A 144,179-nucleotide genomic window follows, 5' to 3' on the forward strand; every position below is an offset into this window, starting at 1 on the left:
GCTAGGTGTAAGCCCAGTAAGTTCAGCCCACATCTGGTCAAGTATTTTCCGCCCCTCTTTTTGCTGGAATGGTTCTGACGCAGAGAGAGTTCTTACAGCTACGATCCAAGGGTCTTCTTCTCTTGCGGTCAATTGGACTGTCTGGGGTAGTATTAATTCTTCTGGCATGCCGATGACTTGGGCTAACTCACTCCTGGGGGACAAAATGAGTGGTTCTTCCCTTAAACTTATACAGCGCACTGGTACCTTGCCTTCACATACGGTAGCCAGCGTCCATGTGATCAATAACCCGGGTGGTAAATAGTGATGAGCGAATATACTCGTTACTCGAGATTTCCCGAGCACGCTCGGGTGTACTCCAAGTATTTTATAGTGCTCGGAGATTTAGTTTTCATCGCCGCAGCTGAATGATTTACATCTGTTAGCCAGCATAAGTACATGTGGGGGTTGCCTGGTTGCACCACTCCTTTGTGATCAGCACCACTCCTTTGCGGCCCAGATCCTTTCCGCAGACCTTAATTTGCATCCATGCCACCCCTGCGACTGGTATGGGTAGTTGATTGGCGGCTGTCAATCTTATCACTTGCCCCCATTCAGGCCTCATCGCCTCGGGGAAATGTCTTTGATAGTACGCCTCTGGTCACTTGGGAACGTGTATCCACCAGGCATCGCACAGCTCGCCCATCGATTTCAGCCCAGACTAACAGACACACTGAAACTAGATTAGTGGGACTTCTGGTTCTTCGTATTGACTGTTCTGGCTCCAGGCAGCGTCCCCCAGCCTTGGAGCCTCCTAGTTTATTGGGCGGCGCTGTAGAGGCTGTCCCCTTTGCGGGCAGACCTGAGCCATATGCCCAAGCTCTCCACATAGAAAGCAGGTAGGGAGTTCTTCCTGTCGAGCTATCCTTCCTCCTCGTCTCAACTCTGAGTAAGTTCTGGTCTCTGGGACACTCAAGGAAGTCACTTTTTTCTTAGTCTCTGTTAAATCTTCCCTTATGGCTAAGATTTCCCTGTGCAGGTCTTCGGCCCAGCCTGGTTCAGTAACCGAACTCACGGCCACCTCTCCACTCCGAACTTCGCCACCAGTACTGTTATCCCCTGTTCCTGTTCTCGCGCCCGCGCTTCACCTCCCACCTCTGCAATCATCATATTTGGGTTCACTCTCAAGCGCTCTCACAGGGCCTGTTTCAGAAGGGTGTCTCTCAGTCACCAACTGATCCTGGAGTACTACATCATTGGAGCCTATTCCCACCCCTCCTTTTCTGGTCACGGCTGTGTGGATCTCTTGCAACACGTTCATAGACTGGTTCACTGTCTCCCCCTCCCTCTGCATACGACTAAACAAGCATGACTTTAGCTCCTCTACATCTGTGGGGTCTCCATGCATCTCCTCCAGTATATGTAGGACCTTGTCAAATGTGTCATGCTGTCGGGGAGGTCTCAACATCACTGAATCTTTTGCCTCCCCTCTAGTGCTATTATAGCAACCTCTGCCTGCAACGCGGGCACCATAGGGTGCATTCCCATCATCCCCCTAATACATTCAGTCCAGCTGCACGACATAATATTGTTCCCATTAAACTTTGGCAAGTTAATCCGCATATCTCCTAGGGAGATATTGGACCTGGGGAGTGCTCCAGACGCTTGGTCTGCCCCCTCCGAACCTGAAGACTGCATCCTGCCAACTACGCCAAGTGTGAGCAGGTATCAGGATGCAGTAGTGCTCAGAGGCAGAGCAAGGGATAGCAGGGGAATTTAATGAAACAGCGTTACTTCATGCAGGGAGAGAGTACATGAGAGGGAAAAGGATAATAAAACTGTGTCTGGTGGACGTAGGTATAGCAGGGCAATAAAGAGCTGAGGAAAGTTTAAAGGTATCAAACTTATCAGTCCGGTGTGGATGAGGATCAGTCTCGGTGAAGATAATGGTGGCATTCCGGCCTGAATGCTTGAAGAATCCGCCGTCTTCCAGGTCTGAAATGGGTCCTGGGTTCTGGTCTCGTCAGGGATCCTGGAATGTCCTTTCGCGGGTATTGGTTCCAAGATGGGTCACGTGGAGAGAGGACAGTCCTTTCTTTTTAAGTGTCGGCACAACGCTAATGCAAGCGGCAGCACATATGTTCAATGGCCGCACTCGGTTCACGGCCGGGATCTCGAGACTCGAATTGCGCCCCCTGAGGTCTGGTCATGGGAAGGGCTCACTCATGCTCAGTGACCCTGCGGGAGTGGATGTAAGGGATCACAGGTGACATCTCTTCCTACAGTCTCCGGTAAGTCTTCGTAGGCCTCTCTGAATTGAGCCTACTTTCTCCTGACTGACACGGGAGGGCTCTCACTCTGCCTCTGCACACCACAGCATCCTGTTAACCGAGCTCTCATTCCCATGAACTGTCCCCCTCTTATACCCTTCATGCTCCCTGATCTCAAGTTCAAAGGTCTGTCCGGGGCACTAAACTCTCCCCCCTGCAACTTGGGTGACAGCACCGGTTGTTCCGGACTCGTCCCAGAAAGGCACGCCGAGGCTGGCTCTCCTCCTTACACACACAACCAGTGAAAAATGTTCGCTACACTGTACTGAAATGTGGCCATCATGGGCTAAATAAAATAGCTCCTTATTCACAGACAGTGGTGTGCTGCTTCCTTTTTTTGGACTACTACATGCAAGGTTTGGTTTATGCCCGTGGAAGCTCTTTTGCACCCAGATTCTTTCCATGCTGAATGTGCTGCTCTATTTTTCTATTTGATAGATAGATAGATAGATAGATAGATAGATAGATAGATAGATAGATAGATAGATAGATAAATAGATAGAGTAGGTACTTTGTGCAGCAAAACACCCTACTGCCACTAGGTGGTGGTCTTATAAAGGATATTTGCTCTTCCTATTTTTTATTTTTCGTATTCTAACTTCATAGGAATTTACCCGATCTATTTCACAATCTTATCACTTCTGTCATTCCCCATAATGGGTTTCTAACACAAAAAAATTATTTTCCCTTTTTGCCTATAGGTGAAATAAGCTACAATGTAATAGCAGTAACTGCAAAATTCTCATTGATTATCCTCAAAATCATTGACTTATGGAGGAAAATTGAAAGTAATCCCCATATAGCTCCCTAATTAATGATTTTTTACATTTATTTATTTTTTACTATAGTTAAAATTAAAGCTTGTGCCAACTTTCCAGAAAAACAGATTTGCACACGGTGAAGGAAACCTTTTTTTTTAGGCTGCAGCAAATAGATATGATATTGGACAGAAATCAGGACTAAGAATTACTAATTGATAAAAGGAGGACAATGAGGTTCCTGCTCACATTTAGGCTGCCGTCACACTAGCAGTATTTGGTCGATATTTTACATCAGTATTTGTAAGCCAAAACCAGGAGTGGAACAATTAGAGGAAAAGTATAATAGAAACATATGCACCACTTCTGCATTTATCACCCACTCCTGGTTTTGGCTTACAAATACTGATGTAAAATATACTGACCAAATACTGCTAGTGTGACGGCAGCCTTAAAGAGATAGACCAAAGCTCGGTGGCGGACAGTTATAAATGAAAAATTCCTCACAAAAAAAAAAATGAACCCATCCTGACATTAAGCCCTTCAGAATGTGTAACTGGTCTACTACGATTGGCTGAAATAATGTTGCCAAACATTTTAAATGTTTTATGAAACTGTTGGCCTTGAAGAAGGAAACAATTTTTGAAAATCAGCAGATGTTTATTAATTTTTTTGTAAATTTTTTTCTTTTTCTTTTTTTTTTAAGGGACTTGAATGTAAAATCTGATTAAATTTTCACACCTCGGCGGAGAGTGTAAAATACCTTCAAGCACCATTTTTTGTCACTTCCTTCTTGGAGTCTGATGTGTTCTAATGATTATTACAAAAAGGGAGAAGAGAGTGCCAAAAACAGCAAACATTATCCCCAAACCTGATCGTTCTCCTCGACCCAGTTCCTCTAAACCCAGCCGGCTGGCAGGAAGAGATAAGGGCATTAAACTGGTTAGGATATCATTGCCCCCAGGAGCTTGCACTCTACACAGATAACCAGATAGAGAGTGACAGCTGGGATTAATACGAGCCTATTAAGGGTCTTTGTTTAACACCGATAAGTGTCAACCCGGCATCGAGGTCATGAAAGGGTTATAAAATCGTCATCTGCAAATTAAATCGCACCCTTAACATTGCAGCATTTTGTGCCCGCAAAATACTGTGGGAATTAATTCTATATATTTTCCCACATGTCAGCTGGGATTCACAGACGAGCATCAAATAGGCATTATACCGTGGAAGGAGCGGGGGATGGAGGGTTTAATAATTTAGGAGGGAGAGCAAAAATCATTGTTTTCTAGAGACCAAGTGACCCAAAGAATTTTTAGATTTTTCAAAAATTTAAATGTTTAATAAAATTTCACATTTTTAGTTTACATGTAAAAAAAAAATTACACTAAGAATTTTAACTGTTTTCTAGCTGTCATCATTTTGTAGGGGTTTTTTTTTCAACATTTTTTGCGGTTTCTGAGGCCCATTTTTTATTAGGAATTTGCAAGAACTGAAAAAAAAAAAAAAAAAAGGTTTTATTTCATGCAAATGTTCACACCCTCACATTTTATTTTGTGTTTTGCATTTTTTGCCATTTCATAGTTCTGGTTCTAATAGGAAAATGTTTAAAAAAAAACAATCACTTTTTTTGCTTTTTTTGGAGTAGTCATCTATTTATTTTTTGTTACTTTTGATATTTTTTTAATTATAATATAACAGGAAAAAGTAACAAATTTTACATCTGGTATCTCATAAGCAATTAGGGCTATGTGCACACTTAGGTTTTTTTAATAGCCCCCAAAAAAGTGTCTGAAAGAGGCTTAAAAAAACTGCTTTAAAAGATTCTTCATATTCATTTCTGTTGTAAATCCTCGTTGGCATTCCTATGTTCAGTGTTTCCAGCACTCCAGGTTTTATATAACGGCTGGTGTAAAAAAAAGAGTCTTGTGATGGAATCTGCTCTAGATTAAGCATTTTCCAGTGAAAAGACAGAAAAAAAGCCTTGTGAAAAAACTATACAAAAATGTTTCAAACCACTTGAGAAAATGTTGAGGAGTTCAAAAACCATGAGATTTTTCAAGCAGAAACTGCTTCAGTAAACTATCCTGCTTTGTGGAGTTTTTCCTTTCCTGGAGGGTGATGTGCACACGGAGTCTTTTTGGAGTGGAAACAGTAGAAACTGAGAGGAACCCTCCCCAAATCCCCTTTAAAAAATCTCAAAAACTTTTAATTTCCGTAAGAAGATTTGAAAATTTTTTGAAGCATTTTGGGAGAGGTTTTTTTTCTGCATCGATTTTGAGACCTTTAGAGTAGATAGTGTCTACGTTGGAGCATTTTCCATCAAAGGGCCCCTTTCCACTTGCAAGAAACACGTCCTTGTCTCGCATGTGGAAACCAAGCTCTGGCGCCGGCACTTTGGAGCGGAGCGTGCAGCTCCATGTGTTCCTATGCGGCTGCAAGCTTCGCTCTGGAGTGCCGGGGCCAGAGCTTGGTTTCCACATGCGAGACACGGATGTGTTTCTCGCAAGTGGAAACAAGCCCAAAAAGTGACACACCTTTTTCTCCTTCCCCATCAGATGTTTTTAAAAATCCAGAAGCAGAAAAAAAAACTGTCAAAAGACTGAGCATATGAAAAAGTGGTTTTACAATGGAGGTTGTTAGGTGTGTGCGCACTAAAGACCCGATTTATGAAGACTGGCATTTTTCATGCTGGTCTTGATTTGGGGATGGGTTCGAGTGCGAGTCACCTGTTTCATTTAGAGGCGCGCAAAGATGTATGCTCCCTCCATTCATGCCTCGCTGTAAATCTATTTCCAGTAAGGGAATAAGGAACGCTACTACTCGTCATAAATTTGACAAGTGAGGGTCGCCACACTCCATCACGCTACTTTACCGGAGAAAAGCGACAATGGCATGAAAATGCCAAAAGTCACAAAAATTTTGTACAGCCTTGAGTTGCGCAATAAGGCCAGAGTCACACTACAGCGAGATACGGCCGAGTCTCGCAGGTTAAAAAGAAGTTCTGGCGCCGGCACTCCGGAGCAGAGCGTGCAGCTCCATGTATTGCTATGCGGCCGCACGCTCCGCTCTGGAGTGCCGGTGCCAGAGCTAGGATTTAACCTGCAAGACTCAGCCGTATCTCACTGTGTGTGATCCTGGCCTAATTTTCAAACTTTTCAAAGCTTTTTTAAGCTTTTAAGCTTGTTTTCTGGTGTAATAGCTTTGAGAAATTTGAGCCTGAGTCTTTTTTGCTGAGTTTTGGAGCAAAAACGCCAAGGTTTTGCAGCATTTTGAATTTTTGAAAGGGATTTTGAGTGTTTCCTTTGGGCATATGCACACGTCATTGTTTTCAGGCAGATTCCTTATTCAACCCACCTCAAAAAGTGCAGTGAAACCCCAACTGCAAGTGAACATAGTGCATAGCTATGTAAAATCAACATTGCTGTGCACATGTTCTGTTTTTTTTAACTTTTTTAACCACTTTATGGTTCAGAAATCATGAAGTGTTTTTAACAAGAAATATGTTGCCTGTGCTTTAAAGTTGAAAATCATAGAAAAAAGAGAGCTGCTGCAAAAATCATGGCAGAACTGCAAGCAAAACTACTAAATGAAAAAGACAACTGACTTTTTCCAGGATCGGCTTCACCTATGTAAACCAGGCCCGCCAGTGTCTTAAAGTTTTTGCGTGTACAAACTCATACAGCGCTTTTTCAGGTGGGTTAATTGAGGGAGTGGACCAGTTCCAAAAGGCTATTCAAAAATCTCTTAGGCCAGTCTCACACGTCCAGATAATTCTGGTACCGGAGAAATCGGTACCGGAGTTATCCATGTCCGTGTGTCCGTGTGCTCATGTGTCACATCAGTGTGGCACATGTGCGGCAGCTGTGTGCCGCCCGTGTGCCGACTGAGGACCACACGGACCGTGCAGGAGACAGTGCTACAGTTAAGCACTGTCCTCTGCTTTTGGTGCTGGAGCTGGCATTCATTCCTTCCCAGCAGCGTTCGCTGGAGAGAAAGAATGAAAAATCAAGGTTTTTTTAATTTCTTTTTGTTAAAAATAAAGTTTGGGGTCACCTCCCGCCTCCCACCCCCCGTGCGCCTCCCCATAGGGGTGGAGCCACATATTCATCACTGTAATGAGCGGTACCACGTGACCGCTCACACAGGACAGGCTGCCGGCGCTGAGAGGAGGCATCGCGGGAGCTGGGTGAGTATTTCTCTGCAAGCGGGCGGGCGCCCGGGGGGTGGGAGGCGGGAGGTGACCCCAAACTTTATTTTTAACAAAAAGAAATTAAAAAAACCTTGATTTTTCATTCCTTCTCTCCAGCGAACGCTGCTGGGGAAAAGGAATGAATGCCGGCTTCAGCACCAAAAGCAGGGGACAGTGCTTAACTGTAGCGCTGTTTCTCCTGTGGCGGTACGTGCACACGGAGGAGTGTGCACATTGCTCTCCGTGTGCACGTGTGTGGGATGCTTTGCGGACCATGCTGCCGGAGAAACGCGGACATGTCTCCGTGTTTTGCACACCGACACATGGTCCGTGAAAACATGCTGACGTGTAGAGACACATTTATTTTAATGTGTCTACAAGAGTCAGTGTCTCCGGTACGTGAGGAAACTGTCACCACACGTACCGGAGACACTGACGTGTGAAATCGGCCTTAAGGTATGTTTACACTGCATCTTTTTTCCAATTTTTTTTCCAATTTTTTACGCTCAGTGATTGCTCCCAAAAAATCCTAAAAAAATGTTTAAAATAATACATACATCCTTCAGGCATTTCCTATTAGGAAGAAGCTCAATATTTTAACATACATGCCAACAGGAAGGCTAAAAAAACTCTCAGAAGATGCCTGGACATTTTGATCACTGTGTTTGCTTCAAAACCACTAGTGTTTTCATCTTTCTTTTAAACATCCAGAAAATGCCAGGAAAAAAACAATGAAAAATTAGAAAAGTAGAGTTTACTTCTGTTTGAAACATTGATGTTTTTGACAGATGGAAAAAAGACGTAGTGTGAACACACTCTTAGAGTTTTTGATACATAGTGGTAAATGTAATTTATTGTCCTCCTCCAAAAAAACAGCTGGCACAAGCATGCTATTGTGTCAGACCTCTCTACATTATCAGCAAAGAATTTATTTAGTCAAGGGGATAGTTGTTAGTACACTTACATTGTCTTTTTTTGACAATATGCCTTTGCATCTCCCTACATTCCATTTATAAGAAGTTTACGACAGAAGGGACGCTCTCTTGTGTTACCAGCACCTAGGAATAGGTGTGACTACAACATCTGCATACACTAAAGCTACCGCACTAATTGCGGTTTTAATTGGGACCTTTCCCACAATGTGTCCTTAGGACCACCAAACATGTGATATCATCTTGAAAGTACTCCACTATTTCCCTATGTGAACAGGGCTGAAAATTGTTAGATAGGCCTGAGGATGGATAGATTCATGATTTGTATGAGGAATGGGACATATTTGAATGATCTTCTTAATAAAGGTAGACCCCGATCTCAAGTCAGACAGATCAATTGAATAGTTCGCTCAAATTTTGTCAGAAAATTCAATTTATTTTTACATTATTTGATGCAAAATATCAATATTCCTTAATCTGGGGACTCTCCATATCCCAGAGCATGATAATAATAGAGTGAAAAAAATACCTTGCTCCTCACTTGTTTTACCATCACAGCCTCACGTCTGGTCCTCCACAAGTCCTCTTCAACTCATAAGGCTTGAGTTTTAAGGCACCAAGAACGCCTTAGACATCACAACATCATGACGTCATGGCACATGCAACACATGGATGTCTACTCAGTGAAGATGATGGGAGAGCCTAGGATAAAGCATGGAGCACTACATGACGAGCTGAGGTGGAAGGACTGGTGAGCAGCCAAGATGATTTTTTTAATCCCACCCTCTACTATTCAGCAAAATGCCTGCCAGACACCATTTTACTGAATCCACAAAAGAATTCGGACTAAGGGCTCATGCTCACTTGCGAGAAACTCAGATGAGTCTCGCACGTCAATACCCGGCACTGCACTCGACACTCAGGAGCGGAGCGTGCAGCTGCATGTATTGCTATGCGGCCGCACGCTCCAATCTGAGTGCCGGGTGCAGTGCCAGGTATTGACTTGTGAGACTCATCCGAGTTTCTCGCAAGTGAGTATGAGCCCTTAGAAAAGCTTGATCAGCTCATCTCCAGCTTTTATTGATTGGATTGGATGCGAGTAGTCCTCCAGAGCTGTGCTCTCTTGTTCCTCAACACACCCACTAGTATTTTCCCTCAGACTTGACAATAATTTGAGCGCAGTGACAAAGTTAGTATCATAGAGTAGAGATATAAATATTTCCATCACATTCTTCTCAGAAAATTAACTAGAGAATTTAGAAAGAAACAAATTTTGTTCTTAATTAATTTTGCTGGGAATATTTTCAAAATATGGTGACGAAAGCCCATATTATTCTCTAACAAAATTGCAAATGTACTTTTCTTGAAACGGACAATGTAATTTCGAAGAGATGGGCAGAATTTCAAAGTTTTTGGTCAAAATTTGACATTTAAACCAACTGTGTACAACATTGATCAATTTCAAAATTTTAAATTTTCAAAATTTTCCAACTTTTTCACAGGCTGATTCATTCTACGAGAGGAAAAAAACACACAAAAACACCAATAAATTAACTTTTTTTTAAAAATAATAGATCGTTTTCTCTGTACCACGACTTGAGGATTAATAAGGTAATCCTATCAAAGTCCATCTGCTGGTATTGTTGGTTTAAAGCAAAAATAAACACCACCTTTCCTGGTGCTGTATCCACTCCTGGACATCATTGTATGAGGTAGGAGGAACCGACGAGAAGAATGACTGGTAGCAGATTTCCCGCTGGGGCCGACAAGAAAGACATAAAAAGAATTTAAACAAACTTTTCCCAGTCAGTGGACAGAAAGGCTATTCATGTTGCCTTGTGTAAGTCCTCTGTCCCCTGCTCTCTTTATTAAGTCCATTTTTTTTTAATTCCGATGTGTGAAGGTTTCTAAAAAGGTGCTATTTCTCCGGTACAATCACAAAGGTCACCGGCCTGAGAAGAAGGTCATTCAGCCTGAATAGTCATACGGGCATTGTCCTGTGGCCTCAGAAGATGTCTTCCTTAACTAACGTGATAAAATAATATGGAACCGCCTCTCCTATAGTCCCTCAGAGACTATACGAAGAGACTTAAAGACAGAGATTAACAAGCCTTTAAAACCTACATACATTGACCTGAACAATGGAAGGTAGTACGTAATTGCAGTTTATTAGGAAAACTCAAGTGGTTGTCGTGATTGTTCTGCAGGCAATAAACTGGTGTATTTCTGTTTTATATCTCTTTATATCTCTAGCATTTTTTTGGGAAAGAAAATAACTTTAAGAAAAAAGTTGGGTCTTTAATTATTAATATGCATTATTTACCATTTTTGGAAATTTCATTGTTTACCTATAACTGTCAATTAATATAAATTAAAGATCAATATAAAATCATAAAAAAGATTGAATTGCAACCTAGCTATAAAAAGTGGCATAAAATAAAAAAGTTTCTTTGTTTTATCAAAGTCATGGCTTTCAACTGTTCTTCTGTACCTGTGTATAAGTTCCGGTCAAAAAAAAATTGGGTTTGGTCCTGTTGTGAAAAAAACCCCAGTATCTATGTTTTATCAAAGTCATTGCTTTCAAATGTTCTTCGATATACAAGTCCTGGTCATGTCTGCAACAAAATTAGAGGGCATTTATTCTATTAAAAAAATTGGGATTGATCCAGCCGTGAAATAAAAATAATAGTATCTATGTTTTATTAAAGTCATTGCTTTCATGTATTCTTCGGTATGCAGGTCCTGGTTTTGGCTACACCAAACTTGGCATTTCATTTAAAAAAAAATACAAAAAATTGGGACTGATCAAGCCAAGAAATGAAAAAGTCTCAATATTTTATCAAAGACATTTGCTTTCAAGTGTTTTTCTGTACACATGCTTAAGTCCCAGTTTTGGCTACACCAAAGTTAGAGGTTATTTAATAAAAAAAGGAAAACAATTGTGATCAATTCTGTCATTAATTAGAATAGTTAGAGGACTAACTAGTCCTCTAACTCAACCATAGCCGTCAACATTGGTGCAGGTCTCCTTGCACAAAATACACTTCCCAAGACAACTATCTACATCAACTTTGGTTCCTTAGTTTTTAATACTTTTAGTCTTCTTTTCATCTTCTGGCAATTATCATTATATGCCAATATTACATCAGAAACCACTAAGGAACAAAGGAAAAAACTATCTTTCCTGAACAACTTTCCAAGTATAGATTAAAAAACAGTTTCCAAAAACGTATCTTTGAGGCCATTTTGGTCATTTTATTGACTCCTATGAAAAGGTGAAATAGGTAAAAAACAGAGGGAACTTGACTCAGTTGGTCAATTCTACTGTATTGTTTTGTAGTGGAAGGTGAATGTGCCCCAAAGGGCATATATAAGGCTTTTGTGAGTCAAAATAATAAAATCAAATAAAAAAATAAGCCTAAATTCAATTTTTTTTCTGGATTCGTAGTGGTCACTATTGCTGATAACAAACCACATACTCTCACACGGACTCTGGAGACATCAGATTCCTCCTCTTCCCCCTCCACCTACTTTCCCTTTCTAAATTTCAGTCACACAATAATGGTGTAGCTATTAACCCTCACCAAAAAAAGACGTCCCCTTTCAATAAGGTTCCATTCCCTCTGGACCTAAACATTACTCACTGAAATCCAACAGATATCTAATTAATAACTGTACAATTTTTACTCGAGAACCTGGTAGTATGTTTTTTAATGTTTCTATTGAATTTGACTAGTGTTATATGGATCAAGATTATTAAAGACAAAAAAGTATGAATTGTAATTTTATACAGTTTATACTTTCAATTATTCACTAAATATCCTGGGTTTTTTTTATTTAAAAAAAAGAATAAATCTTGTTAACACTGACACCACTTTGCTTGATTTTTTATTTATCCATTTTTTTATGTGTGTATTTTTTACATTTTGAATTACCCCCAAAAAATAAAACAAAGTCTAAATTCAAAATTAAAGTTTATTTCACTTTTTTACAGTGTCATAAAATTACAGGAAATATTTTTTACATAAATATCGTACAGCGCCTATAAATTTTGTTACATAGTAATCACCATGTTTCCACTGGGAAAACTTTGTTTTCAACCAAAAGCATAAAAATCCTAAAATGTAATACAGTTAATAAGAATATTGTAAAAAATGCTTTTTGCGGACCTGGAAATTGCCTGAAATAACAGAAATAACTCATTAGTTTTAATTTGTATGCCTATATAATGACATCATATAATGAAAGATGATAGTTTTCTATCAAATTTTCCCACCTTCTATTCCGAAATGTAGATTGTTTGTATTTTACAACATTTGCAATTTTGTGTTCACACAACAGTGCAATAGTACGGTCATTTTTCAATACAGCCCCTAATATAAGCCCTAATTTTTACCTATAAGTACATCCTATCATTTTATTCAGGTATTCTAAAAGAATAACGGACAACACTTTGTATTCAATCAAATTATTCTCTAAATGTTCTCCAAATTTACCTAAACTTTCTTAAAAAAAGCAATTTAAAGATTCAATTTTGTTAAGACTGACACCACTTAAAATTGCCTAAACTGGTCTTAAAATTAATAATAATAATAATAATCATCATTGTGCATTGCAATTCATAATACATTTTTTCACAACATAAAATTACTTCTTCATGTAAGCCGTAAAACAAAAATATCTATAAAAGGTTTTTTTTTTCCAAATAATATTAATGTTTTGTTTTTGCATTAAATGATATAATGTACAGCTTAAAACTGATCACTCTGGATTACTTTAGCACATATTAAATAAGGGAAACTATGATATAAAAAAGATAGATAGAAAATAGATAGATGATAGATAGATAGATAGATAGATAGATAGATAGATAGATAGATAGATAGATAGATAATAGATAGATAGATAGATAGATAGATAGATAGATAATAGATATATAATAGATAAAAGATAGATAGATAGATAGATAGATAGATAGATAGATAGATAGATAGATAGATAACAGATAGATAATAGATAGATAGATAGATAGATAGATAGATAGATAAATAATAGATAGATAATAGATAGATAGATAATAGATAGATAATAGGTAGATAGATGATAGATTATAGATAGATAATACGTAGATAATAGACAGATAGATAATAGATAGATAGATAAAAGATATAGATTGATAATAGAAAGATAATATACAGATATATAATAGATAGCTAATAGGTAGATAGATGATAGATTATAGATAGATAACAGATAGATAATAGATAGATAATAGAAAGATAGATAGCTAAAAGTGAATAGATAGATAGATAATAGATTATAGATAGATAATAGATAACAGATAGATAATAGATAGATAAAGATAGGCAATTGAAAGATAATAGATACATAGATAGATAATAGATACATAGATAGATAATAGATAGATGATTGATAGATAATAGATAGATAAATGATAGATGATAAATAGATAATAGATGATAGATGATAGATAGATAATAGATGATAGATGATAGATAGATAGATAATAGATAGATAATACAGTAGATAGATAGATGGATAGATATATACTGATAGATGATATATAGATAGATAGATGATAGATAGATAGATAGATAATAGAAAGATTATAGATAGAAAGATAGAAGATAGATAGAAAAGATATTAGATAGATAGATGATAGATAATAGACAGATAGATAGATAGATGATAGATAGATAATAGATAGGTAGATGATAGATAGATAGATAGATAGATAATAGGATAATAGATAGATGATAGATACATAGATAGATAATAGAAAGATAATAGATAGATAGATAAAAATAGATAAAAAAGATAGATAGATGATAGATAATAGATAGATAGATAGATAGATAGATAGATAATAAATAGATAGATAGATAAATAGATAATAGATAGATAGATAGATGATACATAGATAAATAGAGATAGATGATAGATAGATAGATAGATAGATAGATAATGGATAGATAATAGATAGATGATAGATAGATAGATAGATAGATAGATAGATGGATAAATAGATAGATAGATAGATAGATAGATGATATATACATAGATAGATAGAGATAGATGATAGATGATAGATAGATAATAGATAGATAGATAGATAGATGATAGATACATAGATAGATAGAGATAGATGATAGATGATAGACAGATAATAGATAGATAGATGATAGATAGATAATAGATAGATAGATAGATAGATAGATAGATGGATAGATATACGGATAGATAGGTAATTAATTGAAAAAAGAATATATATATATATATATATATGATACAAAAAATAGGTGCAGCTTTAGCAACATCAAACAAAAGATAATGGGTGCGAAGCCAACAGGCAGAACTAAACCTCGATAATATCCAGAAGAATGGATTCAGCACTTCAAGGTCAAAAAATGTGAGTGGTTTATTGACCCATTATTATTGGGATGTTTTGTTCCAAGTGCGTGAGAAAGTTCCACACTTGGAGCAAAACGTCCCCATAATAATAAACCACTCACATTTTTTGACCTTGGAGTGCTGAATCCAATCTTCTAGATATATATGAGACATAAAGAAAGTGATAGATAGACGGTCAGACAGATAAATAGAAGGATAGATAAATAGATAGATAGATGGATAGATAGAGTGTTTTTTTACTTTTTGTGATAAAAGTTGGCAATCTAAGTAATATATAATGAACGAAATTTACACAATATCAACTTTTTATTTATCTAATTTTTTTTCTCTTTTCAACTTTTAGAAAAAGTTTGATATCACCTCTCAAAATGTGCATAATATATGAATCAACTGTGCATCGAGAAGCAAACATAATTAATATGTCGTGTAATAAAAATCACGATGTGAAAAAAATAAGGAATCATTTTAATTATTAGAAAACGTCATTCTTACACATTGGCGGATAATAATTCATAATTACTACTGACATAATAGAAACTGACCCACGGAATAAATGTGGAAAGGCGCAATGTACAATATATTTCTCAAAATTAAAAATAAAATGCAAAATCATTTTTGCTTTACGTGTAAATCTAAATTCTAAAAAGCTAAATTCCAATTTCTTACACTGAAATCAGTGTTCGCAATTTTGAAGCCGTAAAGATTGTAATGGAGTATGTACAAAACATACGCATGTAGAAGTAAATAGGCATTTTTCTTTTATATATAGGAATTTTGAAAAAAAAATTGATTTCAATTTGGGGCGATGTAAAAAAATCAGTTAAAAAAAGTAGCAAATAGCAAATATGTCTAGACAAACAATTGCAGATTTTTCTTGACTATTACTTTAAAGGAAAAAAAGTCACAGAAAAAAGTGAGGAGTCATTGAAGATGTGGTTCTCCCTTAGGGCATGTAAGGGGTTAATTTCAATATACCTGATTGGAAAACAAAAAGGCTCTGCTGCTCATGACAACAAGACCTCCAAATACCACGTACGACATATGGATAATGAATCTGTTAGTAAAGACGGCGAACAATGGTGAATTTCGCTTTGTGCTGCTTTCTGATCACCTTTTGGCTTTGTGATCGGCGCTGGTTTACTGTTCCGTTTACATGTTGTCGACAATGAAATGGTTGGTGCGTCGTGCGAGGAATTCACGCTGCAAACCCATCATTTCTGCCATGTGAGCCTGTTATTACCGTCACTTGTTATTATTCACTGCAACTGTTGTGTTATTATGGCGCACGAGCTTTTCAGATCATTTCAGTTGTTTATTTTTTTTACCTACAAAAGCTAAAAGTCAAAAATGTTATTTCTATAAAAAAATAATAGTAATAAAATAATAATAAAAAAAAGGCCACTCACATCCTTAGGATGAACTGTTTTTTTTCTGTTGGAAAATATAGGATACCAGATAGATGTATCTGATATTTACTGTACATGCTACGGCCATTAACCAAAGCATTCATGCCTAGGAAAATCAAGTTAGAGTGTAACATTTATTTTTTGTATATTTATATGTGTTAATATATATATGCACACACACACACACACACACAGTTTACTCAGTTACACACATTCACAGTGTATATATATATATATATATGTATATATATATATACACATTTACACATTTATATGTGTACATATGTTTACATATATATATATATATATATATATATACGCACACAAACACACATACATACATGTTTAACTATATATACATATACAGTATATATATATATATATATACACATTTATATGCGTACATATTTATGTCTACATATATACACACACACAAACACACATACATACATGTTTAACTATATATATTATATATATACAGTATATGTATACATTTATATTTATATGCATACATATAAATGTACACATACATATGCATATATACATGTTTGACTGTATCTACATACACACACAAATACATGCATACATATAAATATACAAAAAAGATATGCATATATATATGCACACACTCACATTTGACTATCTATACAGTATATGTATGCATTCATATAAATATACAACTCTAAATACACACAAACACGTGTCTGAATATATACATTTGTATATACATACACATTTACATACATACATATAAATGTGCATAAAGATATGCATGTATACATATAAATGTTTGACTATATGTGTATATATACAGATATAGTTATATATATATATCTATATATAGATATATATGGATAGATACACAAACACACACATATATATATATATATCTGTCTCGATCTTTCTTCTAAGGATATCTATCAATTTTGATGATCCTTGAAGAAAAAAGAAAATATCATCCAGGATTCTGAGAAAAGAAGCAGATGTGTTCTGAAAAATAATGCTGCTGTAACCTACACTCCCATACTGTGCACAGGATTTCAAATTTGCATATATGCTAATGAGGCTGTAATGATCAGTCAGATATGCATGACTGTAAGGACTCGATTAAAATAAATACATAGAAAAGGTGAAAAAAATGTATTCCCACCCTTTGAAACAAAATCCCTTCTGTTGGTTAGACTACCCTTTACCACATCTGCATATCATTTTTTTTTATATAATACGTATACTTTACGTATAAGCTACGTGGAGTGTTCCTTTGTAGTTCATGTATCCTTACGCCATGTCAGTTCCCCCTTTTTCCTCGCAAGGAGCTTCCTTCCATTCTCCACAACGATCCCATTTTCTTCAAGAGCGTTCCCCTCAAAGACCAGAGAAAGAAAACAAGAGGGGGAAATATATTTCGCAATTGGGTAAAAAGGTTTTTAGAAGACGTATTCTACTTGGAATGAATTTTTTACATCTGCCATTCATAGGTAAGCTTCTAAAATTCTCTATTCCTGGCATACGATAACAGCATAGCTATGGGAGAAATTAAGATAGAAATAGTACTGTGTGCCGTTGTGAAAACACAGTAGTTAAGTTCTTTTCTAAAAACTAAAATGAAATAAAAGTATTTTAAAAATTGCATCTAATTGTTCAAATTAAAAAATTAAGAAAAACAATTGTAAAATTTTGGTAAAATTGTAAATTCCATAAATAGTACAGTAAAGAGATTTTTTTTAGGTAAAAAAGGGAAAGCAATCAAGAGGTGTCTGTAGTTAATTATAATTATATGCCTCTTAGCTTCCTTTCAGCTAATGAGCATTTTTTTTTAACAAGGTGGTGTAGGGGGGGTGGGGGAAGGTCACGTGGGTTTATCGAAGGCGTGCTTAAATCGGCTCCCAGGGAGTGCTAACAATATGAAAAGATTTGTCTGAACAAAAGACAGAGACACAAGAGGCTCAAATTATCCAACTTGTGAGAAAATAATATTAATATATCCACAAATGGAAAAGAAAAAGATTAGAAATTAAATTTTTTAGAAAATTTGAAGAATTTAAATTTGCCAATTTGTAGGCTTTAAATTTATAGTCAATAATAGGAACATAGAAAAGAAAAACTATAAAGATTTAGAATTGCGTTATTTGCCAAGGGTATGACAAAAACACCAAATTAAGTTTTTTTTAAAGTTATAAAATTAAAAATGTTTTCAATATTATAAACGAATCACCAGACTCACCTATATTCTATATTTGAATCGGAGCTGAAAATCCCCCAAAAAAGGAATCATGCAGTCATGGGGTGACAATTTTGTAGAGGTGGATGATAAAAGCAGAATATCCTAATTTTTCAAAAATAAAAATTGAAAAATTTTGGAAAGTCGTAAAAAACAGGAGGTGAAAGTAATCCATATATTTCAGATTTTTTTGTTTTAATCTGTTCACAATCAGAGCAGAGGAGATATGGTGAACCCATTTGGCAGAAGCTGTTATTTTGAAGCCGTAAGTATGGGAATTGTTTATTTAGCTGAAAGGACCGGCCATGCAAATTTTCTTGGCTAATTATGCTGGTATGGAAGTCTGGGTACTTCAAATGCATTAAAAAAACACACACAAGGGTTTAGTCAGTGGAACAAAACAAGCGTTGGAATTGAAGGCTGGTCTATGGGAGAGAACAGGGTGTCTGCGAGGGCCCTTTGACAATGAACTTGAGACATCTCATTAACATTCAGTAGACTGCCTGTCAAGTTCAGGACGTACTGAGTTCCCAGGCAAGAAGACAGAAAAGTGAATTCATTGTGCATTTTCTACGGACCATTAGTCCAACTTCCAAAGACGGTCTCAAAATGAGCCCTGGAAACCAGACGTAAAAAAAAAAAATGTAGATACAAAACATACGAAGAAGGCAATTTATACACTTCTGGAAGTGCAAGGAGGACAATTCCTGTCCAGCAATTGTCAAATTTGGATAATTTGTAGAGAACATACTGACCAGACTGTAAAGTTAAAAAAAAAAATTGTCAGAACAAGTGATTTCGATTTGAAATAAATTTTTATTTTGTAAAGGGAAAAATTTGCTAAATTTAATTTTGTATAAAAAATTAGAGTCTAAGAATTTGATCTTCTTTTGTCTAAAAATTATTATTTTTTCTACCTAGGAAGATTGAGTAGAATTTCTAAATTTGTGAAGTGAAGTATAAGAGGAGGGGACTGCACTTTATTAGGTGTCCATAAGCCATCCCACACCCCTTCTTCTCCTTTCTTACCACTCCCCCTTGTTCAGTCATACCCCAATCAACATTTTCTTTGGTCAAATCTGAAAAGAATGCAAGGAGGAGCCAGAGGAGAAAGAAGTATTTATGTGAAAAGAGCCACGCTATGATTGTCTTTCACTCATTTTTTTTTCTTGCCCGGGAGCTTCGGGTGGTGGAGAGGCTCTTGAAGTCTATTATTGTGGGGTATTTGTGTCTACTATGGAGCTGCATAATCGTTCGGCATGAAGACCTGACTTGTGGTGCAAAAAAAAGGCTGTGGAGGCAGAGCAAAGCACATAGGCATAAAGAAAAGGACGGATTCTCAGACCCCTCAAAAGCCGTGGAGAAAAATCCTGAATGGATAGCACCTTTTTACGTCACTCGGAGATGCAACCAACTGCCACAAGAGGGTAGGATGTCGGAGAAGACACTCATTTTGCCAGCATCTCGAAGAATGCTGCATTCACAGGGGCGAAATGCTGAGATTACACGGTGAGTAATAATTTTTTTAAGTGGTGTTTTTCAATTATATTAAGAAAACAAATCCATGATTTACAAAATTGTTTTTTTTTGTATTGCAATTTGTAAACATGACAATTAACTGATCTGTAGAGGATTTATGATGTTACAATCAAGCGCCACAATTTAAGGAACAAGAACTCTCGTAGATATGTCTTAGCTGTAGGCCAAAAAAAAAAAATTCACGATGACCAGAAATTTAACCCTGCAGCCAGAGCTCCGTACGGCATTATGAGCAGTCACGGCATCTCTCTTCTCATTATAATCTTCCGTGCCAGCACGCAGCATCTTAATTTAACAGGACTGGGAGAGGCAAAGTGGAATTGTGCAGGAGCGATGGGCCCCCTATTATGTGTATGAAAACGCCTAGACGAGCAGTGACTTCTGGTATACCTATTCTGCATTTTCACATGCCAGGTTATGTAAGACTGAAGTGACCGAAATGATTAAAAGAAAATTTCTGTTTAGAAGAGAGAATTAATTGACATAAGAAAGAACAGTCAAAAATTACAAAATTACCAATGAATTGAATGTAAACTCCCAAGTGTAAATTTTTCTATTTTTATTTATACATAAAAAAATTATAATTCTTATTATTATTCATAGTATTTAAAAACGAAGAAGAAAAATAATAATTTTCTCAGAATTGGATTTCAATGGTATAGGGCCCAAGATGAAATAACTGCATGCTCTATATTTTATACATCAGGCTTATATCAATACATTTGACTGTGGATTTTTGTAGTTTGTAACAATTATTATAGTATGTTATAGGTCAGAGTGATAGATAGATAGATAGATAGATAGATAGATAGATAGATGATAGATACTGTAGATAGATAATAGATAGATGATAGATAATAGACAGATAGATAGATAGATAGATAGATAGATAGATAGATAGATAGATAGATAGATAGATAGATAATACATACATAGATATTAGATAGATAAATAGGTAAATAGATAGCTAGATAGATAGATAATACATAGATAGATGATAGATAGATAATACATAGCTAGATAATAGATAATATATAGATGGATAATAGATAGATAATAGATAATACATACGGTAGATAGATGATAGATAGATAGATAGACAGACAGACAGACAGACAGACAGACAGATAGATAGATAGATAGATAGATAATACATACATACATAGATATTAGATAGATAATAAATAGGTAAATAGATAGATAGATAATACATAGCTAGATAATAGATAATATATAGATAGATAAATAATAAATATATAATAGATAGATAGATGATAGATAGATAGATAGATAGATAGATAGATAGATAGATAGATAGATAGAATCATTTAATGCCAGGCCTAGACATATACTATTATATGTCTCTCACTGCTCATAGTAACACGTAGAGTTAATAATTGCCCACATCGATTACCCTGTGTTACAGATTATATTAGTGTATTGATTATAGTAGATGCAATAATTGATACACAAGCAATAACCATCCCAGATCTTAGTGTTCCCTTGTACAGTGGCGCTGGATGTGTATCAGACACTACACCATCTGATCAGCAGGCCTCAGCGACATGTTGGTCCAAATGTAATATTCCCTGTTACCCTAATGGTGGATGCATGTGCTCAGTGGGGGATTTTTGCCCCTGGTACAGGCCGCAGGCTGCATATTGCCAACTTACAATGGCTGCATTCTTAAATATAACATATTTTTTTGAAAAATAATTGTATTTCATATTTTCTTTTTTAGAGACACAAGAGGGGGTAATTCAAGAGCAAAAAGGTATGAAAGCTTCAATTCTGTTACATGATTTTGTCTACAATATATTCTTTGTACTTGGAGTAATATTTATACAATTTTATTATTTTATTATAAATATTTAGCAAAGTCACACCGACAAACCATAAACTACAGACATCCAGAATCTATCTACCTATCTATCTCTTATCAATCTATAATCTATTATCTATCATCTATCTATTATTTATCTATTATCTATCATCTATCTGTCATCTATTATCTATCTCTCATCTATCTATCTATTATCTATCTATCTATCTAGTTATCTATATATTATCTATTATCTATCTATTATCTATCTCTCTATTATCTATCTATCTAGCTATCTATCTATTATCTATCTGTCATCTATCTATCTATCTATTATCTATCGATCTATTATCTATGTATCTATTTTCTATTTATTATCTATCTATCTATCTATCATCTATCTATCTATCTATCTATTATCTATCTATCTAGTTATCTATATATTATCTGTCATCTATTATCTATCTATCTATCTATCTATCTATCTATTATCTGTCTGTCGTCTATTTATCTATCTATCTATCTATCTATCTATCTATCGTCTATCTATCTATTATCTATCTATCTATCTAGTTATCTATATTATCTGTCATCTATTATCTATCTATCTCTCATCTATCTATCTATCATCTATCTATTATATATATATATATCTATCTATATATATCTATTATCTATCTATTATCTATCTATCTATTCTCTATCTGTCTATCGTCTATCATCTGTCTATTATGTATCTATTATCTATCAATTACACAGGTCAACAAAAAAACATTTTTTTTCTGGTGTCCAAAATATTTTAATGAATTTGGGGTATTTTTGGGGTGCTGATTCTGAATATGTCATCAGTTTTGCCAGATTGGCTCAAGTTTTTGAGATTTTTGGTATCTTATTTATAGCACTTGTTGGTAAATGCGACGCATCATCTCATTAATTTCTTTGGATTAGTACTTGAACTGAGCAGTTCTCAATATAGTTTTGTGTTAATTAGTGTTCTAAAAGTTTGTTCATAGCTTGATTTTTGCACTAACTTTATGTTGTTGTCTGTTTTCCAGTGAAAAGCATGAACTCATCAAGAAGAAGTTGTCTTAACGATCCAGACTCATTCTGTTACATTTGTGGTGAATACACACTGCCAAAACATAGAAGAAACATAACAGACTTCGTAAAAAAAGTGTATTTTGCCTATTTTGGGGTTATGCTTGGGGACCAAGACAAGTTTTGGGCACCACACATAGTGTGCAAAGCATGTATCGTATTATTACGAAAATGGAGCAAAGGACAAAGAAAAAGCTTCAAATTTGGTGTTCCAATGGTGTGGAGAGAGCCAAAAAATCATCATGATGACTGTTATTTATGGTAAACACAGGTACAGGCACATCTTCACAATGAGGGACAGGCCTTCTTGCAGATTCCATGTTACTCCCATTTTCGTTTCTTATGCTTATTGAATCCTTGCACTTGCACTGCACAGAAATAACAGTCATCATGATGATTTTTTGGCTCTCTCCACACCATTGGAACACCAAATTTGAAGCTTTTTCTTTGTCCTTTGCTCCATTTTCGTAATAATTCGATACATGCTTTGCACACTATGTGTGGTGCCCAAAACTTGTCTTGGTCCCCAAGCATAACCCCAAAATAGGCAAAATACACTTTTTTTATGAAGTCTGTTATGTTTCTTCTATGTTTTGGCAGTGTGTATTCACCACAAATGTAACAGAATGAGTCTGGATCGTTAAGACAACTTCTTCTTGATGAGTTCATGCTTTTCACTGGAAAACAGACAACAACATAAAGTTAGTGCAAAAATCAAGCTATGAACAAACTTTTAGAACACTAATTAACACAAAACTATATTGAGAACTGCTCAGTTCAAGTACTAATCCAAAGAAATTAATGAGATGATGCGTCGCATTTACCAACAAGTGCTATAAATAAGATACCAAAAATCTCAAAAACTTGAGCCAATCTGGCAAAACTGATAGCATATTCAGAATCAGCACCCCAAAAATACCCTAAATTCGATGAAATATCTTTGGCACCAAAAATGCTGTTGACCAGTGTTATCTATCTATTATCTATCTATTTATTATCTATCTATTATCTATCTATTATCTATCTATTTATTATCTACCTATCATCTATCTATTATCTATCTATCTATCTATTTTCTATTATATATCTATATATCTCTAGATCCAGTATCAATCTAACGAATTCTATGTACCATATATATTTATCTATATATCTCTCAGTCAACTATCATCTCTTTATTTATCTTTCATATCTATCTATCTATCTATCTATCTCATATCTATCTGTCTGTCTATCTGTAAGGAGATGGACATACTGCCCACTTTCCTCTTGAAGACACATGTATCGTTGCAGTATATTTTAATGTGTAATGTGTACTGGGACATGCGTTATATGTGATAGTATTGTGTTCTGCCCGACAGTATGAAGAGTTAGGGTTAATGATTGGGACTAGTCCAGAGTGGGAGGGGCTAAAGTGAAGGAAAAGAGAGATAGTTTCCTGTCAGGAAGACATATAGGGTCCAGTGTGCCACAGAAGCTGACCCAAGGTCTGACTAGTGATCAGGGCCACGTGACTTGGGTCTCCCTGAGTAGAGATCAAGGCAGTGGATATCGACATCCGCAGTAAAGGAAGAAAAGTTATCAAAGGACAGAGTGAAGTACCAGAGTCTGGTCCTGGGACAGAACGCTTAGCAGTATGGCCCGAGATCGCCAGAGAGGTAACGGTAGTTCCCAGGTGTCAGCAAGCAGAGATCTAAATAGAAGCTAAAAGCACACCAGTTCCCCTAAGGGAGAGGAGAACGTGGAACCATGGGTTGAGGATAGGACTCTCACTTACCGGACTCTAGTACAGCGTTGGGTTGTGGTGAAGACAAAAGAACTTGAGGCAGAAACAAGTAAGTTTGGAAGAGGTAGAGAGACCCCATGTGAAGGTGCTCCATATTGTAAAGGACTCACTGGTGACATAGGCACCTGCTATCCATTCTACATAATCCAGAAAACAAGTTAATGTTAACTACAAGACTGTTTATTTCCAAGTGCCGATCGCCCTTAATGAACTGTTTAACATCCGGTCCTGGACAACCGAAGTTACGAGCATCATATGGCCTGAAAGGGCGTAGCCCCCCATAAGTGAAGACCACACACCAGTTACATGTATCATGCTGGGGCCTGAAAGATGAGCACCTGTGCCACGATACATATCTGTCTCTCATATCTATCTATCATCTATCTATTATCTATTTATCTGTCTATTATCAATCATCTATCTATCTATCTATCTATCTATCTATCTCCTATCTATCTAGTATCTATCTATCATCTATCTATTATCTATTTATCTGTCTATTATCAATCATCTATTTATCTATCTATCTATCTCCTATCTATCTCCTATCTATCTATCTATCTATCTATCTATTTATCTCCTATCTATCTATCTATCTATCTATCTATCTATCTATCTCCTATCTATCTAGTATCTATCTATCATCTATCTATTACCTATCTCTCATATCTATATATCATCTATCTATTATCTATTTATCTATCTATTATCAATCACCTATCTATTATCTATCTATAATCTATCTATTATCTATGTATCTATTGTCAATCATCTATCTTTTATCTATTATTTATCCATATCTATTATCTGCTATCTATATCTATCTATTATATATCATCTATGTATCTATCAATCTACTATCTATTATCTTCTATCTAGCCATCCATCCATGTCTCATATCAGTCTATCCATCTGTCTATCATATTTATTTCTCATATCTATCTTCTATCTATCAATCTATCTGTCTCTTCACAAACTTAGAGGACAAGACTGTAATGTAAAAAGAAAATATTCACACACAATCCTGCTAACAAGCAAAGGAGAGAAAGTGAATCCTGGGAGGTGGAGCTCCCAGACTGTAATTACATAGAGCAGCTAATATACAGTATTATAAAGCAGGGGAGGGCACTATGTGGCGGAGCACAATGGAGCCCAACATCAACACGTCTGACATTACTGGATAATAGCAGAAGAGCAGATCCGGCTCTAAAAGTATACAAGGAGCTCTACAATGTATATTTATGCAATATAAACAGGGTGTATACAGTGTATACAGTCACATACACACAGGTATATACAGCCATACACACACACAAAGCCACATACACACAGGTACATACAGACACACACACACACACACACACACACATCCATACAGCCACATACACACACACAGGTATATACAGCCACATAGACACACACACACACACACAAACGCGTATATACAGCCACATACACACAGGTACATACAGCCACATACACACACACACACACACACACACACACGCGTATATACAGCCACATACACACAGGCAAATACAGCCACATACACACACAGGTACACACAGGTACATACAGCCACATACACACAGGTACATACAGCCACATACACACAGGTAACATACAGCCACATACACACACACACACACACACACACACACACACACACAGGTACATACAGCCACAAACACACAGGTACATACAGCCACATACACACACACACACAGGTACATACAGCCACATACACACAGGTACATACAGTCACAAACACACAGGTACATACAGCCACATACTCACAGGTACATACAGACACATACACACAGGTACATACAGCCACATACACACAGGTGCACGCAGCCACATAAACAGAAGTACATACAGCCACATACCCACAGGTACATACAGCCACATGCATACAGGTACATACAGTCACATATACCCAGGTACATACAGCCACATATACCCAGGTTCATACAGCCACATACCCACAGGTAAATACAGCCACATACCCACAGGTACATACAGCCATATGCACACAGGTACATACAGCCACATACAGCAGGTGCATACAGCCTCATACACACAGGTACATATAGCCACATACACACAGGTACATATAGCCACATACACACAGATGCATACAGCCACATAAACAGAAGTACATACAGCCACATACCCACAGGTACATACAGCCACATGCATACAGGTACATACAGCCACATACAGCAGGTGCATACAGCCACATACACACAGGTACATACAGCCATATGCACACAGGTACATACAGCCACATACAGCAGGTGCATACAGCCACATACACACAGGTACATATAGCCACATACACACAGGTACATATAGCCACATACACACAGATGCATACAGCCACATAAACAGAAGTACATACAGCCACATACCCACAGGTACATACAGCCACATGCATACAGGTACATACAGTCACATATACCCAGGTACATACAGCCACATACACCCAGGTGCATACAGCCACATACACACATGTACATGCAGCCACATACACACAGGTACATACAGCCACATACACACAGGTACATATAGACACATACACACAGGTACATATAGCCACATACACACACAGGTACATACAGCCACATAAACAGAAGTACATACAGCCACATGCCCACAGGTACATACAGCCACATACATACAGGTACATACAGCCACATATGCCCTGGTACATACAGCCACATACACCCAGGTACATACAGCCACATACACACACACACACACACACACACACACACACACCCACAGGTACATATAGCCACATACACACAGGTACATATAGCCATGTACACACACACAGGTACACACAGCCACATACACACACAGGTACATACAGCCACATAAACAGAAGTACATACAGCCACAGGTACATACAGCCACATACATACAGGTACATACAGTCACATATACCCAGGTGCATACAGCCACATATACCCAGGTTCATACAGCCACATACCCACAGGAAAATACAGCCACATACCCACAGGTACATACAGCCACATGCACACAGGTACATACAGCCACATACACACATGTACATACAGCCACATACACACAGGTACATACAGCCACAAACACACATGTACATACAGCCACATACAGGCAGGTACATACAGCCACATACACACAGGTGCATACAGCCACATACACACAGGTACATACAGCCACATATACACAGGTACATATAGCCACATACACATACACAGGTACACACAAGTACGTACAGCCTCATACCCACAGGTACATACAGCCACATACATACAGGTACATACAGTCACATATACCCAGGTACATACAGCCACATACACCCAGGTACATACAGCCACATACACACACACACACACACACACACAGGTATATACAGCCACATACCCACATGTACATGCAGCCACATACACACAGGCACATACAGCCACATACACACAGGTACATATAGACACATACACACAGGTACATATAGCCACATACACACACAGGTACACAGCGGTACATACAGCCACATACACACACAGGTACATACAGCCACATAAACAGAAGTACATACAGCCACATGCCCACAGGTACATACAGCCACATACATACAGGTACATACAGCCACATATGCCCTGGTACATACAGCCACATACACCCAGGTACATACAGCCACATACACACAGGTACATACAGCCACATACACACAGGTACATACAGCCATATGCACACAGGTACATACAGCCACATACAGCAGGTGCATACAGCCACATACACACAGGTACATGCAGCCACATACACACAGGTACATATAGCCACATACACACAGGTACATATAGCCACATAAACAGAAGTACATACAGCCACATACCCACAGGTACATGCAGCCACATACACACAGGTACATATAGCCACATACACACAGGTGCATACAGCCACATACACACAGGTACATATAGCCACATACACACAGGTACATGCAGCCACATACACACAGGTACATATAGCCACATACACACAGGTGCATACAGCCACATAAACAGAAGTACATACAGCCACATACCCACAGGTACATACAGCCACATGCATACAGGTACATACAGCCACATATACCCAGGTACATACAGCCACATACACCCAGGTGCATACAGCCACATACACCCAGGTGCATACAGCCACATACACACAGGTACATACAGCCACATACACACAGGTACATATAGACACATACACACAGGTACATATAGCCACATACACACACAGGTACACACCGGTACATACAGCCACATACACACACAGGTACATACAGCCACATAAACAGAAGTACATACAGCCACATGCCCACAGGTACATACAGCCACATACATACAGGTACATACAGCCACATATGCCCTGGTACATACAGCCACATACACCCAGGTACATACAGCCACATACACACACACACACAGGTATATACAGCCACATACCCACAGGTACATATAGCCACATACACACAGGTACATATAGCCATGTACACACACACAGGTACACAAAGCCACATACACACACAGGTACATACAGCCACATAAACAGAAGTACATACAGCCACAGGTACATACAGCCACGTACATACAGGTACATACAGTCACATATACCCAGGTGCATACAGCCACATATACCCAGGTTCATACAGCCACATACCCACAGGTAAATACAGCCACATACCCACAGGTACATACAGCCACATGCACACAGGTACATACAGCCACATACACACACATGTACATACAGCCATATACAGACAGGTACATACAGCCACATACACACAGGTGCATACAGCCACATACACACAGGTACATATAGCCACATATACACAGGTACATATAGCCACATACACATACACAGGTACACACAGGTACGTACAGCCTCATACCCACAGGTACATACAGCCACATACATACAGGTACGTACAACAACATACACACAGGTATATACAGCCACATACACACAGGTTCATACTGCCACATACACACAGGTACATACAGCCACATACACACAGGTGCATACAGCCACATAAACAGAGGTACATACAGCCACATACCCACAGGTACATACAGTCACATATGCCCTGGTACATACAGCCACATATACACAGGTACATACAGCCACATATACCCAGGTACATACAGCCACATACCTACAGGTACATACAGCCACATACACCTAGGTACATACAGCCACATACACACACACAGGTATATACAGCCACATACCCACAGGTATATACAGCCTCATACACATAAGTACATACAACCACATACACACAGGTACATACAGCCACATACACAGAGGTACATACAGCCACATACCCACAGGTGCACACAGCCACATACACACAGGTACATACAGCCACATACACACAGGTGCATACAGCCACATAAACAGAGGTACATACAGCCACATAAACAGAGGTACATACAGCCACATACCCACAGGTGCACACAGCCACATACACACAGGTACATACAGCCACATACACACAGGTGCATACAGCCACATACACACAGGTACATACAGCCACATAAACAAAGGTACATACAGCCACATACCCACAGGTGCACACAGCCACATACACACAGGTACATACAGCCACATACACACAGGTGCATACAGCCACATACACACAGGTACATACAGCCACATACACACAGGTACATACAGCCACATAAACAGAGGTACATACAGCCACATAAACAGAGGTACATACAGCCACATACCCACAGGTGCACACAGCCACATACACACAGGTACATACAGCCACATACACACAGGTGCATACAGCCACATACACACAGGTAAATACAGCCACATACACACAGGTACATACAGCCACATACACACAGGTACATACAGCCACATACACACAGGGACATACAGCCACATAAACAGAGGTACATACAGCGACATACCCACAGGTGCACACAGCCACATACACACAGGTACATACAGCCACATACACACAGGTGCATACAGCCACATACACACAGGTACATACAGCCACATACACACAGGCACATACAGCCACATACCCACAAGTACATACAGCCACATACACACAGGTACATACAGCCACATACACACAGGTACATACAGCCACATACACACAGGGACATGCAACCACATAAACAGAGGTACATACAGCCACATACCCACAGGTGCACACAGCCACATACACACAGGTACATACAGCCACATACACACAGGTGCATACAGCCACATACACACAGGTAAATACAGCCACATACACACAGGTACATACAGCCACATACACACAGGTACATACAGCCACATACACACAGGGACATACAGCCACATAAACAGAGGTACATACAGCGACATACCCACAGGTGCACACAGCCACATACACACAGGTACATACAGCCACATACACACAGGTGCATACAGCCACATACACACAGGTACATACAGCCACATACACACAGGTACATACAGCCACATACACACAGGTACATACAGCCACATACACACAGGGACATGCAACCACATAAACAGAGGTACATACAGCCACATACCCTCAGGTGCACACAGCCACATACACACAGGTACATACAGCCACATACACACAGGTGCATACAGCCACATACACACAGGTACATACAGCCACATACACACAGGTACATACAGCCACATACACACAGGGACATACAGCCACATAAACAGAGGTACATACAGCCACATACCCACAAGTACATACAGCCACATACATACAGGTACATACAGTCACATATGCCCTGGTACATACAGCCACATATACCCAGGTAGATACAGCCACATACCTACAGGTACATAAAGCCACATACACCCAGGTACATACAGCCACATACACACACACACAGGTATATACAGCCACATAGCCACAGGTACATACAGCCTCATACACATAAGTACATACAGCCACATACACACAGGTACATATAGCCACATACATACAGGTACAGTACATACAGCCACATATACCCAGGTACCTACAGCCACATACACAGAGGTACATACAGTCACATACCAACAGGTACATACACAGAGGTGCATACAGCCACATACACACATGTACATACTGCCACATACACACAGGTACATACAGCCACATACACACAGGTACATACAGCCACATACACACAGGGACATACAGCCACATAAACAGAGGTACATACAGCCACATACCTACAGGTACATACAGCCACATACATACAGGTACATACAGTCACATATGCCCTGGTACATACAGCCACATATACCCAGGTACATACAGCCACATACCTACAGGTACATAAAGCCACATACACCCAGGTACATACAGCCACATACACACACACACAGGTATATACAGCCACATACCCACAGGTACATACAGCCTCATACACATAAGTACATACAGCCACATACACACAGGTACATACAGCCACATACATACAGGTACAGTACATACAGCCACATACACACAGGTACATACAGCCACATACACACAGGTACATACAGCCACATACACACAGGTACATACAGCCTCATACACATAAGTACATACAGCCACATACACACAGGTACATACAGCCACATACATACAGGTACAGTACATACAGCCACATACACACAGGTACATACAGCCACATACACACAGGTACATACAGCCACATACACACAGGTACATACAGCCTCATACACATAAGTACATACAGCCACATACACACAGGTACATACAGCCACATACATACAGGTACAGTACATACAGCCACATACACACAGGTACATACAGCCACATACACAGAGGTACTTACAGTCACATACCCACAGGTACATACACACAGGTGCATACAGCCACATACACACATGTACATACTGTCACATACACACAGGTACATATAGCCACATACACACAGGTACATACAGCCACATTTATACAGGTACATACAGCTATATGTGATGATTACACATGAATACATATTCCATTCCCTGGTTATATTGTCCTAGAGGTTTTGGTATTTATTATCTTTTTTTTTTGCTGCATGAAGTTTGCATTATGGTGACTTTTATTGGAAATATATAAGATGGTGTATTATACTGGCAGATGTCAAGTAATCGTAAATCATATAGAAAATAATTTAATATAAAGCTGTTACTGTTTGGAATATGGGAGCTATGGAATAGGCAAGAGTGTGGACAATATTCATGTATGAGAGGTAGATAGATATTGGATAGATAGATATATAATAGATAGATAATAGATCAATAATAGATAGATAGATAATAGATTAGCAGATAATAGATAGATAATTGATAGATAAGATAGAAAGATAGATAAGATTGATAGATAATAGATATATGAGAGATAATAGATAAATAGATAATAGCTGGATGATAGATAGATAGATAGATAGATAGATAGATAGATAGATAGATAGATAGATAGATAGATAGATAGATAGATGATAGATAGGTATATAATAGATAGATAGATAGATAGATAGATAGATAGATAATTGATAGATAAGATGGGTAGATAGATAAGATAGATAGATAATAGATAAATAATAGCTAGATAATAGATAACTGTTATAATTATAGATAAAGAGATATATGGAAAGATGTCTAGTAGATCGATGAAGAGATGTGGGATATACAAAGTGTGGTTGTAGATATTTTTGTAGTCAGCATATTCAGTGTTGTGCTGAGGCGGCTCCAGCACTGTGGCTTCTCCTCTACTGTAGATGGAGGGGCGGCACAGTGAGCCGCCTCATTTTGCATCCTATGAGCTGTGAGTGCTTCCAAAATATATCGTACATGATATTCTCCATAATGATTACCTCAGATATCCGTCGGCCTATATTATACAGGGATGAATAGGTTTCTGATTGTGAGGGCTACTTGCACATATATAAAGAGATACATAGATGATCCTCAACACATACATAATGCAGATCACTAACAAGAAACAGTTCATATAATGCATTCATGTTATGGAATATTCTATACATTCGCGACTACATGTTCTATATCCCGAGAATCACACACACAAAATATGGCTCCCAATAGCTGGGAGAAAATTCAGAAAATTCAACTGTGATGTTGAAAAGGAGGTTAGGAAAAGAGGGTTAATACAGCACAAAGGGACTGCAGCGCTTACCTGCCCAGGTCTCTGAACTAGTGCACTCCCAGGATGCAGCAAACCCATGTAATAAAGATGGCGGCAATACAGGTGCAAAATACTGATGAGGCAACCACTCACAACCTGCCAACTCATGGGAGGATGATTGCTTATTATTAGATTGCACAAAAGAGGCTTGTATAGGGCGCTGGTCTCACACAGGTGGTGCACAGTGTCTCGTTTACAGCCTTACTATTAGATCAGGCGGGCTGCCCAACACCCTCTAAATGCATCGCAAGAGGGCAGACACCCTAGTTTACAAGGCCAAAAATGACCATCACCCTATACAAGCCCCTATAAAGTAATCACCCTCTCCATGAGTTGGCAGGTTGTGAGTGGTTGCCTCATCAGTATTTTGCACCTGTATTGCCGCCATCTTTATTACATGGGTTTGCTGCATCCTGGGAGTGCACTAGTTCAGAGATCTGGACAGGTAAGCACTGCAGTCCCTTTGTGCTGTATTAAATCTTGAATTTTTGGAAAATTTTTAGTCCTCTTTTGGTGGTTTTTCTTTGAAGTTTAGGAAGAGAATGGAAGTAAATTAGATAGATATAGATAGATAGATAGATAGATAGATAGATAGATAGATAAGCGATAATAGATAGTAGATAGATAATAGATAAATGGAAAGATAGATGGATAATAGATAGATATATAGATAGAAAGATAATAGATAGATAGATAGATAGATGATAGATAGATAATAGATAGATAGATAGATGATAGATAGTAGATAATAGATAGATCATGGATAGATAATAGATATATAGATAATAGATAGATGGAAAGATAGATGGATAATAGAAAGATAGATAATAGATAGGTTGATAGATAGATAATAGATAGATTATAGATAATATATAGATAATAGATAGATATATAGAAAGACAATAGCTAGAAAGATAATAGATGATAGATAATAGATAGATATTAGCTAGATAGATAATAGATAAATAATAGCTAGATAGATGATAGATGATAGATAGATATATAATAGCTAGAACGATAGACAATAGATAAATAATAGATAATAGATAGATGACAGATCCATAATATATAATAGATAGATAATAGATAGCTAGACAGATGATAGATAGATAATAGATAATAGCTAGATAATAGATAGATGGATAGATAGATAGATAATAGATAGATAATAGATAGATGATAGATATATAGATAATAGATAGATGGAAAGATAGATAGATATATAGATAGAAAGATAATAGATAGATAATAGATAGATGATAGATAACAGATAATAGATAGATGATAAATAATAGATAATATACAGATACTAGATAGATGGAAATATAGATATATGGATAATAGATATATAGATAGAAAGTTAATAGATAGATAGATAATAGCTAGATAAATGATAGATAATAGATAGATAATAGGTAGACAGATGATAGAAAAGGTAACAGATAATAGATAGATAATAGATAGATAGATAGATAGATAGATAGATAGATAATAGATAGATAGATAGATAGATAGATAGATAGATAGATAGATAATATATAATACATAGATAGATAATAGATAGATGGATAGATAGATAAAAGCATATATTCATATACATTTGGTCATGATAGAAGCAGATTTCCAGTGGAAAATTGCTTGAGGCAATATTGATGTCCCAACTCGAAAAAAACACCTAGAGCTAGCAGGGGAAGTCGATTGTCATGGTACCCATCCTGAGCACTACGATCTATAGTTGCATCAGTTATGTATCCAATCTGGTAGACTACGAGGGTTTTAAGGGCTATTCTTCTTTTAGATAATTGTGGCATAGCTACAATCTGAATTGGGCCCAGTCTTGCACTAATGGGAATGATGGGGCAGTGCAGGCGCGACTTCCTGCATTTAGTTCTATGGGAGTTCTGCTTGCTTCGAATATGCCTTAAATATCTCTGATTGGAATATCCTTTTAAAAGTCTTATTCCCAGTTTTAAAAATGGCCATTGTTGGATAGATAATTTTGCAATTAACAAATTATTAAAATTTTCATCTATTCTCCAGATATTAACATTTTTCTTTTATCTAGAGCGTGTTGCCTTGGAGACAGACCACCTGTGCTAGACAACAAAATATGCACAGCACTTACAAGCTATTTTCTATTAAGCTTGTAAGCATTGCTGTGAAGCTGGCCAGTATTGCTGGAGAGCGCTGTTACCTCCTCATCCTAGCCAGCTTCAGTACACTGCTTTCAAGCAAGACAGGAGGGGTGGTCGATCTCCTAGGAAACAAGCTATGAACAAAAGAAAATTGTTAACATCTGAAGAATGGCTGTAAATTTTAATAAGCAGTAAATTGCAAAATTATTAACTATCCAACAATGGCCATTTATAAAGCGAGGAATAAACCTTTTAAAAGGATATTCCAATCAGAAATATTAAAGGCATATTCAAAGCAAGCATGCTCGTGAAGCGGAACTCCCATAGAACTAAATGCAGGAAGTCGCGCCTGCACAGCCCCATCATTCCCACCAGTGCAAGACTGGGCCCAATTCAGATTGCAGCTATGCCACAAATATCTAAAAGAAGAATAGCCCTTGAAAAAGTGCTTGCTTTTATATGCCCTGTCCAACAATATCCAGCTAAATGAAGAAGAGAAAAACCCTTTAAGCAATATGGCAAGGAGTCAAAGGTGATCACTGTGATCTATAGCTGTATCTGCTTCAGTCATTGATCCTATCAACTAAATTATGAGGGCTTAAAGGGGCACTCCTATCTTGGATATTTCTACATGCCTTATATTAGAGTTGATCAAAAGGATTCACAGTACCCTTATTCAACGGCCATGTCAGTTGCAATGTCTGTGGGACCTGAGCCACCTAAACCTCCTCCTATTATCCTCAGCACCTCTTCTGATTAGTAGCCCTGGAGAGATATCATAGGTGCGTCACTCCACAATGATGATATCACACCAGACCTACTAAAGAGAAGAGTAGCCAGGGCTGACAACAGGTAAGAAGAGGTTTTAGGCCTCAGCTCCAGTGGCCATGCACCGTGGATCTGTGAATCTTTTTGATCAAATCTTCCATATTCATCTGATAGATTGGGGTCACAATTTTGGGAACTGCACCTGTCATGAGAATAGGGCCCTGTCTTGCACCCTTGGTGGTGGGGTGACCGCACATGCTCAGGTTACTCCATTCACTTCAGTGGGGGTCAGCTTGCTTTGGATATGCCATAAAAAACTGTGATTGGAATACCCCTTTAAAGAGGACCAGTCAACAGATAAAAAGTGCTCAGTTTTTGCTTTTATTTTATTCTTGCTGCACCTCTCAGTATTCCGTTCCGTTTTTTGTTTTTCTAAATTCTGACATACGGTTCCAGAGATTATGGGCCTTTTTATTTAGTGCTACTTATCATGGTCTTTGCCAAATGGGTGTCACTCACAGGGTAGTTATGCAGAGCATCTTAAGGACACGTCCCAGAGAATCCTGTGGGCCATGCCTATTTAGTGAAGAAGTAAAGACCATAAAAAGAAGCACCAGACAAAAAAACCAATATCTCTGGAATCATATGGCACATTTTAGAAAAACAAAAATAGAACAATCAAGGGAGCACCAGGAATAAAATAAGAGACAAATCTGGCCTTTGTTTTACTTGGTTACAGGTTCTCTTTAAGTAATGTGAAGAACGATGATGTATATTTCTGTTCCGTTCAGGCAGTAAAGGGTTACATAAAGAATAGAAGGCTGGACCAAAGAGCTTACAACCAAGATGAAGCTGGTATAGGAGACAATAAGACAGAATAGAGAAGGAGGGGTATAAAATCCGTAGCAAATGGTGCAGTCCAACATCCAGATATTGTTTTTAACTCTATCCCCCTGAAACGCCCCATTGATGAAACAAAATATCTGCCAGTCAGTCCGGATTGTTGACATCACAGTGATTCTGACCAATGGCATGCGAGCAAAGGAGGGGTGTGTTAATAATGAATGGACGTGCATTGGACTAACACCCCTAGAGCAGACGATACATCAGCGTAGCAGCATTGCAAGGTGCAACCTCCGGGCTATGGAGGAACGGAGAAACCCACCAAGGCAGAAGAATCTCTGGATACATGTTAACCCTGCGTTCTGCTTTCCAGGAATACTCGGGCCTTTTTTTTTCATGCTTTCACATTTCAGATTATAATCACCTTCCGCTATAATTCCCAGGGAATTTTCTCCTCGAGACAAGGTGAAAAGGAAACCCAAGCCTCACCACTCTCCTCTATCCTATTCTATACATTGTCTTCTCTTCTGATTTTTCGAACTGTCTGTCATAATGAGGAAGAAAGGATTTTTGAATTTTGGCCTTAATTTTTTTTTTGCAATTTTTTTTTTACAGTTGCCTCTGGAGAGCGACCAAATTTTAATTAATGAGTCTTACAGGAGATTTAGATTCTCTATCATGAGGTCCCTTTTGTAATGTAATCGAAGAATGTTCTCACCGCTTGATTTAACTAACGAGGCGGTATGTAATTAAACCACAAGGTTTGGCGGAGGTAGCCGCAGACCTCATCTAGGGCGTGTTCGAAATGAATATTTTCCCCTGTATGGACCATTGTGTAATTTATATGAATTTTCTTTATGTTGGTATTTTAGTATTTGATTGTTGCGTTGATTTTATGCCTTGGTGCTAATTTTTTTATGTGCTTTTTTGTCTTTGTTTTGATCGGTACATCGTTATTAATGCTGTAACATGCCCATTAGTAATATCTGTATTTTCTAATTAGAATTCAGTACAGAAGAATGTTGCCGAGGAGAAGACTTCTCCGTAAGAGTGGCTGGCGTCATTAGTGGGATGAATAGGGGTTAATTGTTATCTTTGGTTATCTAGCTGTATGAGTGTTGTCAATTCTTCATAAAGCTAGATAACCGAAAGTAAAAATAACCCCATTACGCGCCTTGTTATACCAATGTTGAGCAGAAGACCCACCTGGAACTTACAGATAGAAAAAGTTTGGATCAAAGAACTCAAAACATTTTTAAGTCTTAATTTGTTCCTGGAACTTAAATCTGGAGGTAGGACTCTTCTCATCCGTCTTCTGTCACCTATAATGACATATCAATGACCATGTTGTGGACTGTATCAAGACCTCCGTGTGCCTCATGGGTTGAGTTACCAACAGGTATTCTATGGGACGAAAGACTTTACCAGGACTTAAAAATAAAAATATCCAAAAAATGCCATGTGGATAAAAACGGATGGATGTCTATGATGGCATAATGAACCAAAAAATTCTGATCATCATGAGGCCTACGTAACCAGCTAATCGGATTATTGTTTTTTCTAGACAATCGTGAAAATGGGCCTACAGGAGGCTGAAGATTGAATATTAAGGATATTTTTTTTAATTGTGGGTATTTTTTTATCTTTTCATTGAGAATTTAATTACATTTTTGGAAAATGTAAAATATGGAAAAATGGGTTGTGGGGAAAATTGTTTAAAAATTAATGATCTAGCTTGAAAAACTTATTTTATGCTAGTGAAACCTATGGAAAAAGTTAAAAATATTATATATTTACAGCTTCCTAGACAATCATGTATATGGGCATGCTTGAGGCTGTAGATTGAGTTTTATTTATTTTTTTTACTTTTTAATTATGAATTAAATGTAGTTTTTAGAAAACCATAAAATATGGGGGAAAAATGGGCTATTGGGGGGAAAAAATTAAAAAATGAAGTCTAAGAGAAATAAAATGTCAAAAGATATTTTGTATTCAGTTTCCTAATGGGCCTTCATGAGGTTGTAGAATTAATTTTAAGGATGTGTATTTTTTAATTCTGGCTATTTCCTTTATCTATTAAGTGGGAATTTAATTTCAGTTTTGGAAATTGTAAAATATGGGAAAACAAAACAATTTGAAATTGGTCTAGTTTAAAAAAAAATATTTTAAACTGGAGAAACTTAAATAAAAAGGTTAAAAATATTATGTTTAAATTATTAAGGTCTTTTTTTTAAATCCCTTTCTATGATAATTGGACTAGCTTGGCGGAGGATAGAAAAAAAAAACCTGAATCTGTCTTCAGCCCCTATTTGACTTAGCCCTGTATAATTAACTTGTTTCACACTAGAATGGCTTTGTAAGAAAACTTTTTATTTCGCTCCGTGGAAGCGACATTTGACCAGAGGTCTCTGCCTGCTGAGGGGATTGGGTTTTTAATCCCACCCCCTATGTAAAGGGATTATGCAGTTAGTAAATGCCCTAAATGAAAGACCTACTGGAATGAAATCAAAATAGGAACAAGAGGATATTTAACTCCATTGATTTTGGTTCAATTTCTAACAGTTAATAGGGTTAAGCTGTAATTGGAAATGTGATTACAAAACGTATGGATATTTAGAGAATGCTACAAAAAAAATGCAATTTTTGAAAAATATCAAGCTGGTTTAATGTAACCTGTAAAACAAAAATGTAAAAAGAATTGTTGCCATGAAATCCAAGGATATTGCAATCTGTAGGTCTAATGATCTAAAGGACTCAACATCCTGGACTGACCGGCACCAAGTCATAATATCAATCTCTCAAAAAGTCCAATCTGACAAATTTTACAGTATTAAACCCCTTGAAATCTACAATTATAGATATAGAATTTTACCCCCAACGTTGAGCAGCTTCTATGGTGGCTGAACATCCTGGTGGACATGGCTATCATCATTAGGGTGTGGCTTAAAAATATTATTATATGTCAGGCTCCTTGGTTGTATAACGGAAGCCTTGGTTCAGTGTAGGCTAGAAGGGTATAAATATTGGTCATGATGGACATAGGTGAATTTCATATTTGTATATGTAGAAATAATGGTCATAATATATCAAAGACTTACACATTTGATGGCTAATACAATGTTCTAGAAGAGTAGGATGAGTAGGAATCTCTTATCACAATAATCAACCCAATGTTCGAAAAAAAATTGTCTTCATAAATAAATCCTACCAATCTGTCAACTAATCTATGACACCTTGGACATTTTCAAGCCAACTAATATGTAAAGGTACAATGGAAAGCAGAAATTTAATTACAAATACCGAAGACATAAAAAAATATAGAATTAATTGGCATTTTGATGGCACTAAGAGGATTCCAAAAAAATGTTTCCAAAATGAATCAAGTAATTCTTAGAAACTATTTTTCAAGTTGTAATGTCACACATATTATCTGGAATAGTCAATTTGCCTCATAAAAAAAAACTCAAAAGAAATCTAAAAGTATCAATGTTAAGTTTTTCCAAATGACCACAGTTATGTTTTGTCAATGTCCAACCACGTCTTATTTTTATAATATATTTTTGTAAACAAAATAAATTGGGTAAAAATTGGACTGATTTTCCAATTTTTTTATTTATTACTAATAATTTTAATAATTTACGCTTTAGTATATGAATAAGGTAAAATTTTCCAAGGGAAAGAAACTTGTTTAATGACCAATGTGCTAATTTTTATTCCACTTGTGAAAATGTTACATAATGTGCTGCATGATATTGAATAAACCATTTTTCAAAGAGTTAAGAACAATGCCATTGACTGATTTACTTTAACCTAACAAACATGTAATTTGCAAAGGGAGAAAAAAAAATCTAAAAAAAAAGTACTGTATATATCAAACCAAGTATTTATAAAAACAAAAATTGGCAACGGGACAATTTTGAGTTTAGAGCCCAGTCATTACTGTATTTGGCAACGATTTAAGTGTCTTACAATGAGTATGTGATATAGTAGGTAATTAAAACTATTGTTCCTGATGAGACCTCTGCCTCTGACTACTCTTGATATATAGTATATTAAATTACACTGACAACACGCGTGGGTAATGGGTATCCATGCAAAGGGAAGGCGGAAGGCTGCCTCCGACCATAATTTCCTTATCTTATCCACTAGTAAAAATGGGATAAAGATTTTTAGCTAATTAAGCATTTGATAGCTCCTGAGCATTAGATAATACCATAGTCATACTACCCAATCATTATAAGCTTATAATAACCTCAGCCACTTTCAGCTATCACCTCAGACGGTGCTAACCATTAACATCCATTGTGTTGATATGTATATCGACATGTAACAGGTATCGCGTGTTACAATAGATTCATCTTTACACCTTGTGGCCTACAGGGCGTTTTAACCCATCTTGGCGTGGATATTGATGATGAATATTTTTATGTCAATTACATAGTATTTATTAAAACAATATTCAATTTTCTGAAATGTTTGGAATATTTTGGAAAAAAATTGGAATAAAATATTTTGCTTCAGCTAGGTTGATTATATTGCTATTGTATTGTGGCATTTATAATATATGCTGTTTTTAAAGTTTTTAGACTGTTTGACCAGTATATTACTATATTGGACATCTATAATGTTTATTACTTAGACCTACCCACCCTCTCTCCAAAAAAAGACCAAAAACACCAATACCCAAAAGTTTTATCATCTTAATATCATTTGCTATTTTTGTAATAGATAACAATTTAAGTATTTAGAAACTACGCAACTAGAACATTTTCAAAAACAGTATTCTCCTTTAGGCCCAATCATGAAAGTCGATGGCCCAATAAATTATTTCATCTCATATAGCACTAGACTTAAAGGGGTATTCCCATCTCCAAGATCCTATTCCAATATGTAGTGGGTTGAATAATAATAATAATAATAATATTAGCAAATTCCTCCAATTAGAAATGTAGTATAGTTTTTCTGATTCGGTAGGTCTCTTTCCAAATGTGCAATCATTGCAGGACCTTAGATATCCATGGTTATGACCACTATCAACTAGCTAACTGTCACTATATCAGTGGTGGTAACCATGGATACCTAAGGTCCTGCAATACTTGCACATAAGGAAAGAGACATAGCGAATCATAAAAACTATACTACATTTCTAATTGGAGGTTTTGCGAATATTATTATTATCATTCTTAAACCTAAAACATACTGGGATAGGATCTTGGGCAATGGAAATACCTGTTTGAGGCCCCCATACACATTAGACCAGGGATGGGGAATCTTTTCTCTGCCAAGGGCCATTTGGATATTTATACCATCCTTCGGGGGCCGTGCAAACTCGGCCCACAAAGTACATCCTGATTCTGGCACTGGTTTCAGGACGTAATCTTTCGTTGCATGCCCTTCAGTGTTCAGTAGTGAACACTGCGTGTGTGTGCTAACAGAGCAAGAAGAAATTAATGAGCTGGTGGCAATCAAAATACAGCTCCTTGTCCAAGTATGCGGTCCCTGAAAATCTGCCTGGGGGCCTGATAAAAGGTCATCGAGGGCTGTAAATGGCATTGGGGCCTGAGGTTCCCCACCCCTGTATTAGACTATCGTTGGCCAAACCTGCCAATATCCATGGGTTTTGCTGACAGTCTAGTGTGTATGAGGGCCTAATGACAAATGATTGTAGGGATGGATCTGGTATGCTTGATTTCGAACTGTTATTTCTTTGGTTATTGGACAGTCAAGCCGCCGCAAAAGGAGTCTGGCAGTGGCTGTCTTCTAGAGAATAAAGGACAACTTAGCATAGCATCAGTCCTGTGTATAGGACAATCAGCCAAGATAGCTGCCGCGGGAATGATTGGCCAAACCATTGCTCAGCCGACAGTGGTCTAAAGTATATGGAGGTTTAAAGGGGTGCTAGAAAATAGTAGTGTAAAGTCTATTGTTGTCTATAGTGAAAAAAATATCCCATTATACTGATGGCCACGATGATATAATTCCTAGTCCACAGACCCTTAAGACCCCCAAACACATTACACTAAAGTTGGTCAACCCTGCTGGAATAAGTAGAATTGGATGGTGATGTAATGTATATGAAGATCTCCCAACTCTCTCAGATGATGCCGGGCAAGCATTTGTACTCCATGAGATAAGCCACTGCCAGATAAGTCTGGCAACAACTCTCTCATAGAGAACATTGTAGAGCATAGGGTTGAGCGAAACGGGTCGACCATTTTCAGAAGTCGCCGACTTTTGGCAAAGTCGGGTTTCATGAAACCCGACCCGACCCCTGTGTGGGGTCGGCCATGAGGTCGGCGATCTTCTGAATCTGGTATCGGGATTCCGATACCGAGTTCCGATATGTTTGCGATATCGGAAATCGGTATCAGAATCCACATTCTTAAGAAGGAAGGCTGCCGGAAAGAAGCCGAGGGTGAGTATATTCCTATTAGGTATATACTCACCCTCGTACGCGCCCTGCTTCTTTCCGGCAGCCTTCCTTCTTAAGACAGCAGAATGATTCCTGGCCAAAAGCTATCTGATGTGTATGTAAGACCTTAGAGGCTGTAATCAGTTGTTATAGTTTATGTATTTATCAGGAAACATGTAGGACAATCTCATTCAGTAAATTTGACCTTTTTCAACCTTCAGAGAGCTTGGGTGCTCCAACATAGTTAAAGTTTGACCCAACTATTAAGTTGGGTGGAATATGGACAGAATAATGATAATGGAGACAACTTTTTGCTATTGATTAGCCTAATTTTTCTTGCTAAATACTAAAACTGCTGGTCTCCTCACAACATGATATTGTTGCCAGCTCATCAAAAATCTGGTCTGAAATTTTATTCTGGCTGATCAGTTTTTCAATCTGAACAATTGCTTTTAATTTCACAGTAGATTTTCCCTTTGTGTGTCCATTTTTGAAATTCATATCTAGACTTGGTATCGTGTCTTCAGGGAAAGTCGTCTCCCAACCGACTTCTGAACTTTTAACAGTCAAAAACACTGCATGACAAGGCCTTGAGGCCTGGAAAATGGCCAAATTTTTAAGCTTAGCTCTAATTCATCATGGTGTCTGTCAGCGTTGTGCTTTGGTTGCCAAGTCTGCCTTCAGCAAAGGTTTTCACAAACAGATTATTGGCTTGAATAAATATTTTTTAGAATCCTGGAACATGAGTGAAATATATATATATATATATATATATATATATATATATATATATATATATAAAATCTACAATTTTACTGAAAAAGGACATTTTGTGATACAATTTTTTGGGGGACAAAACAGATATGGACTTTATCATATTTACAAACAATACAGATTGCCACTGTTATCTGATACTCTTGTCATTCCAAATTTATTACCAACCCTTATGGAGACTTTTTAATAAATGTAATTAGTAATCAATTTTCACAGGCCAGAGTGAATGGGAATCTCTAACAGTCCCAAATATTTTCTCAGCACTTGCAAAAAAAAATCTCAAAGGACATTCATTCCCAAGAGACGCAATCAATCATCCACTGCTCAAGTTCATTTCTCAGACAACGGGGTCTCCCGCCTGCTTAGTCCATTGTTCCTGGGGGTCTGATCCAAGGAAAAGACCTGATCACTCGCTTAAGCCATAACAAAAACTGTCTGACTTTAATAATTTGGTTGAAGAGAAGTAATTTAGACATCCAAAATCATTCTGTTTGAGGTGAAAAAAAACCTAAAATATTAAAAAGAAAAAAACAAGATAAAAGGTTGACTAATCAACTTAGTAAATATTGTATTTTTCAATAAGAAAATGGTCTTCAGCACGGTATTGTTCAAATGAATTAAAAAAGGTGGTTATGAAAGTGAAATATGTACCTTACCAGACTAAAGAATGTGACAACCAGCAGATCATAAAGGAACAATAGACATTTTTCTATGAAATATCTCATGTAAGATACTGCTCTGTACATATAAGAATAATGTTTTCATGTACATTTCTACAACATTATGGTTTATTCATTTCTTTAGGCCTTTAAACGTACCTGAGAAATGGAACAGGGGGAACTAATTATTTTTCAAGGCCACATCCTTTCTATAATTGTGGAGTACATTAACCACATTTGCAGTGTCCTTTGTGCAAGTTCTATGTGGTGTGAACTCTCCTTCTTCATTGATGGGTTGTGTGATGGACAAGTCGGAAGAGAATTCCTCTCAATTAGAGTTGTCTTCAAGCTAAAGGATACATAATGACACGTTTGTATGATGGGGCAATCAGTGAAAGGATAAATGGGTCAATTCACCCTGCAGGGAGCATGACAGGTAAAGCAATTGCGCTGCTAACAGATATTGATTAGGAACCGGTTAATTTTATCAGCTTAAATCAATAGCTTGTGATTTCTTCTAGAGTAGAGGTCCATTCTTGATGAAACGTTAGGCAAGAAAGTCACTCCAAGACATAAATAAGGTACTCATTACTTGTCTTTGTTTAGTAGGGAAACTTCAATACGTAAGAATACTCGTAGATCAATGCATGGTCACATTTGGCCATCATCTATAATGTGTAGATCCAAAATGTGGTTGATTTATTTGCTTAGCTTGCATACAAAGCTAGATGAAATAACAAACATGGGACCCATGGAAGAGAAATCAGATTCCTTCATGCTGGTGAGTGCCATGTCTCATAAGACATGAACCCACCCCCACCTTCCTCTTTTATGATGCCAGATCCAGTCCTAACTCCTCTGGTGAGCTCTTAGCTCCAATAATCCCACAATAAGAGTTTTCTCCGCTTGTTATGACACCCTGCAAAAGCTGTGGAGAGCAGTCTTTTCTCTTGCCTTGTCTTCCGCGGCCAGCCAGTGGCCTGAATGTGAGGCTTTTTTTGTGACTGTGTGTGCCTAACTAATTGAACTGGAGGGTTTCAGTCTGGTTGGAATACAATGGGCTTTTTGTTGGTGTTTGCTTTCTGCGGTGAGGACTGTGTGCCTCGTTTTCTTAACCCTCTGACTGGATGGTAGTATTCCAGAAAGAAAAAAGAAAAAAATTGTTTATGAAACAAAGAGGATTGAAAAATTATAATATTTTAAAAGAAAAAACAAACAAACTTTTTTTATGAATATTTATGAGAAGTTGAAGTTCCAGTTTGGAGTCTGTTGAAGGTTCCATTAACAATCCCATAGAGAGCAATAGTTCCTTCTACTACATCTTCCTTCTACTACATCTTTTGGGTAGAGTGAAGAGTGGCCACAAGGAGCATTTCTTGCTCTGGATGACCTATCCTGTCCTGAATTCCACAAACAATGGTAGAGTTGAGCAATTTGATTTGTGCTGCCCAAGCTATGATGCGCAGCCTAGTAAACACCAGAGGTGCCAAGTATGCCATGATAAGGATGTTGGGTGCAGATGCAGATGTGTAGACAGGCTACCACCGGACCGAATTGGACTTCAGACAAGGGCAACGTGGATCAAATTGCTTGTCTCTAATTGACATGAATAGGCATTGTTGTAATGTCCAATTTTCACTGTGGAGGTTCTACAAGGAAATTGAAATATATTGCCAGGAGTTCCCATGAATGAAAACTATTAAGTAGGGTTCCCTGCAGGGAGATATTTTAGCATCAGCTTATTGCTGAAGCATCTTTCAAGCAAGATAAGATTTCCAAAGCAAAGGACCCCTTTAACATTTTGTTGACTCTGATAAGTGAAGTTTAGCCTTCACTAAACTCTGCTGACTTGCTCAATGATGATGGAATTCTTGTCCTATCTTCCCGTCAGGCTCCTACGGCATTTGGGATATTACACAATGGAAAGCCATATGGTCCCCACATTGGTAATAAAAAAGAAACTACAGCCTTTACTCCAAAAAAACAAGTCCTCATATAACTCTACTGGCTGGAAAATAAAAATGGTATAGCTCTTAGAAGGTGGGGAAGAAAAATAGAAAACAAATAAGTAAAGAGAGGCCCCCTGAGATTAAAGACCTATATAAACCTGAAGTAAAAGCCTTCTGTCAGATCCTGGACCTACAAAATAATTCTATGGTACTCTGGTAACCAGTCCAAATCTGGTTGAAAGCAAAGATAACTCTTTGAAATTTGATAATTCTGTCAATTTGTACTATTCATCTGGCAACTTTGATTTAAAATTTGGCCCAGACCCCAAAGCAAAATTAATAGAGTGCCAGGAAGATGTTAGAAAATAAATTATACTCGCCTGACGTAAACCTGCCCCTTCCCTGTCCTGCTGGCTTAGCAACCCATGCATTTTTTCATTCACTTTGGATCATTTTTTTGTATTCTGATTGGTTTTCAGTCCAGATCTTCGTCACCATCAAAGTCTTAGGTAGTCACGTGAGGTATCACACATAGGAGATCATGTGGTGCAACAAAAGTGATTAAGATCTGGACCAAAGACTGATCCAAATACCAAAGAAGTCCAATCTGAAAACAGATCTGAAGAGAGTGGAGGCCTAGGCGGTGATCTGCGGTGGAAGGACTGGTGAGTCAAGGAAAAGTGATTATAATCTTTTATTATTTTTAACCCCTTTCCAGCCCAATAAATTATCTCAAAAATAGTAGCTGGCTTCCCATTATTTTTCTGTATGTGTACCACTCAAATCCTCAAAAGTTTAGTAGATTCATCAAGGACCTGATTCATTACATATCAGTTTGTATGACAAATACTAGAGATCTAAACTAATTGAATTTGCTACAAATCTCCATGGAAATTTGGGTGTCTCATAAATCTGAATTTTGGGGTATTTGATTTGGCAGACAATTCAGTGTGCCTGAAATGGATTAAATAATAAATAGAATACAAATAAATAAAGCTTCTCCACAGTCCTCCTTACACCTGTCCTGCCGTGGACTGATCCTCCAATCACTCCTCTTCAGCCTCCTCTTAATCTTCACCCACGTGACAGCGTTGGGCATAGTAAACAACGGCAACGGTGGAGGCCCATAATGACAGGAAGATAAAAGGCGGAAGATAGAAGGCAAACAACAGAGGAGCCGATTGGAGGACAGCGGTGGCAAAATAGGTATAGCGGAGGCCGAGGAGAGGTGAGTATAGTTTTGTGGTTTTACAATTCATAACCGTTAGATTCTAAATTGCACAGAATTTATTTGATACAAGTCAAACTTCCCTGCCAAACTTTGAGCAAATCTGATGAACTTGAATTGAATTTCAGCAGAATCGCTCATCTCTAGTAATTACCCATATATTTGAAGACAGAAAAATTTGTTTTGGAAATTAGATAACAAAATTCTGATTATTTCAATTGTAAAAAAAAAAATTACAAAATCGTGCTAAAAAAGTCCAGGCATGTTTTTTATCTCCCCAGGAGAAAAAAAATCACTACAGACAAAAACAGTTGAGTTGCTCTATATCTGGAAAGAGATAACACAACTTTGGACTCCATCCAAAAAAAATAAAAAAGACGAGACGCCATCCTTTTTAACTATTGGATGTGATTTAATGGTTCTGCACCATCCGGATGAAGGGCTCAGGCAGTTTGTCGCATCCATCTTTTGCAGAACAAATAAGCTTTGTGAAACTGGCAGATGCTAGCAGACACGGGCCTCCACATCTAGCCACATTTACCATTTATAGACTCATAAAAAACCCTATACATTTCCACACATGACATAAAAGAACAATACAAAAAAAGCAAAGTGTGTATATTACTTCCATTAAAAAAATCAAAAATTTCACATTGCACCGAGTATGTCCTTTTTTCCATGGCCATATGTCAGTAATAAATATTTTTTTTAAAACTATAATAAAAAGTAAAAATTATATTTATCCATATATTATCGGAATTATATCATGATCTTTTTTTGTTACTTTTTGATGCTTCTAACATTGAATCTTCTGGAAAAAAATATTTATTGATACAATTTATAATTTTATTTATGACCTGTAAATTGTGAATAAATTCACTGATACAGTATTATATAAGAAGAACAATTTTTCCATGTAATTTGTCGAGATTGCTCAATGTATTTTGGAAACTATTTAATAATTTAAAAACTTTTTTCATGCTTCTTACTTGATGAAATGCTATTAGAATTAGTGAAATATCAGAAATTGCAATTGAAATGCTTCATTTTAAAGAAAAGTAAAAAATTCTTACAAAAAAAAGGTAGAGGATATCTTTAAACTTGAATGAATTTGACGTAACTACATTTTGAAATTTTTATAATTTTTTGAGCAATTTTAACTCAAAGTACAGTATCTTATTTGAATTTTCAAGGTGCCACAATAAATTTCATTGGATCATATATGGAGAGGTAAGATGCTTGTATATTGGAAAAATGGAAATTATACACAAGGTTTCCCCACCCCACAACATCATATTTCTTTTTCTGAATACAATATTTCCTAAGTAAAAATTTAATTCTAAAATTTAGGATTCACCATACAAAATTGGAGAGGGTGGAGGATGTGAGAAATAAAATAAATCAATTTTTTTCTGGAGACTTGGAGAATACAACAAATCATGCAAAATCAAATTCAAAATATTGATATGCCCCTCTAAATGAAAGCATCAATTTCGTAAGTGCCCCCCCCCCGTAAGATGATCTTTAAAATTTCCATATCTTTCAAATTTCGAATTTCCATATTAGAAAACGCAGCAGATCTGCAACCAATGTTTAGTCTAACTGTGAATGGATTCTGGGTGTTACCGGTGGATGTAACAGATTGCTAGAGAAAGATGGGGTAGTCACTTGGCAACAATTAACAGCCCCCCACCCCTTTGTCTTTTATCTTATGGAGATGTATAATTTGAATGTGGGAACAAGGCTACACAGAGTTCCACACACATTCGGCGTTCTCATTTCAAGCTCATGTGACAAAGAGTTAAAACCATTAGGAAAATGAAGACCTTCATCCAATAGTTAAATCTGATTTGCATACATCTGCATAATGAATGTCATTTGCATTCCTAGAGGTTGGCTGCTTCTGTGGGAGAAGTAAAGGGGAGATCTTGTTTTGTAAAAGAATGCATGTGCGTGTGTGATCTCTTTTTCTGTCCCCCCCAAAAAAAAATAAAAAGGACACTGTTTCCTTGTATTCTCCTTTCCTTCCTTCCTTCCGTACAACACAAAAGAGCTGAAAACAGTGTCCCTCTCACAGCAATCAGTATATTCTCCTCATCTTTTCCTCACCCCACCGAATGCCACGTTCCTCTCTCTCCTCCTGTTCAGCACCTACGGACGTTCCACCATCTTAAGCTTGGTGAGACCCTACAAAATGGCCGACCTCTCACACAGGTGCCGAGTGAGAATTTTCGTAATGAAGCATAGCATCCATCGAGATCATATCACTCTGAGAAAGCAAGTTAGTGTATGGTTATCAAGCTGGATGATATCATATCCCCTCCCGCTGAACTTGGCAACCATCCGATAATTCATTTGCATGTAACAGTCTGTGGAGGATTTCTCCAGTTTTTAATTGTCAGGCATCAATTAGCCGATAAGATTATGCATGTGGGCGATTAAGATTTCCAGCCCATCCCCCTTCTTTCACATTGCTTCGCTTTATAGAAAATCGTGCACAGTCAAATTATGTTCTAGATTTGAGGCAATCAAAAATTTACAGACAGGGATGTTTAGTTTCAAAAATGTTATAACCTTATGATAAATTTCTTTGACAGGTTTGGAAAGCTAGAGTGAAGCAAGATGATAAGGATGGGAGAGTCCTCAATCTCTATCAGTTTTATCTTTTGATGGTTCTGATTGTTTTTGTGAAAATTTTTGCAGCTATTTTTTCTGTGGTGAATGTGGTTTCTGTGGAGAATGTTCATGGGGATAAGAAATGGAGAAGGCTTTAGGTAATTTCATACATTGGTCTCATAGTTTTACTAGTCATGGCTGAGACAACTTTCTTATGAAAGGAATAGGAGATTTTAGGGTTCTTGAACGAAAACCATCCCAAGTCTAGATATATTCTCCAAATTGATATGCAGCGAATCGATCTGTCAAGAATCACAAGTACTGCAAAGTCTTCAATTGCCCTGAAAAGATGTAGGTAACACTGTGAGGTTTCCTAGGACTGTACCTGAAACCCCTTTCAAGCTCTTTATGCAAATACGTTTTTAGTAATGTCAAAGTGACCTCAACATATAGTATATGGTTATGAGTAAACAATGGTATTTGCTAATCACTGCTGTTCTGTCACACACTGTCTGTAATATTTATTCAGTTGTTTTTTTTTTTTATTTCACTATCTCTATTTCTGAGCTGTGAGCTTTGACATCCCATCAGTATCCAGATTCACAGCAAATTGGCTGCTGCATTCCTTGCCTCTGCTTTTATAAAGGCTAAGCTAGCTCTTACTCAGAGGCATCATGTGATGTGATTCACTTCACAACAAATCGATTTGCTTATCACTACCTATTTTTAAAATGTTTATTCAAAATCAGTTCAACCTCTTCTGGTCACTTTCAAGGCACTTGCATGTTATCGTGTCTCTATAATCAGGATAAGACATTTGTCCAATGACAAGTGAAACCGTGTGCACTACTGTCAGAGGTGCCATGGTAGGTTCTCACACCTTGTGATACTAAAAGAAAGAACCTGGCACTCAACTTAATGCTGTGAAAGGTTAATTGTAGTACCAAAAATGTTTCGGTCCTCATTCAGGACCTTCATCAGTTACGTACTGGTAGGTGAGTATGCTTGATCATGTGTTCAAAGGACAGTTATTGTAAACCGTGTCAATCAATGGCTGTCACAAGAGGTGGATACCGCTTCCAGGCACAGACATACCCGCACTACAAGCCTCACCTAGCCTCTTATACACGTTCACCCATAGCCATTGATTGACATGGTTTACAATAAGTGTCTTTGGATAAATCATTTATTTGAGTGATTTCAAGTTTAAAATAGTATACCAACAAGGAGTCAAATGATAATTTGCTGCCCCACTTTCCTGAGATTGTCTTTTCATGATATATTGTACTTACGTTAGTGGTAAATTTGGAATTATATATTTTGCGTTTATTTCTAAAAATATCAAAAATTTGGTGAAAATGTTAAAAATGTCACAATTTTCAATGTTTTATTATTTATGCCATTAAACCTGAGAGTTATGTCACACAATATAGATAATTAATAACATTAACCACAGGTCTAATTTACATCAGCATCATTTTTTAAACATAATTTTTTTGTTAAGAAGTTAGAAAGATGAAAAGTTTATCGGCAGTTTCTCATTCCACTCAAACTACTCCACTGAAACTGCCCTAACTAAGGTCACCAATGACCTATTAATCGGCAAGAGCAAGCGACACTACTCTATCCTCCTCCTCCTGGACCTGTCCTCTGCCTTTGACACAGTGGACCATTCCCTATTACTACAGACCCTCTCGTCCCTTGGCATCACAGACTTGGCCCTATCCAGGATCTCGTCATACCTAATTGACCGAACATTCAGAGTTTCCCATTCACACACCACCTCCTCACCTCGCCCCCTATCTGTCGGAGTCCCGCAAGGTTCAGTTCTAGGGCCCCTGCTCTTCTCCATTTACACTTTTGGCCTGGGACAGCTCATAGAATCTCACAGTTTTCAGTATCATCTCTATGCTGATGATACAAAGATCTACATCTCTGGACCAGATATCACCACCCTACTAACCAGAATCCCTCAATGTCTATCTGCTATTTCATCCTTCTTCTCCGCTAGTTTTCTAAAACTTAACATGGACAAAACAGAATTCATTGTCTTTCCCCCATCTCACGCGACCCCTCCAACGAACCTATCCATTACAGTAAACGGCTGCCCACTCTCCCCAATCCCACAAGCTCGCTTTCTCGGGGTAATCCTCGACACTGATCTCTCCTTCAAACCGCATATCCAAGCCCTTTCTACTTCCTGCCGCCTTCGACTCAAAAATATTTCACGGATCCGTACATTCCTAAACCAAGAATCTGCAAAAACCCTAGTCCATGCCCTCATCATCTCCCGCCTCGACTACTGTAACCTCCTGCTCTGTGGCCTCCCCTCTAACACTCTCGCACCCCTCCAATCTATTCTAAACTCAGCTGCCCGACTAATCTACCTGTCCTCCCGCTATTCCCCGGCCTCTCCCCTCTGTCAATCCCTTCATTGGCTCCCCATTACCCAGAGTCTCAAGTTCAAAAGCATAACTATGACATAAAAAGCCACAACCTGTCTCCTCCATACATCTGTGACCTCGTCTCCCAGTACTTTCCTGCACGCAACCTCCGATCCTCACAAGATCTCCTTCTCTACTCCCCTCTTATCTCCTCTTCCCACAATCGTATACAAGATTTCTCTCGCGCATCACCCCTACTCTGGAACTCTCTACCACAACATATTAGACTCTCACCTACCATCGAAACCTTCAAAAAGAACCTGAAGACCTACCTCTTCCGGAAAGCCTACAACCTGCAGTAACCACCGATCGACCAAACCACTGCACGACCAGCTCTATCCTCACCTACTGTATCCTCACCCATCCCTTGTAGATTGTGAGCCCTTGCGGGCAGGGTCCTCTCTCCTCCTGTACCAGTTGCGACTTGTATTGTTCAAGATTATTGTACCTGTTTTCATTATGTATACCCCTCCTCACATGTAAAGCCCCATGGAAAAAATGGCACTATAATAATAAATAATAATAATTTTTCCAACAAAATTTACAAAACTAATTTTTTTAGGGACCACATCCCATTTGAAGTGACTTTGAGGGCCTATGTGACAGAAAATGCCCAAAAGTTACACCATTCTAAAAACTGCACCCCTCAAACTGCTGAAAACCATATTCATGAAGTTTATTAACCCTTTAAGTGCTTCAATGGAATTAAAGCAAATGTGGAAAGAAAAAATTACATTTTACTTTTTTCCACAAACATGTCACTTTAGCCCCAATTTTTTCATTTTCACAAGGGTAATAGCAGAAAATGAATGATGTAATTTGTTGCTCAATTTCTCTTCAGTAAGCCAATACCCCATATGTGATGGAAAACTACAGTTTGGGTGTATGGCAGGGCTCGGAAGGAAAGGAGCACCATTTGATTTTTGGAATGCAAAATTGGCTGGAATCAATAGCAGACTCCATGTCACATTTGGAAAGCCCCCAAGGTACCTAAACAGTAGAAACCGCCCATAAATGACCCAATTTTGTAAACTAGACCCTTCACGGAATTTAGATTTGTGGTGAGATCCATGTACCAATAGCTGCTTCACAGAATTTTATACTGCTTAGCTATGAAAAAAAAATCACATAACTGTTTTACCTCCAATTTTTGTTTTTTTTTGTCACAAGGGTAGCAGGAGAAAATGGACCCCACAATTTGTTGTGCAATTTCTCCTGAGTATGCCGATGTCCCATATACAGTGGGAAACTACTGTTTGGACACACTGCTGAGAATCAAAAGAAAGGAGTAATATTTTGGATCGCAGACTTCGATGGTGCCTAAACAGTGGAAAAACTCCACAAGTTACATCTTTTTTTGAAAACTACACCCCTCAAGGAATTATCTAGAGGCATTCTTATAGTAATGATAATACTGATTTTGGTTTTACTGGTGCACAAATTAATAGTATGATTGTATGTGTAAGTTGTGCAGAGTACATCAGACTATAAAAGAGTTTTGTGTCAACAGGGTAAGACCAAATTTTATCAACTCATGGACTTGAGGTATGCTTTGAAGCAATCCTTAATACAAAGACCACGTTTTTTGGGGCAGGTTCCATAATGGTAAATTGTCTCCTTTCATATTCCACTCTTGGAGCATACTCTGCAACTTTTTTGTGTTTTGGGAATATGTTGACCTGGTACGATACAGGCACCATCAGTTTCAGAAGTACTGGGACCCTCACATTCCTGACTGCTAAACATTAGGGCCTTGATGACTACTTCTGTGGCACCCCAGGAGTTCAGGTACCACAGTGGTATTGCCTTCCTCTCGGGGAGGGTGATGCCATGCCTGGAAACGAGGAGGATCCATTTGATAGGTAATCTGTACATGCAACACATTCTGACTCCAGGCCAGAAGGGGGAGCTCTGGACCCAGATTCAGGGGAGCTTCCATAGAGATATATTCTGGCTTGGAGGAGGAGATAGTCAGATTGTGTGAGACAGTGGAGGAGGAAGGAGCAGAGGAGAAGTGAGGAGATGGAGGGGAGCTGCGACTAGGCTCCCTCCATGCTGAAGCACAGAGACCGGACACTGGAAGTCCAAGGCTGTGTGGGACTGTATGCCCCACAGCAGAAACCGGAGCGCAGGTGTTGTGAATTCCGTTCTCGGACTCCCTCCTGTGGTCATGAATGGTACTTTGGTTAGTTCTGCTCTTAGACTCCCTCTGGTGGCTTTGAGCGGAACTGCTGGTCACTGAGGTTGGCTTTATCACCTGCTCTCGTTTATTGCTATGCTGGCTTCCCTATTTGGCTATGTTCACACGCTGCGGTTTTTGCTGCGGATCCGCAGAGGTTTTGAGGCTGCGGATCCGCATCCTTTTTCCATGCAGGGTACAGTACAATGTTACCCAATGGAAAACAAAATCCGCTGTGCCCACTATCCTTTTTTTGGCATGAAAATCCGCGCTGATTTTCTGCGGAAAAAAAGAAGTACCATGTCTATTCTTTCTGCGGATTCCGCTCCTGTTTTCCAACAGCACCAATAGGAAAGTGCAGTTGGAAACCCGCAGTGGAATCCGCAGGAGAAAACGCACAAAAAACCGCAGTGGTAAACCACCGCGGATTTGCACTGCGGGTTTTCAGAATCAGGACCTGAAAAATCCGCAGGCAAAAAAGGATCGTGTGAACAGGCCCTTTAACTCCACTCAGATCGTTACTTCATGCCAGCTGTCAATGTATCAGTATTGGTTCAGATCTCTCTTGGACTTCTCTGAGGACCTGTCTACTCCAGCAGAAGCTAAGTCCCTGCTAGTTCATTTGTTGTTACTGCTGCCTGAATATATTTCTTGTACTGCTAAATTCTTGTTCAGCTTGCTATCATGATATTTCCTTGCTAGCTGGAAGCTCTGGGGTGCAGTGTTGCACCTCCACACCGTGAGTCGGTGTGGGGATCTTTTTGCATACTCTGCGTGGTTTTTGTAGTTTTTTTGTGCTGACCGCATAGTTTCCTTTTCTATCCTCTGACTATTTAGTGAGTCTGGCCTCCTTTGCTTAAACCTGTTTCATTCCTGTGTTTGTGACTTTCCTCTTAACTCACAGTCAATATATGTGGGGGGCTGCCTTTACCTTTGGGGAATTTCTCTGAGGCAAGGTTAGGCTTCTATTTCTATCTTTAGGGGTAGTTAGCTCTTAGGCTGTGAAGAGGCATCTAGGGAGAGTTAGGTACGCTCCACGGCTATTTCTAGTGTGTGTGATAAGAGTAGAGTTTGCGGTCAGTAGAGTTCCCACTTTCCCAGAGCTAGTTTTGATTTTGAGTTTACTCATCAGGTCATTCCGGGTGCTCCTAACCACCAGGTCCATAACAGTTTAGTTCTGATTTTGAGTTTACTCACCAGGTCATTCCGGGTGCTCCTAACCACCAGGTCCATAACAGTACAGCTTTCCCATAAAGTGTTAATGCATCTCAAAAGAGGGATAAGAGAAGTTCTGAACCCATTTTTTTTTCTTTGCAGTGTGTTTTGTCTCTTTTTTCCCCTTAACTTCTGGGTGGTTCAGGACTCAGGTGTAGATATGGATATTCAAGGTCTGTCCTCTTGTGTGGATCATCTCACTGCAAGGGTACAAAGCATTCAAGATTATGTAGTTCAGAATCCGATGTTAGAGCCTAGAATTCCAATTCCTGATTTGTTTTCTGGGGATAGATCTAAGTTTCTGAATTTCAAAAATAATTGTAAACTGTTTCTTGCTTTGAAACCCCGCTCCTCTGGTGACCCCATTCAGCAAGTAAAAATTATTATTTCTTTGTTGCATGGCGACCCTCAAGACTGGGCATTCTCCCTTGCGCCAGGAGATCCTGCATTGCTTAATGTAGATGCGTTTTTTCTGGCGCTTGGATTGCTTTATGACGAACCGAATTCAGTGGATCAGGCAGAGAAAATTTTGCTAGCTTTGTGTCAGGGTCAGGATGAAGCGGAGATATATTGTCAGAAGTTCAGAAAGTGGTCTGTGCTTACTCAATGGAATGAGTGTGCCCTGGCAGTAATTTTTAGAAAGGGTCTTTCTGAAACCCTTAAGGATGTTATGGTGGGATTCCCCACGCCTGCTGGTCTGAATGAATCAATGTCCTTGGCCATCCAAATTGATCGGCGTTTGCGTGAGCGCAAAATTGTGCACAATTTGGCGGTGTCCTCTGAGCAGAGGCCTGAGCTTATGCAATGTGATAGAACTTTGACCAGAACTGAACGGCAAGAACACAGACGTCAGAATAGGCTGTGTTTTTACTGTGGTGACCCCACTCATGCTATCTCTGTTTGTCCTAAGCGCACTAAGCGGTTCGCTAGGTCTGTCACCATTGGTACTGTACAGCCTAAATTTCTTTTGTCTATTACTCTGATTTGCTCTTTGTCATCCTACTCGGTTATGGCATTCGTGGATTCAGGCGCTGCCCTCAATTTGATGGACATGGAGTTTGCCAGGCGCTGTGGTTTTTTCTTGGAGCCTTTGCAGTATCCTATTCCATTAAGGGGAATTGATGCCACGCCGTTGGCCAAGAATAAACCTCAGTACTGGACTCAGTTGACCATGTGCATGGCTCCTGCACATCAGGAAGATATTCGCTTTTTGGTGTTGCATAATTTGCATGATGTGGTCGTGTTGGGTTTGCCATGGCTACAGGTTCATAATCCAGTATTGGATTGGAAATCAATGTCTGTGTCTAGTTGGGGTTGTCAAGGGGTACATGGCGATGTTCCGTTGGTGTCAATTTCTGCTTCCACTCCTTCTGAAGTCCCTGAGTTTCTGTCGGATTACCAGGATGTATTTGATAAGCCCAAATCCAGTGTCCTACCCCCTCATAGGGATTGTGATTGTGCTATAAATTTGATTCCTGGTAGTAAGTTTCCTAAGGGCCGACTTTTCAATTTATCCGTGCCAGAGCACGCCGCTATGCGGAGTTATATAAAGGAGTCCTTGGAGAAAGGGCATATTCACCCGTCTTCATCACCGTTGGGAGCAGGGTTCTTTTTTGTGGCCAAGAAGGATGGTTCTCTGAGACCCTGTATAGATTACCGCCTTCTCAATAAAATCACGGTCAAATTTCAGTACCCTTTGCCTCTCCTGTCTGATTTGTTTGCTCGGATTAAGGGGGCTAGTTGGTTCACCAAGATAGATCTTCGAGGGGCGTATAACCTTTTGCGTATTAAACAAGGCGATGAATGGAAAACAGCATTTAATACGCCCGAGGGCCATTTTGAGTACCTGGTAATGCCATTCGGGCTTTCAAATGCTCCATCTGTGTTTCAGTCCTTTATGCATGACATCTTCCGAAAGTATCTGGATAGATTCATGATTGTATATTTGGATGATATTTTGGTCTTTTCGGATGATTGGGAGTCTCACGTGAAACAGGTCAGAATGGTATTCCAGGTCCTTCGTGCTAATTCCTTGTTTGTGAAGGGGTCTAAATGTCTCTTCGGAGTTCAGAAGGTTTCCTTTTTGGGCTTCATTTTTTCCCCTTCTACTATCGAGATGGATCCTGTTAAAGTTCAGGCCATTTATGATTGGACTCAACCTACATCTGTGAAGAGCCTCCAGAAATTCCTGGGCTTTGCTAATTTTTACCGTCGCTTCATCGCTAATTTTTCTAGTGTGGTAAAACCTTTGACTGATTTGACAAAGAAAGGTGCTGATGTGGTGAATTGGTCCTCTGCGGCCGTTGAGGCTTTTCAGGAGCTGAAACGTCGTTTTTCTTCGGCCCCTGTGTTGCGTCAGCCAGATGTTTCGCTCCCTTTTCAGGTCGAGGTTGATGCTTCTGAGATTGGAGCAGGGGCTGTTTTGTCTCAAAGAAGTTCTGATGGCTCTGTGATGAAGCCATGTGCCTTCTTTTCTAGAAAATTTTCGCCTGCTGAGCGTAATTATGATGTTGGCAATCGGGAGCTGCTGGCTATGAAGTGGGCATTCGACGAGTGGCGACATTGGCTTGAGGGAGCCAAGCACCGTGTGGTGGTCTTGACGGATCACAAAAATCTGACTTATCTTGAGTCTGCCAAGCGGTTGAATCCTAGACAGGCTCGATGGTCGCTGTTTTTCTCCCGTTTCGATTTTGTGGTCTCATACCTTCCAGGTTCTAAGAATGTGAAGGCGGATGCCCTTTCTAGGAGTTTTGTGCCTGATTTTCCGGGAGTCCCTGAGCCGGCTGGTATTCTCAAAGAGGGGGTAATTCTGTCTGCCATCTCCCCTGATTTGCGGCGGGTGCTGCAGGAGTTTCAGGCTGATAGACCTGACCGTTGTCCAGCGGAGAAACTGTTTGTCCCTGATAGATGGACTAGCAGAGTTATTTCTGAGATTCATTGCTCGGTGTTGGCTGGTCATCCGAGGATTTTTGGTACCAGAGATTTGGTGGCTAGGTCCTTTTGGTAGCCTTCCTTGTCACGGGATGTGCGTTCTTTTGTGCAGTCCTGTGGGACTTGTGCTCGGGCTAAGCCCTGCTGTTCTCGTGCCAGTGGGTTACTTTTGCCCTTGCCAGTCCCGAAAAGGCCTTGGACGCATGTTTCAATGGATTTTATTTCAGATCTTCCTATCTCTCAAAGGATGTCTGTCATCTGGTTGGTTTGTGATCGCTTTTCTAAGATGGTCCATTTGGTACCCTTGCCTAAATTACCTTCCTCCTCTGATTTGGTGCCATTATTTTTTCAACATGTGGTTCGTTTGCATGGCATTCCGGAGAACATTGTGTTGGACAGAGGTTCCCAGTTTGTCTCTAGGTTTTGGCGGTCCTTTTGTGCTAAGATGGGCATTGATTTGTCTTTTTCTTCGGCTTTCCATCCTCAAACAAATGGCCAAACCGAACGAACCAACCAGACTTTGGAAACCTATCTGAGATGCTTTGTTTCTGCTGATCAGGATGATTGGGTGACCTTCTTGCCATTGGCTGAGTTCGCCGTTAATAATCGGGCTAGTTCGGCTACTTTGGTTTCGCCTTTTTTTTGCAATTCTGGTTTTCATCCTCGTTTTTCTTCGGGGCAGGTTGAGTCTTCTGACTGTCCTGGTGTGGATTCTGTGGTGGACAGGTTGCAGCAAATTTGGACTCACGTAGTGGACAATCTGATGTTGTCCCAGGAGAAAGCTCAACGTTTCGCTAACCGCCGTCGTTGTGTTGGTCCCCGACTTCGTGTTGGGGATTTGGTTTGGTTGTCTTCTCGTTATGTTCCTATGAAGGTTTCTTCTCCTAAGTTTAAGCCTCGTTTCATTGGTCCTTATAAGATTTCTGAAATTCTCAACCCTGTGTCATTTCGTTTGGTCCTTCCAGCTTCTTTTGCCATCCATAATGTGTTCCATAGGTCGTTGTTGCGGAGGTACGTGGCGCCTATGGTTCCCTCCGTTGATCCTCCTGCTCCGGTGTTGGTTGAGGGGGAGTTGGAGTATGTGGTGGAAAAAATTTTGGATTCTCGTATTTCGAGACGGAAGCTTCAGTACCTGGTTAAGTGGAAGGGCTAGGGTCAGGAGGATAATTCCTGGGTTGTTGCCTCCGATGTCCATGCTGCCGATTTAGTTCGTGCCTTTCATTTGGCTCGTCCTGATCGGCCTGGGGGCCCTGGTGAGGGTTCGGTGACCCCTCCTCAAGGGGGGGTACTGTTGTGAATTCCGTTCTCGGACTCCCTCCTGTGGTCATGAATGGTACTTTTGTTAGTTCTGCTCTTGGACTCCCTCTGGTGGCTTCGAGCGGAACTGCTGGTCACTGAGGTTGGCTTTATCACCTGCTCTCGTTTATTGCTATGCTGGCTTCCTTATTTAACTCCACTCAGATCGTTACTTCATGCCAGCTGTCAATGTATCAGTATTGGTTCAGATCTCTCTTGGACTTCTCTGAGGACCTGTCTACTCCAGCAGAAGCTAAGTCCCTGCTAGTTCATTTGTTGTTACTGCTGCCTGAATATATTTCTTGTACTGCTAAATTCTTGTTCAGCTTGCTATCATGATATTTCCTTGCTAGCTGGAAGCTCTGGGGTGCAGTGTTGCACCTCCACACCGTGAGTCGGTGTGGGGATCTTTTTGCATACTCTGCGTGGTTTTTGTAGTTTTTTTGTGCTGACCGCATAGTTTCCTTTTCTATCCTCTGACTATTTAGTGAGTCTGGCCTCCTTTGCTTAAACCTGTTTCATTCCTGTGTTTGTGACTTTCCTCTTAACTCACAGTCAATATATGTGGGGGGCTGCCTTTACCTTTGGGGAATTTCTCTGAGGCAAGGTTAGGCTTCTATTTCTATCTTTAGGGGTAGTTAGTTCTTAGGCTGTGAAGAGGCGTCTAGGGAGAGTTAGGTACGCTCCACGGCTATTTCTAGTGTGTGTGATAAGAGTAGAGTTTGCGGTCAGCAGAGTTCCCACTTTCCCAGAGCTAGTTCTGATTTTGAGTTTACTCATCAGGTCATTCCGGGTGCTCCTAACCACCAGGTCCATAACAGTTTAGTTCTGATTTTGAGTTTACTCATCAGGTCATTCCGGGGGCTCCTAACCACCAGGTCCATAACAGCATGAGATTGAAAGTTACTTGCCCACACCTACAGTGCAGTATACAGAGCCCAGAGTCACAGTAAATATAGACCCCTGTAAAAAGGCTCTCACTGCCTGCCATGCCGGTACTGTCCTAGGACACAGAGAGAGAAAGAGAGAGGACCTTGTGAGAAGCCATAGGCAGCAAAGGACGCACCTTACAGGGCAGTAAGGAAAGCTCCTAATCCCACCTGGCTAAGGGCATTCCTAATCATTTCCAGGCTGCCTAGACCTCACCATCACCTGTTACCGGTACCCTGGACTGTGGCTTTTCACCACCAGTAAACAGGTAAAGAGACTGCAACCTTGTGTCCTCTGATTCTTTCTGTCACCACACCATCTTTGCCTATTACACCAGGAGCCCTGGGGACCCAGCTTCACCTGTGGAAGCCATACCATCCTTGCTGCAGTGCCATTTCCCCCCAGAGGACTCCTTTAAGCAGTGTCGGTTATCCCTGACCAAATACCACAGGCGGCGTCACGAACACTCTTTATTCAAATAACCCCTTTAAAGTCCTTTCGTTTAATTTGTATGCCCAGGGCCATGGACCGGGTCACTGCCACCGTGACCACCCCTTTAATGACCACTGGACCCGGCCCGAGTACCCCAGGGTCCTAGCGGGCGCTCCACTTCCTTAAACTGAAGGAAGCATTCCTTATTTACTTCACATCGAAGCAGCACAAAAAGCATTGTGCAGTGCCATTTGTACAATGTGTACGGCCAACTTTTTGAACAATACTTTTGCTTTTTGCATGGCACTGTATGGTTTGAGGACCTGATCTCAAGGGAGCTGATGTCACAATGTATGGTGGTCAAGATAAGGACATCCCTCTTCTCCTTATACTTGACCACCAGCATGTTCTCACTGAATTGGGTTCTCCTTTCGCCCTTCCTCAGCAGTTGCCCAATTAGTTGCTTAGGAAGTCCTCTCTGATTTATCAGCATGGTGCTCCATGCAACTGTACCTCTGGCAAAGAGGGTCGCTGGTGCTGGTGTAAAACATACAGTATCTTTGTAGAGGAGATAACCCTTATTCAAAAGTGGGTGCACCAATTCCCACACAATTTTCCCTCTCACCCCAGGTCAGGGAGACATTCAAGGGGGTCATTCGGGGTATCCCTCCCTTTGTTAACCCTAAATCTGTGGGTATACTCTGAGGTAGTCTCACACAGCTTAATTCCATATCTGACCTTCTTAGTAGACAAGTATTGTCAGAATTGTAACCTCCCTTTGAAATGAAGCAGAGATTAATCTATAGAGATGTCCCTTTGGGAGTTAGACTCCTCAGCAAATTTTCTGCTGAAATGGTCAACTACTGGCATTATCACTATAATGCAAAATTTTTTGGATCGCTTCAAATCATGTCCTTGTCATGGCCATGCAGAATACTGATGTACTGTAGAGAATATCAGTACTTCAGTATTGCCGAATCTATTTTTTGACTATACCCATGTGCAGCACAATGCCCACAAATTTCATAAATTCTCCTGCAATTACAGGGATCCATCTGGCGAATGATGGCTTGAGTTATTATACCTTCGTTGAAAAAGTCATTGTACAGGAGGAGGAGGTGAGCTGTGACATCATATATTGCGAATGGTGGATCCTGTGTTATCTACTGTATATAGAGGTGTTATCAGTCAATGTACAGGAGGAGAACGTGAGCTGTGACATCACCTATTGTGTAAGGTGGATCATATTATCTACTCTATATAGAGGTGTTATCAGTCATTGTGCAGGAGAAGGAGGTGAGCTGTGACCACCTATTGTGAAAGATGGATCCTGTGTTAGCTACTGTATATAGAGGTGTTATCAGTCATTGTATAGGAGGGGGAGGTGAGCTGTGACATCACCTATTGTGAATGATGGATCCTATGTTATCTCCTGTATATAGAGGTGTGATCAGTCATCATACAGGAGGAGGAGGTGATGTGTGACCACGTATTGTGAATGTTGGATCCTGTATTATCTACTGTATATAGAGGTGTCATTGTACAGGAGGAGGAGGTGAGCTGTGACATCACTTATTGTGAATGGTGGATCCGTTTATCTACTGTATATAGAGGTGTTATCAGTCATTGTATAGGAGGAGGAGGTGAGCTGTGACATCACCTATTGTGAAAGGTGGATCCTGAGTTATCTACTGTATTTAGAGGTGTTATCAGACATTATACAGGACGAGAAGGTGAGCTGTGATATCCCCTATTGTGAATGGTGAATCCTGTGTTATCTACTGTATATAGAGGTGTTATCAGACATTATACAGGAGGAGGAGATGAGCTGTGACATCACCTAATGTGAATGGTGGATCCTGTATTATCTACTGTATATAGTGGTGTTATCAGACATTATACAGGAGGAGGTGAGCTGTGACATCACCTATTGTTAATGGTGGATCCTGTGTTACTGTATCTACTGTATATAGAGGTGTATACATATTAGTCCAAACAAATACCGTATATATTCGAGTATAAGCCGAGATTTTCAGCCCATTTTTTTGGGCTGAAAGTAACCCTCTCGGCTTATACTCGAGTCATACCCAGGGGTCGGCAGGTGAGGGGGAGTGGAGCTGTGTAATAATACTCACCTGCTCCTGGCGCAGTCCCTGGTTCCCCGACGTTGGCAGCTTCTTCCTGTAGTGAGCGGTCACATGGTACCGCTCATTACAGTAATGAATATGGACCCCACTCCACTCCCATAGGGGTGGAGCCACATATTCATTACTGTAATGAGCGGTACCATGTGACCGCTCACTACAGAAAGAAGCTGCCGGCGCCGGTGAACAGACGTGCAGGGACCGCGCCAGGAGCAGGTGAGTATAACTCAGTGCGCTATATTCACCTGCTCCCCATTCCACCATCAGTGCCGCTGTGTCTTCTGCATCCTCTGCACTGACGCTCAGGTCAGAGGGCGCGATGACGCGATTAGTGCGCGCTGCCCTCTACCTGAGCGTCAGTGCACAGGATGGAGAAGACACAGCGGCGGTGGGCGGTGGAACGGGAAAGGTGAGTACAGCAAGTGCCGGGGCCTGAGAGGTGAGTATGGATTTTTTATTTTTTAATCGCAGCAACAGCATATGGGGCAAATATCTGTATGGAGCATCTTATGGGGCCATGTGCAGCGTTATATGGGGCAAATATCTGTATGGAGCATCTTATGTGGCCATGTGCAGCATTATATGGGGCAAATATCTGTATGGAGCATTTTATGGGGCCATGTACAGCATTATATGGGTCAAATATCTGTATGGGGCTATGTGCAGCATTATGTGGGGCAAATATCTCTATGGAGCATCTTATGGGGCCACGTGCAGCATTATCTAGGGCAAATATCTGTATGGAGCATCTTATCGGGCCATAATCCACATTTGTGGAACATTATACAGGGCAAATGTGTCTATGGAGCATCTTATGGGGTCATAATCAACATCTGTGCAGCATTATATGGGGCATATTTTAATATGGAGCATCTTATGGAGCCCATTATAAACTGAATAGAGCATTATATGGGGCGTATTTTGTATGGAGCATCTTATGGGGCCATCATGAACTGTATGGAGCATTATACTGTATGGGGCTCCTGATTCAATATGGATATTCAAAAACACTTAAACTACTGATGTCTCAATTAATTTTACTTTTATTGGTACCTATTTTTATTTTTGAAATTTACCAGTAGCTGCTGCATTTCCCACCCTAGGCTTATACTCGAGTCATTAAGTTTTCCCAGTTTTTTGTGGCAAAATTTGGGGGGTTGGCTTATACTCCGGTCGGCTTATACTCGAGTATATACGGTAACTTAAACACTATAGGTCACACTTCGCACATGACAGCTATTTCTTAGAACCAAAAAGGAAGGCCCATGAAGTGTATATAAAACAATTAATAAAGATAATTTCAAATCTGAATCCATAAAATCATATAAACAGCATACAATGGATGCCTCAACAAAACGACCAACAACCGACAGCAGAAAGACACACTGATTCACATATAGGTATATACCATAATAGATATTATATTATAATTATATGGCAACCACAAAAACCATCACTCAAATTCAGTCTACTTTTGGATGAAGGTGCCATCAACACAATTTAAATGGTATACCCTGATAATCACACTTGGAGCATTCTTGTAAAACTTAACTGTCTATATGGAAGTTTTTAGGGGTGGGTGAACCTTTTTCTTTTTTCTTTTAATGTTTTATATGTTTATTGTATATTAATGGCAATCATTGACCCTTTAGAAAAGTGGATCCTGTGTTATCTACTGTATATAGAGGTGCTATAAGTCATTGTACAGGAGGGTTAGGTGGTGAGCTGTGACATCACCTATTGTGAATGGTGGCTTCTGTGTTATCTACTGTATATAGAGGTGTTATCAGACATACAGGAGGGAGAGGAGGTGAGCTGTGACATCACCTATTGTGAAAGGTAGATCCTGTGTTATCTACTGTATACAGAGGTGTAATCAGTCATTGTACAAGAGGAGGAGGTGAGCTGTGACATCACTCACTGTGAATGGTGAATCCTGTTATCTACTGTATACAGAAGTGTTATCGGTCATTGTACAGGAGGAGGAGGTGAGCTGTGACATGACCTAATGTGAATGGTGGATCCTGTGTTTTCTACTGTATATAGCGGTGTTATCAGACATTGTACAGGAGGAGGAGGCGGTGAGCTGTGACATCACCTTTTGTGAATATTGGATCCTGTGTTATCAACTGTATATACAGTTATATGAAAAAGTTTGGGCACCCCTATTAATCTTAAGCTTAATGTTTTATAAAAATTCTTATTTTTTTGCAACAGCTATTTCAGTTTCATATATCTAATAACTGTTGGACACAGTAATGTTTCTGCCTTGAAATGAGGTTTATTGTACTAACAGAAAATGTGCAATCTGCATTCAAACTAAATTTGACAGGTGCATAAGTATGGGCACCCTTATCATTTTCTTGTTTTAAATACTCCTACCTACTTTTTACTGACTTACTAAAGCACTTTTTTTGGTTTTGTAACCTCATTGAGCTTTGAACTTCATAGCCAGGTGTATGCAATCATGATAAAAGCTACTTAAAGTGGCCACTTGCAAGTTGTTCTCCTGTTTGAATCTCCTCTGAAGAGTGGCATCATGGGCTCCTCAAAACAACTGTCAAATGATCTGAAAACAAAGATTATTCAACATAGTTGTTCAGGGGAAGGATACAAAAAGGTGTCTAAGAGATTTAACCTGTCAATTTCCACTGTGAGGAACATAGTAAGGAAATGGAAGAACACAGGTACAGTTCTTGTTAAGGCCAGAAGTGGCAGGCCAAGAAAAACATCAGAAAGGCAGAGAAGAAGAATGGTGAGATCAGTCAAGGACAATCCTCAGACCACCTCCCGAAAGCTGCAGCATCAACTTGCTGCAGATGGTGTCACTGTGCATTTTCAAAATGGTAATTTGGAGCAGAAGGTTGAAGCTCAGCTTTATTTAGTTGAGGGCAACACCAGGCAGGGGCACACAGACAGACACCTTTAGTAGGCCGGAAAAGCCTATTGAATTTTTTAAAATGGTAATTTGGAGCAGAAGGTTGAAGCTCAGCTTTATTTAGTTGAGGACAACACCAGGGAGGGGCAGAAGCCGTTAGTAGGCCCTAACCACCATTTTTTTTTTTAAAACCACTTAATGAGAGCCGGAAGGTTGAAGCTCAGCTTTATTTAGTTGAGGACAACACCAGGGAGGGGCAGAAGCCGTTAGTAGGCCCTAACCACCATTTTTTTTTTTTAAAACCACTTAATGAGAGCCGGAAGGTTGAAGCTCAGCTTTATTTAGTTGAGGACAACACCAGGGAGGGGCAGAAGCCGTTAGTAGGCCCTAACCACCATTTTTTTTTTTAAAACCACTTAATGAGAGCCGGAAGGTTGAAGCTCAGCTTTATTTAGTTGAGGACAACACCAGGGAGGGGCAGAAGCCGTTAGTAGGCCCTAACCACCATTTTTTTTTTTAAAACCACTTAATGAGAGCCGGAAGGTTGAAGCTCAGCTTTATTTAGTTGAGGACAACACCAGGCAGGGGCACACAGACAGACACCTTTAGTAGGCCGGAAAAGCCTATTGCATTTTTCAAAATGGTAATTTGGAGCAGAAGGTTGAAGCTCAGCTTTATTTAGTTGAGGGCAACACCAGGGAGGGGCAGAAGCCGTTAGTAGGCCCTAACCAAAGTTGAAGGCCAAATGCAGTTTAATTTCTGATACTATAGGCCGAAAGCCAGAAGGTGGAAGCTCCGATTTAGACAGTGGAGGACAATTTGAATTAGGGACTGCAGACAGACTTAGTAGGCTGTCCCCTGTGGACCATGCATCCACCACATTAACCCATTGCGCCGTAATGGACACGTAATCTTCCGTGGCCATGCCTACAGGTCCATGCGTCTGTTGTCAGGTGCACCTTTGTACTCACAGATTGCCAGAGTGCATGGACAATGCGGTCTTCTACATGCTGGTGGAGGGTTGGGATGGCTTTTCTCGCAAAAGAAGTGTCGACTGGTTAGCTTGTAGCGTGGTACAGCGTAGTCCATCATGGCCTTATTAATAGTAAATAAAATATATAACTAGGCTCTATGAACTTTTAAATAGGTTCCAGGGGTACACGGGCAGCATTGGTGTGGTCAGTGGAGGAGTATTGCAAGTAGGGGCTGCAGACAGGCTATCAAAGGCCTAAAATAACAAACAGTAGGCAGTCATGGCAGTTTTACATCGGTTACATGGATACACAGGCAGGCACTCCAGGCAGCATTGTGGTCAGTGGAGGAGTATTGCAAGTAGGGGCCGCAGACAGGCTATCAAAGGCCTAAAATAACAAACAATAGGCTCATGGCAGTTTTACAGCGGTTACATGGATACACGGGCAGGCAGCTTGGTGGTGGTGAGTGGAGGAGTATTTAAAGTAGGGACCGCAGACAGGCTATCAAAGGCCTAAAATAACAAACAATAGGCTTATGGCAGTTTTACAGCGGTTACATGGATACACGGGCAGGCAGCTTGGTGGTCAGTGGAGGAGTATTTAAAGTAGGGACCGCAGACAGGCTATCAAAGGCCTAACATAACAAACAATAGGCTCATGGCAGTTTTACAGCGGTTACATGGATACACGGGCAGGCAGCTTGGTGGTGGTGAGTGGAGGAGTATTTAAAGTAGGGACCGCAGACAGGCTATCAAAGGCCTAAAATAACAAACAATAGGCTTATGGCAGTTTTACAGCGGTTACATGGATACACGGGCAGGCAGCTTGGTGGTCAGTGGAGGAGTATTTAAAGTAGGGACCGCAGACAGGCTATCAAAGGCCTAACATAACAAACAATAGGCTCATGGCAGTTTTACAGCGGTTACATGGATACACGGGCAGGCAGCTTGGTGGTGGTGAGTGGAGGAGTATTTAAAGTAGGGACCGCAGACAGGCTTCAAAGGCCTAACATAAGAAAATGGGCTGGCTGTAGACACTTTATAATTGGTTCCAGGGGTACACGGGCAGCAGTGGTCTGGTCAGTGGAGGACTAGTGGAAGGAGGGACCGCAGACAGGCTTCAAAGGCCTAAAATAACAAACAATAGGCTCATGGCAGTTTTACAGCGGTTACATGGATACACGGGCAGGCAGCTTGGTGGTCAGTGGAGGAGTATTTAAAGTAGGGACCGCAGACAGGCTTCAAAGGCCTAACATAAGAAAATGGGCTGGCTGTAGGCACTTTATAATTGGTTCCAGGGGTACACGGGCAGCAGTGGTCTGGTCAGTGGAGGAGTATTGCAAGTAGGGGCTGCAGACAGGCTATCAAAGGCCTAAAATAACAAACAGTAGGCAGTCATGGCAGTTTTACATCGGTTACATGGATACACAGGCAGGCACTCCAGGCAGCATTGTGGTCAGTGGAGGAGTATTGCAAGTAGGGGCCGCAGACAGGCTATCAAAGGCCTAAAATAACAAACAATAGGCTCATGGCAGTTTTACAGCGGTTACATGGATACACGGGCAGGCAACTTGGTGGTGGTGAGTGGAGGAGTATTTAAAGTAGGGACCGCAGACAGGCTATCAAAGGCCTAAAATAACAAACAATAGGCTCATGGCAGTTTTACAGCGGTTACATGGATACACGGGCAGGCAGCTTGGTGGTGGTGAGTGGAGGAGTATTTAAAGTAGGGACCGCAGACAGGCTATCAAAGGCCTAAAATAACAAACAATAGGCTCATGGCAGTTTTACAGCGGTTACATGGATACACGGGCAGGCAGCTTGGTGGTCAGTGGAGGAGTATTTAAAGTAGGGACCGCAGACAGGCTTCAAAGGCCTAACATAAGAAAATGGGCTGGCTGTAGGCACTTTATAATTGGTTCCAGGGGTACACGGGCAGCAGTGGTCTGGTCAGTGGAGGAGTATTTAAAGTAGGGACCGCAGACAGGCTATCAAAGGCCTAAAATAACAAACAATAGGCTTATGGCAGTTTTACAGCGGTTACATGGATACACGGGCAGGCAGCTTGGTGGTCAGTGGAGGAGTATTTAAAGTAGGGACCGCAGACAGGCTATCAAAGGCCTAACATAACAAACAATAGGCTCATGGCAGTTTTACAGCGGTTACATGGATACACGGGCAGGCAGCTTGGTGGTGGTGAGTGGAGGAGTATTTAAAGTAGGGACCGCAGACAGGCTATCAAAGGCCTAAAATAACAAACAATAGGCTTATGGCAGTTTTACAGCGGTTACATGGATACACGGGCAGGCAGCTTGGTGGTCAGTGGAGGAGTATTTAAAGTAGGGACCGCAGACAGGCTATCAAAGGCCTAAAATAACAAACAATAGGCTCATGGCAGCTTTACAGCGGTTACATGGATACACAGGCAGCTTGGTGGTGAGTGGAGGAGTAGTGCAAGGAGTGTCTGTCCCAGTACTCCCAAAATATAAATAGATGTTAATGTCTCGCAAAACAACCAAAACAAAAAAAAAGGTGGCATACTTAGGTACAGGGGTGGGCTCATCTACTGAGTTTCTGACATAGTAATTTGGCAGTAACTATTTAATGGTGCCAATATAGGACACAGACACAGACTACTTTAAGTTGCATCATAGATGTCTACAAATTTGTATTGTCAGTGCCAGACATTGAATGATGTCAGCGAATAGACTAAAGATTGGTGGAGCTGTGCGACATAATTTTGGACGTGGTAGAGCACATTTTGAGCTGGGGTAGGGGGGAACTCTCTTGAGGCCGGCGGGACCGCCCCAGGGCCCCTCATGTTACAACGGTGTGTCTGACGTTGGGTGCGCACCACCACCGCCAGAGACACTACATTGTACTATGAGGGACCCAGTAGCAATGCCGTCAACCAAAAGCGAGCACACCCACCTCTTCAGACAAACAGCAGTCTCACGGGTGCTTGCGCCAAGTCGCGATACCACGGCCCCGTGTGGGGAGTTTTGCCATTTAGGGAGGTGTAAACATGTCGTATGCTGTACAATCAGCTGCAGCAAATTAGACATTAGAAAAGTAATTCACAGGCAAGAGCTTTTCATAGGAAAGCTAGGTGTCGGCCGGGCAAGGTGGGGCAAAAGATTTCGAAATCCAGTTGTGGTTCATTTTAATGAATGTTAGATCGTCAACATTTTGGGTAGCCAGACGAGTCCTTTTTTCGGTTAATATTGAACCTGCAGCACTGAATACTCTTTCTGATAGGACACTTGCTGCCGGGCAAGCAAGCTCCTGCAATGCATATTCTGCCAATTCTGGCCAGGTGTCTAATTTGGAGGCCCAGTAATCAAATGGGAATGACGGTTGAGGGAGAACATCGATAAGGGATGAAAAATAGTTAGTAACCATACTGGACAAATGTTGTCTCCTGTCACTTTCAATTGATGCAGCAGTACCTGTCCTGTCTGCGGTCATAGCAAAATCACTCCACAACCTGGTCAGAAAACCCCTCTGTCCAACGCCACTTCTGATGTGTGCACCCCTAACACTCCTAGTCTGCTGCCCCCTGGAGCTCGTGTGAGAACGATCACGTGCGCTGTGTGCTGGGAATGCCTGAAGCAAACGGTCAACAAGAGTTGATTGTTTGGTTGCTAATATTAGTTCCAAGTTCTCATGTGGCATAATATTTTGCAATTTGCCTTTATAGCGTGGATCAAGGAGGCAGGCCAACCAGTAATCGTCATCGTTCATCATTTTCGTAATGCGTGTGTCCCTTTTTAGGATACGTAAGGCATAATCCGCCATGTGGGCCAAAGTTCCAGTTGTCAAATCTCCGGTTGTGATTGGTTGAGGGGCAGTTGCAGGCAAATCTACGTCACTTGTGTCCCTCAAAAAACCAGAACCCGGCCGTGACACGCAACCAATTTCCTGTGCCCCCGGGAAAGGTTCGGCATTAAAAATATACTCATCCCCATCATCCTCCTCGTCCTCCACCTCCTCTTCGCCCGCTACCTCGTCCTGTACACTGCCCTGACCAGACAATGGCTGACTGTCATCAAGGCTTTCCTCTTCCTCTGGTGCAGACGCCTGCTCCTTTATGTGCGTCAAACTTTGCATCAGCAGACGCATTAGGGGGATGCTCATGCTTATTACGGCGTTGTCTGCACTAACCAGCCGTGTGCATTCCTCAAAACACTGAAGGACTTGACACATGTCTTGTATCTTAGACCACTGCACACCTGACAACTCCATGTCTGCCATCCTACTGCCTGCCCGTGTATCCTCCCACAAATAAATAACAGCACGCCTCTGTTCGCACAGTCTCTGAAGCATGTGCAGTGTTGAGTTCCACCTTGTTGCAACGTCTATGATTAGGCGATGCTGGGGAAGGTTCAAAGACCGCTGATAGGTCTGCATACGGCTGGCGTGTACAGGCGAACGTCGGATATGTGAGCAAAGTGCACGCACTTTGAGGAGCAGGTCGGAGAACCCAGGATAAGTTTTCAATAAGCACTGCACCACCAGGTTTAAGGTGTGAGCCAGGCAAGGAATGTGTTTCAGTTGGGAAAGGGAGATGGCAGCCATGAAATTCCTTCCGTTATCACTCACTACCTTGCCTGCCTCAAGATCTACTGTGCCCAGCCACGACTGTGTTTCTTGTTGCAAGAACTCGGACAGAACTTCCGCGGTGTGTCTGTTGTCGCCCAAGCACTTCATAGCCAATACAGCCTGCTGACGCTTGGCAGTAGCTGGCCCATAATGGGACAACTGGTGTGCAACAGTGTCATCTGCCGATGGAGTGGTTGGCAGACTGCGTTCTGTGGAAGAGCTGTAGCTTCTGCAGGAGGACGAGGAGGAGGAGGAGGGGGTGCGAACGCCTACAGCCAACTGTTTCCTAGACCGTGGGCTAGGCACAACTGTCCCTAAATTGATGTCGCCTGTGGACCCTGCATCCACCACATTCACCCAGTGTGCCGTGATGGACACATAACGTCCCTGGCCATGCCTACTGGTCCATGCATCTGTAGTCAGGTGCACCTTTGTACTCACAGATTGCCTGAGTGCATGGACGATGCGCTGTTTAACATGCTGGTGCAGGGCTGGGATGGCTTTTCTGGAAAAAAAGTGTCGACTGGGTAGCTCGTATCGTGGTTCAGCGTACTCCATCAGGGCTTTGAAAGCTTCGCTTTCAACTAACCGGTAGGGCATCATCTCTAACGAGATTAGTCTAGCTATGTGGGCGTTAAAACCCTGTGTACGCGGATGCGAGGATAAGTACTTCCTTTTTCTAACCAGAGTCTCATGTAGGGTGAGCTGGACTGGAGAGCTGGAGATCGTGGAACTTTCGGGTGTGCCGGTGTACATGGCAGACTGAGAGACGGTTGGAGACGGTATTGTTTCCGCCGGTGCCCTAGATGCAATATTTCCTCCTACAAAACTGGTGATTCCCTGACCCTGACTGCTTTTGGCTGGCAAAGAAACCTGCACAGATACTGCCGGTGGTGCGGAAAATGGTGGCCTTACAGTGACGGAACGGATGTTGCGTTGCTGACTAGCTTCATTGGCCGAGGGTGCTACAACCTTGAGGGACGTTTGGTAGTTAGTCCAGGCTTGAAAATGCATGGTGGTTAAGTGTCTATGCATGCAACTAGTATTTAGACTTTTCAGATTCTGACCTCTGCTTAAGCTAGTTGAACATTTTTGACAGATGACTTTGCGCTGATCAGTTGGATGTTGTTTAAAAAAATGCCAGACTGCACTCTTCCTAGACTCGGATCCCTTTTCAGGGATTGCAGACTGAGCTTTAACCGGATGGCAACGCTGTGCTCCAACAGGTTTTGGCTTTGACACGCGTTTTGGGCCAGATACGGGCCCGGCAGATGGAACCTGTTGCGATGTTGATGCCTGCTGCGGCCCCTCCTCCACCTCCGCTTCTGAACTACTGCCGCCTGCACCCTGTTCCCCCAATGGCTGCCAATCGGGGTCAATAACTGGGTCATCTATTACCTCCTCTTCGAGCTCGTGTGCAACTTCGTCTGTGTCACTGTGTCGGTCGGTGGTATAGCGTTCGTGGCGGGGCAACATAGTCTCATCAGGGTCTGATTGTGGATCTGTACCCTGAGAGGGCAATGTGGTGGTCTGAGTCAAAGGAGCAGCATAGTACTCTGGCTGTGGCTGTGCATCAGTGCACTCCATGTCAGAATATACTTGTAATGGGCATGGCCTGTTAAATGTTTCACTTTCTAAGCCAGGGACGGTATGTGTAAAGAGCTCCATGGAGTGACCCGTTGTGTCGCCTGCTGCATCCTTCTCTCTTGTTGTAGTTTTTGCTGAGGAGGACAAGGAAGCGACTTGTCCCTGACCATGAACATCCACAAGCGACGCGCTGCTTTTACATTTACCAGTTTCGGAAGAGGAGGCAAAAGAGCTAGAGGCTGAGTCTGCAATGTAAGCCAAAACTTGCTGTTGCTGCTCCGCCTTTAAAAGCGGTTTTCCTACTCCCAGAAAAGAGAGCGTTCGAGGCCTTGTGTAGCCTGACGACGAAACTGGCTCCACAGCTCCAGACTTAGGTGGAATATTTTTATCCCCACGACCACCTGATGCTCCACTACCACTACCATCATTACCAGCTGACAATGAACGCCCACGACGACCTCTTGCACCAGACTTCCTCATTGTTTTAAAATCTTAACCAAAGTAACTTTATTTGTTGCTGTCAAACAACTTACACGGTGAGCTATAACTTCAGTATGATTTCAATATCCCTTAACAGGTTGGTGAGACCACAAGGAAAATCAGGCACAATGTTACACACTCTGTTTTCTGTGGCACAAAATCACAGAGATGACACACACGCAGGACTGTCACTCAAGCACTAATGTCAATATTAATCTCCCACCTAATTTATGTTTTGTTTTTTTTTCAGGGAGACTTTAGAAACCAAATAATATTAAAAAAAAAAAAAAAAAAAAAAAAAAGGCTTTCTATGGCCCACAATTAGAGAGAGAGAGGTGGCACACCCAGGAGTCAAGACTGGCACACAAGCTGAAAGGGCAATATTACTCTCCCACTGTTTTTTTATGTATTTTTTGTTTTTTAAGGGAGACTTTAGAAACCCAATAATATTTTAAAAAAAAATAAATAGGCTTTCTATGGCCCACTGAATGAGAGGGAGAGAGGTGGCACACCCAGGAGTCAAGACTGGCACACAAGCTGAAAGGGCAATATTACTCTCCCACTGTTTTTTTAGGTTTTTTTTTTTTTTTCAGGGAGACTTTAGAAACCAAATAATATTAAAAAAAAAAAAAAAAAAAAAAAAAAAAAATAGGCTTGCTATAGCCCACTGAATGAGAGATAGCACACACAGCAGTGGCACACAAGCCCTGACTGAGGCCAATATTTTTCTCCCACTGATTGATGTAGTGTTTTTGTGTTGAGGTAGAATTTAGAACACAAATCACGGAAAAAATAAATAGGCTTTCTATGGCCCACTGAATGAAAGGGAGAGAGGTGGCACACCCAGGAGTCAAGACTGGCACACAAGCTGAAAGGGCAATATTACTCTCCCACTGTTTTTTTAGGTTTTTTTTTTTTTTTTCAGGGAGACTTTAGAAACCAAATAATATTAAAAAAAAAAAAAAAAAAAATAGGCTTGCTATAGCCCACTGAATGAGAGATAGCACACACAGCAGTGGCACACAAGCCCTGACTGAGGCCAATATTTTTCTCCCACTGATTGATGTAGTGTTTTTGTGTTGAGGTAGAATTTAGAACACAAATCACGGAAAAAATAAATAGGCTTTCTATGGCCCACTGAATGAGAGGGAGAGAGGTGGCACACCCAGGAGTCAAGACTGGCACACAAGCTGAAAGGGCAATATTACTCTCCCACTGTTTTTTTAGGTTTTTTTTTTTTTTTCAGGGAGACTTTAGAAACCAAATAATATTAAAAAAAAAAAAAAAAAAATAGGCTTGCTATAGCCCACTGAATGAGAGATAGCACACACAGCAGTGGCACACAAGCCCTGACTGAGGCCAATATTTTTCTCCCACTGATTGATGTAGTGTTTTTGTGTTGAGGTAGAATTTAGAACACAAATCACGGAAAAAATAAATAGGCTTTCTATGGCCCACTGAATGAGAGGGAGAGAGGTGGCACACCCAGGAGTCAAGACTGGCACACAAGCTGAAAGGGCAATATTACTCTCCCACTGTTTTTTTATGTATTTTTTGTTTTTTAAGGGAGACTTTAGAAACCCAATAATATTTTTTAAAAAAAATAAATAGGCTTTCTATGGCCCACTGAATGAGAGGGAGAGAGGTGGCACACCCAGGAGTCAAGACTGGCACACAAGCTGAAAGGGCAATATTACTCTCCCACTGTTTTTTTAGGTTTTTTTTTTTTTTTCAGGGAGACTTTAGAAACCAAATAATATTAAAAAAAAAAAAAAAAAAAAAAAATAGGCTTGCTATAGCCCACTGAATGAGAGATAGCACACACAGCAGTGGCACACAAGCCCTGACTGAGGCCAATATTTTTCTCCCACTGATTGATGTAGTGTTTTTGTGTTGAGGTAGAATTTAGAACACAAATCACGGAAAAAATAAATAGGCTTTCTATGGCCCACTGAATGAAAGGGAGAGAGGTGGCACACCCAGGAGTCAAGACTGGCACACAAGCTGAAAGGGCAATATTACTCTCCCACTGTTTTTTTAGTTTTTTTTTTTTTTTTCAGGGAGACTTTAGAAACCAAATAATATTAAAAAAAAAAAAATAGGCTTGCTATAGCCCACTGAATGAGAGATAGCACACACAGCAGTGGCACACAAGCCCTGACTGAGGCCAATATTTTTCTCCCACTGATTGATGTAGTGTTTTTGTGTTGAGGTAGAATTTAGAACACAAATCACGGAAAAAATAAATAGGCTTTCTATGGCCCACTGAATGAGAGGGAGAGAGGTGGCACACCCAGGAGTCAAGACTGGCACACAAGCTGAAAGGGCAATATTACTCTCCCACTGTTTTTTTAGGTTTTTTTTTTTTTTTCAGGGAGACTTTAGAAACCAAATAATATTAAAAAAAAAAAAAAAAAAATAGGCTTGCTATAGCCCACTGAATGAGAGATAGCACACACAGCAGTGGCACACAAGCCCTGACTGAGGCCAATATTTTTCTCCCACTGATTGATGTAGTGTTTTTGTGTTGAGGTAGAATTTAGAACACAAATCACGGAAAAAATAAATAGGCTTTCTATGGCCCACTGAATGAGAGGGAGAGAGGTGGCACACCCAGGAGTCAAGACTGGCACACAAGCTGAAAGGGCAATATTACTCTCCCACTGTTTTTTTATGTATTTTTTGTTTTTTAAGGGAGACTTTAGAAACCCAATAATATTTAAAAAAAAAAAATAAATAGGCTTTCTATGGCCCACTGAATGAGAGGGAGAGAGGTGGCACACCCAGGAGTCAAGACTGGCACACAAGCTGAAAGGGCAATATTACTCTCCCACTGTTTTTTTAGGTTTTTTTTTTTTTCAGGGAGACTTTAGAAACCAAATAATATTAAAAAAAAAAAAAAAAAAAATAGGCTTGCTATAGCCCACTGAATGAGAGATAGCACACACAGCAGTGGCACACAAGCCCTGACTGAGGCCAATATTTTTCTCCCACTGATTGATGTAGTGTTTTTGTGTTGAGGTAGAATTTAGAACACAAATCACGGAAAAAATAAATAGGCTTTCTATGGCCCACTGAATGAAAGGGAGAGAGGTGGCACACCCAGGAGTCAAGACTGGCACACAAGCTGAAAGGGCAATATTACTCTCCCACTGTTTTTTTAGGTTTTTTTTTTTTTTTCAGGGAGACTTTAGAAACCAAATAATATTAAAAAAAAAAAAAAAAAAAAAATAGGCTTGCTATAGCCCACTGAATGAGAGATAGCACACACAGCAGTGGCACACAAGCCCTGACTGAGGCCAATATTTTTCTCCCACTGATTGATGTAGTGTTTTTGTGTTGAGGTAGAATTTAGAACACAAATCACGGAAAAAATAAATAGGCTTTCTATGGCCCACTGAATGAAAGGGAGAGAGGTGGCACACCCAGGAGTCAAGACTGGCACACAAGCTGAAAGGGCAATATTACTCTCCCACTGTTTTTTTATGTATTTTTTGTTTTTTAAGGGAGACTTTAGAAACCCAATAATATTTAAAAAAATAAATAAATAGGCTTTCTATGGCCCACTGAATGAGAGGGAGAGAGGTGGCACACCCAGGAGTCAAGACTGGCACACAAGCTGAAAGGGCAATATTACTCTCCCACTGTTTTTTTAGGTTTTTTTTTTTTTTTCAGGGAGACTTTAGAAACCAAATAATATTAAAAAAAAAAAAAAAAAAAAATAGGCTTGCTATAGCCCACTGAATGAGAGATAGCACACACAGCAGTGGCACACAAGCCCTGACTGAGGCCAATATTTTTCTCCCACTGATTGATGTAGTGTTTTTGTGTTGAGGTAGAATTTAGAACACAAATCACGGAAAAAATAAATAGGCTTTCTATGGCCCACTGAATGAAAGGGAGAGAGGTGGCACACCCAGGAGTCAAGACTGGCACACAAGCTGAAAGGGCAATATTACTCTCCCACTGTTTTTTTATGTATTTTTTGTTTTTTAAGGGAGACTTTAGAAACCCAATAATATTTAAAAAAATAAATAAATAGGCTTTCTATGGCCCACTGAATGAGAGGGAGAGAGGTGGCACACCCAGGAGTCAAGACTGGCACACAAGCTGAAAGGGCAATATTACTCTCCCACTGTTTTTTTTATGTATTTTTTGTTTTTTAAGGGAGACTTTAGAAACCCAATAATATTTAAAAAAAAAAATAAATAGGCTTTCTATGGCCCACTGAATGAGAGGGAGAGAGGTGGCACACCCAGGAGTCAAGACTGGCACACAAGCTGAAAGGGCAATATTACTCTCCCACTGTTTTTTTAGGTTTTTTTTTTTTTTTCAGGGAGACTTTAGAAACCAAATAATATTAAAAAAAAAAAAAAAAAAATAGGCTTGCTATATATAGCCTACTGAATGAGAGATAGCACACACAGCAGTGGCACACAAGCCCTGACTGAGGCCAATATTTTTCTCCCACTGATTGATGTAGTGTTTTTGTGTTGAGGTAGATTTTAGAACACAAATCACGGAAAAAATAAATAGGCTTTCTATGGCCCACTCAGTGAGAGATGGCACACACAGGGATGGCACTGTAGCAGAAATGCCAATCTTAATCTCCCACAAAAAAAAACAAAAAAAAAAAAAAAAAAACTGTCCTACAATTACTATCTCCCTGCAGTAATGTAAGCCAGGTATGGCAGGCAGCAATAGGAGTGGACTGATGCACAAATTAAATAAAAAGTGTGGACAAACAAAAAAGATAGCTGTGCAGAAAGGAAGGAACAAGAGGATATGTGCTTTGAAAAAAGCAGTTGGTTTCCACAGTGGCGTACACACAGCAATACAGCTATCACGGAGCCTTCTAGGGCAGCCCAATGAGCTACAGCGCTGAGGGGAAAAAAAAAAAAAAATAGCTTCCACAGTCCCTGCACACCGAAGGTGGTGTTGGACAGTGGAAATCGCTGCAGCACAAGCGGTTTGGTGGTTAGTGGACCCTGCCTAACGCTCTCCCTGCTTCTGACGAAGCGGCAGCAACCTGTCCCTAAGCTCAGATCAGCAGCAGTAAGATGGCGGTCGGCGGGAACGCCCCTTTATAGCCCCTGTGACGCCGCAGACAGCAAGCCAATCACTGCAATGCCCTTCTCTAAGATGGTGGGGACCAGGATCTATGTCATCACGCTGCCCACACTCTGCGTTCACCTTCATTGGCTGAGAAATGGCGCTTTTCGCGTCATTGAAACGCGACTTTGGCGCGAAAGTCGCGTACCGCATGGCCGACAAGCACAGGGGTCGGATCGGGTTTCATGAGACGCCGACTTAGCCAAAAGTCGGCGACTTTTGAAAATGATCGACCCGTTTCGCTCAACCCTAGTGGTAATTAGTTTGCAAGGCCACAGTCTGATTATGGTACTGATGGCAAGGAAATGTTTATCCGATGATCATTAAGAAATTATAAAACATATTTATGATTATATACCTGTGACCTTTGCTGTTCACCTTGATACAGTATTTCATCTGATTCTGAGGCACTATTTTAATATTTATATGTTGTTATGTGTATGTTAATAAAGATTTTGGTTTTAAAAGTATACACTTCGTGACTAGGGTTCATTACCTTTGGTCAATATGTTTATATTGAGTTTGGAGTGTGGCCCATTGGTAACTTGAGGAAATGGGTTGGTGCGTTTTGTTCATTAGGGGCGTAACTAAGTAGCTTCCTAGGTGTTCGCTGGAGCCTCTGATGGTGAGGTCAGACTTGTGCAATAGGAAGCTACCAGGTACCACTCCAGGGTGGTGTCTTGTTGTGGCTGCTGATTCCACCGGGGAACGGAACATAGACAGGCAAGCGGGCACAGCTGGCACTCTGGCAGACAGGCAGGCACAGCTGGAACACAGGCAGGCAGACGGGTACAACAGAGACACTGGCAGGCAGACGGGCACGGCTGGCTCTCTGGTTGGCAGGCAGGTACGGCTGGCTCTCTGGCAGGACAGGCTGACAAGACTGGAACACTGGAAGAACCAGTAGGGACCGGTCTGCAGGCAGGCATGTAAAACAGGTAAGAACCTATTCAGACAGGAGGACTTATGAATAGGTAGAGAAAGACCACAAGAGCGAATGCAGAGCGAAAGCACAGGAGCTAGAGCCAAGAACAGAAATGCAGGAGGCGGATCCAAGAGCAGGAGGTGGAGCCAAGTTTAGAAACGCAGGAGGCGGAGCCAAGTGCAGAAACACAGGAGGCGGAGCCAAGAGTTGGAGGCGGAGCCAAGTGCAGAAACGCAGGAGGCGGAGCCAAGTGCAGAAACGCAGGAGGCGGAGCCAAGAGCTGGAGGCAGAGCCAAGTGCAGAAACACAGGAGACGGAGCTAAGAGCTGGAGAAGTAGAACTGCAAGGAGCAGAGCCAGGTAGAACCGCAAGGAGCAGAGCAAGGTAGAACCACAAGAAGCGGAGCCGCAGAGCGAGAGCTGAGCGGAGCCGCAGAGCAGGGCCACAGAGTGCAGAGCAAATTCAGAGTACAGAGCAAAGTGCAGAGTAAAGCTACAGAGAGCAGAGCTGGGAGCAAAGCCACAGAGTGCAGAGCTGGGAGCAGAGCAAAGTCAGAGTGCAGAGCAAGACACAGAGTGCAGAACCGAGAGCAAAACCACAGAGTGCAGAGCAAGTTCACAATGCAGAGCAAGGAGGAAAGCAAGGTCCCAGAGAGCGGAGCCGAAAGCAGAGCAAAGCAAGACACAGAGGGCAGAGCAGAGCAAAGCAAGACACAGAGTACGCACAGCAGAAAAAGCAAACCAAGACAGGGTATAAACAGACACAGGAATGGGACTAGACTAAGACAGAGTCAGGAACGAGACTAGGCACAGAGACATGGACACAAGCCAGGCTACGACGCCCCTCTGGGTGGCGGACATAGGCCAGGGTACTAAGCCGCACTGGGTGGCTACACAGAAAACAGACCAGGGTACAACGCCCACCTGGGTGGCAGACATAAGAGTAAGTGAGACAGGGCCTGGCACCTCAGCAGCTAAGAACTGACTGAGGGAGTAAGTTGCACAGGCCCCCACCAATGGGTGGGGATGTCTTAAATACAGGAAGCCTCATGGCGATTGGCCAGGGACACCTTTGCAAGGTGCACACAGTCTCTATAAGAAACAGGAGTTGCCGGCGCCGCCCCCCTATGCACACAGACAGAGCATGCACAGAGCAAGCAGACATGAGGCACACAGCATGGAGCTGGCAGCAGAGAGAAGTCACAACAAGGCCCAGAGAAGTAAGTGAGTTTGAGTGTAATACAGGTGGAGGATGGGAGGCCATGCAGTGATGCCAGCAGAGTTGTTACAGGGACGCATGGATTCCTCTCATTATCAGCAGATTCTTGACAATAATGTTCATGAATCAGTGACAAAGTTGAAGTTACGCAGGGGATGGATCTTTCAGCAAGACAATGATCCAAAACACCACTCCAAATCTACTCAGACATTCATGCAGAGGAACAATTACACTGTTCTGGAATGGCCATCCCAGTCCCCAGACCTGAATATCATTGAACATCTGTGGGATCATTTGAAGAGGGCTGTCCATGCTCGGCGACCATCAAACTTAACTGAACTGGAATTGTTTTGTAAAGAGGAATGGTCAAAAATACCTTCATCCAGGAACTCATTAAAAGCTACAGGAAGCGACTAGAGGCTGTTATTTTTGCAAAAGGAGGATCTACTAAATATTAATGTCACTTTTCTGGTGAGGTGCCCATACTTATGCACCTGTCAAATTTTGTTTGAATGCAGATTGCACATTTTCTGTTAGTACAATAAACCTCATTTCAAGGCAGAAACATTACTGTGTCCAACAGTTATTAGATATATGAAACTGAAACAGCTGTTGCAAAAAAAACCAATTTTTATAAAACATTAAGCTTAAGATTAATAGGGGTGCCCAAACTTTTTCATATAACTGTAGAGGTGTTATCAGTCATTGTACAGGAGGAAGAGGTGAGCTGTGATATCACTATTGTGAATAGTGGATCCTGTGTTATCTGCTGTATACAGAGGTGTAATCAGTCACTGTATAGGAGGTGAGCTGTGACATCACCTATAGTGAATATTGGATACTGTGTTATCTACTGTATATAGAGGTGTTATCAGTTATTGTACAGGAGTGAAGGAGGTGAGCTATGACATCACCTATTTATTGTGAATGGTGAATCCTGTGTTATCTACTGTATATAGAGGTGTTTTCAGTCATTGTACAGGAGGGGGAGGAGGTGAGCTGTGATATCACCTATTGTGAATGGTGGATCCTGTTATCTACTGTATATAGAGATGTTATCAGTCATTGTACAGGAGGAGGTGAGCTGTGACATCACTTAATGTGAATGGTGGATCCTGTGTTATCTACTGTATATAGATGTGTTATCAGTCATTGTACAGGAGGAGGAGGTGAGCTGTGAGATCATCTATTCTGAATGGTAGATCCTGTAATATATACTGTATATAGAGGTGTTATCAGTCATTGTACAGGAGGAGGAGGGGAGCTGTGACATCACCTATTGTGAATGGTGAATCCTGTGTTATCTACTGTATATAGAGGTGTTTTCAGTCATTGTACAGGAGGAGGAGGAGGTGAGCTGTGACATCACATATTGTGAATGATGGACCCTGTGTTGTCTACTGTATATAGAGGTGTGATCAGTCATTGTACAGGAGGAGGAGGGGAGCTGTGACATCACCTAATGTGAATGGTGGATCTTGTGTTTTCTACTGTATATAGCGGTGTTATCAGTCATTGTACAGGAGGGGGAGGAGGTGAGCTGTGACATCACCTATTTATTGTAAATGGTGGCTCCTGTGTTATCTACTGTATATACAAAAAAGGTTGCACTCTATCGTGCCAAAGCATGTCTAATATGAAATACATGTAATATGAATAGCAAAATGGCTTTTGAACATTAGGAAAATATTTAAGAGACGCTTTGCACAGAATTTGATTTAATCAAATAGTGTGAGCCCATCAACCATCGTCAAGGTGGTCTCATAAAACTGATGGGTCCCTGACCTCCCTGTCCAAATGTGAACACTTACCGAAGGCCAATGTCTGTATGCCTGGGTGAATGTGGACACCTCTGCTCAGCAAAACCTACATATGGGTTGGCCGAGACCAAGTGTGATGAGATGCAATTAAAAACCACATGGTGATGGGAGGAGTGCTCAGTCAGTCAGCTAACATAGAAATGACAGAAAAAAGACTGGCACATCCTAACTAGTGTGAATAGGTGCATACCAGGAGCAGCTACCTCCATACATAAATATACAAAAAAGGTTGCACTCTATCGTGCCAAAGCATGTCTAATATGAAATACATGAAATATGAATAGCAAAATGGCTTTTGAACATTAGGAAAATATTTAAGAGACGCTTTGCACAGAATTTGATATAATCAAATAGTGTGAGCCCATCAACCATCGTCAAGGTGGTCTCATAAAACTGATGGGTCCCTGACCTCCCTGTCCAAATATGAACACTTAGGGTACTGTCACACTCTGCAGCTTTCCAACGATCACGACCAGCGATACGACCTGGCCGTGATCGTTGGAAAGTCGTTGTGTGGTCGCTGGGGAGCTGTCACACAGACCGCTCTCCAGCGACCAACGATGCCGAGGGCCCCGGGTAACCAGGGTAAACATCGGGTTACTAAGCGCAGGGCCGCGCTTAGTAACCCGATGTTTACCCTGGTTACCATCGTAAAAGTAAAAAAAACCAAACACTACATACTCACATTCCGGTGTCTTTCAGGGTCCCTCGCAGTCTGCTTCCCGCACTGACTGAGTGCCGCCGTAAAGTGAAAGCAGATCACAGCGGTGACGTCACCACTGTGCTCTGCTTACTTTCCGGCCGGCAGTCAGTCAGAGCGGGAAGCAGACTGCGAGGGACCCTGACGGACACCGGAATGTGAGTATGTACTGGTTTTTTTTTTTTTACTTTTACGATGGTAACCAGGGTAAACATCGGGTTACTAAGCGCGGCCCTGCGCTTAGTAACCCGATGTTTACCCTGGTTACAAGCGAACGCATCGTTGGATCGGTGTCACACACACCGATCCAACGATGAGAGCGGGAGATCCAGCGACGAAAGAAAGTTCCATACGATCTGCTACGACGTATGATTCTCAGCAGGGTCCCTGATCGCTGCTGCGTGTCAGACACAGCGATATCGTATGGATATCGCTGGAACGTCACGGATCGTACCGTCGTAGCGACAAAAGTGCCACTGTGAGACAGTACCCTTACCGAAGGCCTTTGTCTGTATGCCTGGGTGAATGTGGACACCTCTGTTCAGCAAAGCCTACATATGGGTTGGCCGAGACCAAGGGTGATGAGATGCAATTAAAAACCACATGGTGATGGGAGGAGTGCTCAGTCAGTCAGCTAACATAGAAATGACAGAAAAAAGACTGGCACATCCTAACCAGTGTGAATAGGTGCATACCAGGAGCAGCTACCTCCATACATAAATATACAAAAAAGGTTGCACTCTATCGTGCCAAAGCATGTCTAATATGAAATACATGAAATATGAATAGCAAAATGGCTTTTGAACATTAGGAAAATATTTAAGAGACGCTTTGCACAGAATTTGATATAATCAAATAGTGTGAGCCCATCAACCATCGTCAAGGTGGTCTCATAAAACTGATGGGTCCCTGACCTCCCTGTCCAAATGTGAACACTTACCGAAGGAGGTAGCTGCTCCTGGTATGCACCTATTCACACTAGTTAGGATGTGCCAGTCTATTTTCTGTCATTTCTATGTTAGCTGACTGACTGAGCACTCCTCCCATCACCATCTGGTTTTTAATTGCATCTCATCACACTTGGTCTCGGCCAACCCATATGTAGGCTTTGCTGAACAGAGGTGTCCACATTCACCCAGGCATACAGACATTGGCCTTCGGTAAGTGTTCACATTTGGACAGGGAGGTCAGGGACCCATCAGTTTTATGAGACCACCTTGACGATGGTTGATGGGCTCACACTATTTGATTATATCAAATTCTGTGCAAAGCGTCTCTTAAATATTTTCCTAATGTTCAAAAGCCATTTTGCTATTCATATTTCATGTATTTCATATTAGACACGCTTTGGCACGATAGAGTGCAACCTTTTTTGTATATTTATGTATGGAGGTAGCTGCTCCTGGTATGCACCTATTCACACTAGTTAGGATGTGCCAGTCTTTTTTCTGTCACATCTACTGTATATAGAGGTGTTATCAGTCATTGTACAGGAGGAGGAGGTGAGCTGTGACATCACCTATTTTTTGTTAATGGTGGATCCTATGTTATCTACTATATATAGAGGTGTTCACAGTCATTCTAATCCTGTCTGTGATGTCATTTCATGGAAATCGGGGTACATTCGATTCGGGCCAAATTTTATTTGTACTTGGTCACTTCTGCTGACCTGTTCAAGTGAATCTATCCAAAATGAATTCTGGATGATTGGCTCATCTCTAGTGTAGGTGCCCACTTCCATAACCTGTTTGTTTTTGGTTCAAATCAGCTCTAAATCAAAAATGGATATAGACTTTTTTTTAATTTTTGCTACAAAACTATAGTGGGTTGTGTTATGGTGCATCATCTGTATCTGTAGGCAATGCATTTGTGCCAACGGTGGGAACAAGACGGGGAGGGAAATGATTATGTCCCCTGATAGACAGGGCCATTATTAATGAGGCACAGCTGAGAAAGACCTTAGCCGCGGTCTGGCCCACTCACAAACTAGTAATTGTGTTGGGTGTTGACTGCTTCGCCTCTCAGCCCTTTGTCATATACAAAGATCGCCATTGTGCCTTACATTTGTTGGCAGCGGCTGACCTGACCAAGAGAACAGAGGGAGGTGGAGAGAAATATTAATACTAGGAAACAAGAGGGTGAAGAGGGTTTTTTTTTTTTTAAACAGATTAAACTCAACACCAATTTACCAGGAGCGGATAATCCCACTGATCAGTAAATATCAGCAACCTCTATGGGCTTTTCACATTAAGACGGTCTAAGAGATTCTGCCCTTTGCCCATTGTTGGCTATTCTTTCCGAATGTCCGTGAAATTCTAATCCCTCTCCTGCTCAGGATCAGCCATCGTCTCTGACAACTTACAACTGACCGGTGTCCCCGGCAGGACGCACACGAGGGTATGACCGAGACCAGACACTATCTATGGGAATTTGGAGGATACCGTCCGGCTCTGACATATTATCTCCTATTTTGGTTCAGTTTTATGTTTGATACTTATCTAAGTATTGTCTGGTGTATCTAAGCCTGCCAAGTGTGATACTATGTGTATCTAAGCCCATATCATGTCTGATGAACTGGTGTGTTTAAACCTATAATGTGTGATGCTGAACTGATGCATCTAAGCCTATTAAGTGTGATATTGCTTGTTAAACTGGAGTATCTAAGCCTATAAAGTATGATACTGCCTGTTGAGCTGGTGTAACTAATCCTATAAAGTGTGATACTGTCTGTTGAGCTGGAGTATCATCTAAGCCTCTCAAGCGTGATACTGTCTGTTGAGCTGGAGCATCATCTAAGCCTCTCAAGGGTGATACTGTCTGTTGAGTTGGTGTATCTAAGCCTATAAAGTGTGATACTGTCTGTTGAGCTGGAGTATCTAATCCTATCATGTGCAATACTGTCTGTTGAGCTGGTGTATCTAAGCATATCATGTGCGATACTGTCTGTTGAGCTGGTGTATCTAAGCCTATGAAGTGTGATACTGTCTGTTCAGCTGATGTTTCTAAGCCTATCAAGTGTGATACTGTCTGTTGAGCTGGAGTATCTAAGCCTACCATGTGCGATACTGTCTGTTGAGCTTGTGTACCTCAGTCTATTAGATGTGATATTGTGTGTTAACCTTTCTATCTAAGCCTTACAAAGAGGATAATGTCGGCTCAACTGGTGTATCTAAACCTATTACTTGTGATACTGTTTTCTGAGCTGGTGTATCTGAGCCTATTATGTGTGATATTGTGCTGTTGAGGCTGTGTATCTGAGCTTATCACGTTTAAGGCTTAGCTATGTGATACTGTACTGCAGAGCTGCTGTATCCAAGCCTATCATGTCTTATAAGCTTGTGTATCTAAGGGTACCGTCTCACATAACGATTTACCAACGATCACGACCAGCGATACGACCTGGCCGTGATCGTTGGTAAGTGGTTGTGTGGTCACTGGGGAGCTGTCACACAGTCAGCTCTCCAGCGACCAACGATGCCGAAGTCCCCGGGTAACCAGGGTAAACATCGGGTTACTAAGTGCAGGGCCGCGCTTAGTAACCCGATGTTTACCGTGGTTACCAGCGTAAAAGTAAAAAAAAACAAACAGTACATACTCACATTCCGGTGTCTGTCCCCCGGCGTTCTGCTTCTCTCCACTGTGTCTGCGCCAGCCGGAAAACACAGCGGTGACGTCACAGCTGTGCTCGCTTTCCGGCTGGCCGGCGCTCACAGTGCAGAGAAGCAGAACGCCGGGGGACAGACACCGGAATGTAAGTATGTACTGTTTTTTTTTTTTACTTTTACGCTGGTAACCACGGTAAACATCGGGTTACTAAGCGCGGCCCTGCGCTTAGTAACCCGATGTTTACCCTGGTTACAAGCGAACGCATTGCTGGATCGCTGTCACACACAACGATCCAGCGATGACAGCGGGAGATACAGCGACGAAATAAAGTTTCAAACGATCTGCTACGATGTACGATTCTCAGCAGGATCCCTGATCGCTGCTGCGTGTCAGACACAGCGATATCGTATGGATATCGCTGGAACGTCACGGATCGTACCGTCGTAGCGACAAAAGTGCCACTGTGAGACGGTACCCTAAGTCTACTTTGTGTGAGTTTATCATGTGAAATACATCAGTGAAATATGCCTATAGGACTGCAATGGGCAACTCTGCTTTTACCAGACTTTCCCTTTAAGATGCCCATAGATGTTAATCGATAGTCCACTGGTTCACATATCAATGAGATTCATTTGGTCAACGCATCCAAAAAACAAATCAGAATGGCAGCCATTGAAATAGTTTTCAGTAGACTATTAGATTACAAAAAAAGGTGACTTTCCACCAAGAAATGCCGATTCTTCAGTGAGCAATAAGCCAAAGAAAAAAGTGAACTGGCCAAAATTTAAAAACAGCCATTTTTTGGGGGGAAATTCTTCATGGCTAATTGGTCATATAGTCTAGCCTTGTAAGTCTTTTCCATCTTTCCCACGTGTCAGAATAAAGAGAAAGGGTATTCTTAAGACTAATATATAGGCACTATATGGTGGCCCGATTCTAACATATCGGGTATTCTAGAATATGTATGTAGTTTATTTATGAAGTTTTCAGAATAATGCAATTTATACACAGGATTCGGCCGGCCGCGACCAATTAGCCAAGTGTGGTTCAAATTCCGCGCCAATTCGCGGGCGGACTGCGCCTGTCGCTGATTGGTCATGCCCAGCCGCGAACAATCAGTGAAGCCAGGGCCGGCTCCAGGTTTTTGAGGGCCCCGGGCGAAAAAGTCTCAGTGGGCCCCTTTCTTTAACACATACCACGATTCATGATGCAAAGATACAGCAGAGAATATAACACAGCCCTCGCAGTATATAACACAGCCACGTAGTATATAGCACAGCCCACGTAGTACATAGCACAGGCCACATAGTAATTAGCACAGACACGTAGTATATTGCCCAGCCACGTGGTATATTGCCCAGCGATGTAGTATATTGCCCAGCGACGTAGTATATTGCCCAGCGACGTAGTATATTGCCCAGCGACGTAGTATATTGCCCAGCCACGTAGTATATAGCACAGATATGTAGTATATAACACAGCCCACGCAGTATCTAACACAGCCCACGTAGTATATAGCAATGTGGGCACCATATCTCTGTTAAAAAATTAAAATAAATAAAAAATAAAAAATAGTTATATACTCACCCTCCATCGGCCCGGCCCGGATCCAGCAGAATAAAACCATTTAAAAAAGGCCTGAATACAGGACCAATAACTATCACCCCTATATATATAATACATGATACAACATAACCATAGTATAAGTTACAAATACCAATCAATATCAATAATGTACTTGGTTAAATGAATACAAATATACAATGTCTCCTGTTCATGGGTCTAGTATCTCAAATGACACAAAGATATAATAACAGAATGTTACAAATGGAAAAAAGAGAGACTGAATAATGGCGCACAATACACTGTAACCATATATACACATTATAATGACCCCATATGCTAAGCATGTTGGTCTGCAGTGTTATATAGGCATGCTCAATACCCAAACAGTAATAGCACCGATATTCCTATCACAATATATGCTTAGACTGTATGCTTAAACCCCAACCAGGTATATAGCAAGCCACCCACAATAATTTGGTCTAACAAGGAGAAGGGTGCGCTGCAAATGGAGGACAATGAGCTCACAGGTTTGAACGAGATGGAACAAAAGTGCCAAAAGTAAAAGATACAGCACCGGTGCTGAAAAATACTGCAGGTAAAGGTACCCAGAGGAAACAAGAGACAGGATAAGGGGTGAGGCAGAAGCCCCACGCGTATCGCTGCGGCTGCAGCTTCATCAGAGGAAGTGACGAAGGCCTTTTTTAAATGGTTTTATTCTGTGTTTGTCTTTTTGAGGTGTAATTAAAGTTTTTTTATTTTTTGTACTATTCATGGGTGTGCATACCATTATTAGTCTAGTCTTTTCTCTTTTGTGCCTTACCCTCTGGCAAACATGACTTAATACTTGGTGGCAAAACCCTTGTTGGCAAGCACAGCAGTCAGATGTTTTTTGTAGTTGATGATGAGGTTTGCGCACATGTCAGGAGGAATTTTGGTTCACTCCTCTTTGCAGATCATATCTAAATTATTAAGATTTTGAGGCTGTCGCTTGGCAACTTGGAGCCTCAACTCCCTCCATGAGTTTTCTATGGGATTAAGGTCTGGAGACTGGCTAGGCCACTCCATGACTTTAATGTGCTTCTTTTAGAGCCATTCCTTTGTTGCCTTGGCTGTATGTTTTGGGTCCCTGTCTTGCTGGAAGACCCAGCCGTGACCCATTTTTAATGTCCTGGCGGAGGGAAGAAGATTGTCACTCAGGATTTTACGGTACATGGCTCCATCCATTCTCCCATTGATGTCGTGAAGTACTCCTGTGCCCTTAGCAGAGAAACACCCCCAAAACATAATGTTTCCACCTCCATGGTTGACAGTGGGGTAGGTGTTCTTTGGGTCATAGGCAGCATTTCTCTTCCTCTAAACACGGCGAGTTGAGTTAATGCCAAAGACCTCAATTCTTGTCTCATCTGACCACAGCACCTTCTCCCAGTCACTCAAAGAATCATCCAGGTGTTCATTGGCAAACTTCAGACGGGCCTGCCCATGTGTCTTCTTAAGCAGGGGGAACTTTCGGGCACTGCAGGATTTTAAACCTTTACGGCGTAATGTGTTACCAATGGTTTTCTTGGTGACTGTGGTCTAGCTGCCTTGAGATCATTAACAAGTTCCCCCGTGTAGTATAAGGCTGATCTCTCACCTTCCTCATGATCAAGGATACCCCATGAGGTGAGATTTAGCATGGTGCCCCAGATCGATGTCAATTGACAGTCATTTTGTATTTCTTCCATTTTCTTACTATTGAACCAACAGTTGCCTCATTCTCACCCAGCATCTTACTTATGGTTTTGTAGCCCATTCCAGCTTTGTGCAGGTCTATGATCTTGTTCTTGACATCCTTATAAAGCTCTTTGGTCTTGCCCATGTTGTAGAGGTTAGAGTCTGACTGATTAATTGAGTCTGTGGACAGGAGTCTTTTATAAAGGTAACTATGTAAGACAGTTGTCTTTAATGCAGGTAACAAGTTAATTAGGAGCGTCTAACTGACCTGTAGGAGCCAGAACTCTTAGTGGTTGGTAGGGGATCAAACACCTATTTCTCACTGCAAAATGAAAATACATTTATATAATTTATACAATGTGATTTTCTGGATTTTATTTTTGATATTCTATCTCTCAATCTTAAAATTAACATACCCATAAAATGATAGACTGTTCATGTCCTTGTCGGTTGGAAAACTTACAAAATCAGCAAGGGATCAAATACTTCTTTCCCCCACTGTATATACTGTATATTGTTTGTGTTTAAATATTTGTGGATATATACAACATGAGTATATATACTGTATATATACCGCATATACATATGCACACACACACACACACACACACACACACACACACACACACACACACACACACACACACACACACACACACACACACACACACACACACACACACACACGTGCAATATATTGCAGGGTGCAATATATATATATTGCAGGGTTTCTACTCACTCGGTTGCATTTGAGGTAGGCACAGGAAGCAGTTTCAGTAAAAATGTCAAGCTTGGTTTATTAAGACAGCCTTTTCCGGCACAAAACACAAAATAAATAGGACTATACAGTATACAGTATTGCGAGTTCGTCCGCTTGGATTAGTGTCCAGTTCTTGAGTACTCAGCAAGGACCAACACACTGGAGGTCTACGCACCTCCAGTCACAGACATTGAATGAGACAACTTGTCTCCATTTTATTTTCCACATCACGCCCCTGGAGTGGGGATATGTGAGCAGCCAGTGCCACCCATCTCTATGACTGCTTGTAAACCCGGACCTGATATGCCCTATTAACTCTTTCAGCAATATGTGTGCTAGAGCCTGCTTTCTCGTGCTTACATCACGGAATCTACCAACCTCCGGGATACATATCTCCCCTTAAGGCCCTGTCTGGCGGCCATCTTACATACCCCCTCTGCCCAAAGCTGGGGGGCAGGGCATCTTCCTCCATCAAACAGTGGAGCCTCGACAGTTCATCAGCATTGCCCTGCAGTTCTCTGGGCATATGATCTATATGGAAGCTAAAATCCTGAAGTGCTAGGAACCACCTGATCACCCGGGCTTTGTTTGTCTTCTTCTACCTTATCTATCTCAGCACGGCATGTTCTGACACTAGCCTAATTTTCCTGCCTAAGAGGTAGTACCTTAGATTGTCCAAATCCCACTTGATGGCAAACATTCCTTCTCAACCATGGAGTAATTCTTTTCGCAGAATGACAACTTCTGACATAGATACATCTTGGGGTGTTTTCCTTGTTCGCCTCTTGTGATAAGACAATGACCAGCACAACATCTGATGTGTCCGCTTGGACCACAAACTCCTTAGAGAAATCCGGTGCCACCAACACTGGCTGTTTAAACAATGCTAGCTTCAGTTCCTGGAACAACGTCTCAGCTTCTGGAGACCACATAGCCATAGCGAACTTTGTCCCTTTAAAGAGGTCCGTCAAATGGGCGGCTATCATGGCGAAGTTAGGGATGAACCGGCGATAGTAGCCCACAATGCCCAGGACCTGCTTCTTTGAGAGAGGTTGTGGCCAACTCTGGCTCACATCAACATTATTTATTTGGCGCTTTATTTACGCCCTGTCTATGACATAGACAAAAAGAGAAATGATCCAGCTGGAGGTGGAGGCAGTTCAAACTTTGTGAAACTTTATTAGACAACTAAACCGATAAATAGTTCTTCAAAATGAAAAATCTTTACATAGCAAACACCTGGCACACCAGTGAGGAGGATCAACGCGTTTCAACTATGAAGTCTTACTCATGATCATTTCTCTTTTTGTCTTCATTTGCTGTGGGCGCTCACCCTGAACCGTGCTGGGCGTTGGCAGGTCTGGGGATTTCGTCCAAGACCGGTAAGCTGACTATATTCCTTTTTTCTTTTGTTATTCACTGTCTATGACATAGCCCAAGTATTTAGCTTCCTCCATGCCCATGCAGCAATTCTTCGGATTTATGGAAATCCCAGCCTTCCATAGAGCATCAAGTATCGCCTGGACTTTGCTCAGATGACTTCCCCAATCCTGGCTGAAGATTACAATGTCAACCAGGTAAGCCGCTGCATACTTATTTCTAGGGAGCTAGGATCCAGTCCATGGCTCTCTGGAAGGTGGCCGTGCCTCCTTGCAACCCAAACGGCATCCTTGTGTACTGAAAACAACAACCTGGCTTTGATAAGGCCTTGTTCTCCTTGGCATCTTGGGACATGGGAATTTTCCAATAGCCTTTTATGAGGTCAAGGGTGGCAATGTACCTAGACTGCCCTAGCCTTTCAATCAGTTCATTGACACGGGGCTTTGGATATGTATCGAACTTAGAGACCTCATTTGGCTTCCTATAGTCATTGCAAAACTGCCATTCTCCAACCTTGTCAACTACTTCATAGCAGCCCTGCCACCTGGCCAGAAACTTGCTCTCCACAGTAGGCACCAGCACAAGTACTCGATCCCCAGAATTCAAGGGTCTCACCCTCGCCGATCTATTGTACACCCTCGACTGTGCCTCTTGTGCTTTGAGGAGGTGTTCTTTCACAATAGGCATCATCTCGACAATTCTCTCTTGTGTCTGGGCCACATGTTCAATTACACTCCTGTAAGGTGTAGTCTCTGCTTCCCAGTTCTCCTCGGTACATCCAGGTGTCCAGGAGCATGTTGGCCATATAACAGTTCAAAATGGGAGAAACCAGTAGAGGCCTGTGGGACTTCACTGATGGAGAATAAAAGGTATGGCAGTAGGCAGTCCAAGTCTCGTCCATCCTTCTATATGATCTTCGCTAACACAGCCTTTAAGGTTTTATTACACCTTTCTACCAAGCCGTCTGTCTAGGGATGGTGGACTGAGATCCTGAGTTGTGTGATTTTCAGGGTTTTGCACAACTCTCTCATCACCTTTGACATGAACGGAGTCTCTTGGTCCTTTGGGATCTCCTTAGTCAACCCTGTTTTGGAAAAGATATGAACCAACTTCTGGGCTATACAATTGGCGGATGAGTTTCGTAGTGGTACAATCTTTGGATACTGTGCTTCATAGTTCAAGGATATACTGATTTTCTCTGGTGAACTTGACCAGGATCACACTACATCCATGAATATGCGATCAAATGGAACTTCAATGATGGGCAATGGCACTAAGGGGCTACGGAAGTTTGCCACTGGGAAGGTCAGCTGGCTGGTGGGACAGAACCTAAAATAGTTCAAGATTTTTAGGTGACAGTGGAGTCTCTGGAGGATCCGCTCCTGTGCTGAGGAGGAAGATACAGGTTGCAGCCACTTTTGAACCAGTTGTAGGAAGTTGAACAATGAGACCAGGGAGGTTTGCCACTGCATTAGGCCCAGTGGTGCACCCATTGTGCCTTGACAGTCAGAGTCACTCCTAAGCTTGCCAAGATCTCAGTCTTCAACTTGGTGTACTCTTTGGCGCCCTGCAAGGCCAGGTCATAAGAGGCCTTCTACAGTTACCATGTTAGGTATGGCACCAGAACCTCCACTCAATGCTCCGGAAGCAATTTCTCCCATTCCGCCACCCTTTAAAAAACCATCAGGAACGTCTTGACGTCATCACCTGATGTCGTCTTTTGCAACTCCCTTCTTTCCGTCTTCCTCACTTGTGAGTCATCACTTTGACTTAGGGGTGAGGCTATTGCCCTGTCACAGACCGCCTCGGCTAGGAGTTTCATCTGCTGCCTGTGCTGCTGCTGTTGCTGCTGCAATAGTTGTTGCTGCTAGAGATTAGCCTGCACCAGTTGCTTTATGAACTCCTCCATGTTGTCGTCTTTGGCTCCTGCAGTGATTTTTACCCAGGAAATGCGGTATCTTTGAGGCAGTTACACTGCCCGCTCAGGATTCGCGCCCGTGCTTCTTGTACCAATTGTAGGGTTTCTACTCAGTTGCATTTGAGGTAGGCAATAAAATTTATTTATTGCAAAATAAATCTTGCCAAATCAGACAAGGTGATTTTCTGGATATGTTTTCTCATTTTGACTCTCAGAATTGTGGTCTACCTATGATGTCAATTACAGGCCTCTCTCATCTTTTTAAATGGGAGAACTTGCACAATTGGTGACTGACTAAATACTTTTTTCCCCACTGTATATGTTTATATGTGTTACCCTGACGAAGGCACTCCAAAAAAGCAAGTAGGGGTGGACACATGTCACTACAGACTGCAGCATTCACATACCAAGTTAATACAGTTTTTACTTGATTCCAACTATAGTTATGTCATTCATGATTGTATGTGACATATGTGAATAGAAGGATTTCATGCACCAGCACTTTACTATGAGTTACATTTTATCCATTTTCTAAGTACTTTATTGCATATGCACTTTACTAATATGATTGTACCCAGGATTGTCATAGCCCACACCTTCCTACTCACTCACAGTGTTTTAGATTTATGTGTATACAATGCTATATCTATTTTGCTTCATGACTCTGTAGAACTATTGTGGAATCTCATAATTAAGTATATACCATGTGACGTAATCTCTACATGTCACAAATATGATTTATGTTTGATATTTTAGTGATTTTTGTGCAGCAATATGTTCTAATGCTATAGACATACACTGATTTTGCTATTTCTCAGTGTACTATATTTTGATATTTTGCACCCTCTTTTAATATCAGGGCATCACCACTGCATATCTATGCATGAAATAGTAAATTATTTACTCTATCATTATTAACCTCCATCTCTGTTCTTTTTTCTTCTCTCTATATATTAATATATGTATACAGACACATCTATATGTTTATGTCTGTATTTACAGTTTATCCCCTCACCTCTTCGCAGCATTGATCTCATTTCCCAGACCCCCGCTGTGGCTTGTCTACTGTAAGGTTGCTATGTGACGCCCTCAGTATGCCGTCGCTATGCAGAGGGTGTGGAAATCCTAAGTAGGCCCATCTGGAGCAAAGGCATAGGCCCTGTCCCAGAAGACTAGGCCGAACTTGGCCTCTGTGATGGAAGCAGGGCCTGGGAACGTCTCACCCAGCTTGCTCTGGTTCACGGGCACCTGACAAAATAAAAGTCTGGGGGTATTTTACTCAATTCTCTGTTCAGCTCGGGGCTTTCAGATGGGCCGGATTCCTCTCTGCATACTGATCTGCCTTCTATTCTGTTCCTGACAAGGGTAGACATAAATAAATTACTACCAGCCTGCGACTGCAGATCAATCTGTCCTCTAGATCCTATTCATCTCTAGACAGCCCCCATTATCCCGACGATTAAAGCTTCTAGAGAAACTTGTAAAGGATACTGTTTCTCTGTCAAACTGTAAATACGAAATGAAAAAAAATAGATGAAGAATAGGTGTCTGCCCTTATTACCGAGACCAAATGAATGGCTAATGACCACGATGTAGAAACTGATAGGAATGACGGAAGGATTTTCGGGGTGCCAGACATTAGGAAACAAGTTCACATCTGTTTTTCATGGGGTTAAATTAGTATTCAATTGAGTACGGGCCCGACAATGTAGACAAACATCATTGTAATACAGACGGGATTGTTCCAACTCAGGACAACCGGAAACTTTCTAAGCTGATTCCATTTTTCCGCCTCAGATTTTCTTGTTTTTTTATTTTTTTAATTCCTTTGTCGTTCCTTACATATTTTTACCCAAAAATTACAAGTAAAAAATTAATCATGTCATTATTTAATAAATAGCTATTAATAAAATATCTTATGTGTACTTTTCAATGAATTATTGTAGTTTTTACATTTTGTTAGTTTTTTTAATTTATTAATATAATTAAAATAATGTAGAAAATTAGGACGCAAACTCGCTTCTTCATGTAGGGTCTAGTTTTTAGACTCCTTCTTCAATAACTATTAATAAAGTATCTTATGTTTACTTTTTATAGTTTTGTTTGAAAGTTGTTTTTTCATTAATGAAAAAATTGAGTTGTAAATTATATCACCATGTATGCCATAGGCCCCTTTTGCACATCAGTTTTTTGGCATCAGTCACAAACCATCGAATTTTGAAAAAAACGGATCCGGCGACTGATGCCGCCGGATCCGTTTTTTTTCTCATAGATTTGTATTAGTGACGGATGGCCTCACGTTTCATCTGTCGCTCGCCAGATCCATTGAAAATTGTTTGTCCGGTGGCCGGAGACAACAAAGTAACGTTTATTGTGTCCGTCAAAAAAAACGGACAGCGACGGATCCGTCGCCATCCGTTGTTTGCTGGAATGGAAACCTATGGAGCCGGATCCGTGAAATAATGGAATCTGGCGAATCCATTTTTTTTAACTGAGCATGCTCTGATTTTTTTAGGATCCAATTAGTCGGATCAGCTAGTCGGATCTGGCAAAAAAACCAGATCCGTCACATCAGTTTTTCACAATCTGCACCAGATCTGTTTTTTTCAAAATTCGACGGATTGTGACTGATGGCAAAAAACTGATGTGTGAAAGAGGCCTTAGTTCTTCGCCCCTCCATCATTGATATTATCCAAAAAGTGGAATGTTAATAAAAGGGGCACCCGCACCATTCACTTGACATTTGGAGCCATGGTCGACAGAAATTCACAATGTAGTGGCCGTACCAAACTGCAGTACCGAGAACGGCCACTATACAGTGGATAGAGCTTCATCTGATGTAGCGGTTCAGTACACCACAAACCTTCATTGGTGGTAGAATCATTGTAATAAGGCTGGGAAATTTGATTTACATGTAAATTTTTCCATGGAATCGAATATGAATTTTTGTGTCCTGAGGTGTCTCCAGATCTTAGTGCATAATAAACACGATTAGGACAAAATAAAAACAATATACTCATCTGTCCTGCCATGCAGCCCAGCTTCAGGATGGTCGTTTCCTGTCTAATCACTGGTGAGATCTCTTCAAAGGCTGTATGACATTATGACTTTGCAAGGCGACGCAGATATGATCTCACATGAGGACGTTGTAATATACATCTCAGCGCAATGTCATGCTATTGTATGTCCCAGTCAATGCCAGAGGCGCCGAAGATGCAATACATTGGTAGCCCTTAAAGGTACCGTTACACTAAACGACTTACCAACGATCACGACCAGCGATACGACCTGGCCGTGTTCGTTGGTAAGTCGTTGTGTGGTCGCTGGGGAGCTGTCACACAGACAGCTCTCTCCAGCGACCAACGATCAGGGGAACGACTTCGGCATCGTTGAAACTGTCTTCAACGATGCCGAAGTCCCCCTGCAGCACCCGGGTAACCAGGGTAAACATCGGGTTACTAAGTGCAGGGCCACGCTTAGTAACCCGATATTTACCCTGGTTACCATTGTAAAAGTAAAAAAAAAAAAAACAGTACATACTCACATTCTGATGTCTGTCACGTCCCCTGGTGTCCGCAGTGTTAAAACAGCTTTCAGCAGGAGCGCTGGTAATGCACGCGCTGCTGCCGAGAGCTTCCCTGCACTGAATGTGTCAGCGCTGGCAGTAACAGCGGTGACTTCACCGCTGTGCTCTGCTTTACGGGCGGCACTGACACAGTCAACCCTGTGGACGCCGGGGGACGTGACAGACATCAGAATGTGAGTATTTACTGTTTTTTTTTTTAACTTTAACAATGGTAACCAGGGTAAATATCGGGTTACTAAGCGCGGCCCTGCACTTAGTAACCTGATATTTACCCTGGTTACAAGTGAACACATCGCTGGATCGGCGTCACACACGCCGATCCAGCGATGACAGCGGGTGATCAGCGACCAAAAAAAGGTCCTGATCATTCCCATCGACCAACGATCTCCCAGCAGGGGCCTGATCGTTGGTCGCTGTCACACATAACGAGATAGTTAGCGGGATCGTTGCTACGTCACCAAAAGCGTGACGTTGCAACGATATCGTTAACGATATCGTTATGTGTGACTCAGCCTTAAGATACCTTCAAAGAGTGACCGGACAGAGGAAGACAACCAGACTGGAGCAGTGTTGCAGGTAAAGGCTGGATAGTATATACTTTTTAAACCTTTCCTGGCCCTCTAAAATCCAGCAAAATAGCGACCAGCCCAAAGTAAACTGCTAAAAACACTGATTATGGTGAATCAACATTTTTTGTAAAATCCCATATAGTCTAATATTAATTTGCTAACCTCCAATCAGTGCCAATGTGATATTGATGACCTATCCTTAAGACAAGTCAAGAGCTTAGTTCCACACATACACTTTTAAAGGAAAAGTTTCCCTGCTGGATCCAAATAAGTTCGACCATAAGTACCAAGGAAAACAACCTGCACTGTATATTCAAGCTTACGAGACCTCCTTTGTCATGCAATTATTGGGAGAAAATATTGAAAAAGCCACCACTGGCAAAAGTTTCTTTTTCAGTAGATTCCAGCAATGACTAAAAGAAGGTCAGTTTTTTGGAGACACCATCAAGAAAGGATTTCCTATTGAGAGGTAATTTTTTATAACCACACATTAGCCATATACCGGTATGTTGTACCTTTAAATTTAACGATCTCAAATTACAGGACGTGATTGAGCATAACTTTAAGCATTTTTTTAGTAGTTTCCAAAAGTTTTGGGGATGATGAAAATAATAGAAAAAAAAATCTTAAAACAAAGTTAAACAAAATGATGGGATGATATACAGCGAGGACATGTGAAGACTGCAAAGCCTTACAAGCATCCACAGTAAAACTGACGGGGATTTGTATAAAAGAATATTTGAGAGGGGTAGACTGTGTTGGTTTCCGCATTCTGAATGAGTATCAGCTATTAGACTGCGGTAATAAGCCCCTTGTTTAAAACACAGAGATTTTTTTTCTGCCCCTTAAACATGAGATTGAACCACTAATCTGATCACATGCCTGCGATTTGCAATTTCATCCTCTTCGTACCAAGCTCTGGCCGGCCCACTACCATCCAAAGAGAAAAAAAAAATCCTTTGAAAAGACGATTTAACGTGACTGGTTTGAAAATCTTCAACATGCAGGGAGCTCGCACCAACACACAGCGAAACCTCTATACCGGATAGAGGGGGTTAGGGGGTCTTCATGGAGCAGGGTATGCGATTGTTTTTCAGAACACTGCCATGCAACACATTCCTTCCATCATATTAACACCTTCCTTTTCAAATAGATTAGTCGTTCTTACGAAGCGTCTGAATTGCTAAGAAACAGTGACGCTATCATGTCAATTCCAAATCTGCAGGAAATTTTAAGTATTGAAGCACAACTCTTGGAAATTTATACACTGTCCCCTTCCCAAAAAAGCAAGTATTTTTGATAGCCACTACACTGAAAAAGTGAAATTCTTCTCCAATCGAAGACTTTAGACTTGAGATGGTTAAAGGGTAGTACACTAATGGACAACCTCCTGGTCAGACCGGGACACAAATTCAGCCCTGGCCTTCGAGAGCACAGACGCCCACTTGCCATGCAGTGAATGTGATATATGTTCCTCGATTTTTATGGATCACTCTAGATATATATCACATTTGCAGAATACAAACTGCTGTAAAGCCAGAATAACACTATGTGAAATTTAAAGGGAACCTGTCTGGTCAGATAACTATTTACTTGCAGATACAGGGTTAATCTGCAGGATAATAGCATTGTGAAAGTGCCCAGCCGCTGTAATGAAAGTGCGGAACCTGGGATAAAGTAAACTTTATTTGTCCCAGGATCCTGGTTTCAGTCATGCAGGTTTCACGCTGGGTGAGGGAGATGCAAGGTGCACAACAACTGGGAGAGGGAGGGGAAGCCCAAACACTAGGGAAGGGGACAGTGGAGACTCCTAGCCAGATCTAACAACACCCTGTCTCGTCTAATGTTCCTAAATAAGTTCCACACCTATCGCCGAGCAGGAACCTAATCCCTGCCTGACCCTAGGCAGGCCCTGGATAGGGAGGGGACGGGGTGAGCGCTAGTCAGCTCCCATTACAACTAAAAACAGAGAGGGTGGACAAACGAGGGGATGCACCTAGCTTGAGAAGACCACCGAGATATTGTAAGGAGGTGGCAGAGACCCTCATTTGCCTCCCCTCCCCTACGCGCGGAACCCATTTGACCCTTTTTGCATGATGAATATGTCATGTCTCATGTGTAGGGTTTTCTACGTCTGCTGTGTACTATGGTTTACTATGTAAAGTTCCCTTTAATTCTGTGTATTGTAATATGATGTCTGTGCCCATGTTTTAGTTAGGGACAGAAGAGGTTAATTAAGGGGGCTGGGCTAATATCCCCAAAAGGAGCAGGCAGCTTCTGCTCCTCAGTCAGTGCCCGGGCAGGCTTGCCCAGGGCAGGTGCTCAGCAGCCTCTGGAGCCGAAGACTCCCCTGGAGGGGAGAATGTGTTGCCCCGGACCTCTGGGCAGTGGAAGTGGGCACGAGGACTGCGTAAGAACACCGCCGAGGACTATAAGCATCCAGATACTGGCTTGTGAACTACCACTACTACTGCTGCTGCCGCTGATACTGCGGTGAATGTTTGCTAGGGATAGTGCAGGAAGTCTTATCCAGTTTATTGCATCTTCCTTTTCTACAATAAATCGTTTTCCCTGCTGGATTACAACTGTGCCTGGGTTATGTTCCTAGACCCTTTTTACCCATGCTGCAGTGACTGTGGAACAAAGAAGGTAAATTGCTCAGGATTGCATCTGTCCTGTCTGTTGTTTGTGCAAGGGGCTGGTGTGCTTTTGGACTGTTGTTTTGAGTGGACCACCCCGTGCCACCTTGTTACAATATCATGCCATCAATCCTCCAAGAGTACTTCAAGAAGACACTAGCCGACTGCTATTACTTCCTGCCAGACAGAGGTAAATTGAGCTTACACCAGCACCTTGCTGAAGAGACTGAAGGTATTTAAACCCTCAGCAAGGGTATGTTAATCAGCAGCAAAAGGTGGAGGTAACTGTTGGGTCCTAGAGAGAGAATGATATCACTCCATAACAGAGATGCAAAAATCAAGAAGGTAGAAGGTGATTGTAGAGCTAATCGCAAAGACCTTCTACAGCCGGATCCAGGATGACTTTCTGTCACACCTGACACACCCGTGACAGGAGGATTACCCAGAGCAATTACAGTCATCGCTCAGAGCAGTGAGTGCAGCAGCTATAGGCAAGGAAGGAATGCAGCGAGCATGGACCAAGCCCCACCCACGACAGTGACCTCATTATTAGCGGGCAGGGCTGGACTTTGCTCTCCCTGTTCTATCCTTACAATATGCACTAACATTGCAGCTTGTCACTTCTTATTAGAGCCGGCGAAGTTGCACACTATCACTGTGAACTGAGGAAAATATTGCATAGTGACTAGTGATGAGCAAATTTGTTCAGAAAACGATCGCCAAACATAAATTCGGCACGAATATGGCACATTCGGATTCGTGATCGTAAACCCAAGCAAAATTTTATAAAATCGGTAAAAATCGGTAACATGCGGTAAAAGTGAGTGAAAATATTTGCATTGCCACAAAAATATTTTCAGCACTTTAGCAATGATAATGGTGGTGTATCATAAGCGTTTGGCACGGGTTTGATGAGGGGAGGGGGTTTGCAGAGCTCATAGGCGCAGCGTTATAGTAAGCACAGCACAGCACAGCAGTCATTTTTTTCCCTAACTTTATGTATGCACATTGCAGCTAGCCAATCAGGGTGCAGGAAACACTCACAATGTCCTGCCTTAGTGGCTTGTGTCAATGGCTGATGAAATCACATGTCCTTCTCCATATAAATAGTGGACATCTTGTTTTATATCCATTTTGACACTGTAACAGCACAGAGAGGCTGTTCCTGACGCTGCCACAGTTAACAGCAAGATTTTATCTAGTTAGTTAGGCGGTTGTATATCAGTCAGAAAGTGTAGCTAGCAAGTGTCCAGCATGGCTGAAAAATTTACCTTCTGGAATTTTTTTTGGGAGGGCCATTACTGGGGTCCACAGACAAAGCCAGCAGGGCACATGTCCGACAAGTGTGTTGTGCACAGCTTCTAGTATGACCCCTAGGAAGAAGCACTTGGCGAAACGCGCGTCGGGGTCTGGAGATTAAACGTGCCACAAGGCATTTCATGTGTGGATGACAGCGCGGATATCGGTAATATGTACTGGGCATGGGTTATTGAATGTACATTGTGATACCAAACATGATTTACTAAAAATGTTTTTGCAGCCTGTAGCGAATACCATGATTTTATAGTTGCATGTGTACTTTATGATTGAAGCTTAGGCCTTTATTGCAAATATATAGTTTTTGTACCAGGTTATGCTCTATGAATTGTGTACTCTGACATTGTGCCTGTGCATAAACGTGGACTGCTCCAGTTTAATCTCCTGAGTCCTCACACATATGTGTTTTATGGTTTGAGGCACCTGATTTTAAGGTTGTTGTATGTATTTTTATGTGATCTGAATAAAATAAGTAGTTTTTTATTATCTCTCATCTTACACTTTTTTTGATCTGGATGCAGCTTACTGCTACAAGATCAGTATGTTTATATATATATATATTCAAAAGTGTAGCTCACCTCGTTTGTGAGGAAAAGTGAGCATGGGTAATGTGCTTGTTAATAATATTTTTTCAGTAGCTAAATGTGAAAAAGCCTGTTGTATCCCACATTTTAGCTAGTTAGATAGGTGGTTGTACAGGTCCTTCTCAAAAAATTAGCATATAGTGTTAAATTTCATTATTTACCATAATGTAATGATTACAATTAAACTTTCATATATTATAGATTCATTATCCACCAACTGAAATTTGTCAGGTCTTTTATTGTTTTAATACTGATGATTTTGGCATACAACTCCTGATAACCCAAAAAACCTGTCTCAATAAATTAGCATATTTCACCCGTCCAATCAAATAAAAGTGTTTTTTAATAACAAACAAAAAAACCATCAAATAATAATGTTCAGTTATGCACTCAATACTTGGTCGGGAATCCTTTGGCAGAAATGACTGCTTCAATGCGGCGTGGCATGGAGGCAATCAGCCTGTGACACTGCTGAGATGTTATGGAGGCCCAGGATGCTTCAATAGCGGCCTTAAGCTCATCCAGAGTGTTGGGTCTTGCGTCTCTCAACTTTCTCTTCACAATATCCCACAGATTCTCTATGGGGTTCAGGTCAGGAGAGTTGGCAGGCCAATTGAGCACAGTAATACCATGGTCAGTAAACCATTTACCAGTGGTTTTGGCACTGTGAGCAGGTGCCAGGTCGTGCTGAAAAATGAAATCTTCATCTCCATAAAGCATTTCAGCCGATGGAAGCATGAAGTGCTCCAAAATCTCCTGATCGCTAGCTGCATTGACCCTGCCCTTGATGAAACACAGTGGACCAACACCAGCAGCTGACATGGCACCCCACACCATCACTGACTGTGGGTACTTGACACTGGACTTCAGGCATTTTGGCATTTCCTTCTCCCCAGTCTTCCTCCAGACTCTGGCACCTTGATTTCCGAATGACATGCAAAATTTGCTTTCATCAGAAAAAAAGTACTTGGGACCACTTAGCAACAGTCGCTGTTTATGGTTCAAAAGTGGCTTTACCTGGGGAATGTGGCACCTGTAGCCCATTTCCTGCACACGCCTGTGCACGGTGGCTCTGGATGTTTCCACACCAGACTCAAATACAATAATTCTTGGCACTCAGGAGAAATTTGTTGAAAGATTCAAAAAGTAGATTTTTATTTTAGTGCTTCCAGATCAACATATAAACGTTTTCGGTCTCGACAACTGAGACCTTCATCAGATACGGTTGTCAATGCTGCAGTGTATATACAAAAGAGACAAGAGAAATGCTTTTGAATAAAGATAATACTGTTGCACAATAATACATGCGAAACAAATAACAAAGTATGTAATCAATACTATACTAATGAAAAAGACAGTCTGCATACAAACATAAATAGTGGCATGCAGCGCAGGTAGCAGAGATGGATGGATCCGGCCTGAACCTGCGTGAGTCGTGAGTCCTGTTCAAAAAAAGTGCTGGAAAGTGTACACGTGTTAAGGTTATACTAAATTGGAGAGAGAATATAAACAGGTAACATAGAACGGGTAACATGAGAAAACATCGGGATGTGACCTTGTGGTGGGTCCGCTTATAACATTAAACGCACTGTCCTAGATAAAGGATACGGGAAGTGGACTACCCTCCACTAGTGGGTGTGGGAATATGCACAGTGAGCTACCTGTAAAAAGGAGAGAGAATACGCGTCAGAGTGTTGAAGACGAAAAAGAGCTGCACAGTGAAGGAGCACAAGATGTCCTGTGGGATGCATGCCAAAAGAGACTAGAGGGGTGACCATCTATGAACCCAGACTGCTGCTATATGGTATAGGGCCAAACATGGTCCAGGGAGGTTTACCTGGAGAACACAGGTAGTGTGTGCAGGTCACACACTGCGTGTATAGCCAAGGAGCGGGAACGCAAGGCGCCTGTAAAATGATACATAGGACCTCATGAGACAGCTGTGGGGGTACCAAGGACGGCTGTCCTAGGCCTGGAAGCCATACCTGGGATAATGGACGGCAGTATACGGCGCTTGTGATGAAGCGAGGTGCTCGCAGGGTGAGGAGCGCTGTAGACAAAAGGTATGAGCAAAGGAATTAGTGGGACCAGAGCCAAGGTCAAAATGGAATGGAGGCAGAGCCCGCGGAGGGCTGGGACCGGTTGTGGTATTACCTGGATGGTACCGCTGCCAGGGGTGGAGAAGACGCTGCGCTGCTTTGCAAGGAGGCGCTCCCGGGGCTGCTAGGAGAAGTGCAGCACTTCCGGGTATAAAAGCGCGCAGAGGAGAGTCACCTGACGCCCGACGTCATCGGATCATGTGACCGGAGGAACCGGCGCATGCGCAGAAGAGCCGATGGGGCTGACAGTGGGGATGAGCACAGGGAGCAGCCGGCGCTAGCGTGGAGAGCTCCAGGGGACAGAATGAATAAATGTGCGGCTGCATCGCAGCATGTGGGAATGAACAGGCAGGATGAGGAGGACAAGGGATAACTACTTGGTGAGGGATAGAATATCCTAAGGGCATCTGGCATGGGTCACCCTGATTGTATAGAGAACTAGTTAACCCTATATATAAAGGCATACAGTGCATACTATACCGTGTGCAGTGTTTCGTGCGAGAGGTGCATTTAACGGTTCTGTTGAAAGAGACAGATAAGAACACAGGTTAGGGACACCTACAATAAATACAATGTTACATTTTACAAACAAGTGCTGTAAATCTATATTAAAAACAAACAACATACATGTACAATGTTACAAATATGCCGAGACGTCGTAGTCTCGGTACGGGAAAATGGTACGGGAATGTGCCTTGTCTCTGGGTTTGTAAGAACGATCGTTCTTACAAACCCAGAGACAAGGCACATTCCCGTGCCTGAATTGCCTACAGTGCAGCAATGTCCAGAGGGGGCCCTCAGTTTCTCACCCTCAGACGGGCAAGGCCATTCCCATAAAAGGTTTCTTCACCTGCGAATCCACACATGTTATTTACGTCATCAAATGCCCCTGTGGGCTTGCATATGTGGGTGAAACCACACAGCCAATTAGAGATAGGGTGGCCCAACACAAATCTACAATCCGCTGCAACAAAACACACCTGTCCCTCCCATACCATTTTTCCAAACAGAACCACAATATCTCTCAGCTCCGCTTCCAGGTCCTTGAACAGGTAGATACTCCAAGAAGGGGCCAAAGCCGTGACAGTTTACTCCTCAAAAGGGAGGCTTACTGGATTTATTCTCTGCAGACCTTAGAACCAAAGGGACTCAATAGAGACTACGACGTCTCGGCATATTTGTAACATTGTACATGTATGTTGTTTGTTTTTAATATAGATTTACAGCACTTGTTTGTAAAATGTAACATTGTATTTATTGTAGGTGTCCCTAACCTGTGTTCTTATCTGTCTCTTTCAACAGAACCGTTAAATGCACCTCTCGCACGAAACACTGCACACGGTATAGTATGCACTGTATGCCTTTATATATAGGGTTAACTAGTTCTCTATACAATCAGGGTGACCCATGCCAGATGCCCTTAGGATATTCTATCCCTCACCAAGTAGTTATCCCTTGTCCTCCTCATCCTGCCTGTTCATTCCCACATGCTGCGATGCAGCCGCACATTTATTCATTCTGTCCCCTGGAGCTCTCCACGCTAGCGCCGGCTGCTCCCTGTGCTCATCCCCACTGTCAGCCCCATCGGCTCTTCTGCGCATGCGCCGGTTCCTCCGGTCACATGATCCGATGACGTCGGGCGTCAGGTGACTCTCCTCTGCGCGCTTTTATACCCGGAAGTGCTGCACTTCTCCTAGCAGCCCCGGGAGCGCCTCCTTGCACAGCAGCGCAGCGTCTTCTCCACCCCTGGCAGCGGTACCATCCAGGTAATACCACAACCGGTCCCAGCCCTCCGCGGGCTCTGCCTCCATTCCATTTTGACCTTGGCTCTGGTCCCACTAATTCCTTTGCCCATACCTTTTGTCTACAGCGCTCCTCACCCTGCGAGCACCTCGCTTCATCACAAGCGCCGTATACTGCCATCCATTATCCCAGGTATGGCTTCCAGGCCTAGGACAGCCGTCCTTGGTACCCCCACAGCTGTCTCATGAGGTCCTATGTATCATTTTACAGGCGCCTTGCGTTCCCGCTCCTTGGCTATACACGCAGTGTGTGACCTGCACACACTACCTGTGTTCTCCAGGTAAACCTCCCTGGACCATGTTTGGCCCTATACCATATAGCAGCAGTCTGGGTTCATAGATGGTCACCCCTCTAGTCTCTTTTGGCATGCATCCCACAGGACATCTTGTGCTCCTTCACTGTGCAGCTCTTTTTCGTCTTCAACACTCTGACGCGTATTCTCTCTCCTTTTTAAAGGTAGCTCACTGTGCATATCCCCACACCCACTAGTGGAGGGTAGTCCACTTCCCGTATCCTTTATCTAGGACAGTGCGTTTAATGTTATAAGCGGACCCACCACAAGGTCACATCCCGATGTTTTCTCATGTTACCCGTTCTATGTTACCTGTTTATATTCTCTCTCCAATTTAGTATAACCTTAACACGTGTACACTTTCCAGCACTTTTTTTGAACAGGACTCACGACTCACGCAGGTTCAGGCCGGATCCATCCATCTCTGCTACCTGCGCTGCATGCCACTATTTATGTTTGTATGCAGACTGTCTTTTTCATTAGTATAGTATTGATTACATACTTTGTTATTTGTTTCGCATGTATTATTGTGCAACAGTATTATCTTTATTCAAAAGCATTTCTCTTGTCTCTTTTGTATATACACTGCAGCATTGACAACCGTATCTGATGAAGGTCTCAGTTGTCGAGACCGAAAACGTTTATATGTTGATCTGGATGCACTAAAATAAAAATCTACTTTTTGAATCTTTCAACAAATTTCTCCTGAGTGCCAAGAATTATTGTATTTGCTACCTACGGGTTGGATCCCCTACTTGAGCACCTCCCAAGAATCCCTGAGTGCCGTGGTCACTACTTTCCACACCAGACTCAGTCCACTGCTTCCTCAGGTTCCCCAAGGTCTGGAATCGGTCCTTCTCCACAATCTTCCTCAGGGTCCGGTCACCTCTTCTCGTTGTACAGCGTTTTCTGCCACATTGTTTCCTTCCAACAGACTTACCATTGAGGTGCCTTGATAGAGCACTCTGGGAACAGCCTATTTGTTGAGAAATTTCTTTCTGGGTCTTACCCTCTTGCTTGAGGGTGTCAATGATGGCCTTCTTGACATCTGTCAGGTCGCTAGTCTTACCCATGATGGGGGTTTTGAGTAATGAACCAGGCAGGGAGTTTTTAAAAGCCTCAGGTATCTTTTGCATGTGTTTAGAGTTAATTAGTTGATTCAGAAGATTAGGGTAATAGGTCGTTTAGAGAACCTTTTCTTGATATGCTAATTTATTGAGACAGGTTTTTTGGGTTATCAGGAGTTGTATGCCAAAATCATCAGTATTAAAACAATAAAAGACCTGATAAATTTCAGTTGGTGGATAATGAATCTATAATATATGAAAGTTTAATTGTAATCATTACATTATGGTAAATAATGAAATTTAACACTATATGCTAATTTTTTGAGAAGGACCTGTATATCAGGCAGATTGTGTAGCTAGCTAGTATCCAGTGTGGCTGTAAAATTTACCTTCCAGCATTTGTTTTTCTTTTTTGGACATTACTGAGCTCCACAAAGAAAGCCAGCAGGGCATGCATTGTGCACTGCTTCTATTGTGATCCATGCACCAGTATAGTATTCTACTTCACATGTAGCTAGTGAAAAAATATTAACCCTTTCATGCCCAGGCCTGTTTTTGCCTTCGTGACCGGGCCAATTTTTACAATTCTGACCACTGTCACTTTATGAGGTAATAACTCTGGAACGCTTCAACGGATCCCATTGATTCTGGGAATGTTTTCTTTCTTTCTATTATTGTACTTTATGATAGTGGTAAAATTTCTTCGATATGACTTGCGTTTACTTGTGAAAAAAACATAAATTTGGCAAAAAACATAAAAATTTTGCAATTTTCAAACTTTTAATTTTATGCCCTTAAATCAGAGTCATTTCACACAAAATAATTAAGAAATAACATTTACCACATGTCTACTTTACATCAGCACAATTTTGGAACTAAATTTTTTTTTTTCAGGAAGTTATAAGGGTTAAAAGTTGACCAGCGATTTTTCATTTTTTCAACGAATTTTACAAAAACCATTTTTTTTAGGGACCACCTCACATTTGAAGTCACTTTGAGGGGTCTATATGATAGAAAATACCCAAAAGTGACACCATTCTAAAAACTGCACCCCTCAAGGAGTGCAAAACCTCATTGAAGTTTATTAACCCTTCAGGTGCTTCACAGGAATGAATGGAATGTGGAAGGAAAAAAAATAACATTTACTTTCACAAAAAATTTTCTTTAGGCCTAATTTTTTTTACTCTCGCAAGGGTAACAGGAGAAGATAGACTATATATTTTGTTTTGAAATTACTCCTGAGCATGCCGATACCCCATATGTGGGGGAAATCTACTGTTTAGGCACACGGCAGGGCTCAGAAGAGAAGGAGCGCCATTTGACTTTTGGAATGCAAAATTGGGTGAAATTGATAGCGGACATCATGTTGCGTTTGCAGAGCGACTGACGTGCCTAAACAGTGGAAACCCCCAACAAGTGACCCCATTGTGGAAACTAGACCCCTCAATTAATTTATCTAGATGTCTGGTGAGCACCTTGAACCTACAGGCAATTCACAGAATGTTATAATATTGAGCCATCAAAATAAAAGCAAAAATTTACCACAAGAAATGCTATTTTAGCCCCTACTTTTTTATTTTCACAAGGGTAGCGAGAAAAAATAGACCCCAAAGTTGTTTGTGCAATTTCTCCTGAGTATGGCAATACCCAGTATGTGGTGGAAAACTACTGTCTGGGAGCATGGCAGGGCATGAAAGGGAAGGAGCGCCATATTACAGTGCAGGTTTTGCTGCATTGGTTTGAGGGGACCATGTCACATTGGCAGAGCCCCAGAACAGCAGACATTGACCCCATTTTAAAGACTAAACCTCTCAATGAGTTCATCTAGGGGTGCAGTGATCATATTGACACCACAAGTGTGTCACAGAATTTGATACCATCGGGCAGTGAAGAAAAGATAATTACATTTTTACCACAAAAAACTTGTTTTGGCCCCAGATTTTACATTTTCACACTGGGAAATGGGTAAAAATGGTGCCAAAATGTGTTACACAATTTCTTCTGAACTTGGCAATACCCATATGTGGCTGTACAGTGCTACTTAGCCACACAACAAGACTCTGGACGGACGGAGCGCTATTTGACTCTTGGAGAACAAATTATTGTAGAATAGTTTCTAGACTCTATATAAAGAGCCCCTAAGTGCCAGAAAAGCAGATTCCCCCCTCAAGTGACCCCAGTTTGGAAATTATACCTCTGTAGGAAATTATCTACAAGTGTAGTTATGATTTTGACTCCATTTCCAGAAACAGGCAGCAGTGGATGTTGCTGAGTGAAAAAGGCAAACTGCCGTTGCAGTGACCAGCACGCTGTAGTGACCAGTACGTTGCAGTCACCAGTACGTTATGCCCAGCCCGTGCTTCTGGAAACTTGCACCCATAAATTAGATGGGCTCTCATCACTACAGAAATGCCAAGCATGTGAATGATATATGTGGTTTAGGTACACTGTGGGGGCTCAGAAGGGAGGGGGGCATTTGAATTTGGGAGCGCAGAATTTCTTTTAGGGGGGCGAGTAGCCATAACGATTTTCCAGAGCCTTTGTACTATCAGTAACGTGGAGCCCCCTATATTTCCGTTAACAGATGATGGACCTGAGTGAAGACTTGCTTTTTTTGAGGATTGAGTGGAAGCTTTTATTAGGAACATTTTACATAACATTTAGGATCACATTTATCTGGCGCTCTACTCTGAGCACTTACTTTGGGGTTTCCATCTAAATCTCTGAGTGACCTGAGAGAGCAAATCCACGATCCACTCAATATAATGAGGCAGCAGAGTTACTCTGGACACCATCTGGCCTCTGTTCAGCGCTGTCCTTTTCAGAGGTGCACAAAACTGGCTGACTGCGCTTTTATGTATGACTAAAAAGATGGACACTGCCGGACCACAGGTCTTATGGCGCTCACAGTGCCTCTATCTGCCTCATTATGGGGAATCTTCCGCCAGCTGTTTCATCTGAATCACCTACAGTGGGGCAAAAAAGTATTTAGTCAGTCAGCAATAGTGCAAGTTCCACCACTTAAAAAGATGAGAGGCGTCTGTAATTTACATCATAGGTAGACCTCAACTATGGGAGACAAACTGAGAAAAAAAAATCCAGAAAATCACATTGTCTGTTTTTTTATTTTATTTTACATTTATTATTTACATTTTATTTGCATATTATGGTGGAAAATAAGTATTTGGTCAGAAACAAAATTTCATCTCAATACTTTGTAATATATCCTTTGTTGGCAATGACAGAGGTCAAACGTTTTCTGTAAGTCTTCACAAGGTTGCCACACACTGTTGTTGGTATGTTGACCCATTCCTCCATGCAGATCTCCTCTAGAGCAGTGATGTTTTGGGCTTTTCGCTTGGCAACACGGACTTTCAACTCCCTCCAAAGGTTTTCTATAGGGTTGAGATTTGGAGACTGGCTAGGCCACTCCAGGACCTTGAAATGCTTCTTACGAAGCCACTCCTTCGTTGCCCTAGCGGTGTGCTTTGGATCATTGTCATGTTGAAAGACCCAGCCACGTTTCATCTTCAATGCCCTTGCTGATGGAAGGAGGTTTGCACTCAAAATCTCACGATACATGGCCCCATTCATTCTTTCATGTACCCGGATCAGTCGTCCTGGCCCCTTTGCAGAGAAACAGCCCAAAGCATGATGTTTCCACCACCATGCTTTACAGTAGGTATGGTGTTTGATGGATGCAACTCAGTATTCTTTTTCCTCCAAACACGACAAGTTGTGTTTCTACCAAACAGTTCCAGTTTGGTTTCATCAGACCATAGGACATTCTCCCAAAACTCCTCTGGATCATCCAAATGCTCTCTAGCAAACTTCAGACGGGCCCGGACATGTACTGGCTTAAGCAGTGGAACACGTCTGGCACTGCAGGATCTGAGTCCATGGTGGCGTAGTGTGTTACTTATGGTAGGCCTTGTTACATTTGTCCCAGCTCTCTGCAGTTCATTCACTAGGTCCCCCCGCGTGGTTCTGGGATTTTTGCTCACCGTTCTTGTGATCATTCTGACCCCACGGGGTGGGATTTTGCGTGGAGCCCCAGATCGAGGGAGATTATCAGTGGTCTTGAATGTCTTCCATTTTCTAATTATTGCTCCCACTGTTGATTTCTTCACTCCAAGCTGGTTGGCTATTGCAGATTCAGTCTTCCCAGCCTGGTGCAGGGCTACAATTTTGTTTCTGGTGTCCTTTGACAGCTCTTTGGTCTTCACCATAGTGGAGTTTGGAGTCAGACTGTTTGAGGGTGTGCACAGGTGTCTTTTTATACTGATAACAAGTTTAAACAGGTGCCATTGCTACAGGTAATGAGTGGAGGAAAGAGGAGACTCTTAAAGAAGAAGTTACAGGTCTGTGAGAGCCAGAAATCTTGATTGTTTGTTTCTGACCAAATACTTATTTTCCACCATAATATGCAAATAAAATGTTAAAAAAACAGACAATGTGATTTTCTGGATTTTTTTTTCTCAGTTTGTCTCCCATAGTTGAGGTCTACCTATGATGTAAATTACAGACGCCTCTCATCTTTTTAAGTGGTGGAACTTGCACTATTGCTGACTGACTAAATACTTTTTTGCCCCACTGTATTTCAGATATTTTCACAGAAACCCAGGTGTAAGCGCTCAGCACAGTGCGTGGGATAAATGTGCGACGAGCCTTACTGCGATCTTTGGGAGGCAGAATGAAAAAATCAACAGCATGTGAAGAATTGGTTTTATTTATTTTTCACGCCATTATATCGTCACTCGATATAAGCGATTAGGTTACTATATTCTTCGGGTCGGTGAGATTACAGCGATACCAGATTTATAGTGGGGTTTTTTTGGCAGCTGTCACACACTACATACACTGACATTTTTTGATTGCTTTCTATTCTGATTTTTGGGAGGCAGAATGATCAAACACCAGGAATTCAGGGATTGTTTTTGTTTTTTTAAATGAGTTCCGTGTGTAGTAAAATTAATAAGGCAGCTTTATCCTTTGGGTCGATTCGATTACAGTGATACCACATTTATATTGTTTTTTACGTTTTGCCGCATTTTCACAATAAAAACTATTTTATGGAAAAAATAATTGTTCTTGCATTGCTTTATTCTGAAAGCTTGTTTATTTTTCCGCTGTTGGAGCTGTATGGCAGCTAGTTTTTTGCAGGACAAGATGATGTTTTCAAAGCTAGCATTTGTATTTTGATATGACTTTTTTATCACGTGTTATTCTACTTTTTATTTGGTGGCATGATGAAAAAGGGTTTTGATCCGTTTTTTTTTTTTTTTACGGTGTGCACCGAAGGAGTGAAGAAGTGTGACCGTTTTATAGGTTGGCTCGTTCCGGACGCGATGATACCAAATAAGTATACTTTTTTTGTTTCTATATATACTGTATATATATAAATATATATATATGTATATATATATATATATATATATATATATATATATATATATATATATATAGTTATACAGTATATATGTATTTACTGTTAATATTTTTTATTTTTTTTATATTGTGATTTTTTTTTTTAACAGTTTTGAAACATTTTTTTTTCCTTTTTTGTAGCTTTTTTACTTTGTCCCTGCAGACCTAAGGCACATAAATTTTTTTTATAATTTTTCATTTGCAAAAAGTTAGACAACTCGTCGTATCACACTTTGTCATTTGGTTGTGTTGAAATTAAGCTGTAGAGGCCTGATCCAGAGGCCACAAAAAATTCTTCTGTTATTAAAGTCACACAATAAGAGACTTGATTTTAAGGCCGGGGTCAGACTAGCGTATGGCATCCGATGCGAGATCATCAGATGCGATATGCTAATGACCCTCAGCTCCTGCTCTGCTGCATGCGGCAGCCAAGTGTTATGCTACTGTGCTCCGATCCTCTCGCACAGAGAGAATCGGAGCACAGCTGTAGAGGAGGTGGAGAAATTATTTTCTCCATTTCCCCCATTGCCGGGGTCAGCATATATCGCACATCACTTGGATGATATCCGAGTGATGTGCGTTGTCTCATTCGCACCCATAGGCTTATATGGGTGCGAGTGAGCCGAGACTCGGCCGAATGTCGGTGACAATCGCAGAATACTGCGATTTCACTCGAACGTTGAAAACGGCGGAGAAAAAAAATGCTGATGTGAGCTGCCCCATAGATGAATACTGGTCCGAGTGCTGTGCGATGTTTTATCGCATATCACTCGTCCGTATTCATCGCTAGTGTGACCCCGGCCTAAAATAGTTTGTAGCATCTAGTGTGTTATAGAGGCCTGATCCATAGGCCACAAAAAAGTCTTGTGCTATTAACATCATACAGTAAGGGACCTGACTTTAAAATAGTTTGTAGCATCTAAAATTATTTAGACGTAAGAGTCCTCAGTGGTTGATACCTTTTAATGGCTAACTGAAAAGATGGTAACAAATTGCAAGCTTTCGAGACTACGCAGAAATAGTTTGTAGTACCTAGTGTGTTATAGAGGACTGATCCATAGGCCACAAAAAAGTCTTGTGTTATTAGCGTCATACAGTATGGGACCTGACTTTAAAATAGTTTGTAGCATCTTGTTATAGAGGCCTGATCCATAGGCCACAAAAAATTCTTCTGCTATTAACATCATACAGTAAGGGACCGGACTTTAAAATTCTTTGTAACATAACTTCTTAGTCATACAGGCTTCATCCGCACTCAAACAGTTATTTTTTCTCTGACTAATGCGATACAGCACGCCATATTTCAACTTTGAATTTACTGTCGCTGAAATTCAGCTGTTTGCAGAGGTGGTGCTGAGCTTAAAATCTAATTTTTTGTTGCTAATACTATGCTCCTTCCATACTGTCTGAGCAACATGACTGGGAAAAAGCGAGGCCGTGGTGGAAGGTGAATTAGGGTTGGTGTTCAAGGTGTACATTGGGTAGGTGGTAATGTTTGTGAAAGCATTAGTGAAGCAACGTCACGTCCTATGTAAAGACAACTGACAACTTATGTTATTGGACAGGCTACACCACTACCTTTCTTTGGCAGACATACAGTGGTACGCCTTATCGATGATGCCCAGAAAGAGCATGTACTCGAATGGATGGCAAGTGCAGCTTCAAGGGGCCTCTCCTCCTCTTCCTCCAACTCAGCATCGCACCCAGTACAGTCCACAGATGTGGCATCAAAATCCCCATTGCTTCACCCCACGTAACAACTATCCAACTGTTCAAATGACTGTATGTAACCTCAGATGGGTGAGTCTGAAGAGCCATTCACACTTTCTATACAATGTTCATCAGAACGCCACGGTGATCGGGTGCGGGTGTCAGCTGTATATGACAGCTGACACCCCGCAGCAATGCCCACGATCGGCGCTATCGCCGATCGCGGGCATTTAACCCCTCTGATGCCGCTGTCAATAGTGACAGCGGCATAGAGGGGGATCGCGCAGGGACGGGGGCTCCCTGCGCTCTCCCACCGGAGCAACGCGATGAGATCGCACTGCTCCGGTGACCTGGAAGGAGTCCCCGGATCCAAGATGGCCGCAGGACTCCTTCCGGGTCATGAGATGACCTAGCTTGCCGGCGCCTGCTGAGAGTTCCTAATAGCAGGCGCCGGCAAGCCTCTGGAACTCGCCTGTCAGATCGGTGATCTGACAGAGTGCTGTGCACACTGTCAGATAACCAATCTGTGATGTCCCCCCCTGGGACAAAGTAAAAAAGTAAAAAAAAAAATGTCCACATGTGTAAAAAAAAAAAAAAAAAAAAATCCTAAATAAAGAAAAAAAAATAAAAAATATTCCCATAAATACCTTTCTTTATCTAAATAAAAAAATAATCACACAATAAAAGTACACATATTTAGTATCGCCGCCTCCGTAACGACCCCACCTATAAAACTATATCACTAGTTAACCCCTTCAGTGAACACCGTAAAAAAAAAAAAACGAGGCAAAAAACAACGCTTTATTCTCATACCGCCAAACAAAAAGTGGAATAACACGCGATCAAAAAGACGGATACAAATATCCATGGTACCGCTGAAAACGTCATCTTGTCCCGCAAAAAAAAAGCCACAATACAGCATCATCAGCAGAAAAATAAAAAAGTTATAGCTCTCAGAATAAAGCGATGCAAAAACAATTATTTTTTAATATAAAATAGTTTTTATTGTGTAAAAGCGCCAAAACATAAAAAAAATACATAAATGAGGTATCACTGTAATCGTACTGACCTGAAGAATAAAACTGCTTTATCAATTTTACCACACGTGGAATGGTATAAACGCCCCCCCTAAAAGAATTTCAGGAATTGCTGGTTTTTGTTCATTCCGCCTCCCAAAAATCGGAATAAAAAGCGATCAAAAACTGTTATGTGCCCGAAAATGGTACCAATAAAAACGACAACTCGTCCCGCAAAAAACAAGATCTCACATGACTCTGTGGGCCAAAATATGGATAAATTATAGCTCTCAAAATGTGGTGATGCAAAAACTATTTTTTGCAATAAAAAGCGTCTTTTAGGGTAAGTTCACACAGGACTTTTTTGCTGCTTTTTTTTGCTGCTTTTTTTTATGCTAATTTAGGTGCGTTTTTTGGTGCGTTTTTGGTGCGTTTTTTATGCCAATTTTCAGCTGCTAGGACACCTCACAATGGCTCTTCACACCTTACTACCAGGAACTCCCTCACAATAGATCACAATCAGGACACCTCACAATGGCTCTTCACACCTCACAATGGCTCACAATGGCTCTTCACACCTCACTACCAGGAACTCCCTCACAATAGATCACAAACAGGACACCTCACAATGGCTCTTCACACCTCACTAACCACACCCCTAAGCTCTTGGCTGTGAGATCCCTTCCTGCTGGCCATGATTTTCTGCACAAAAAACGCAGCAAATAATGCTACATGCGTTTTTTCAGCGTTTTTGCAGCGTTTTTTTCATCACCCATTCAAGTCAATGGGTGAAAAAACGCTGCAAAAACGCAGCAAAAACGCTGAAAGAAGTGACATGCCCTATGTCCAAAAAAAGCAGCAAAGCAGAAAAAACTGATCAAACAAAAAACCAACGTGTGTGCATGAGATTTCTGAAATCTCATAGGCTTTACTGGTACTGTAAAAAGCAGCTGAAAATTAGCATAAAAAAAAGCAGCAAAAAAAAGCAGCAAAAAAGTCCTGTGTGAACGTACCCTAAGTGTGTGATGGCTGCCAACCATAAAAATCCGCCAAAAAAACGCTATAAAAGTAAATCAAATCCCCCTTCATCACCCCCTTAGTTAGGGAAAAATAATAAAATTTTAAAAAATATATTTATTTCCATTTTCCCGTTAGGCTACTTTCACACTAGCGTCGGTACGGGGCCGTCGCGCTGCGTCGGCCCGACGTACCGACGCATACTGTGCAAGCGCCGCACAACGGGGGCAGCGGATGCTGTTTTTCCACGCATCCGCTGCCCCATTGTGAGGTGCAGGGAGGTGGGGGCGGAGTTCCAGCCGCGCATGCGCGGTCGGAAATGGTGGACCGTCGGCACAAAAAAAATTACATGTAACTTTTTTGCTGCCGGCGGTCCGCCACAACACGACGCAACCATCGCACGACGGTTGCGACGTGTGTCAATACGTCGCAATGCGTCGCTAATGTTAGTCTATGGGGAAAAAACGCATCCTGCAGATGACTTTCCAAGATGCGTTTTTTCGCCAAAACGATGCATTGCGACGTATGCAAAAAACGCTAATGTGAAAGTAGCGCTAGGGTTAGGACTAGGGTTAGGGCTAGGGTTAGGGTTGGGGTTAGGGCTAGGGTTAGGGCTGGGGTTAGGGTTGGGGATAGGGTTTCAGTTAGAATTGGGGAGTTTTCACTGTTTAGGCACATCAGGGGCTCTCCAAACGCGACATGGCGTCCGATCTCAATTCCAGCCAATTCTGCTTTGAAAAACTAAAACAGTGCTCCTTCCCTTCCGAGTTCTCCTGTGCGCCCAAACAGTGGTTCCCCCCAACATATGGGGTATCAGCGTTCTCAGGACAAGTTGGACAACAACTTTTGGGGTCCAATTTGTCCTGTTACCCTTGGGAAAATAAAAACGTGGGGGCTAAAATATCAGTTTCGTGGAAAAAAAATAAATTTTTATTTTCACGGCTCTGCGTGATAAACTGTAGTGAAACACTTGTTGGTTCAAAGTTCCCACAACACATCTAGATAAGTTCCATGGGGGGTCTAGTTTTCAATATGGGGTCATTTGTGGGGGGTTTCTACTGTTTAGGTACATCAGGGGCTCTGCAAAGGCAACATGACACCTGCAGACCAATCCATTTAAGTCTGCAATTCAAACGGCACTCCTTCCCTTCCGAGCTCTGCCGTGCGCCCAAACAGTGGTTCCCCCCCATATATGGGGTATCAGCGTACTCAAGACAAATTGGACAACAACTTTTGTTGTCCAATTTCTCCTGTTACCCTTGGGAAAATAAAAACGTGGGGGTTAAAATATCATTTTCGTGGAAAAAAATATATTTTTTATTTTCACGGCTCTGCGTGATAAACTGTAGTGAAACACTTGTTGGTTCAAAGTTCTCACAACACATCTAGATAAGTTCCTTGGGGGGTCTAGTTTCCAATATGGGGTCACATGTGGGGGGTTTCTACTGTTTAGGTACATCAGGGGCTCTGCAAATGCAACATGACACCTGCAGACCAATCCATCTAAGTCTGCATTTCAAACGGCGCCCCTTCCCTTTCGAGCTCTGCCGTGCGCCCAAACAGTGGTTCCCCCCAATGTATGGGGTATCAGCGTACTCAGGACAAATTGGACAATAACTTTTGTGGTCCAATTTCTCCTGTTACCCTTGGGAAAAAAAAAATTGCGGGCTAAAACATCATTTTGTGGAAAGAAAAAATGATTTTTTAATTTTCACAGCGCTACATTCTAAACTTTAGTGAAACAATTGGGGGTTAAAAGTGCTCACCACACATCTAGATAAGTTCCTTAGGGGGTCTTCTTTCCAAAATGGTGTCACTTGTGGGGGTTTCCACTGTTTAGGCACGTCAGGGGCTCTCCAAACACGACATGGGTTCCGATCTCAATTCCAGCCAATTTTGCATTGAAAAGTCAAATGGCGCTCCTTCCCTTCCGCTCTCTGCCATGCGCTCAAACAGTGGTTTATCCCCATATATGAAGTATCAGCGTACTCAGGACAAATTGCACAACAACTTTTGGGGTCCAATTTATCCTGTTACCCTTGGGAAAATAAAAAATTTGGGGCAAAAAGATCATTTTTTGTGAAAATTAATATGAATTTTTTTTTACGGCTCTACATTATAAACTTCTGTGAAGCACTTGGAGGTTCAAAGTGCTCACCACACATCTAGATTAGTTCCTTAGAGGGTCTACTTTCAAAAATGGTGTCACTTGTGGGGGTTTCCACTGTTTAGGCACGTCAGGGGCTCTCCAAACACGACATGGGTTCCGATCTCAATTCCAGCCAATTTTGCATTGAAAAGTCAAATGGCGCTCCTTCCCTTCCGAGCTCTGCCATGTGCCCAATCAATGGTTTACCCCAACATGTGGGGTATCGGCGTACTCAGGACAAATTGTACAACGACTTTTTTGGTCCAATTTCTCCTGTTACCCTTGGTAAAATAAAACAAATTGGATCTGAAGTAAAAATTTTGTGAAAAAAAAGTTAAATGTTCAATTTGTTTTAAACATTCCAAAAATTCCTGTGAAGCACCTGAAGGGTTAATAAACTTTTTGAATGTGGTTTTGAGTACCTTGAGGGGTGCAGTTTTTAGAATGTTGTCACTTTTGGGCATTTACTGTCATATAGACCCCTCAAAGTCACTTCAAGTGTGAGGTGGTCCGTAAAAAAAATGGTTTTGCAAATTTTGTTGCAAAAATGAGAAATCGCTGGTCAACTTTTAACCCTTATAACTCCCTAACAAAAAAAAATTATGTTTCCAAAATTGTGCTGATGTAAAGCAGACATGTGGGAAATGTTGTTTATTAACTATATTATGAGATATAACTCTCTAATTTAAGGGCATAAAAACTAAAAGTTTGAAAATTGCTAAATTTTCATAATTTTTGACAAATTTTTGTTTTTTTCACAAATAAATGCAAGTCATATCGAAGAAGTTTTACCACTATCATGAAGTACAATATGTCACGAGAAAACAATGTCAGAATCACCAGGATCTGTTGAAGCATTTTAGAGTTATGACCTCATAAAGTGACAGTGGTAAGAATTCTAAAAATTGGCCCTGTCACTTAGGCCGGTTTCACACGTCAGTGTCTCCAGTACGTGAGGTGACAGTTTCCTCACGTACCGGAGCCACTGACACACGTAGACCCATTAAAATCAATGCATCTGTGCAGATGTCATTGATTTTTTGCGGACCGTGTCTCCGTGTGCCAAACACGGAGACATGTCAGTGTTCGTGGGAGCGCACGTATTACACGGACCCATTAAAGTCAATGGGTCCGTGTAAAACACGCACCTCACACGGACGTTCTCCGTGTGGCGTGCCGGAGACAGCGCTACAGTAAGCGCTGTCCCCCCCACATGGTGCTGAAGCCGCGATTCATATCTTCTGTGCAGCAGCGTTTGCTGCATAGAAGATATGAATAATAGTGTTTAAATGAAAGATCTATGTGTCCGCCGCCCCCCCCCGCCCCCTGTGCGCCCCCCCGCTGTTCAGAAAATACTCACCCGCTCCAACGTTGGCTGTCGCTGCTTCCTCTCTGCCCCGCGCCTTCTACTGTATGCGGTCACGTGGGGCCGCTCATTTACAATCATGAATAGTCGGCTCCGCCCCTATGGGAGGTGGAGCCGCCTAGTCATTACTGTAAATGAGCGGCCCCACGTGACCACATACAGTGGAAGCCGCGGCCAGACCAGGAAGGAGCGACAGCCAACGAGGGAAGCGGGTGAGTATTTTCTGAACAGCGGGGGGGCGCACAGGGGGTGGGGGGGCGGCGGACAGATAGATCTTTCATTTAAACGCTATTATTCATATCTTCTATGCAGCAAATGCTGCTGCACAGAAAATATGAATTGCGGCTTCAGCACGATGCAGGGGACAGCGCTAAACTTTAGCGCTGTCTCCTGCACGCTCCGTGTGGTACCCACTCGCCACACGGGCGGCACACGTGTGCCGCACGTATGGCCTACGTGAGCTCACGGGTAGGGTTGAGCGAAACGGGTCGGCAATTTTCAGAAGTCGCCGACTTTTGGCAAAGTCGGGTTTCATGAAACCTGACCCGACCCCTGTGTGGGGTCGGCCATGAAGTCGGCGATCTTCTGAATCTGGAATCGGAATTCCGATACCGATTCCCGATATGTTTAAGATATCGGGAATTGGTATCGGAATTCAGATTTAAGTGTAAAATAAAGAATTAAAATAAAAAATATCGCCATAGTCACCCTCTGATGCGCCCTGGTACTAAGCGGGAACCTTCCTTCCTTAGAATCAGCCTTCCATGACCTTGCGGTGACGTCACGGTGACGTCGCGGCTTGTGATTGGTTCGCGGCCGCCCATGTGACCGCTCGCGCGACCAATCACAAGCCGCGACATCACCGTGACGTCACCGAAGGTCCTAGAAGGGCTGATTCTTAGGAAGGAAGGCTGCCGGAAAGAAGCAGGGCATGTCCGAGGGTGAGTATATACATAATAGGAATATACTCACCCTCGGCTTCTTTCCGACAGCCTTCCTTCCTAAGAATCAGCCCTTCCAAGACCTTCGGTGACGTCACGGTGACGTCGCGGCTTGTGATTGGTCGCGCGAGCGGTCACATGGGCGGCCGCGGACCAATCACAAGCCGCGACGTCACCGTGACGTCACCGCAAGGTCATGGAAGGCTGATTCTAAGGAAGGAAGGTTCCCGGTTAGTACCAGGGCCCGGCAGAGGGTGAGTATGGCGATATTTTTTATTTTAATTCTTTATTTTACACTTAAATATGGATCCCAGGGCCTGAAGGAGAGTTTCCGCTCCTTCAGACCCTGGGAACCATTGGAAACCCAATGCACTGCATTGGGTTTCGAGTTTCGGCCGACCCCGACCCCGACTTTTTTATAGGATCGGCCGATTTCACTCGACCCGACTTTTGAAAAAGTCGGGTTTCGTGAAACCCGACCCGATCCTATAAAAGTAAAGGTCGCTCAACCCTACTCACGGGCACACGGACACGGATAACTCCGGTACCGATTTTTTCCGGTACCGGAATTATCTGGACGTGTGAGACAGCCCTTAGGTGAAAACAGGCTTCGGGGTGAAGGGGTTAAGGAATCCATCTAGATGTATCGTGAGTACCTTGAACCCATAGGTGCTTTACAGAATTTTACAAAGCTGATCTGTGGAAACGGAGCAAAAATATTTTTCACCCCAAAATGTTGTTTTAGCCCCAATTTTTTTATTTTCACAAGGATAACAAGAGAGAGTGGAGCCAAAAATTTGTTGTGCAATTTCTCCTGAGTATGCCGATACCCCAAATATGGTCGAAAATTATTTTTGAGGTGCAGTGCAAAGCTCAGAAAGGAAGAAGCACCATATTGGAGTTCAGATTGGACTGGTTTGAGAGTGCCATGTCACATTGGCAGAGCCCCAAAGATGCCAGAACAGCAGAACCCTACATAAAAGACCCAATTTTACAAACTATACCTGAACATTATTTAATTTAGGGGTGCAGTGATCATATTGACACCTCAGATGGGTCACCATTGGGCTTTGAAGAAAAAAAAACTTACATTTTTACCAACAAAATTTGGTTTTAGCCCCAGATTTTACTTTTTCACACTGGAAAATGGGTAAAAATGGCACCAAAATTTGTCCCACAATTTCTTCTTACTGTGGAAATACCTCACATGTGGCTGTACTGTACTTCTTAGCCACACAGCAAAACTCTTGAGGGATGGAGCACTATTTGCCTCCTGGAGCTCAGATTTTCCTAGAATAGTTTATGGACTTCATATACAGATTCCTTAAGTGCTAGAAGAGCGGAATAACCCCCTCAAGTGACCCCATTTTGGAAATTATACCCCTTTAGGAATTTATCTACAGGTGAAGTGACAATTTTGACTCCATGGATGTTTTCCAGAAACAAGCAATAGTGATATTGCTGAGTCAAAATTGCAAACTGCCATTGTAGTGACCAGTACATGGTAGTGACCAGTACATTGTAGTGACCAGTACATTGTGCCCAGCTCATGCTTCTGTTGACACGCATCGGTAAATTATGCAGGGTCTCATCACTACAGAAATGCCAAACATGTGGAACCTAAATGGGGTTTAGGCACACTGTGGGGATCAGAAGGGAGAGGGGCATTTGGATTTTGGAGCGCAGGGTTTGCTGGATTTCTATCCGGGGCAAGGAGCCATTTTGCTTTTCCAGAGCCTTTGTACTACCAGTAATGTGGAAGCCCCCTATATTTCCATTGACAGATGACGGACCTGAGCCATTCACTATAGTGAGGCAGCAGAGTTACTCTGGACTCCGTCTGGCCTCTGTTCAGATTTGTCCTTCTTTTCATAAATGCACAAAACTGTGGCTGACAGCACTTTTATGCATGCCTAAAAAGACAGACATTGCTGGATCATAGGCAGCCAGACTTCGTCCACAGTGCCTCCATGTGCCTCATTATAAGGAATCTTCTGCCGGGGGTTCCCCCTGAATCACATATTTCAGATATTTACATGGAAATAACGGTGAAAGCGGTCAGTGCAGCGTACAGGATAAATGTGTACTGAGCACACAATCAACAGCCGTTGAAGAATTGGTTTCATTTATTTTTTACGCAATTTCTCATGCGGCAAAAGTGATTAGACGACTTTATTATTCGGGTCAGTGCGATTACAGCGATACTAGATTTATATCTTTTTTATGTTTGGCTGCTCTCAAACACTAAAAAGCCTTTTTTTTGCAAAAACTAGTTTTTGCATCTCTATATTTTGAGAACTATAATTTTTCCATATTTCTGTCAACAGAGTAAAGTGAGGGTTTGCTTTTTGCCGGACGAGTTGATATTTTTATCGGTACCATTTTTGGGCACATGACATATTTTGATCACTTTCTATTCCAATTTTTGGGAGGACGAATGAACAAACACTTGCAATTCAGGAATTTATTTTTATTTTTTTTATGCTGTTCCACATGTTGTAAAATTGATAAGGCAGCTTTATTCTTTCGGCCAGTATAATTACAGTGATTCCATATATATATTTTATGTTTTTGTGCTTTTACACATTAAAAACTATTTTATAGAAAAAATTAACTATTTTCCCTTTGCCTGCTCCCCAAATGCTGCGATCGCAGAGATCACAGCACTTAGAGGGGTTAAAGTGCCGGGAGCAGTGTGGGTATCGCTTCGAGCACTTAGTGCTGTGTGTCAACTATCTGAATCAGCTGACACCTAGCGGCGATCGCACGTGCACAGCCCCTGTGCATGCAAATTTGCCTGGAAATAGCCATACGTCCAAGGTTGGTAAGCACCAGGCGACCTAAACATATGGATATGTCTAAGGTTGGGCAGTGGGTATGGATTGACTGCACCTGCCTGCTGCCCTAACTCCCTAACTCTTTAGCTGTCCTAAATCCCTAAATTGCCACTATGACTGTATTGCACCCTCTTTCTACATTATAATTAGCCCCTTTCTGTTGCTTAATGATTCATGATGAATGTAAAATTAAAGGGTTTGTCCATTATTTGAACAACCACTTCTTAATCACTATTATTTTATTCTTCCCAGTAAAATAATAACACTTATTCTCCCCTCTAGTGCCAGAGTCATTCCAGGCCATCCCTGTGGCAATTCAGCTGCTGCTTCGCTCTCCCAGTAAATGACATCTGAAGGAGATGAGAGCCACAGCTCTCACTTCCTCTGGATGTGTGGATTTGTCCAAAAGGGAGGAGAGTTATGCCAGCAATGATTGGCCACAGAGATCGCGTGACATAACAGTGTTAAGCAAACCCTGGGAATGCCAGTGCTGACACGTTTGGAGCTGCCACTACAAAAGAGGTGAGTATAGATTATTTTACAAGAGGGAAACATAGGGATTGTGAAGGGGTTAAACCTGTTCTCGAGCTATGTAAATCAGTGGGCGACTAACTAATCAGGGGATATTGATTTCCCTTCCCTGGGCTAATCCTCCCTCTCATTATGTAATCACAACCTGTGGGCGTGGGTGACATGATTTTCAAAAGCGATGATACCAGCAGCTCTTTGCAAACTTTGAGGCATCACTGCTTCCTCACTGGCAGTGTGCCAATGAAGTCAAGGTACATGCAGCCAACTTTGTTGAAAATTTGAAAAATTTCCACATGCACAAAATTTGCAAAGACTCAGCGGTGACGCTGATTTAGGGGGCTTGAGAAGCAGTCAGGTTCTCCATTTACACAAAGAACAAGATTTAACCCTTCAACTACCTAGCAAACAGCTTCTAGAAATACAGGATCTACAGTATGTGAATACTTTTCTGCCCAATGATGACAACAGTATTCTAGGAGTAAATACAGGACAGTGATAAGAGGAGGGAGAGGGGAGCAGCAGATCAAAGAGACAGGAGCTGCCAGAGGATAACTTTTTGACACTCAGAGAAACTCTAATCAGGGGCCTGAACGTTGGAGGGCATCTAGTCTGCAGAACTCACCTGAGCACGACGGTCATCAGCATGGACTGTCACCAGCATGGACTGTCAGCCACATGCTCTTCTGTCTATGCTGTTCTTGCTCGGCTGGCTGAGTAACTAAGCATGATTAATCTGACTGGCTGCATCAGCCTCATCCCCTCTTTCCTCCTTCATGTACTGAATAGGGTTAGGAAGAAACGGAGTTCAATTCACCACTGCAGTTAATCCCTGCGTACTGCAGAAATCTAAATAGAACAAATAGGGGCAAGGTTTGCATGTGCATTCTTGGAGAGAAGGAGCAGCCTAAACCTAGCACCAGCCCATGTGGCATTTACCAGAATTGCCAGATGGCCAGTCCGGCCCTGGTCAACCTCTTATTAATGGATCCAGGAATATGGTGAAAAGTAAAAAGATACTCAAGGTCAGAATCAGTGCTTCTCCTTCGCTGTCAGCACTGCATCCCCTGCCTGTCTGCTGAGATCCATATTCGGTGGGGATATCAGTAGAGCAAATGGTAGCAGCTAAATGGCAGCAACATTCACACTTTCTTCCATTTGGATAAAAAAGTGTGTCCGGGAGGTTGCCCAGTAGTGGACAAACCATTTAAGTTGGAGCTTTTCCCAACATATATTGTAAAGTTCCCATAGGCTCACATCCCTCAGATGGAGGTATTTTTTCAGTCATCTTCTGTCAGTTAGGCCCCCATTTCCCTCATGGGGGTGTTCGATCTGTGTTTTTTTTGACAAGTAGGGCTCCATTCCTCAGATGGAAGTGTGTCATGGTTCCCAATGGCAAGGGAATGTCAGAGAACATAAATAACAGAACAGCTCTTGGGTGATGGAATCTCGAGCTGACCGTGAGCTAAACCTACCACACAACTAACAGTGGCCGGGTGGCGTACCTACGTTTTATCCCTAGACGCCTAGCACCAGCCGGAGGACTAACTAACCCTAATAGAGGAAAAGACAGACCTGGCTTACCTCTAGGGAAATTCCCCCAAAAAGGAGACAGAAGCCCCCCACATATATTGACGGTGAGTTCAGAGGAAAAGACATATGCAGTATGAAGGTAGGTTCAGCAAAGCGAGGTCCGCTTACTAGATAGCAAGAAGATACAATAGGGAACTTCACGGTCAGCTGAAAACCCTATTAAAGTACCATCCCGAAATTACTTTAAGACTCATGTGTCAACTCATGACACCGGAGTGGCAATTTCGGCCCACAAGAGCTTCCAGCTACAGAAAAATAACATAACTGTGAACTGGAACAAAAATGCAAAACAAACTTAGGACTAAGAGTCCAACTTAGCTGATAGTAGTCTAGAAGCAGGAACATGCAACAGAAAGGCTCTGGTTACATTGATGGCCGGCACTAGAATAACTGAGCAGCAAGGCTAAATAGGATACACCCATATCCAGATGGAAACAGGTGAACAGAGAAAGTGAAGCACACAAGTCCAGTACCACCAGTGACCACCGGGGGAGCCCAAAAACCAAACTCACAACAGTACCCCCCCCTCAAGGAGGGGGCACCGAACCCTCACAAGAACCACCAGGGCGATCAGGACGAGCCCTATGAAAGGCGCGGACCAAATCAGAGGCATGAACATCAGAGGCTGTCACCCAAGAATTATCCTCTTGACCGTAGCCCTTCCACTTGACCAGATACTGAAGTTTCCGTCTGGAAACACGGGAGTCCAAGATCTTCTCCACAACGTACTCCAATTCACCCTCAACCAACACCGGAGCGGGAGGCTCAACGGAAGGCACAACCGGTACCTCATACCTGCGCAATAATGACTGATGGAAGACATTATGGATATAAAAAAGATGCTGGGAGGTCCAATCGAAAGGACACGGGGTTAAGAATCTCCAAAATCTTATACGGGCCGATGAACCGAGGCTTAAACTTAGGAGAAGAAACCCTCATAGGGACAAAACGAGAAGACAACCACACCAAGTCCCCAACACGAAGACGAGGACCAACACGACGACGGCGGTTAGCAAAATGCCGAGTCTTCTCCTGGGACAACTCCAAATTGTCCACCACCTGTCCCCAAATCCGATGCAACCTATCCACCACAGTATCCACTCCAGGACAATCCGAAGACTCCACCTGACCGGAAGAAAAACGAGGATGAAACCCCGAATTGCAAAAGAAAGGAGAAACCAAAGTGGCAGAACTAGCCCGATTATTGAGGGCAAACTCCACCAACGGCAAAAAGGCAACCCAGTCATCCTGATCCGCAGACACAAAACACCTCAAATAAGTCTCCAAGGTCTGATTAGTTCGCTCAGTCTGGCCATTAGTCTGAGGATGGAACGCAGACGAAAAAGACAAATCAATGCCCATCCTAGCACAGAACGCCCGCCAAAATCTAGACACGAACTGGGTCCCCCTGTCAGAAACGATATTCTCCGGAATACCATGCAAGCGAACCAGATGACAGACATTTTCTGAGAAACAGGGAGATCAGAAATAAAATCCATAGAGATGTGAGTCCGAGGCCTCTTCGGAATAGGCAAAGATAACAACAATCCGCTAGCCCGAGAACAACAAGGTTTGGCCCGAGCACAAACATCACAAGACTGCACAAAAACTCGTACATCTCGAGACAGGGAAGGCCACCAGAAGGACCTAGCCACCAAATCCCTGGTACCAAAGATCCCGGGATGACCTGCCAACACAGAAGAATGAACCTCCGAGATGACTCTACTGGTCCAATCATCAGGAACAAACAGTCTACCAGGCGGGCAACGATCAGGTCTATCCGCCTGAAACTCCTGCAAAGCCCGTCGCAGGTCTGGGGAAACAGCAGATAATATCACCCCATCCTTAAGGATACCTGTAGGTTCAGAATCACCAGGGGAATCAGGCTCAAAACTCCTAGAAAGGGCATCCGCCTTCACATTTTTAGAACCTGGTAAGTATGAGACCACAAAATTAAACCGAGAGAAAAACAACGACCAGCGCGCCTGTCTAGGATTCAGGCGCCTGGCAGACTCAAGATAAATCAAATTCTTGTGATCGGTCAATACCACCACCTGATGTCTAGCCCCCTCAAGCCAATGACGCCACTCCTCAAAAGCCCACTTCATAGCCAAAAGCTCCCGATTACCAATATCATAATTTCGCTCGGCAGGCGAAAATTTTCGAGAAAAGAACGCACAAGGTCTCATCACGGAGCAGTCGGAACTTTTCTGCGACAAGACCGCCCCAGCTCCGATCTCGGAAGCATCGACCTCAACCTGAAAAGGAAGAGTAACATCAGGCTGACGCAACACAGGGGCGGAAGAAAAGCGGCGCTTAAGCTCCCGAAAGGCCTCCACAGCAGCAGGGGACCAATCAGCAACATCTGCACCCTTTTTGGTCAAATCAGTCAAAGGTTTAGCAACAACAGAAAAACCAGTTATAAATCGACGATAAAAATTAGCAAAGCCCAAAAATTTCTGAAGGCTCTTAAGAGAAGAAGGTTGCGTCCAATCACAAATAGCCCGAACCTTGACAGGATCCATCTCAATGGAAGAGGGGGAAAAAATGTACCCCAAAAAAGAAATCTTTTGAACCCCAAAAATACACTTAGAACCCTTCACACACAAGGAATTAGCCCGCAAAACCTGAAAAACCCTCCTGACCTGTTGGACATGAGAATCCCAGTCATCCGAAAAAATCAAAATATCATCCAGATACACGATCATAAATTTATCCAAATATTCACGGAAAATGTCATGCATAAAGGACTGAAAGACTGAAGGGGCATTTGAAAGACCAAAAGGCATTAATAAATACTCAAAATGGCCCTCGGGCGTATTAAATGCTGTTTTCCACTCATCCCCCTGCTTAATTCGCACCAAATTATACGCCCCACGGAGATCAATCTTAGAGAACCACTTAGCCCCTTTTATTCGAGCAAACAAATCAGTCAGCAGTGGCAGAGGATACTGATATTTGACTGTAATTTTATTCAAGAGTCGATAATCAATACACGGCCTCAAAGAGCCATCTTTTTTAGATACAAAGAAAAAACCGGCTCCTAAGGGAGATGAAGAAGGACGAATATGTCCCTTTTCCAGGGACTCCTTAATATATTCTTGCATAGCAGCATGTTCAGGTACAGATAGATTAAATAAACGACCCTTTGGAAATTTACTGCCCGGAATCAGATCTATGGTACAATCGCAATCTCTGTGAGGAGGTAGTGAACCAAGCTTAGGCTCCTCAAAAACATCACGATAATCAGATAAAAATTCCGGAATCTCAGAGGGAATAGATGACGAAATGGAAACCAAAGGTACGTCCCCATGAGCCCCCTGACATCCCCAGCTTAACACAGACATTGCTTTCCAGTCAAGGACTGGGTTATGAGATTGTAACCATGGTAATCCGAGCACCAAAACGTCATGTAGATTGTACAACACAAGGAAGCGAATCATCTCCTGATGGTCTGGATTCATACGCATAGTCACTTGTGTCCAGTATTGTGGTTTATTACTAGCCAATGGTGTAGAGTCAATACCCCTCAGAGGTATAGGAACTTCCAGAGGCTCTAGATCAAACCCACAGCGCCTGGCAAAGGACCAATCCATTAGACTCAAAGCGGCGCCAGAGTCGACATAGGCATCCGCGGTAATTGACGATAATGAACAAATCAAGGTCACAGACAGAATAAACTTAGACTGTAAAGTGCCAATTGAAATAGACTTATCAACCTTTTTTGTGCGTTTAGAGCATGCTGATATAACATGAGTTGAATCACCACAATAGAAGCACAACCCATTTTTTCGCCTAAAATTCTGCCGTTCGCTTCTGGACAGAATTCTATCACATTGCATATTTTCTGGAGCCTTCTCAGAAGACACCGCCAAATGGTGCACAGGTTTGCGCTCCCGCAAACGCCGATCAATCTGAATAGCCATTGTCATGGACTCATTCAGACCCGTAGGCGCAGGGAACCCCACCATAACATCTTTAATGGCATCAGAGAGACCCTCTCTGAAATTCGCCACCAGGGCGCACTCATTCCACTGAGTAAGCACAGACCATTTACGAAATTTTTGGCAGTGTATTTCAGCTTCATCTTGCCCTTGAGATAGGGCCACCAAGGCTTTTTCAGCCTGAATCACTAAGTTAGGTTCCTCATAAAGCAACCCCAAAGCCAGAAAAAACGCATCCACATTGAGCAACGCAGGATCCCCGGGTGCCAATGCAAATGCCCAGTCTTGAGGGTCACCCCGCAGCAAGGAAATTACTATCCTAACCTGCTGTGCGGGATCTCCAGCGGAGCGAGATCTCAGGGAAATAAATAATTTACTATTATTTTTGAAATTCAGGAAACGAGATCTATCCCCGGAGAAAAATTCTGGTATAGGAATTCTAGGTTCAGATATAGGAGCATGAATAACAAAATCCTGTAAATTTTGAACCTTCGTAGCAAGATTATTCAAACCTGTAGCCAAACTCTGAGGATCCATTTTAATCAGGTGAGATCAGAGCCATTCAAGGATTAGAAGGAGAGAGAGACAAAGGCTGCAATTAGAGCAGAAATGCAACTAAGTCAACTATAGAGCAAGCTCAGAGGAAAAAAAAAAAAAAATCTGCAGACTTCTTTTTCTCTCCTTTCTTCTGCCAACGGTTTTAACACTGGGCCGGCCATACTGTCATGGTTCCCAATGGCAAGGGAATGTCAGAGAACATAAATAACAGAACAGCTCTTGGGTGATGGAATCTCGAGCTGACCGTGAGCTAAACCTACCACACAACTAACAGTGGCCGGGTGGCGTACCTACGTTTTATCCCTAGACGCCTAGCGCCAGCCGGAGGACTAACTAACCCTAATAGAGGAAAAGACAGACCTGGCTTACCTCTAGGGAAATTCCCCCAAAAAGGAGACAGAAGCCCCCCACATATATTGACGGTGAGTTCAGAGGAAAAGACATATGCAGTATGAAGGTAGGTTCAGCAAAGCGAGGTCCGCTTACTAGATAGCAAGAAGATACAATAGGGAACTTCACGGTCAGCTGAAAACCCTATTAAAGTACCATCCCGAAATTACTTTAAGACTCATGTGTCAACTCATGACACCGGAGTGGCAATTTCGGCCCACAAGAGCTTCCAGCTACAGAAAAATAACATAACTGTGAACTGGAACAAAAATGCAAAACAAACTTAGGACTAAGAGTCCAACTTAGCTGATAGTAGTCTAGAAGCAGGAACATGCAACAGAAAGGCTCTGGTTACATTGATGGCCGGCACTAGAATAACTGAGCAGCAAGGCTAAATAGGATACACCCATATCCAGATGGAAACAGGTGAACAGAGAAAGTGAAGCACACAAGTCCAGTACCACCAGTGACCACCGGGGGAGCCCAAAAACCAAACTCACAACAGAAGTGTTATGTCCATGTTATGTGTTTTTGACGAAAGTAAAAGAAAAAAGAGGGACGGCACTACCTTCCACTTGGAGACCTTCAGCCTCTGTGCACATCAAGTGCTTTCATGCAGAAAAACAGTCCAAATTCCACCACAAGCTACCGGGTGCTCCTCCAGAAATCACATGACCCGTGAAAGCGCAGTGAGAGCGCGAAACGGCCGCCGTCTTCACACTGCTCACAGGAGCTCCTTGTTTACTCTCCCGGCCATGATGTTTTAATGAACATTTAATAAAGCAAAGTCAAGCTTCAGATCGGTGAGTGCCCTCCTTCCTTTCTTATGCAATGCAGTGTTATGTCATTCTCCTTCTAGAAGTGAGGCCCCTCATTTCCCTATATGGAGATCTTCTTTTGGTCTCCTTCTGGCAGGTAGGCCTCCATTCCCTAGACAGAGCTGTTTTTTCAGTCTCCTTCTGTCAGGTATGTGTCTGCATACTGTTTGTTTTAATGTAGTATGTTATTTTTTTATCAATGGGTCCCTGTGGTTGACAGATGCTTAGTCATCCATTGTGAATGTGGCCACTGTCAGGCATATACCACGTGAGCATATGGGCCCAACAGTGATCACAAACTAAGTGTATATCCTAAGCCTAAGACTGTAGAAAGGAATGTGACCCTCCAGTAATTGATTGAGGTAGACTCAGGTGGTCTTACACCAGGGGCATAATTAACCCCTTTCACAAAAAACAGACAAGTACTATAAATAGTATGCAAGGATTGTGGGGACCTAGTATAAATCTGACATTTAGGCAGAATATTTTCAAGTTACGTCACTGCCTACTTCTTGACTAATATTGCATTCATCCTCTGGTTTTGGAAAAATGTTAGGAACATTTCCAATATAGTGGCTAACGAAAGGCGTCATATAGTTAAAGCGATTCATCACTGTGGGACGGAAAGATAGCTATTCATTTTTTATGTATGGTAACCCTTCCTAGTGCCCTATGTTTGTCTATTGGTGTTGCTTTCCTCCTGCTTCCAAGATGTCCACCATGGTGGCATTGAAAGTGCAGTGGTAATTCTAAACTATTCCTCCCCTATCTTTCCCTGTTTGGACTTTCCACTGTACTCCCCATGCTACTGCGACACCCGCTAGGGCCGTGGGGAACTCGGAACTGGGTTGGACGATTCTTAAAGGGGTGGTCAAGGCAGCAGTGACCAAGTCCGTGGCCCTGGGCGCGCAATGAAAGGGATGAGGAGAATGTTTGTAGGGGATTTCATGTGACGCCACCTGTGGTGTTCGGCTATAGATGGCTTAAGGGGACCGCTGTAGCCGGTGGTGTTGCAGCTGAGATGGTTTGACTCCCCACAGGTGGAGCGGGGCCCCAGGGCTACCAGAACAGTTTATGAGGGGTTGTGGATGTTGGGGTGCATGAATGATTGGAGGACACAAGGACTGTAGTTTCTTTACCTTTAATTGCAGGTGCAGTCCGGGGCACTGGTGACAGGTGATCATGGAGATCTGGGCAGCCTGGAAGCATTTCAGGATCCACCTAGCCAGATGGATTTGGAGGCCTTCCCTCTGCCCTGCTCCCTAGGTCCTTGATGCCCTAAGCTCTCCACAAGTCCCTATTGCTGTCTGTCCATAAAATAGAACATTCACCGCAGGGGAAGCCTGTTCCAGGTGACACTCCCTTTTAGTGACTCCGGGATCTCATTTGCTGCTGTGTCTCAGGGTGTTAGTTGTGGCAAGAAGACCTGCAATCGATAGGAGGAACATTGTAACAATCTGAGTAGAGGAGGAAATGGGGATGGGGGACAAAGGGAGGGCACTAAGTAAGGCGACACTACTTGAGAAATATATAGTCGTTTTTCAGTCCCAGAGTTTAGGTCACTTTAAGTACTCACGAGTACAGAAATTCAAGGGGTCGGCCCACTGGTACTGTAAAAATGGGATTTTGTGTTTGACACCTCCTTACACCTGTCTATGGAGCCAATCTCCAGTTGCTTTCAATCTCCATGTTCCTGAAAACAGATGACTCCATCAGCAAGATGACTGCTAAAATGCTCTGAGCTGCTTGCAGCATTGCTTTTATTATGAATGAGAATACTGTACTCCTGTTCACTTTTTCAAACATCGGTGAAACAATCTTATCTGCGTGCACCAGTTTAGATGCATATGAAGCTCACATGGAATGTAATATGAACAAATACCAGCTCTCTGAGAAAATGCAGGCCCCAGCTGATGCCCAGAATTATGTCACATCCACCAGTTTAAGAGTTGTGCTCAAAAGTTTACATACCCCTGCAGAATTTTTGCTTTCTTGGCCTTTTTTCAGAGAATATGAAAGATAACACCAAAACTTTTTCCCACTCATGGTTAGTGGGTGGGTGAAGCCATTCATTGTCAAACTACTGTGTTTTCCCTTTTTATATCATAATGACAACTCAAAACATCCAAATGACCCTGATCAAAAGTTTACACACCCTGGTGATTTTGACCTGATAACATGCACAGAAGTTGACACATATGGGTTTGAATATCTACTAAAGATAACATCCTCACCTGTGACCCGTTTGCTTGTAATCAATGTGTGTGCATAAAAGCTGAGTGAGTTTCTGGGATCCAGACAGACTCTTGCATCTTTCACCCAGCCACTGACATTTCTGGATTGTGAGTCATGGGGAAAGCAAAAGAATTGTCACTGGATCTACAGGAAAAGGTAGTTAAACTGTATAAAACAGGAAAGGGATACAAAAAGATATCCAGGAAATTGATAATGCCAGTCAGCAGCGTTCAAACTGTGATTAACAAATGTAAAATCAGGGGCTCTGTAAAAACAAAACCGCGGTCAAGTAGACCAACAAAAATGTCGTCCACAGCTGCCAGGATAATTGTTCGGGATGTAAAGAAAAACCCACAAATAACATCAACTGAAATACAGGACTCATTGAAAACTAGGGGTGTGGTTGTTTCAAGATGCACAATAATGAGGCACTTGAAGAAAAATTGGCTGCATGGTCGAGTCGCCAGAAGAAAGTTATTACTGCACAAATGCCACAAAGTATCTCACCTACAACACACAAAAAAGCACAGAGACAAGCCTCAAAACATCTGGAACAAGGTATATTGGAGTGATGAGACCAAAATTGAACTTTTTGGATACACCTTAAATGTTACATTTGGAGAGAGGTCAGCAAGGCCTATGATGAAAGAAACACCTTTCCTACTGTAAAGCACGGAGGTGGATCTCTGATGTTTTGGGCATGTGTGAGATACAGTGCAAAGGCACAGTAAACATGGTCAAAGTTGAAGGAAAGATGAATGCAGGACGTTATCAGCAAATACTGGAGGCAAATTTGCACTCATGGGCCCGGAAGCTGCGCATGGGACGTACTTGGACCTTCAACCTGACAACAAACCAAAACATAAGGCCAAGTTGACCTGTCATTGGCTACAGTAGAACACAGTGAAGCTTCTTTAGTGGCCATCTCAGTCTGCTCACCTCAATATCATTGAGCCACTCTGGGGAGATCTCTAGCGTGCAGTTCATTCTAGACAGCCCATGAATTTACAGGAACTGGAGGCTTTTTGCCAAGAAGAGTGGGCAGCTTTACCATCTGAGAAAATAAAGAACCTCATCAACAACCACCACAAGACATCAAGCTGTTCTTGATGTTAGAGGGGCAATACACGGTATTAGAAATGGGGTATGTGAGCTTTTGATCAGGATCATTTGGATGTTTTTGGCTGCCATTATGATTTAAAAAGAGAAAACACAGTAGTTTGACAATAAATAGCTTCACCCAGCCACTAACCATGAGTGGAGAAAATGTTTTGGTGTTACCATTTATATTCTCTGAAAAAAGGCTAAGAAAGCAAAAATTCTGCCAAGATATGTAAACTTTTGAGCACAACTGTATGGGTGAAGACATGGGGGGTTGGCAAGCGCCCCAGGGTCCGCTAGCTGGAACCGCATTGGCCAGGAATCGTCACGCCGAATACCTGCTTTCCCTTTAAAATGGGTATAACGCTACTCAGACAACACAGGGTAAAACAATGTGGCAATACTTTATTGAACCACAAAACAGGCAGGTAACACATAGAACAGTCCCAGCACAGTACCCTAGATGGTGCACATTACTGAATCTTACCCTTCCGCTGACCCTCCGGGATAATGGCAGATGTTCATCAGAGCTCGCAGGGTCGGCTACCCCACCTGTGGTACATACACAGAGAGGAGGTAACGACAACGTAAGAAGATGAACAGTCCATTCAGTCATCCAGGCAACCAGTGGGTCCCAATCCTGGCTTTCTCTAAACGTATCCATGGTCCAGTGATGGTCATTGGAGCAGATCTGTAGACTTCCAACCGGAGCTGAAAACTCCTAGGTTGTTTCCTGAAGAATGATAGATCCGTGTTCCTCGTGAAGATGCCATGATAATAGCTGCTGTCCTGTCTCTGGTCCTTTGGATGTATATGTCTTGGCAGAATCTCTGGCTGTTTCTCTCCCCCAGTCTCTCTGTCTCTTTATACAGAGGCATGTAACCTATTTTTAGATTTAACAAGTGTCCTTCAGTCCAGCATCAAGATAAAGGTTAAAATGGTTATGAGATCAAGTAGCATTACATGATTGTTTAATCTATTTGCATAATTTTTCCCTCTCTGCTTATGAAGTCAACAAACTGGATCCATACTAAAATGCATAATTAGCATATCAGCAAACATCACTAGTCATCAAAGATAAGCGCTCACTATGTTATATGAAATATCAGCTTACAAGTCAATATTACAGGCTTAGGCCATGTTCACACTTTGCGGGTTTTACCGTGGATCCGCGGCGATTTTGATGCTGCGGGTCCGCAGCAGTTTCCATAGCGCTTACATTTACATGTAAACCCTATGGAAACCGCAATCCGCTGTGCACATGCTGCGGGAAAAACAGCGCAGAAACACAGCGGTTTACATTCCGCAGCATGTCACTTCTTTGTGCAGAATCGCTGCGATTCTGCACACATAGGAATGCATTGATCTGCTAACTTCCCGCATGGGGCTGTGCCCACGATGCGGGAAGTAAGCGGATAATGTGCAGAGGGTACCCGGGGTGGAGGAGAGGAAACTCTCCTCCAGGTCCTGGGAACCATATTAGTGTAAAAAAAAAAGAATTAAAATAAAAAATAATGATATACTCACCTCTCAGCGCTGCACGCGGCCGTCCGGTCTCAGGGTTGCTGTGCAAGCAGGAAATGCCGTGAAGTCGCGGTCACATGACCGTGACGTCCCGGTCACATGACCGTGACGTCACGAAGGTCCTTCTCGGCCCAGCATCTTTGGAACCGGACTGCCGCGTGCAGCACCGAGGAGATCGGGACGTCAGAGGGTGAGTATAAACCATTTTTTATTATTTTTTACATTACTATTGATGCTGCATATTGCTGCATATGCAGCACCAATAGTATAGGAGTAAACCCGCAGCGGAAACCGCAAAACAAACCACGATAAATCTGCAGGGATAACCGCAGCGGTTTTGCCCTGCAGATTTATCAAATCCGCTGCGGGAGAACCCGCAGAGGACCCCGCAAAGTGTGCACATAGCCTTACACAAGCAAAAGTATAGATAACAGCATATTCTTCTTGGTTTGCTAAAATTATTAGGGTACGTTCACACAGGACTTTTTTGCTGCTTTTTTTTGCTGCTTTTTTTTATGCTAATTTTCAGCTGCTTTTTACAGTACCAGTAAAGCCTATGAGATTTCAGAAATCTCATGCACACACGTTGGTTTTTTGTTTGATCAGTTTTTTCTGCTTTGCTGCTTTTTTTGGACATAGGGCATGTCACTTCTTTCAGCGTTTTTGCTGCGTTTTTGCAGCGTTTTTTCACCCATTGACTTGAATGGGTGATAAAAAAACGCTGAAAAAACGCTGAAAAAACGCATGTAGCATTATTTGCTGCGTTTTTTGTGCAGAAAATCATGGCCAGCAGGAAGGGATCTCACAGCCAAGAGCTTAGGGGTGTGGTTAGTGAGGTGTGAAGAGCCATTGTGAGCCATTGTGAGGTGTGAAGAGCCATTGTGAGTTGTCCTGTTTGTGATCTATTGTGAGGGAGTTCCTGGTAGTGAGGTGTGAAGAGCCATTGTGAGCCATTGTGAGGTGTGAAGAGCCATTGTGAGGTGTCCTGATTGTGATCTATTGTGAGGGAGTTCCTGGTAGTGAGGTGTGAAGAGCCATTGTGAGCCACTGTGAGGTGTCCTGATTGTGATCTATTGTGAGGGAGTTCCTGGTAGTAAGGTGTGAAGAGCCATTGTGAGGTGTCCTAGCAGCTGAAAATTGGCATAAAAAAAGCAGCAAAAATCTGCAGCAAAAAAGTCCTGTGTGAACGTACCCAAAAAACGCACCAAAAACGCACCAAAAAAACGCACCTAAATTAGCATTAAAAAAAGCAGCAAAAAAAAGCAGCAAAAAAGTCCTGTGTGAACGTACCCTTAGTCTGGATAATTAAGATATAATCCAGTTTCTTCACAATATGACTACAAGTTTATATTCCGTAGAGAAGCAGGACTGCATGGGGAAATAAACATTTACCATCAGGTGGCTGCCAGGCATTGATTAGATAAGAACGACTTGGAAAGGTCTAAGTATGTTCATTTTAGTGCATAGCTTTTTCAAAAACAATTCTACTTACCGTATTTTTTGGATTACAAGACACTCTCTTTTCCCCCAAATTTGGGGGGAAAATGGGTTTGCGTCTAAGGCCAGGGTCAGATCTAACGTATAAAAATACGGTCCGTTTTTACGGACCAAATACGCCGGAATGTTCCCTGAACAGTGATCTGTATGTCATCCGTAGGCAAGGTGTGGCTGCGTATTTTGCATATGTAAACCTCCGTATGTCATCTGTATGGCATCCGTATAGCGTTTTTTTCTCGCAACCTTGCAAAATGGACATTTATTGGTATTGAGGCCTGTAAATAATTTAAATCATCATCAGCAACCCTATTTATTGCCTTTACAACAGGTGGCAGCCTCCAATCTGGCCATTTTGTTGCTGTGCTTCTGTTGGTGTATTGGTGGTTTCTTGGCAACATGTCAGACCTACTTCATTTCACCCCAACTCAGCGTGTCTTATACAACTGGGTTTTGTCACGCTGCTTTTGTCAGCTATATCCTGTGATAGTGGATCCGAGGAGAAGGAGACGAATGTGGGTCCATCCGCTTTTGAGGCAACGTGTCACTAAAGGCCATTTCCACCGACTCTATGCATCTCTGCGGACATATCCCGACAAGTGTTTCCAATATTGTCGCATGAGCCTTGCCACATTTGATATTTTGTTGGAGACAGTGCGGCATGGGATAACCTTTCAGGACACCAGGATGCGAAAATGTATATCTGCAGAGGAGCATCTTCTCCTTACTTTACTGTATGTATTCCTCCTCCTTACATACTCTATGTTGATAATGTGTCTATAATAAATTTGGTATTTATGCTTAGCAGCTGATGTTTATTTATTAGTAATATATGTAACAACTCTACTAATTAGCACTAAGAATATGTTATTATTGATAAATTCACATAGCCAGTGTTAATTTTTTAATGTACTGCTAGCCTGGCTTGTTAGTTCCACACAGTACGTGTGGTCTATATGAATGTTGTAAATCATTCAAACATTTTAATGTTTTTGTTTTTCTGCTTTCAGCTTCCTGACAACGGGACTTTCGCATGCTGCACTCCATCTTGAATTTCTGATTGGGAGGTCTACAATCTCAGGCATAGTCCGGTTTACCTGTTCTGAAATCTTGTCCAGACTTCATCAACTGGTCATGCCTGTGCCCAAGATGGAAGACTGGTTGAGGATTGCGAGTTTGAGGAGCATTGCCAATTTCCAAATTGTATTGGAGCCCTTGATGGCAAACACACGTATGTGAGCCACCAAACTCAGGGTCCCTATTCTATAATTATAAACAATATTTTTTATTTTTCGGTAGTGTTGTTGGCTGTGGTTGACAGTCAATACAGGTTTATAATTGTAGACATTGGGGCCTAAGGGAGAACTGGAGACTCTAGAGTCTTCAATTCTTCCATTATGGGTCGGCGGCTGCACAATAACCAGTTGGACCTACCACCACCACGTCAGTTTCCAATCAAGAATCTGAGCCATATGTCCTTGTAGCAGATGAAGCCTTTCAGTTAACCAGGCTTGTAATGAGGCATTATCCCCGTCGAAACCTGGATCATCGGCGCAGGATATTTAACTTGCGTCTATCACGTGCTCGGCGACTGGTGGAGTGCGCCTTTGGCATTCTTTGTGCCAAATGGCGGGTTCTCCAGTCAGCCATTCAGCTGAACCATAAATAGCTAATGGAATACATGAATCCGTCTATTATTATCCCTTACTTCATATTACAAATTCTTTAACCACAGTAATAATAAGACAGGATAGGACCGTATTTGAACAACTGCAAATTCACTAGAAATACATTCATACCAAAGAAGCAGTCATAATGTCCAAAATATACAAACGTGCAAAACTTTATTTCATAATAACAGGCATAAAACATAGCAAATGGGAAATCCCTTGCGCCAAACGCAGCACGTATAAAAGGACAGGTGGAAGTGCATGTGGTTATCTCTTTTTATAAAGACCCATATTCAACATGCAGAGTTCAAGATGTAAGTAAATCATACATGCTTTCCTGATAATGAACTAGTGCCATGGATCCTTGTAACATAGTTTCAAATACAAGTGTAGTCTGTATACATACCACAATGGGGAGTCAAAGTACACATGCACGCCGTTTCTGTCCACCCCGACACGTGTTTCGGCAAATACCTTCCTCAGGGGGCAAATACAGTACCTTCCTCAGCTGAGTGAAGGCAACATAAATGAGGTCATCAAAGCGTGTGTGGTCCTACATAACTTCACCAGACTTCATGAATACTCCTTATCTGATGGTGCTGAAGGTGTGTTGGGCAATGTGGGTAGGCTAGACCACATGTCATCCCTCAGTGTTGTCTGCTTTCAGGACCGAAAGTACGCGATATCTTTACTAATTATTTTGTGACACCTCAGGGTGCTACTCCCTGGCAAGAGCGTGCTGTCTCTATGTTGTAAGTTTAATTTGTTTGTGTCTGTAAATATCCTTTTTTCAGTTATGTTGTTGTGCATGTTCATTTTATTTATTTAATAGATGGTTTTTAGATTCAATTTTGTATGTTGTATTAATTATTGTAAGACGAGACAAAAATTGGCTTTTTAAAAAAAAATTATAATGCCAAAACATAATTTTGAGATATCAAAACCATATTAAAGTCATATGACTTTTGTGACCTTAGAAATTTGGCCATGCACATTTTTAACATTAACTTAAACATAATAAGCAGAAACACATTTTATTTTGCAACAGCAAAATCCAAGCAATAAACAAAATTAAAGATTTTCATAACTTGGTGGAAGTGATGGCGGCAGTCCAGACTCTCTCTCTTGCTGGCTTTGTTGGCCAAATTGTCCTTCATCCTGTGTGGGTGCATAATCTTGGCCATGCTGTATGTTTTGGCCATGGTCTGTTTGCTGAGTAGCAAAGTGCCCATATGGATATTGGAGATGAGACTCCTAAGGATTATGGAACCCATGGGATTCATACCCCCCCCCCCCCCAATATGGCCATGTCATCCAAACCCAGGTTGGGACCAGCCTCCAACACTGGGTCTGTACAATTGGCCATTTTGGGCAGGTTGGTTATAGGATGCCATTGCCATTTGGGCCTGTTGTGGCCATGGTTGGTTTTGGGGGGAATGGGTTGAGGTATAGGCACCCGAGGAGGAGGTTCATCAGATCCCTGTTGGCCATGCATTTGTGGGTTTGCTTGAAGTCTTATCAGGTTATGGGGTGACAGCTGCCACCTTTCCAAGAATTCAAAGACCTCATATGGGGTATTGAGGGGTGTGCATGCGTCAATAAGGATCTGAATGCACCCTCTCACACGTATCCTCACCTCACGGGGTAGGGGACGAAGGTACTGGGTCAGACTGCGGGAGTATGCCTCCTCACCCTCATCCTGGGCAGCCCTGGTTAGATAATTCAGAACCCCGTATCAACATGCCTCCTGGTATCTGAGGCAGGGATATCTCGCCTTCGTCGCCCATGACGGGATATGACAGCAGGCTGTGTGGAGGCCTCCAGAGGAACGTTAGGGCTGCTGCTGTTTCCTGGATCTTCAAGGCTGACGGGTGCTGGTGCAGCTGTTGATGCTGGTGCTGGTGCTGGAGGAGCTTCTGGCGCTGGTGTGGACAGTGGGGTGCAGTGTTGGCTGTGAAAGCAGAGCATCCCATGAGCACAGGCTGACTTGACAGATACCCTGCATACCGATCCAC

At 41.7% G+C, this 144,179-nt stretch overlaps 3 long non-coding RNA genes across 4 annotated transcripts; 1 reads left to right on the plus strand and 2 right to left on the minus strand.

Annotated features, from left to right (window-relative positions):
- Positions 1-15,067: 15,067 nt before the first annotated feature.
- LOC143769619 (uncharacterized) lies at positions 15,068-19,208 on the minus strand. 2 transcript variants are annotated; one of them, XR_013214433.1, is made up of 2 exons: positions 17,312-19,208; positions 15,068-16,135 (listed from the first exon to the last, which is right to left on the minus strand). It is a non-coding gene; the product is annotated as an uncharacterized LOC143769619 (long non-coding RNA). The 2 variants fall into 2 exon arrangements; XR_013214432.1 differs by having other exon boundaries at positions 17,267-19,208.
- Positions 19,209-19,362: 154 nt separating this feature from the next.
- Positions 19,363-42,070, plus strand: LOC143769623 (uncharacterized). The gene is made up of 3 exons (XR_013214435.1): positions 19,363-19,759; positions 21,531-21,563; positions 38,447-42,070. It is a non-coding gene; the product is annotated as an uncharacterized LOC143769623 (long non-coding RNA).
- Positions 42,071-45,451: 3,381 nt separating this feature from the next.
- On the minus strand, positions 45,452-96,941 carry LOC143807373 (uncharacterized). Its single transcript, XR_013221716.1, has 3 exons — positions 96,906-96,941; positions 92,101-92,154; positions 45,452-45,637 (listed from the first exon to the last, which is right to left on the minus strand). It is a non-coding gene; the product is annotated as an uncharacterized LOC143807373 (long non-coding RNA).
- Positions 96,942-144,179: the final 47,238 nt, after the last annotated feature.

The sequence above is a fragment of the Ranitomeya variabilis genome, chromosome 1, assembly GCF_051348905.1.
Source record: "Ranitomeya variabilis isolate aRanVar5 chromosome 1, aRanVar5.hap1, whole genome shotgun sequence".
Classification (NCBI taxonomy): domain Eukaryota; kingdom Metazoa; phylum Chordata; class Amphibia; order Anura; family Dendrobatidae; genus Ranitomeya; species Ranitomeya variabilis.